This window comes from Ammodytes marinus (assembly GCF_949987685.1).
Source record: "Ammodytes marinus genome assembly, chromosome: 24".
NCBI classification, from domain to species: domain Eukaryota; kingdom Metazoa; phylum Chordata; class Actinopteri; order Uranoscopiformes; family Ammodytidae; genus Ammodytes; species Ammodytes marinus.
Genome location: NC_137228.1, coordinates 12,624,476 through 12,735,397, shown reverse-complemented (window position 1 = coordinate 12,735,397; position 110,922 = coordinate 12,624,476). Strand labels below are relative to the sequence as shown.

Below are 110,922 nucleotides of genomic sequence, written 5' to 3'. Positions count from 1 at the left end.
ACACTACAATGTGGATCCTATTGGCCTACCTGAGATTTCACTTTTTGTGTTCTTGTTGTCAACTTTAAAAATATAGAAAATAATTTAAAATTTTGTAGAAAAAATAAGCCCTGAATTTCATTTCCTCTCTCTTTGGTGCGCCATTACAAACTATGGAAGAGTACTCTGTTTTTTCTGTTAGTCTTTGCATCACACACAGTAAGTCAAAAAGATTTCCAGATTTAAATCTAGTGCTGACGTTACAACATGCAAAGCAGTATGGCTTTTCTATTCCTCCAGTATATGGCTTGGTGTGCAGGCAGCACACAGAGGGACTTCTTGACGACTGTCTCATTGGTCCTCTAGTCTTTTCTTACTGCAAGAGAGAGAACATCACAATCATGCTCAAGGCCTAGAGTTAATGGCTTGCATGAGAACAGCCGCGTGACTGGTGGTATTTAAAAAAAAAATGTACCTCTCCCCTGAAGGCTTGGAGGTCATGACCCAGAGTAAATATTCCTTGGCGGCCATGGAGTCCAGCACCTTGTTCACATCGCTGGTGAAGCTGCCATCTACATGCCTTCTGCTGACCACTTGAGCCGTTTCAGATCTGAGTATGTACACAGGCACACAATGTAAAAGCACACCTGTTTAAAGGCCTTAGCAATCCCACAATGTGGAGACCCGCCATTGGAGCGTACATCAAAAAAATCTGAATTTTTTAAAATACCTTTTTTTTCTCTGATCAGTGAAGACATTGTGTTTGCTGTGATCCTGATTGATTGATTGATTGTCTGCTTGCTTTGTTTTGTGCCGCAAATAAATAATCACGTCAAATCAATCACACAGTGTGGTAACATATCAAATCAAATCAACAAGTGCGAAAAGTTCAGGTGATTTATTTTTGGCACAAGCACAAGGAACATGGAGATTGACAAAAGGCAAAAAGGAAGGGATGAAAAAGGTGAAGTGAGCAGTTGATTAGTTCTTTCTCTGTGTGTCTCTCAGGTCATGGTGGAATCAGACACAAGCATCAGGCCGTTAGAGGGTTTATTGGTACTGTAGGAGGAGGATAGGGAGGGAGGAGGGGCAGCCTACTCTCTTCTGACTTGTCCGGACTTGAGCCGGGCAACAAAGTCTTTGATTGCCTGGTCCTGGAGGTAGGCGCTCACGTCACTGGTGAAGGTCCCATCCGCGTGGCGCTTTGCCGCAGCCCTAAAAAACACACAGAGATGTTTAAGGTTAAAAAATAAAGTAACGTGACTTATTATGACTTTTAGTAAGGATTTCCATTATTATTCAACTTTGATTTCGCTCATTCTATTATGAATCTTGAATTTGATAGAGAACAATGTGACAACTTGATGGCAAGTTTTCAGAGGCTTTTAAGATCAACACCAGTGGTTTGAATTCCCATATTTTAATGGCCTCCGATCTATTTCCTTTTTACATGTCTATGAGTGGTTACCATTTCCACCAAGGAGAAATATTTTCCCATCAGATGCTTTTATTTATAGAACTGCCTGAGGACCAAAGGGGTCAAATAGACTGGAGGGAATTTAAAATGTGTGCCTCTGAACTTTGTTTTCTTCTTATTTCTTTGCCAATGAATCCTATCACGACCCCTCAGAAATGTTCTTGGGAACCACTGGACTAAACTGGCAAGCAACTCATTTCATAGAAAGAAGTCCAAAGTACTGTTAGCTCCACCCTGAACCGTACTGCTGACACATTGATTCATCAGCATTAACTAATCTAATGATGTAATGTATAATGATATATCATCCATCCACCCATTTGGAATACATTGTTCAATACATTTTGCCAATCAAGTGAAAGCCTTTTTACAATTGATTCTTGTGATAGTTATTTGAATCTATATTTGGATTCCACACTTGTGAGGGAATTTTGGGTCTTTAGTTGTAATATTAATGGTAAAGATTAATAGTTCATACATGCCTATCTTGTGTGTCTGTCTCACATACTCTAGGTCAGCCTTGGAGCCTGTTAGGAGACACTTAGGTCAGTTGTATAGATAAAGTCTCATCTCCTTAGACTCCAGAATGTTATGGTTAACTGTGTTCAGCTCTGAACCAAAACATTGGTACGCTTGGTGCCCGAGCCGGGGAGGTGTTAGAGATAGCGCGAGGTTAATACACAGCTCTAAGCATGTGTCTGTCAGAATTGAAGTGTAAGTCACGAGAGTTGCAGTCCGGTTCTCCTTGGCCAAGTCTGTAATAAATATTGCTTCATAATTCATCCAAGTCTCCTGAAATATTCTTCCACCTGAGTAGACCGCCAACCTTAACAAAACTTCCTTCACAACACTGACCCGCTCCTCTTGTTGTCCATCAGCCACTGGACAAAGTCCTGCGCCTTCCTGTCCTCCAGGTATTTACTGTAGTCGTTTGAGAAGGTTCCCTCCGAGTGTCTCTTTATGTCCGACGCCCGCTTGACCTCTTCCCCTAATGAGTCTTCAGCATCAAAACTACAGGAGGGAGAAATCGCTTTGAGAATCACACTCAGGTTTATGGTTTTTTAAAAGATATATATGTACCATAGCACTGTGTTCTTGGGAGTTACTATGCATTGGACTACACTCTTACAAATACAATGCCGCAGATGATTCGGTTTATTTTGGGACATTTCATACATGTAAAGTTGTCTCATATTTCTTGGAAAACTCTCAGATGAAACTGTATGCTAAAATTCAGATCATCTGAATGCTGCTATTAGGAATTAAGCCTAAAAAATACCACTTTAATTTTGCTTCAGGCCGATTTAGACACTCACTCATGAGATAGCCCTCTCTGCGGTTATACTACAGAGGTTCTAAGAGAAGCAAAAAGTGTGGTTCCTTAAACAAAGACATAACCTAGTTAGTTCAGATGGGATGTTCTGTACCTGGAGCTGTCACCAGCCTTGTGAAGAGGAACCTGCCAACTGATGTGGACAAAGCAGAGAGCCAGAAGGATACCAGCCAGGGAGTGGATGCTTTTCATGGTTATAGCTACAAAACAACACCCACCCACCCACCCACCCACACACACACACACACACACACACACACACACACACACACACACACACACACACACACACACACACACACACACACACACACACACACACACACACACACACACACACACACACACACACACACACACACACACACACACACACACACACACACACACACACACACACACACACACACACACACACACACACACACACACACACACACACACACACACACACACACACACACACACACACACACACACACACACACACACACACACATGAAAAAGTTTGCATATAGGAACAGAAAGCTTAAGTGTTTTTTTACCATTGCAAACTAAATTCAACTCACGTTTTCTTCTTTTCTTTCTTTCCAAAGAAACTGGCTGTGTTAGTTCCTCTGCTTGTTCCCGGTGTCTGTATCTAACCCACCTCTCTTACTTTGGGCTCTTATATATATATACTGGAATAGGATGGAGGAGGATGTCTTTTGCTCAGGTGGGCCACTCAGTCAGGCCCACCATGTTAGTCTCAACCCATTAGACATGGGGCCACCGTCACATCGGCCGAATCAACAAGTCGAGCATGTGTTCAATAAAGGAAAGGCGCTATCCATGCGTGATGCCAGCTGGTACTTAGGTGTCAAGATCAAACAACCGCAGCTCATCCTGTTCAACAGAGAGTACAGGGAAGATGCTTTAATGTGCTACCATGTCATCATACCTGGGAGGTGAGCTGAGCCAGTATTTGGGGGTAACTTTCCAACAAGATTTAATTAACAGCCAGTTATCAGTGGCAGTAATCTCCATTTTACAAGTGCCATTGTTCAAAAAAGTTTGATACTCTATACCAGTAGAGGGAAATGTTCATGTATTGATATGACTCAGTCCCATAGTGTATATTTAATTCAATACAAAAAATCCATATCTGCATAGTACACTTTTTTACAAAAATTCGCATGGACACAAAACATAATATTTTGACTTGAGGTTATTTCACCTTTAGCCTACTTTAAAGGGTGCACTATACAGTTTCAGGGGAGGGGATTTGTTTACATTTGCAGAGCTTGCAGTACGTTTAAAAAACATATTGTAATTCTTAGTATTGAATATTTCTATCATCATAAATCAAAACAAAATTATTTTGAGGCACCGTGTACCAATTTTCCTTTGCGGAAAGTTTGTTTCTTCTGTTATGAGAATATACCTTAGAAAATGTTCACTTCTCTGACACATTCAATGTTACAAAGTGCACCTTTAACATGACTGAGTCTGTAGTCATACTATCAGGTATTTGAGGCTGCACAGAAGTGCTTTGAGCTGAATGCTTAAATCAGCATGCTCATAATGTTTACACAAACATATGTTTAAGGTATGTGCAGAGCCGGCATAAGCAAACTAAGCGGTCGCTTAGGGCCCCCTCCAAAAAAAGTTTTAGTTTGTGTGTTTGATATTAAGCATATTATCATATTATGCAAATGTAAGTTATCATACAAAAAAAGGAATAAAATGTTTTGGTCTAGATAATTAATAGCCTAAAAATTTAATCATTTCATCTGGGAGGTAATCCGAAATTATCTGATCATGTCACGTTCACATCCATGCACAGTGTGTATTGAGTTTATTTGAAAAAAATTGGAAATGGGGCTGCCCTCAGTTGCCCATGCACTGTGTATAGTCTATAGCCTATTTCAGCCTCGTCTGTGGAAAAAAAGATATAGTAGCTGGACAACAGAGTTATTCTGCTTCGTTCCTCTCACTGCATTTAAATGCATTCATTATATTACAGAGAAATATGTCCCGTAAAAGAAAAAGAGCTCCAAGCCCAACCAAGAGGACCCTCCATAATATTTTATTTTATATTAATATTTTTATGGAAAATCCATGTGTCCTTCTTCAATAGCTTCTAATTCATCTGACCCAGTGTCTCCAAATTATTTGTTCTCACAAAATTTCTCAGATTTAGCCTCTTAATTTTCCTCTCAAAGTGCACCAGATTCATGCATTTCACTTTAAAAAGGTTAAAAAAATCTCTCAGGGGGGGGCGTACCCCCGGACCCCCCTAGGAGGGTCTGAATCTCGGCTGTCTAATATTTTCGCACAGCTGCACAGTGGAGGCACTAGCGGAAAACACTGGGTGTGTGAACAATATTCAACAAAGATCTATAGTTTCAGCAGCGCTAACATTGGAGAGGGGCCCCCTAATCATATTTCGCTTAGGGCCCCATGAAGGCTTGGGCCGGCTCTGGGTATGTGTACCATATTAATAATCTCCTTGTGTTAGCATGCTGATTAGTTTTTGCATTTACTTTATTCCCTCAGAATTGTAATAACTTTTGTGAAAGCAATGTTTGTGCATCTTTTGTTTGTGACCATGTCACCATGACTTTCACAAAGCGTCAGATTTTTTAATTTAACTCAAGCACTGCTATATTGCTATGCTGATCTCCCCTAAATGAAAGCACGATATCGCAAACAAAAAGAGTTCCCATTATATACTTCTTTGTTATTTTACAAAACAAATTACATCAAACAGTCAACAATGAATTTAGTAAACTGTATACAATTACACATGATCCAAGTAGTACTGTAGAATAGTACTACTAGGATAGGTTCAGAGGAATGTAAGAATGTAGGAAGGGACAATGTTTCCGTTTAACCCTTTTATTGGCACAAATAACAGATGGTATCATGAGACTCTACGGTGGTCAGTTTTTTTTTTTTTAAATCACGCAACAACCATGGTTTGGTCTGACACACAGGAACAGAGGGCCCTCACATGTTGTTGCTGACAACCAGAACAAAGGAATTGGGCAGGATATATAGATAGGTCACTAATTAGGGTTGAGTGAGTTCAGGTGGGACTGGGAGTAGATGGAAGACGGCTGAGTGGCGTGGCTCTGTAGGAAGTGACTCATGTGGGTGTAGACGTGTTGATTGGCTGAGCCCCCGAGGCCATGATCCTTGTCCGTGTACCACTGTAAGAAGAAGGCAAATATATTAATGGTTACTGACACAAGGTCGACTTATTAAGCATTAAGTGGATTTTATTTTCTTATCTTCGGTAGCCTACAAATCCCTAAGAACTGGGACTGGGAGTAGATGGAAGACGGCTGAGTGGCGTGGCTCTTTTCTACTAGTACACTTACAGGTGGACATTTTCAAACTTCAAGTTATTTCATCAATGTTGTTTTCTGACTCAATATACTGTATGTGCAAGACCAACATTTCAAAGACACAGAATGATACATTATGACTTTCTACACATTAAGTTTCCACTTGTTCCTGAAATTTGGAGCACCAACAATCAAGCCTGCATTTACAATTAAAGTCTTGTTCCCGAATATATTTTATTTTGTATTTATTTACATATATATGTGGTGTTATAGCGGACTTCAGGCAAAGCATCTCTGTAGGAAGTGACTCATGTGGGTGTAGACGTGTTGATTGGCCGAGCCCCCGAGGGCATGATCCTTGTTCGTGTACCACTGTAAGAAGAAGGCAAATATATTAATGGTTACTGACACAAGGTCGACTTATTAAGCATTGAGTGGATTTTATTTTCTTATCTTCGGTAGCCTACAAATCGCTAAGAAAGCATAAAGTCTTGTCGTGATTCTATTTTGAATTTTGGACTGACCATCGCCTCAAAGTCCACCTGCTCATCCACCAGAGCTTCAGAGATCTCAGCTGCCTGCTGGAAATGAACGTTGTCTAGAAGAAAAAAAAGAAAGAAAGATTACATATGGCTTCAAAGCTTTTTGCCCACTTTTGGTCTTAAGGTTGTTTTTAAAAATTAAACAATTACTTTTCCAACATATGACTCACCATCAGCTGTTCCATGAATCAGAAGATATTGCACCTTATGGAAGTTCTTGGCCCTCTTGGTTACTGTCGAGTTCTACGCACGAGAGATTTGGGTTTATTGGTGAACACAGGCGATAACATACACTCAACAAAAATATAAACGCAACACTTTTGTTTTTGCTCCCATTTTTCACGAGATAGACTTAAAGATCTAAAATTCATTCCAGATACACAATATTACCATTTCTCTCAAACATTGTTCACAAATCTGTCTAAATGTGTGATAGTGAGCACTTCCGCTTTGCTGAGATAATCCATCCCACCTCACAGGTGTGCCACATCAAGATGCTGATCTGACATCATGATTAGTGCACAGGTGTGCCTTAGGCTGTCCACAATAAAAGGCCACTCTGAAATGTGCATTTTTTTGCTTTATTGGGGGTCTGGGGACTCAGAACCAGTCAGTATCTGGTGTGACCACCATTTGCCTCATGCAGTGCAACACATCTTCTACGCATAGAGTTTATCAGATTGTCAATTGTGGCCTGTGGAATGTTGGTCCACTCCTCTTCAATGGCTGTGCGAAGTTGCTGGATATTAGTGGGAAGTGGTGCACGCTGTCGTATACGCCGGTCAAGCACATCCCAAACATGCTCAATGGGTGACATGTCTGGTGAGTATGCTGGCCATGCAAGAACTGGGACATTTTCAGCTTCCAAGAATTGTGTACAGATCCTTGCAACATGGGGCCATGCATTATCTTGCTGAAACGTGAGGTGATGTTCATGGATGTATGGCACAACAATGGGCCTCAGGATCTCATCACGGTATCTCTGTGCATTCAAAATGCCATCAATAAAATGCACCTGTGTTCTTCGTCCATAACAGATGCCTGCCCATACCATAACCCCACCACCACCATGGGCCACTCAATCCACAACATTGACATCAGCAAAGCGCTCACCCACACTACGCCACACACGCTGTCTGCCATCTGCCCTGAACAATGTAAAGCGAGATTCATCCGTGAAGAGAACACCTCTCCAACGTGCCAGACGCCATCGAATGTGAGCATTTGCCCACTCAAGTCTGTTACGGCGACGAGCTGGAGTCAGGTCAAGACCCCGATGAGGACGACGAGCATGCAGTTGAGATTCCCTGAGACGGTTTCTGACAGTTTGTGCAGAAATTGTTTGGTTATGCAAACCAATTGTTTCAGCAGCTGTCTCAGTGGGTGGTCTCAGACGATCTTGGAGGTGAACCTGCTGGATGTGGAGGTCCTGGGCTGGTGTGGTTACACGTGGTCTGCGGTTGTGAGGCCGGTTGGATGTACTGCCATATTCTCTGAAACGCCTTTGGAGACGGCTTATGGTGGAGAAATGAACATTCAATGCACGAGCAACAGATCTGGTTGACATTCCTGCTGTCAGCATGCCAATTGCACGCTCCCTCAATGCTTGTGGCATCTGTGGCATTTTGCTGTGAGACAAAACTGCACATTTCAGGGTGGCCTTTTATTGTGGACAGTCTAAGGCGCACCTGTGCACTAATCATGATGTCAGATCAGCATCTTGATGTGGCACACCTGTGAGGTGGAATGGATTATCTCAGCAAAGCAGAAGTGCTCACTATCACACATTTAGACAGATTTGTGAACAATGTTTGAGAGAAATGGTAATATTGTGTATCTGGAATTAATTTGAGATATTTAAGTCCATCTCATGAAAAATGGGAGCAAAAACAAAAGTGTTGCGTTTATATTTTTGTTGAGTGTATCTGATAATGATCGTCATATATACAAGAGATGAAAGGTTATGTCAGTGAGTTTGAAACTCACAAGGTAGGCATCAGAATTCTCTGAGGGCTGCATCATGTAACGCTCCGTGTAGATGGAATCTAAGAACAAATGGGTAAATGTTGTGCATCATTAAAATGTGTTATTCTAGCTTCTGATTGGAAAAAGGTTTGCCAACATTAAAAACTTAAATACCATAGTAATCCCATTTGGAGACTGGAGCGACCGCCATTCCACATTTGAAAACTCCACTTCCAGCTCCCAAGACCATTGATGCCACATATCCACCATAGGACTGTAAAAGACACACAGTCTATTACTGTAACTCACCTAACCCCTCACTCCTTAAGTAAGAGTTGACAGCACTTATTTCCAAAGCAATTTAGCACTCGGATTTCTAAATGCCAAAACTGCATATTGCTTACAAAACATTTTTTGTAGTTTGTGTTTGAACCACACTTGTTCTTGACCACTTACCTTGCCCCAAATAGCAACTCTTTCTTTGTCGATGAAGCCCATGTCGATGAACTTTCTAAGATAAAAGAGAAGAAAATGATCTATAAGTTTAAAAGAAAATAGAAAAGGACCTTTTCTGATCATCGCTGACACTGTGTGTGATGCTAATGACATTCTCCTGTGTGTGTCCATCTGTTCACACCATTTCAACCGCACAGAAAATCAAGACAAATCCAGTTCCATCAAGCTTGGAAGCGGAGGGTGAAAGGTGTTTATTTGAGCGGGAAGAAGCATTGACTTGTCCAAACAGCTTTCCTCACCTGGCCGCCGATATTTGATCTTCCACCTCATAGGTTCCCAGACGTTTGTAGATTGCGTGCATTATCTCGTCGCCTTGGTAACCGCTCCCTCTGCCGTCAAAGCTGGCCACGATGACTTTCTCAGTGCTGGCCAGGTAGGAGGACCAGCTCGCTCTGTAGCTGTAATCTACTTTCTGGCTGCAGGGACCAGCATACCTGGAAGTTGGCACCATGTTTCACCATCAGTTTATGAGCTCTCTTTGGAAAGCAATAATACACAGGATATACATATTTTTTTCTTACACGTCTATAAGTAAAGGGTACTTCTTGGACTTATCAAAGCCTGGAGGCAAGAACATCTGGTACCAGAGATCTGTCAAAAATAGGAACATATAGAAATGTCTGAATGAGTTATTGACGATCATGAAAAATGGGGTAGAAGAAAAAGTTCTACACAAATTTATACTCAACTTTTTGGTGTGGACAAATGACATTAAGTACAAATACCTCAAATGTGTAATTAAGTACACAACTTGAGTAAATGATGTTAGGTCTACTTTCCACCACTCCATGCACTGTTTTAATGTGTTGTTCAATCAACTTACTGTGTCCGCCAAGTTTGATGGTGCTTGTCTCCATGGTGGGCATATGGATGTCAGATATTAGGCTGCTATATTCTTCATTGCCCTCCAAAACTTTTACCTCTATAAATATATAATGAAAAATTAAAAAAGGCCATTAGAATAACATTTACTCTGCTTTCATATTATTCAGCATGTGATTACAAACGTGGATTACCTTTTTCATTATGGTTATCTATGAGAGAATGGTAAGGAATGCCAGGACCTTTGGGTAAAAATTCACAAAAATATTATTTTACTTATCAATTGTCTTTGTCTAATAAAACATATACTCATTTGATTAGATATTGTATTATACCAAAGAGAAAAAGAAAAAGTATGACTGACCACTGCAACTCAAATGGTAGAAGGAGGCATTGTGGCTGAGGTAGGCCGAGTTATACTGACAGTCTTCTCCACGGAACGCACAAGTCAGACACTTGGAGCTTCCCTTAGTCCATCTGACATACGAAAAAGATCCAAAATAAATAAAATATGTCTTCAAATAACAAACAAAAACAGCAAAAGTGGAATAAAGACCCTTACTTGTAAACATTCCTTCCTCCTGGCTTGCCGCCCTCTTGGTTACTTGAATAATATCTGTGGAGCAATTTGAGACTTCAGACTGTAGAAATGGAGGTTTTCAGAGGCACCAAATATGTCGGACAATGTTTTGGGAAAGTGGATAAAATGATGCACTAAAGAAATGTAGAATATTTCATTTTGATGAAAAAATGCAGCTTCTAATAGTATTCAGTAATGTCAAATCATGTTCATTATGCATGTTTTTGGAAGATAAAAAACTATGTGTATGCCAGATCTTCGAATGTGTACACATGCTGTATGCAGACAATGCAACACTTAATTGGAACTCACACACTATCTGTGGTTGTTTTCAGAATGCCAGTGACTTCCCATGCTCCAGAGGTAATCGCTGTGGCCTTGCCCTGGACAAATATGTCAGAAGAGAATGTGTTATATAATATACAGTATATGCATAATATATAATATTCATGAAAGATATTGTGCAATTTGTGTGAGCAGATTCTGCCAGTGTAATACTGGCCCACTGGCTGAAATAAATCCTTCTACCTACCCCGACCACATGATGGATGTGCTTGTAGCCTTTGTCGTCACTCATCAACATGTAGTAGCTCTTCTTGTCGGATGCAAATACCGGTTCTGGTGGCGAGAACTTCAAAGGAAAAAGTTTATTAGCATTTATCAGTGCACTATGGAGGTTGTATATCTTTTGGATAACATAAATAAAGTTTAATTTTTCTAAGGGTTCAAATCATTTATTTAAATAAGAGCAGGTCACTAGTTTTTAGCAAACACTATTCATACAGGACGAAATGGTTAATTTGTCAGGGACTATTTTCAGCGGTGGATCAACACATTTTGTGCTCCAGTGAGTATTTCTGGCAGCAGGTTAGTTTTTGTATTTGTAGTCAAAACAAATGACAGTGTGTGACAAATGTTGAATATTATAAGAAGTATCATTCTACTGTGCCATGTACATACCTGTCCAACCCAACCTGTGGCACTTTTCACCTCCAGATGCTGTAAAATGAAACAGAATAGTTGAATTTTGGTTTCACTAGCTATTTTTTTATTTGTATAACACCACACCAGCCCTAACAGTCGAAAAATAAAGTTGCTACACAGAATTTAATTTAGAAACTCTACAGCTTACATTGAAAAGTGTCAAAGCTGCTGTCACATGATACGTTTTTATGCAATTTATTTAATTAAATCTACAAAGCTGTCATTAACTGAAATGCCATATGAAGTTTTATTGCTTTAAGGTCAAAACTGCAACCAGGCTACCACTTTTTAAGCACTGGTTTATGGTAAATGGTAAATGGACTTGTATAGCGCTATATCTCCGTTTATCACAGACTCAAAGCGCTTTACATTGTTTTTTGTACACATTCACCCAGTCACACACACATTCATACACCGATAGCAGCAGCTACCACGCAGGGTAGGCTTAGCACTACGGTGCTAAGTTAACTAAGCTAACTATCGGGAGCAAATCGGGGTTCAGTGTCTTGCCCAGGGACACTTCGACATGTGGCGGGGAGACGGGGGATCGAACCTCCGACCCTGCACACCAGAGGCGAGCTCCCTACCCACTTCGCCACTGCCGCCCCCAAGTTTAGTTTATACAGCTATACTTTGTGTTTAGTGCTAATTAACAAATATCAGCATGCTAACACGCCCAACTAAGATCGGGAACATTATACCCACTTGTACATAACTGTGTTTTACCTCAACGGGGTCCCAACTGGACCCAGTAAAGTTGTAGATCTGAAGTATGAGGTGGTTTTGTACTCTCTTCAGCCACTGGACGGCAATACGTTCATCTGTCACCCAAGTAACAGTGACCAAGTAGTGCTCACTGAGGGCATGCAAAGAGAAAATTAAATAATGACTTTCTAAGCTTGTGTTTGATTTTTTTATATTTTTTTTATATTTCTTTTTTGCATTTTTATGCTTTATTGATAGTGTAGAGACAGAGTTGAAATGGGGCAGAGAGGGGAGTGACATGCAGAGAACAACCGTGGGCTGGAATCGAACCCGGGTCCACTGCTGGCCCAGGCCCATGGGGGGGGGACGCCCTACCAACTGAGCTAAGGTCGCCCCCCTTGTGTTTGATTCTGATCACACACACACACACACACACACACACACACACACACACACACACACACACACACACACACACACACACACACACACACACACACACACACACACACACACACACACACACACACACACACACACACACACACACACACACACACACACACACACACACACACACACGACAGCATAATAGAAGTCATTTCATTACCCTGAGCCGAATGCGGCTGGAACAACAACTTCTGCAATTCTTGTGGTGTTGTCAGTGTCCACAACGAACAGTTTCACAATGGGATTTGGAGCACCTGGCTGCGCAAGAAAGGAATGTTAAGATATGTTTGAAAGCCTGAACCCCAAGTACACGGTTTATTGACATATACAACAATACAAAGATTCCAAGGAGAGACTTAAAGTGAAAGAAGTCCTGGATGGATGTCCCACCTTTGGATATGGAATTGAAACAGTGCTGGGGTACTGGTTGACACCGTACCAGGAGTACTCTATGGTGGGAACCTCTGTGTCATTGGTCTCAATGTAAGCCACATACTTCCCTCCAGGTGACCACCACAGGCCCTGATTGGACGAGAACATCTCCTCTGGAATGGGGGGAAAGTGTTGAGCCCAGTTAGGTTTCAGTATATAATATATAAGTGTCCGTACTTCAACTGAAGAATTTCACCAGTCTTATATTGGGTAATACCAGCATATATCTCACAGAAAGGTATCAAAATGGATCAAGTGTTAATACCACCAAACTATGGCCCTTTAGACCATAGTTTGGCAGGGATTCTTTGTATCGTGTGGCACTTACCCTCATAAACCCAGTCTGGAACACCGTTTAAAATCTGATTGTGCTCGCCGTTGATCGTGACTTGCTTTGGCGGCGACGTAGGGCTGGTCTTTACATAGACATTGTATCTCCAAACATAGGCCTGGAAATACAATGAAAAAACAAACAGAGAAAGTTGTTTTCTGGACCATCACAAATCCCGGTTGAACCCTCTTTGTTCTGCTCAAGTGTTTGGGAAAGGTTGCGCTTAATTGCTTCATCTATCACCAACTTCAGAGCCGAACTGTCGCTCAAAGTTACGCATGAACAACAGATCCTGTGTGTGTGTGTGTGTGTGTGTGTGTGTGTATGTGTGTGTGTGTGTCAAAGCTCACCAGTTTGTTCCCCTCAGGAGCCCAGGCAAATAACTGGACTTCATGAGGAATGCCGGAGGATGTCAGAAATGTGCTAAAATGAAGTGGAAAAAAACAAAACAAAATGTAGCCATTTGTGGGATCCTAGTGTGCTTCACTCCTCTTCAAAGTAAAAAGAAACATTCTGTATATATATAATAATCTACTTTGCATAAATAGCATAGGCAGTTTGGTGGAGTGCATTGGCATTATCATAAGTGCATAAATGTAAGCTATGTAACTGTCCATAGGTGGCCAAATGCTGTTCCTAGCTTTTAAAAATAAAGCAAACTCATAACTAGATTCAGAGTGTAGGGTTCTTACCCTAATGCCAGGTCATAGAGCGAATATGAAGCTGTATATGAATGCCTCCGTTGCTATTGGGACCAACAAAACAACAATAAACACAAGTGTGATCACTTCTGAAATGCATCATAGGAATGTGAATCAAAGCTTAGCTTACCTTGGAATTGTTGCTCATGAAGGCAACATATTTCTGGTCACCAGACAGCTGGTAATCATAAGCCATTTTTTCAACCTGTGCATTGCAGAAAGAAAACAGTTGTGAGAGTTTCAGTGACCACACAGCAGTTGCTTTGGCAGGGGGTTAAGCAGTTTGAATACTATCTTAAATGTTGCTTCACAAAAAGAGGCACACAGATGAACGTGTGTTTGTGGGGGGGGGGGGGGGGGGGGGGGTGACTTACAAACTTGTCCCTGCTCAGGAACTCCGAGGACTCTCCTGAAACCACATTGTGGCGGCGGACCGAGCCATTGGACTTATGCAGATACTCGTGGTCTGTGGTGGACGATGAGAAAAATGAATGTAAAACAAGAGACACATATTGTATTTCAAATGTAGGACAAGCACAATAATCCCTAAAGGCATCTGTAGGGATTGTATGTGATACATAAGTTAGTTCCATGTCACATATACAGAGCTTCTTTTGTACATTGTTTTTCTGAGGCTCAGATGAGCTTTGTCAAGTTCCACCGTGATGAGGTCATGCTGATGTCATCAGGATTTGGGATTGAGAATTCTTATATTTTTTCTGCAGAAACCCGGTGTGACAAACTGGAGGCATGGAGTCTGAAAGGCTTTGGATTTCATAAATCATTGAGGTTTTCAGGAAAGAGTTGCATCGTGGGAGACTAATTAGATCAAGACTTTTTAGAGCTCAACCCACATGAGGTATTAAAAGTCACCATGGGTGTTTGATTCCATTTTCTACAGTGGAGGAAATAAGTATTTGTCCCCTCACTGATTTTGTAAGTTTGCCCACTTACAATGAAATGAACGGTCTATAATTTTAAAGCTAGGTTTATTTTAACAGTGACAGACAGAATATCAAAAAGAAAATCCAGAAAATCACATTAAATTATAGAAATTATTTTGCATTACGTTGAGTGAAATAAGTATTTGAACCCCTATCAGAACATTGCTTAGTACTTGGTGGAGAAACCTTTGTTGGCAAGTACAGATGTCAGACGTGTCTTGTAGTTGATGGTTTGCACACATCTCAGGAGGATATTTGGACCACTCCTCTTTGCAGATCCTCTCTTAATCTTTAAGGTTTTGAGGCTGTCGCTTGAGCTTCTACATAGGTTTTTTTTGTGCTACCTAACACATAGGTAGCACAAAAAACCTATGTGTTAGGTAGCACAAAAAAAAAAACTAACACATAGGGTTTTTTTTTTGTGTTACCTACTACATAGGTTTTTTTTTGTGCTACCTAACACATAGGTAGCACAAAAAATAAACCTATGTGTTAGGTAGCACAAAAAAAACCCTATGTGTTAGGTAGCACAAAAAAACCCTATGTGTTAGGCAGCACAAAAAAAACCTATGTGTTAGGTAGCACAAAAAAAACCCTATGTGTTAGGTAGCACAAAAAAAACCTATGTGTTAGGTAGCACAAAAAAAACCTAACACATAGGTTTTTTTTTGTGCTACCTAACACATAGGTTTTTTTTTGTGCTACCTATGTGTTAGGTAACACAAAAAAAAACCCTATATAGTAGGTAGCACAAAAAAAACCCTATGTAGTAGGTAACACAAAAAAAACCTATGTAGTAGGTAACACATATCTATGTAGTAGGTATGTAGTAGCTACTACAATTTTGTGTACCTTATTGTAAAGTGTTACCAACTAAAGCAATGGACAGTAACTGCAGCTGATGGATAATAAAGCATAATCGGTGACACATTTACAGCTTGGATGACAGTTATCAGCACCTTTTTACCTAGGCCTACAGGTTTTAAAACCATTTCCCACCTGAGATCCACATCAAGTTGTAGAACCGGGTCTTGAGTGTGCTGTTGAAGACGTCCTCCAGGGTGAACGACCGGTAGTTCTTGCCCCCCTTCTGATCCTCTGAGGAACACACATGTCAGAGGGTCAGAGCCTGAAGTTCAGAGGTCGCAGATATGATATCATACAAACAAACAACATGATACCCTGCTCCGTCATAAAAGAAGGCGAGTGCTGTCAGGGCTGTAACTGATAATGACAGGTGAACTATTGCTTACGTCAGTTGGAGTGGGGAAGACATGTGAATTGTAATGGTGTGTGCCGAGTGAGTTTGAAGCTATGTATAAAGGCATACATACGCATGTTGTAGTATATATATTTTTAGCCTTTCCAGTGTGACGTAACACCCTGAATAAGGTAAAAAAAAACAATAAGATATAATTTATTCTAAGATTGAATTTCTGAGATCTACATCGCTTCACATTTCCTAACAGTGTTACCAAACGGGTCGTGCGTAATGACGCGTGCGTAAATGTCTTTTAGATGCGTTTAAAAGGTGCATCGGAGCGCCCCTGACGATGCATGAATGCCAACATGAAAACACATTTCATGGTAAAGACTCACCACTCAGAAATAAAGTCGTGGGCACTACTATACAAACCACGGTGGCTGCTATCCCAAAGGCGCCGAGGAGCAGCTTGCAGAGGAGAACCTGTTGCCAAGTAAACGGACATAAGTTAGTCAGAAGAAAAATTAAATAAAAAATCATATACTCCAACATAACACTGATATTGTGAGTATTAACAAACCAGCACCAACCATTGTTATTGCGCTCGGAACAGATGTGTTAAACCGATATCCGTCAAAATCACAACTCCATCGACCCACTCGGCTTCTCGTGCGGTGAAGGACTAAAGTTGTGTTTTTCGCTGGCTGTTATATACTATCTCTAGTGAAATTTAAAAAGGTGGGACAATACATGTCCAGTGTGAGTAAAGTTCGTCAGGTTTTTTGAAGAAGTAGTGTTGTTGTGGCTGAACAGGTTTGCACACATCTCAGGAGGATATTTGGACCACTCCTCTTTGCAGATCTTCTCCTAATCTTTAAGGTTTTGAGGCTGTTGCTTGAGCTTCAGTTCCCTCCCCAGATCTATTGGATTAAGGTCCGGAGACTGGCTAGGCCACTCCATGACCTTAATGTGCTTGTTCTTGAGCCACTCCTTTGTTGCCTTTGCTGTACTGTATTTTTAGGGTCATTGACGTGCTGGAAGACCCATCCACGACCCATTTTTACGGACCTGGCTGAGAGAAAGAGGTCGTCACCCAGTATTTCATGGTACATGGCCCCATCCATAGTTCCCTCGATGCAGTGAAGTCCACCTGTCCCCTTAGAAGGGAAACACCCCCAAAGCATAATGCTTTCTTTGTAAGTGGGCATACTTACAAAATCGGTGTGGGATCAAATACTTATTTCCTCCACTGTATGTTGCTGTATCAGTTCATTTGGTGGCATATGATATAAATATGGTTGAGTGTATGAAGTCACAGAGTTAACCTGCATTTATTGATGATCCATTACTGTTAGTGTTGCATTAGTTTAGCATGTTTTTTGCACCCTTGTAATAAAAGTGTTTATTCTATGTGCACTTCCCATCAACACAGACATGTGAACGAGAGGTTTAAAGTGAATAAGTAACTAAAGGGTAACACTTTACAATAAGGTACACAAAATTGTAGTAGCTACTACATACCTACTACATAGATATGTGTTACCTACTACATAGGTTTTTTTTTGTGTTACCTACTACATAGGTTTTTTTTGTGCTACCTAACACATAGGTAGCACAAAAAAAACCTATACGTTAGGTAGCACAAAAAAAAAACTAACTAACAGATAGGGTTTTTTTTTTGTGCTACCTAACGGGTTTTTTTTGTGTGCTACCTATGTGTTAGGTAGCACAACAAAAAAAAAGCTTTGTCAAGTTCCACCGTGATGAGGTCACGCTGATGTCATCAGGATTTGGGATTGAGAATTCTTATATTTTTTCCGCAGAAACCCGTTGTGACAAACTGGAGGCATGGAGTCTGAAAGGCTTTGGATTTCATAAAGCATTGAGGTTTTCAGGAAAGAGTTGCATCGTGGGAGACTAATTAGATCAAGACTTTTTAGAGCTCAACCCACATGAGGTATTAAAAGTCACCATGGGTGTTTGATTCCATTTTCTACAGTGGAGGAAATAAGTATTTGTCCCCTCACTGATTTTGTAAGTTTGCCCACTTACAATGAAATGAACGGTCTATAATTTTAAAGCTAGGTTTATTTTAACAGTGATAGACAGAATATCAAAAAGAAAATCCAGAAAATCACATTAAATTATAGAAATTATTTTGCATTACGTTGAGTGAAATAAGTATTTGAACCCCTATCAGAACATTGCTTAGTACTTGGTGGAGAAACCTTTGTTGGCAAGTACAGATGTCAGACGTGTCTTGTAGTTGATGGTTTGCACACATCTCAGGAGGATATTTGGACCACTCCTCTTTGCAGATCCTCTCCTAATCTTTAAGGTTTTGAGGCTGTTGCTTGAGCTTCAGTTCCCTCCCCAGATCTATTGGATTAAGGTCCGGAGACTGGCTAGGCCACTCCATGACCTTAACGTGCTTCTTCTTGAGCCACTCCTTTGTTGCCTTTGCTGTACTGTATTTTTAGGGTCATTGACCTGCTGGAAGACCCATCCACGACCCATTTTTACGGACCTGGCTGAGAGAAAGAGGTCGTCACCCAGTATTTCATGGTACATGGCCCCATCCATAGTTCCCTCGATGCAGTGAAGTCCACCTGTCCCCTTAGAAGGGAAACACCCCCAAAGCATAATGCTTTCTTTGTAAGTGGGCATACTTACAAAATCGGTGTGGGATCAAATACTTATTTCCTCCACTGTATGTTGCTGTATCAGTTCATTTGGTGGCATATGATATAAATATGGTTGAGTGTATGAAGTCACAGAGTTAACCTGCATTTATTGATGATCCATTACTGTTAGTGTTGCATTAGTTTAGCATGTTTTTTGCACCCTTGTAATAAAAGTGTTTATTCTATGTGCACTTCCCATCAACACAGTCATGTGAACGAGAGGTTTAAAGTGAATAAGTAACTAAAGGGTAACACTTTACAATAAGGTACACAAAATTGTAGTAGCTACTACATACCTACTACATAGATATGTGTTACCTACTACATAGGTTTTTTTTTTGTGTTACCTACTACATAGGTTTTTTTTGTGCTACCTAACACATAGGTAGCACAAAAAAAAAACCTGTTAGGTAGCACAAAAAAAAACCTAACACATAGGGTTTTTTTTTGTGTTACCTACTACATAGGTTTTTTTGTGCTACCTAACACATAGGTAGCACAAAAAAAAACCTATACGTTAGGTAGCACAAAAAAAAAACTAACTAACAGATAGGGTTTTTTTTTGTGCTACCTAACACATAGGGTTTTTTTTTGTGCTACCTATGTGTTAGGTAGCACAACAAAAAAAAAGCTTTGTCAAGTTCCACCGTGATGAGGTCATGCTGATGTCATCAGGATTTGGGATTGAGAATTCTTATATTTTTTCCGCAGAAACCCGTTGTGACAAACTGGAGGCATGGAGTCTGAAAGGCTTTGGATTTCATAAAGCATTGAGGTTTTCAGGAAAGAGTTGCATCGCGGGAGACTAATTAGATCAAGACTTTTTAGAGCTCAACCCACATGAGGTATTAAAAGTCACCATGGGTGTTTGATTCCATTTTCTACAGTGGAGGAAATAAGTATTTGTCCCCTCACTGATTTTGTAAGTTTGCCCACTTACAATGAAATGAACGGTCTATAATTTTAAAGCTAGGTTTATTTTAACAGTGATAGACAGAATATCAAAAAGAAAATCCAGAAAATCACATTAAATTATAGAAATTATTTTGCATTACGTTGAGTGAAATAAGTATTTGAACCCCTATCAGAACATTGCTTAGTACTTGGTGGAGAAACCTTTGTTGGCAAGTACAGATGTCAGACGTGTCTTGTAGTTGATGGTTTGCACACATCTCAGGAGGATATTTGGACCACTCCTCTTTGCAGATCCTCTCCTAATCTTTAAGGTTTTGAGGCTGTTGCTTGAGCTTCAGTTCCCTCCCCAGATCTATTGGATTAAGGTCCGGAGACTGGCTAGGCCACTCCATGACCTTAACGTGCTTCTTCTTGAGCCACTCCTTTGTTGCCTTTGCTGTACTGTATTTTTAGGGTCATTGACGTGCTGGAAGACCCATCCACGACCCATTTTTACGGACCTGGCTGAGAGAAAGAGGTTGTCACCCAGTATTTCATGGTACATGGCCCCATCCATAGTTCCCTCGATGCAGTGAAGTCCACCTGTCCCCTTAGAAGGGAAACACCCCCAAAGCATAATGCTTTCTTTGTAAGTGGGCAAACTTACAAAATCGGTGAGGGATCAAATACTTATTTCCTCCACTGTATGTTGCTGTATCAGTTCATTTGGTGGCATATGATATAAATATGGTTGAGTGTATGAAGTCACAGAGTTAACCTGCATTTATTGATGATCCATTACTGTTAGTGTTGCATTAGTTTAGCATGTTTTTTGCACCCTTATAATAAAAGTGTTTATTCTATGTGCACTTCCCATCAACACAGTCATGTGAACGAGAGGTTTAAAGTGAATAAGTAACTAAAGGGTAACACTTTACAATAAGGTACACAAAATTGTAGTAGCTACTACATACCTACTACATAGATATGTGTTACCTACTACATAGTTTTTTTTTGTGTTACCTACTACATAGGGTTTTTTTTGTGCTACCTACTACATAGGTTTTTTTTGTGCTACCTAACACATAGGTTTTTTTTGTGCTACCTATGTGTTAGGTAGTAACACAGGTTTTCTTTTTGTGTTACCTACTATATAGGGTTTTTTTTGTGTTACCTACTACATAGGTTTTTTTTGTGCTACCTAACACATAGGTAGCACAAAAAAAAACCTGTGTTAGGTAGCACAAAAAAAACCTAACACATAGTTTTTTTTTTGTTTACTGAGTGCATAGCATAGCATGGACATTTCCCTTATATGAAACATGTTTAGGCGGTGCCTCTCTGACCAGCTGCTTGACAGAAAGCCAAAAACAAATTCCTCTCATAAATGTACAGTACATCAAAGGTAAACAAAACCAAGCATCTACTGTATATGGAGAAGTGACTGTTTCAAAGTGATGAAAAGGAAAATATTAGGAATGTCTTTGGCCAAAAAAAAGAAAAGGTTTGAACAGACTAATATAATACTATTCGATACTGTAATAATACACGTAGCATACATCCACCGTTAGCTGTCAGGGCCATCCCAGGCTCCAGTTACATTTTCCAAATAAATAGAAAATCCTATAGATCTTTTCAAATCATCTGGAGCTGGAGAGGATTCTTGAACCCATGGCCGACCTAGCTTAAAGCCGGACTATACATTTGGAACAAAGAAATCAAACCTCGTCCTTCTTACAAGTAAAAGTTAAATTCTTGAGTAATAAAATGCACCCTTGCTCAATTTGATACGAGTTTTTCTGCTACAGCATCACTTGGTCTGGTGTGACGAGAAGCTTGTGGTGGCAAACGATAGATCATTTTGATACATCTGTACGAATTGCCTTATTGAGTCAGTTTTCCGACTCTTTTGTACTTTTGCTTTTCTTACACTTTATGTGAGTCACTTGTGGGTGCTGCTCAGGAGAAGCTACATAAGCTTCACTGCTATATTGCTACAGTTCAGTCTCATCCAATACACCTTTTTGCTACACTTTCTGCTAAAACATGAATATGTATCACATTTATTTTTGTAAATTACCATTATTAATATTAAATATGCACATTTTCCTATAATTCAGGTCTATTATTCTATGTTTCATGGGTCCTATTGTGTTCCTGAATTAGGTTCACGTGATACCTTACCACCGCGGCCTCAGATGACTTCACATAAACATTGAATGACCAATAACATGACAGGGGAGAAGAAGGCTAATAAAGGACTGCCATAAATACCATTCATTGCAAACACTGTATTGACATACTAATAATCATTAATAGCCTTCCTGTTTCCGTCAAGTTCCTGAAGGCAGTGGGAGAATTGTGTCACTGACTGAGGGGTACGAAGGTGAAGGATTTCGAAGGGAACAACTTTCGAATAAGAATTTCACAAGAATAAATTGTATGTTTTTTAGTCCCTCTCACACAACTAGATAAACCATATCAAGTATACTTCAGAGCAGGGTGTATATTTTAGTCCTTGTTGCCAAAAGGATGGAAGTGTTTCCTATTTGTACATACTGTAAGTGCTGATCAGTCACCGCAACAAAAAATAAATAAATGCTAAAAGCCTGTTAAAAGCTTAACAAATACAAAGCTGTGGCTTTATGAGGAATAGACATCATATTCTGCACTTGTTCCCCTCACACCGGACATCCTCAGCAAACAGATATATAGTGCATGTCTCCCCTAATGCAGCACGGCTTGTTTGAAGAGAGTTCTCTTACGTGACACTAAGATCCTTTATAGGTGTCGATATGAACACATTTGGCCTTATTGGACAAACGCAGTGTTAGTGGGATGAGTCAGGGAAAATAACCCAGGGGAAGTCAATAAGAAAGGAAGCATACATTGATGCATTACAGAGACTGAAAGAACTGTTTTTTTTAAAAATGTGTGCACAATTGTTTCTTAGTGGGTTATTTCTTGTATCTACAATGATGTGGGAAATAGTTTAGTGAATAACGTGTGGAAATTGCTAATGCATGACTCATTGCTTTGGTTCTTATATGCAACAATATTTTAATACAAATGTCTCTGTGTGATTTTCATGATCAAGGGCAACACTGAGTCAAATGTTGCACAATAATGGAGCTGAGGTTAAGCGTGTAGTAGTTCGTCACACAATACTGTTCATGCCCTGCAAAGGATGCTGGCTATTTGCACTTGAAAATCATCCGACTGTTTCTTAGAAAACGTCCAATGTTTATTCACAGGGATAAACAGAGGTGCATTGGACAGATGGGTGTTACGTATCGGGGCTGTAATGGCGTTCTTGGCTTGATATCGACAGATATTGTGTGGGTAAAAGTGTGTGAGGGGGAATCACTGCTGTTAGAAAAATGGGTCAGTGCGTCTGTTAACATCCTCTATAGCGATGTGTGAATGTGGCTGTACCGACGGACACTTTAACCAATCTGCCATTACTTTTACTTCTGTTATTTTAAATGTATATTCCGTTGAACATAGGCTACAACAAATACCAAAAGAAAACAAAGAAACAAAGGAAAAAGCAGCATATGCATAAAACCAAAAAAAATAATGCACTTAAGTACAATTTTGAGGTATTTTATTTCAATTGAATAGTATTTTATGAAGTTATCATGCATTTTTCTTTATGCATAACTTCCAAATCTGTTTAGTAGTAAAACTTAATAAAAGTACAATATTTCCCTCCAAAGTACTGAAGTAGAAGTACAGGGTAATATATATTGAATATATACTCAATTAAAAAAACAAGTACCTCAGAATTGTTCTGAAATACAATAATTGATTACATATACATTGGTTTTACTTTCCACCACTTTCAACGTGAGTAAATAACACTTCTACATGTTAACAGGAGTATGATGATATATTTACCTTCATGGCTGCAAGTGTATTTTCCCCCAAATGAACCTGCAGCACCACTCACTCTAATCTTAACCGTTACAGCCGGGGTTTTGCTATCTGAGTGTTGGCACGCTCTTGTGGTTGGAGTCGGTTGACACCTCTGCTTCCCACAGCAGATGTTTGCTTAGGTCTGAGCCTTGAGACACCACAGAGCTCGAAAGTAAGTTAATGCATCCTCTCGTGTATTTCCTCTGATTTCTTTTTGGTTTTTTTCACTGAGGGGTGAAGTATAGTGCAAATGTGGGTCCTTTAAAATCACTTACAGGGCTGCATATTCTCACTTTATAACTTTGAGTAGGCTACGTTCCTATTGCAGATAAATGACTGCCTGGTACGTAGAAATACATCATTTGTGAGTTTTTCATGTTTGATCAATTGCTTTGTGAGGATAGATATGATCTGATCTGAAAGTGCAGTGGAAAATTATGAATTTCCCCCACTTTTTAATTTAAATATAATTTGTATTTGTATTTATTTCCTACTTGTGTTGATATGTACAGTATATGTTAAGCCCTCTGATTTGCATCTATGTTGTGATCCTTTTTGGTTTGTTTATATGGCACGAGGAAAAGTATCAAGCGCACCATCTAGTGGTGAGCATAGGTGGTGAGTGGAAGCCATGCAGGACAAGCCAAAATAGTTAACCTAACATTTAAAAGCTAAGGACACATTAACTGGGCTTCATTGACAACTCGTTGAGTATACGCATTTGTACAGTCAATTTGTGCGATTAAAATGGTCATGAGTAGGCTACGATATAACTTTATATAACATAGACAGCGTACGTCCCTGGAGGACATTTTCCGGAAATTCTTCAATGATAAGTTAAAATACTGGGAAAGTAGGGACTCTTCACTTTATTGCAAGTAGGCCTACAAATGTTAAGCTGGCCCACCTTACCAAGGTAAGATTCGTCGAAAAGTGTGCATAAATGTGTTAATAGCTTAGTCAATTTTTTAATGTTTATTTTTACATAGTAGCATATATCTTACATTCCACAATTTGAGTCCCCCCGGCTTGTACCGATCTTCCTCATCCCATTGGTTATCCGCGCATCAGTCAACGCATTTTTGACAGCTTTAGCCAGCTCGGGTGTAGCCTGGTCCAACCCATGATCCAACCAGACCATCGTACTTCATTTCATTTGTACGGGAGACTACCGGGAAAATGAAATTTGAGCGGAAGTAGGTAGGCGGGCGGAGCCAGGCTAGCTCGGATGTGATGTAGCAACTGTTTCAGACTTATCGGAAGTTACAGCCGTGTAAAACAGAGTAATCCCGAACTATCCATTTTTGGAAGTATTAAAACTAATCTATTTCACCACATGGCTTATCCGGGTTTCGGCGCGGTAAGTAATTGACTAGTAATAGTTGGTGTATAGTGATAAACTGGCTACTTTGGCTAGCAGAGTTAGCTAGCCTGGTGCCTGTTGTGAATTATCGGAAATGCACCGCAACAACTAGAAGGGCTTTTCCAGGTTACTTCTTCCTGTATCCGCTAATTGTGATTTTTTTCCTTGTGTCATTTGTAAATTATGAGCGCGATTATCCTTCCCAGTTTAGTAAACATTGACTCCGAGTCCTAACTAAGAAAAATGTCTTCCGGGATATTGAAATTCCTGAAGATTAGATTCAGAAAAAGGCTTGGGTACTTTAAAGATCCTCGAAAGCACAGATGCTTCAATTTTAGAACAGCTATTTATATATAGAAAGAAAATATACGAAATAATGTGTTATAGTCTATGCAAAAATATTTGGTACACAATATTAATAACACTATAACAGCAATGCAAGACTGCAATATAATATAAAATTGGAGGCTAGACCCACAGTTGGATATGTTTAGCAAAGGCCCCTTTAAAGCGTCCACACTATTATAATGTATTTGGTATACAGAATGCGTATATTGGATATTGGTATATTATACGGAATATTCCCTTGTTAAGCTATGTCTTTGAGTGAATGCACTCACCCTGGAAATCATTACTTGATTTGAGGGACCAAAGTCAAACACTATTCTTATTTTATTGTCTGGAATAAAGCTAATAAACTTAAGGAACTTCCCTAGTTAAAAAGCAGTTTCACTTATAGGTTTTTGAATAGATATATAACTCTGTACTGTGGCTACACCCCCTCAACGCCCTCCTTCCAGCGCTGAATCAGCCAATAGCAGGCCTCCAAAGGTCGGCGGGGTCAGCGCTGCCTCGCATCCGATTCAGACACCAGTCAATAGAATGTCAAAGTGTGCATGCTTTTGCATATTGAAACACAAAGAGATGTATTATGTTTGGGATAGTCTTCATAAATATCATATGAGTTAAAGAATAAAACGGTAACCAACATTTGTAATGGGCCTATAACTTGGTTGTATTTTACTACTAGATGCATGTTTAATTGTTTCTGTTTTACTGGCATGTTCTCATATTCAAAAATATTCTTTACAATTGATATAGTTGTATGAAAGTTTGTCGATCATGATTATATCCACATTGAATACATTTGTGTTCTATGTAATGTGTGCATTGGGGGTCAGACTTTGAATCTGTCATTAATTTAACAGATAGTCATATTTCCAAAATGTTATAAAATGTTAATCCTCTAACCTCTAGAACACTTTGACAACATTTAGGACTTGAAGTGTGAACTCATTGAGGAGGAGCATTGGTTGGTTCTTAACATCCCGTCTTTCCTCTCTGATCCCTCCATAGTATGGGGGTCCGATGCCAGGCATGCCGGCCCAGGGGATGCCAGGAGGGCACATGGGAGGGCCCATGCCCGGGCACATGGGAGGCCCCATGCCCGGGCACATGGGAGGCCCCATGCCCGGGCACATGGGTGGGCACATGGGCGGCGCTCCACCCCAGGGGGGATATGGAGGAGGATACCCGGGAGCGTATGGCGCCCCGCCACAGGCCGCCGCCAATGACCCAATGTGGGGCTACTTCACAGCCATCGCAGGCCAGGTACGTGTGTGGACAGCAAATAGTTGAATATATTCTAATCTACATGTAGCCTTTTATAAAAGCCACTTGCACGCAGTTTTATTTGTATAGCCCAATATCACAAAGCCCCTGCGTTCACTTCCACATTTCAAGTTCAGACAAGAACATGAAATCCTCCATTTCAGGTTTTAATGAAGCCTGGTGATTGAGGGATATCGGGGCTCTGCCTTAACTTGAATCCTTTCAGATGAGATTATGAAATCGTCATGGAAACTAAGGGGGAATTCTGAGTTGGAATTTGATTTTGGACGTGGCACGGAAAAATGCACGGTTCAATGAAAAACTATTCATTTGTTCAATCCATCCAAATCTAAATGACAAATTATTAATTAAAGATGACTTAACCGAGACCTTTTGCCATTAAAGTTGCTTCAGACTCTCTGCATATAGCACACAGTACTTAAGTGGTGGCATACACACTTGGTGATTTTTGTGTGTGTGTGTTTCTTTGCTCTCATTAAGTAACACTGGAGCAGCAGGCCATTCTGCTCAGTATGTTGTCTATTCTTCTGAGAGTCACACACCACTGACTGTCGCTCCTTTGCTGTGTACAGGACGGTGAGATCGATGCAGAGGAACTCCAGAGGTGTCTGACCCAGTCTGGTTTCACTGGCAGCTACACCCGTAAGTCCACTGACTCCCTTTCCTTCCACTAAAGACTACTGAATAACACCACACTGCTTTGAGTTATCTAACAGCACTCAGTTAGGTTGAATTCAGTCTTGAGTTGTATCCTGGCAGCTATGCAGTGCATGCTGGGTAGTAGTAGTATGCCATGGCTGAGGTCTGTTTCACCAGATTTGCAACGCGCAAGCTCCAGTTTGTGAAACCACCATAATATTAGTGATGTGCAGCACTTGCAAAAGTTAGCAAGGGGAAGTGAGTAAGGTCCTCTTAAACCACTGTTAATACGCACACTTTTATACAGTGACAGGTGACCAGTTTGTGTGTCGTTGAATGTGAAAGTTATAAAACAACGAGCACTATATCTTTGACAATTCTACACATTGTCACATATCTGGTGCTGATTGGATCCTTATTAACTCAGCTGCCATCAAACACTCTTTAAAAAAATATATTTTAAGCAGGTGTTAAAGGCTTTAAACTAAAGTCATATTTAAGAGTGTTCAGAGTTTTTGCTAACTTCTCTGGAGCAAACTTTAACACTTTATCTAAGGATGTTAGTGAACATGCCCCGAGATAGGAAAGCAGGTTGTGCAGCTACTGTCCCTTTATTTACATTTTGGTTTTACATTCTTTTAAATGACTGCAGTTTAGATGTGTCCGACCATCACAGTAGTACTTTGATGTTCTCCTTTGAATAAAAATGCTTTAAGTTTTTTTTTCTCTCTCTCTTCCCAGCATTCAGCCTGGAGACGTGCAGAGTCATGATCGCCATGCTTGACGTATCCTTTCCGTTCTACCATTGTAAAAGACCTACTTCACCGGTGGAAATATGAAGGTGTATTGAACTCTGAGATCCTATGTAGTATACGTGCAACTATTTTAGAAAACGGTTCATCCAAGCCTGAGAAAAAGCAGAAAGAGTGTTTTATGGTCTCACTGTCTAACCCTACATTTTCCTATGTGTGACATCACGCGTAGGGTTAGGATTAACAGGACAGCTGGGCCAAGGGAAGACTGAGGGAAGAAAAACCTCATTCATTATATTATAATAGTGATTTTATTATGATAGAACGCCGGTTCAGTATGGGTGAAGTATTCCTTTAAGCTAAAAAAATACTACTGTGTTTTCTCTACTCTAATGTGAGTGTATTGTCCACCATCCCTGTCTCCCATTCCATTCATACTCATTGTTGAGATGTGTTTACAGTAGGCGTGGTTCACAAAACGAACCAGCTTTACCAGATGCTCTCATCATTGTCTGCAGTTGATTTAAAGCTTAACCAAACGTCCACTAGAGGGACTTCACGGGCAAGATGGGCTTCAACGAGTTCAAGGACCTGTTCGCCGCTCTCAACGGCTGGAAGCAGAACTTCATGATGTTTGACCAGGACAGGAGTGGAACGGTGGAACCTCACGAAATGAGCCAGGCCATCAACTCTATGGGTAACAGCCCTAACATGATGGATATTTATTTCTACTTTTTTTTGGTGGTATGACATTTCAATAATTTGCCAGTGAAGTTTTATATATTATATTATGGCTTTACAGTCATGTCAAGTATGTTGCTTTTTTGACCTTCAGCACAACAGGAAACTGGTTTCATTCATAGCTCACCACAAGGCCACCACAATAAAGCTAAGTGAAATGTTTTCCCCTGCGCTTTATCTAAAGGCTACCGCGTCAGCCCCCAGACCCTGAATGCCATCATCAAGCGCTACAACAAAGCAGGACGCATCTTCTTTGACGACTACGTGGCCTGCTGCGTCAGACTGCGAGCTCTCACAGGTAAGAAAAGACTGTTGAAATGGCCTTTGTTTTCTCTGACGCACTGTGCTGTTTACCTTGGCTCGGTGCACACGGCGTTGTAAAAAAGATAATGTTTATTGGAATACTCCCTTCTTCCCGTTACAGAAAACTTCAAAAGGAGAGACACCATGCAGCAGGGATCTGTCAACTTCCAGTATGATGACGTGAGTCCATCTCTCTCAACCTAGTATTTCCTGTTGTGTTGACTCTTGATTGACACCCACTTCCTTTGTCACTCTCCTCCCCCAGTTCATCTTGTGCACAATGGCCATCTGAGCGTTGCCATGCGACCCACACCAAGAGGCCAGGGAATTCTACGAACCAATCAGTGGTGGCCTCCGGACCACTGCCTCACAGGAATTCATAAAGGGAGGGGCCAGTATGTATGTTTGTTAGATGGAGTTGCCATGAGCCGCAAAGGGAAAAGTACCCCTGCTTGTAACGCTTGCTGTAATGCTTTTTGTCTTGTACGTCACAAAGGGTCGTGCTGACAGTATGTATCCACATTAGAGGGGAATATAATCAAATGTCATAGGAGAATATTTTACATTTCTGTGTCTTGTAAAGTCCTAATGTGTAGGATTTGTCTTTCAAAAATAAAAGTTGCGAACAGATCAGACAATTTAGACAACATAATTTGTTGTAAACGCAACAAATTTACTAGCGGGAAACAGTGGAGGAATTAGTCTTGTACTAGTTTGTTTAATATGCGTCTGAGTCTCATTTTGGAATGAAACTTTGCCAGTGCAAAGTGAACATAAACTGTAAGGATCTTCTGACCTGTGAGACACCTATTGTGCCATTACAATCTCTGAATATACACTCCTAATATATTAAAACCATTTAAATCATCAGGATGTTTGACTTACTTTTACACTGAGCTATATACATGTATGCTATTCTATTTTTTCTCGTGCATAATTTTTTGCTCAGGAAAACTTTTGTTTCAAAGAACTTAACTACATTAGAGCATAGATGCATAATACAATTGATGTTTAACTTGATAACATGCCAAAGTGACTGTGAGCTTATAGAGACGTACTCTGATACCTGTTATTAATGATGCAGAAATATTAAAGTATTTTCATATAGCTACAGTATGTTCATATGCCTGAGATTTTGCAGCTTTTAGTTTTTTTTTCAGTTTATACACAGTTTTGCACTTGAATGGATTGCAGTGAAGTCAACCTCTGCACATCACCATTTATGTTGTAAAGATCGTATTTTGTTACTCAATAAACACTTCTTAATCAGTATGCATTCTGTTTTATTAATTTATACAATTGCGCATGTTTTCCCCCAGTCTATTTACACAACATATTTAATTTCTTTAAATATAGTTAAGAACGGAAACATTCAAATTAGCTGTTAAGTGTTGCATTGTATAAAATACAGTGGCAAACATTTAAAAAATGCATAAAAACAATTGTGAACAGCACTAGATTTAAAAAGTGACATTTATATCCAGTACAGCACGTTTTTTTTCCTTCTAATCTATGTGCAAAAGTTTGCAATTCCCATGAAAGTTCAGTAGACACCTCTTCAGGCGCAGGACGTGGACATGTTAAGGGGCTAGCAAATTTTGTTCTACATCTGTGCTCCAGAAAGAAAGCTTATCAAAGAAAACTGTAACATGTTGCCTTTCAACACACTATTAAAGTTTAAGGGGGAAAAGTCAATAAAGAAATGATATGAAAATCAATGTGCAATATATCAAATCAAAACAACCGTTTGACAGTGTACAGTCAATTAAGCACACAGCTTGAAGTGTTGCTTGCTACATTGAGAGGCTATGCATTGCATTTGTCATCTTCCCATCAGCAGTCAACACCACTCTAACATCAGGGAGTTTTTAAGAACAAAGAAAGAGTACATAGAAAAATAATGGCAAATTAAATACTTTAGTTTTAGAAAAATAGGCCTAACCCTTATTTTCAAATCTCTCTGGATGAGTGATGCGTATAAATACATGTCACACGCAGCTGATTGAGACCTTTTTATAATTTAGTCAAGTCCAGTCTCCATGCAATACATGAGCTTGTGTTGGAGTTTGTGTTGATAGAAAACTAAAATGACTAATTCATTTTGTTCATGCAGTTCAGCCTAAAACGGTCCGGTACATTTACATCTGTGGCGGTAGAGAAGCGGGTTTCAGTTGCAATGGATTGATGGGGTTTTTAAAGGCTACAGCAGGCTTAGAAAGCTAAGGCTATTGAGGACTGAGCTAAGGGCTCGGCCCGAAACATGACATTTTTTTTTAGTTTTGAATGTTTTAATTTTTCTGATGATACTTTGTTTAATATGAATTTTGTATTGAAGAAATTGTCATTTTTAAGAAGATAATGGAAGACTTAAAGCATGCAACCAAAAACTATCCTGTGGGTTTATAGCAGTTCCCTCCATCGGCGGAGAAGATTCAGGATGTTACTTCCTGTTGAGCAGTCAGGTCTTTACATACATTTGTAGAGAACATTATGTCATGGCAGTTTGAGCGATTGTAATAATCTCTACAACTGTTTTTTTCAGTGACAAAAGTTTTTCATGGGTAGTTTAAACATCTGATTAGTCAAAAATATACATACAGCAACTTATTGGTGGCATAGAAAGTTCTAAAATGTCAGGATCACCACTGCAAAAAACGACTGTAGTACTGTGATTGGTGGCACTGTCACATTGGTTCGGATGGTGGGAGTCACTTGATGGTTTGCTATGCTGGAAAGCAGGGGGGGACACACAACCTCAAACAATACCTAATTGGGTTTGTTCTGTGACATAAATGTACATTCAGTCCCCAAACTGCCTGAACATCAATGCGCCTTACAAGTTTTGACTGCAACTACAAACCCACAATCATGCTAATGTAATATCGATATGATGAAGGTAGTTATATGGTAATTCTATGTGTTCAAGTCTACTAAATCCACAACTTTAAGCATTAATTTTGTTGTCTTGAAGATTTACATGGAAACGTGTGAAGGTATTGATATTGTTCAAAGAGGATTTTTTTCTTCGCTCAGGTTGTATAAAACTATCTCCAGAACATATTAAACTCTAGAAATATACCAAGATTGATTATGTTTGTTTCTTCATTATTGCTCTCAAAGACAAAAGTATTTTTGTGCTATGGGATATCCGCAAACTTTACACACACTATGATTACACTCTGTTTTGTTGAACTGAAGATGTGAAGAATTTTTCGTCTGATGTGGCAAAGTCATGTACAGTAGGCACACTAAATAAACAGACAGATCTCTGTATAGAAATGCCTCAGAAAAAGTTTCAAGTAGCTTTGTCCTTTTGAAGAGGGAAGAGTCATAGAAAATGAGACTTTCTAGTTACAGTAGTCTGTAAGCATGCCATGGTCACAGCTGATTGCCTGCTTAGTGTTGGTGTGTGTGTGTGAGGAACATGCCACAAAAGAAAACATGATCATGCATCTCTTTTAGAAAAAGCACGTTAGGTGCCTCATGTTGCTGGCAGTGTTCTAATACAAGTATGTACACAGGAGGTGATGACCTTACATATTTAAATAATATAGTGTAGAAATACCTCTGTATAAATGGACTTTATACATCAGAAATCAGAGAGTGGGAAGAGCGAGGGCATGGAGATTGTTCTGTAAAGGAATGGAAGAAAGTCTACAGTTTGTTTTCCTTTGCATATTCAGTCTCTTTCATAGACCCTGAGTCAAGCTTGAGAGAAGAGCTCCAGTGGACGGAGGCCTACTGTCCTGGAAGCCCCGGGTCAGAAAGCGGCCTGTGGAGTCCAGACATTCCTGAGCTGTTGGGGGCGTCGGGGAGAGAGGCTTGTCGAGCCGAGGGGAGCCTGGGTGGAGAGACCACTCCGTTTAGTGTGTGTCTCTGCTGTGTGTCCGTGTCCCTCTCCAGCAGCCCAGCAAAGCTCCCGTCTGGTAGAGTGTCTGTGTGGAGCAGGACTGACGACGCTTCTTTGGATTTGTTCGGGGCCTTTTCAGGGCCGGGGCTCTGAGGGAGACAAGAGGATGGTGGGCATCTAGATATAAACTACAGCCTGCATGATATATAACCTGCTCTAATTATTACAATGAGACAAAGTGAAATGTAAACCAGTGATTTAAAGCTGGAGTGTGTGGTGTACCTGTGGTCTGGGTGGAGCAGGAGCGAGGGTGAGCTCTGTCTGGATAGCAGACAGAGGCTGCACCATGATGGCTGCTCTCTGGTACTCTGGGCTGGAGGTGACCGTGCTGTAGGCGGGCGGGCCCGATGTGATCTGCCTCTGGAGGAGGTGCAGGATGGCTTGGATGTCTGACGTCATCTGGGACTCCAGTCTGACCGACGGACAGAGAACCAAACATGGAAGAAGGTTATATAATGATTATAGTTAGTGGTTAAGAATGTTCTGTGGTCATCATTTATGTAGATAAATGGGTCCTGAGAGTTGACTGAGAAGGTGTTCAGTGTTCCTAATCAATACTGATTTAAATCCTGATGACAAACAGGTGGTGAGCTGCTGATGCGCAATTCTTACTACATGGGATATGTAAATGAGCATTGTGCATCAATACACAGACATGGATGCAAAAAGACCAAGACAAATGTCTGTTCTTTTGTGACTGTTCTGTAGTGTGTACATTATAACCTGTGTTGTGCTCCATTTGTCTCCATCCTGAAGTGACCTATTTCACCACAAAGATCAATAATTTCATCTCAACACCAACGCTGGTCCACTGTCAGCCCTATAATTAATATGATGATGGATATTATCTTTCACACTTCTTTCCCCTGGAACAGAAAGCAAACAGCACCAACAGAGGATAGATTTATATATTAGTGATGAAAGGCTTGAATGCCCTGATAGGAAAAAGTCAGGAAATATATTTACTCTGTTGAGACATAGTCAACTTGTTTACCCCCTTATATTGTCTGAAGGTTAGGTGGAGTGGTGGTCAATACTAACACTAAGCACTAGGGGGAGGTGCAACCTTACAACTGCAGAAGCTTTATACGCACTAGTGTAGTGTCTTAGTGCTTCTGAAAAGCAACTAGGTAAGGGGAAGCATTGTGACATAAACTCACATTGTAAACTTGTGTAAAAATTCTTAATTACAAGTAGACTGGCTGTAAAATATCACAGTATCTAAAGTAAAAGTACTGTTCCTACAGAAAAGTGATTCCTGTGATTCCACCTCTGATTCAGAGTATTATTATATATTATATCTATATGCCATGTTGTTAATACCGATCCATGGGGTATAAGCAGCATTTTAAGGTTGTGGCTTTTTTATTGGACTTTAATTTACTTGGTTCCACAACTGAGGTTTTTCAATAGGATTTTAAATTTGTGATGTTGGAACATGTGATGCTGGAAGATCTTCAATAAGATAATAAAGTTGCCATAGAGGTAAACTTATGAATGGAAGAATGATTTTAAAATTAGCTGGAAAATGTCTTTAGCAGAATACTGCACTGTGTGTCATTACATTGTATGCAGCAAGTTACATCACGACATGGGGAGTCTGAGATGGTGAATCACCTCTCTTCCACACACACACACACACACACACACACACACACACACACACACACACACACACACACACACACACACACACACACACACACACACACACACACACACACACACACACACACACACACACACACACACACACACACACACACACACACACACACACACACACACACACACACACACACACACACACACACACACACACACACACACACACACACACACACACACACACATTTTAGTCCCATCAGCAAAAAAAAAGAGGAGGCACAGAGAGTAGAGCGATGCAGGAACTTTCCAGTGTAGTAGGGGAATACCTGCTTGTCACTTTGCCAGGAGCCCGTCTGGCTCTTAACCTCCTAGGACCCGAGCTCTTCCAGGGCATGCATTTTTTATTTCTCTTTGCTATTTGGGCTGATTGGGACCTAATGAGTATACAAACCAAGAATTATCTTTTTACATGATGTAGTTTCTGAGAAAAATGATGTCCACATATGAGGACCACAGTTTTAAATCAAGATAAAACACAATAAAGTCAGAATTGAGTAATCATGAACAAAACTCATTTTTTGGTGCCTGAACACAGCAGCATTTTTCCTGAGTGCAAAAACAAAATGAGAAACAACAATTGTGCCCCTTTCAGCAATATGGCTCATTAGAAAGGCTGCTAACAGTTGCAGGAAGACGTATATCCTGAATTGTAGCCAGAATCCTGGCCTTGGCCCTGGGGATGGTAGTCAAAGACCTGGCTTTGGCCCTTGGGTTGGTAGTTGGCAATCTGGCCTTGGCCCTTGGGTTTGTAGCCAGAATCCTGGCCTTGGCTCTTGGATTGGTAGCCAGAAACCTGACCCTGGAAGCCAGAATCCTGGCTTTGGCCCTAAGGATGGTAGCCGGAAAATTGGCCCGGGTAGCCAGAATCCATAGCTTTGGCCCTTGGGTTGATAGCTGGCTATCTGGCCTTGGCCCTTGGGTTTGTAGCCAGAATCCATGGTCTTGGCCCTTGGGTTGGTAGCCCGAACCTGGCCCGGATAGCCAGAATCCTGTCCTTGGCCCCTAAGGATGGTAGCCGGAAAACTGGCCATAGCCCTGGCCCTTGGGTTGGTAATCAGAGACCTAGCCTTGGCCCTTGGGTTTGTAGCCAGAATCCTAGCCTTGGCCCTTGGGTTGGTAGCCAGAATCCTGGCCTTGGTAGCCAGAATCCTGGCCTTGGTAGCTGAAAACATGGCCCTGGTAGCCGGAAACCTGGCCTTGGCCCTTGGGTTGGTAGCCGGAAACCTGGCCTTGGCCCTTGGGTTGGTAGCTGGAAACCTGGCCTTGGCCCTGGCCCTTGGGTTGGTAGCTGGAAACCTGGCCCTGGTAGCCAGCAGCCTGGTCTTGGCCCTGGGGATAGTAGCCAGAAAACTGGCCTTAGCCCAGGCACTTGGGTTTGTAGCCAGAATCCTGGCCTTGGTCCTTGGGTTGTTAGCTGGAAACATGGCCCTGGTAGCAAGAGTCCTGGCCTTGGCATTAGGGATGGTAGCCAGATAACTGGCCTTGGCCCTGGGCCTTCGGTTGGTAGCCAGAGACCAGGCCTTGGGCCTTGGGTTAGTATCCGGAAACACGGCCCTGGTAGCCAGAATCCTGGCCTTGGCCCTGGGGATCATAGCTGGAAAACTGGCCTTGGCCAAGGCCCTTGGGTTGGTAGTCAGAGACTTGGCCTTGGCCATTCGGTTGGTAGCCGGAAACCTGGCCCTGGTAGCCGGAAACCTGGCCTTGGCCCTGGCCCCGGCCCTTGGGTAAGGAGCCGGAAAACTGGCACTGGGGTTGAAATTTACTGAAATGTACTCATTGTAACTGTAAATGAGGGCAACCTAAGTGTCTCTTGAGTGAAAAGTGAAAGGTTATTGATTGATTGATTGATTGAAAACATATAAAAATGTTCCACAGAACTAAGTCCCGCTGTCCACATACAAGGATTTTTCAATAAAACTAACAGAATGAAGTCCTCCCGTCCACATATGTGTACATCATTTTTAGCAGCATGGTAAATTGTTACAATTACTAGCTTTTGTAAATGTTTTACTTCCATAACAAACATTGAACACTTTTATACATATTCTGAACAAGAATCAGCCATGAAATTTGATTAGATTTTTTTCTTGGTCGAAGTTTGGATCAGGATTTTCCATTTTGGGTGTGATGAACTTTTGGGTGTGTTGTCGGCCATCTTGAATCTAAAGTATAATGTATTATACTCTTCTGCCACCACTAAGTGGCAGTATAATGTCCTTGTATGTGGACCCCAGGCCCTTTTTAGAGCAACATTTTGCATTGTGGTCTAGACAGCCCAAAAAGTTGATGTCCACACAGGTGGACGCCAGGTCCTAGGAGGTTAAGAGGACAATAAGTGCAAATAAAGACTTTGGCTGCAGGCTGTTTCTGTAAAATGAAACCTGGTGGTGCAGCGGCCATGTCTGCTGCCTCAGACCAAGAGTCACTGGTTTGATGGTAGACCAGTGTGAAGGAACCTATTTGTCAATTTTTCAAGCAGTAAAGGAGAATTTCCTCCCTTTCATGCATACTTAAAACACATCTCTAACTTCACCATCCATTCTGACCTGAGATGCTGACGTCAACAGTCTTTACAATGTGTCTGCATCCCGTGGCTGGCTGATATAAATAGCCTGCCGCTGTCTGCCTCCTCCGAATCTGTATCAGCAATAGCCCTGGATCACACAGCTGATCACATGGCCCGCTCTGTGCATTAACACACAGCAGCTCCGGTCTGCTCGCAAATGTCTCCATAAGAGTGTTCAGCCAATTACAGGCAGAGTCGCGGGGGTTTGTATTGCAAGCTTTAAAACGATGAATGAAAAAAATAAAAATAAATAAATAAAAAATAAAAAGCTTATAATAGGATCTACACCTCCATATTTTATTCATTTTGAACTTGTAGCCTATTTAGCATATGATGACGGACTCCCCAACAACTGGCAACACACTCTAACATTGACTTCACATTTAAAAAGATGTATACCACCATATATAATACTGCTACTGCCTAGTCCCTACTGCTCACTCCCACTATGTTTGCACTACTGACACTTTTCTGTTACATATTAATATATATATAACTGTTGTATTTAACTGCTGTTTATATAGATGTTGTAAACACTGCACATATACATTATAACTGCATATGCACTCACCCGCCTACATTTTGTTGCATTGTTCTCAGTCCACTTTGTAATGACAATAAAGTGAATCTCATCTTATCTAATATATGAGGCCACAGATCATAAGAAGAAAATATCATGCTTATAGGCAAAACATTTGTAACTTTTAAGGAGGAGTGTTCAGTGTTTCCGCTGGAACAACTCCTCCCTAGTGCCTGGTTGTGTGTGGTTCCCCTCCACACCTGTTGAGGTGCTGCTGCAGCAGGTCCAGCCGTTGCTCCACCTCTCCGTAGGTCAGGTCTGTGTCGCTGTCACACTCCCCCTGACAGCGGGCCGGCTCCTCCGCACCCCCAACGGGACGCTGACGCAGCCACTCGTCTGAGTGGAGCTCTGGAGGGAGAGGCACATGTCAACACAAACACACACACAGGGTAAATGATCTGTATTATTAGAATGGCGCCTCTGGGGAAGCATCTTTCCTGTGTTGTGCCCTCTCATCATTTAGCTTTACTAAGCTGTGATTGGCTTACTGCCTCCTGAATGGGAACATCTACACACATCTGACCCCAGCCAATCAGTCCCTCAAAGGGATTTTTCTACTTCTTCTTTTGGCTTTCTATAAGTGATGGCTGGAGATTTAATTGACAGTTCTGTATGTTGTTATCACAGGCCGGATTGTAGGAATCAATATCACTCTGCTGTCTATTCTGGCAGAAATCCTCTTAAGGGCGGCAACAGCTGAGTTATGGGATATAACTATTAGGGGTGGGAAAAATAATCGATTCTCTGATGCATCACGATTCCGAATCGAGAATCGATTTTGAATCAAATCATTGACCTCTGAATCGGAATCGAATCGTGAGGTGCTAAGAGATTCCCACCCCTAATAACTATCCGATCAACACACCGCCACAGTTTGCCCATCTCAGCATAGACTTAAACCTGGAAGCTCAAATACAGGGAAGTCCTGCAGTAAAGGTTAACGTTGTGTCACTGTGAGTATCTGCAGGAGCTTTGTTCCCACTGGAGGCTTTTAAGGGGGCTTAAGACACCAGTACAGTAGGAGGTCACATGAGGTCAAGCCAGGGACACGGCGAGCTGGTGTGTTTGCCCAGCATGCTGCAGCAGGCAGACGGTGAGAGGCCCAGTGCAGCTGCTTTGTGTTGGAAGCTGCACTGGGATCCACAGGAGGATTTCATAAATCGCTTGTTTTGTCTGGATGACTGAGCCGTGTCACAGCGCCGCGTCTAATTGTCACGCTAGCTGAAGGAAATAATTAAAAACCACAATTGCTTTTATCTCTCACATTTCCTCTACAGATAGAAATGTGAGCCAACCCACCAGATAGCGTAAAGTCATCTTATCTCCTATTATCTGATGTTTCCTGTAAATCTTTATTTGGACATGACCTACGATCTAAAGAGGTGACCCTGGACCAGCTACTGGGTATATAATCCTCTTATGCTTTCTACAGAGTGGGTTTTAGGTTGCACCATAATGATACATAATCCTTGTTTGGATTTTTAATAGGTGTGACTTTCCTCCTCGGGGGCTTAAGGATTTTTGGGGAGCTTTTGTAAATTAACTTCTGAGCCAAATTACCATTCTGAAGGGAAACTTTAGAGGACGATATTGCAGTTTTTCAGGAAAATAATTTTTAAGTCAGTTTAAACAAGTGTCAGGGTATTATTCATTTGAATGACAGGGGGATGAAAAGGCTCATTACTAAATAAAAGACTGAGAAGGAAAACTAATGTAGGAACAAACGAGGTGGAGGTTTATGTTGTCACCTTTATACGTCTGGCTCTGCGTGTTGTCTCCCACTTGTGTGTCTGGAGCACTGCTGAGCGCGAGGCCCAGGCTGTGGTCCCTAACCACCGGGTAACCCAGCACACCAGAACACAGAGGCCTCTGCTCCTCCTCCTCCTCCCTGCCTTCCTCTTCCTCCTCCTCCTCTTCCTCGTCCTCTCCCTCTTCAGCAGACTCTCTCCTCTCCTCTGTGGCTGGCGAGGTGTACATGTGTCTCCCTGGCTTGGCGTTGCAGTAGGCGGCCGCTGGCCCCTTGTTGTGGGAGACTACAGGGAGAAATGACAATGAGGAAATCTGGTGGGGAAACGCCAACTTATTCTACTTCCTCTGGGGAAGTCGGGGTTGTCTCATTATCTCTAACGAGAGGTAGGAAGTGCTTTGCTTTGGGGGTTGAACCCAGGACAAACAATGTTAAGCAGTGAGCCTTTTATCTTTTGAACTACCTCAGATGGATCATGTCAACTGACAGTCTCTCTAAATGTGTGTTTACGTGTCAAATATGATCGACAGTCACAAGTAAAGGTTCTGTTCATTAGTACAGCTTTACACCTGATGGATGGAGACAGGATACGCCTGACTGTGAAATGGACTGCTAGGTAGTAGGTACATTCTCTCTGCTCACTTATGTTATATTGGGAGATTGTGATACCATGTTCATACGACCTATAACCATGGTAACCAATTAGATTTGCCTGCATGGAAGCCAAACAGCCGAGTGCTGCTGTGTTGAGGCTCCGAGTCCCAAGTCTCCGGGCTGTTAGAAATGAAATTCTAACTGTTCCCATGGTGCGGGTCGCTCTCGCTCACACAAACTGCATACTGTCATTTTGTAAGCTGCTGTACAGTAACGGATCTCAAGAACCAGAAAGGGCTAGGTACTGGGGGACATTTAGAAAGGGGGCTGAGTAAATCAGGGTTTAATGGGATAATTCTATCGTTGAAAAGCCTTATAAAAACATAAAATAAACACTGCAATAAACAGCTGTGAGTAATGAGCATACTATACTATAAAAATATACTGAAAAAGATATGAGCTCAGATTTCTAATACAAACTAAATGTAACCCATGTCTAAAATTGATGGTAAATTTGTACCGTAACAGTAAAGAGGGCCGTTCAAAGAAACAGTGTGTCCACGTTGTCAGACTTATTTAAACCTTCAACAGCCTGATTCACTAAGGTAAGCCTGGTGTTATTGGTATTCTTGCTTTATGAAACATCCCTATTCATGCTAGCAAACCTTAAAAGGTTAAAAATCAAGTGTGAATGATTACAGCTCTGGGATGTTAGTGGACACTTGACATCACAGAAGCTTCCTTATGTAACTCAAACATTGCCAAAAAGGCATCACCGTATCTGGCTCTTTAATCTACTGACAGAGCAAAGATGGTGTCTGTTCTGGTAGGTGACCACAGTATTCATTGCATAGTAAAAGGCCAACAAAATCTGCCTGGAGGTTTAATGTGTAGTTTTTTTAGGGTGGGGGAGAGAATCTTGAAATTATATCACATATGCAATCTGGGAGACTGAACCCACAATAAAACAAACATGTCACTCCATAATCTGCCCTTTAGCGTCTGAAGCCTCACAAAGGAAGGTCTTTTATCAACTCTGCTCCACCCAGTCTTACCTACACAGGTGTAGGTCAACGAGTCCATGTTGGGGGGAGTGTCTCTTAGCAATTGACAAAGGATTGTGAACCATCACACTAATTGTGTGTCAGAAGGATAATTAGTAAGACCGAAGCTAGACGTATGCCAATAATTAAAAATAAATTATCTTTTGCATCTTTAAACATTATACAGATCTTCTGTAGCAGGTCTGAGTAATGGAAGGCACAGTTTTCTTTAGTTTAAAACATTTAATAAAATGCTTAAACTTAAAGTATCTGTTTAAAGTCATCAAAGCACAAGAAGCAATAGCCTCGTTTGAGATGTCACCGTCTTGCTAAGACCTGCGCAATTATGACGCTCGGCATGCTGAGCGCACAGCATTTTTGCAGCATTTTTGTTGTGCGCTCAGCAAGACGCGCGTCATAGTTGCGCAGGTCTGAGCAAGACGGCTCAAAGTCGAACGATGCTAATGCAAACCCTTTGACTGGGTAAAATACTGTATACCATTCACAGAAATTCCTTATTTTCTGATTGAGGCCAGGAGTAATCGATCACATAATAAGTAGACAAACCAGGGATACAAGTTATGGTTATTTTCCCGTTTGATTAATCTATTCATTTATTTTACATTGATGGCAAACCTACAAAATGTCAAGACATAGTAAAAAAAAATGTGCATTACCTGAAGTACCAATTTTTTTTATTTGTCATAATTTATTTTTGCTTAGCTTTTATTTCATAATTTTCATTGAGGACAATTAGGGTTTTACTAATAGAGTGCACGGTGCACAGGTGGAAAAAGAGGCGTAAACAAGCGCATTCAAATGAAGCAGTACAAAGGGAGAAGTGTTTATTTTGGTGCCGCTTTATGCTGTATGAAAAGCAGTTCATTAAATCCCTGCAGCATCCAGAAGGTATCAGAATGTGCAGTGCTATTATACACAGCCATCCACCATGTTTACATTCATTAAATGACATCTAAAGGCACCAGGCTGTTAGCCCATACCCTTCTACACACATCAGACGGGTCGGTTAGAACTTTTTATTATGTTTGTTTATTAGGGAGAAGTCACATAACTGGAGCTCATTAAAGCGGCTACGAGTAACATTTAAATATCTTTTAAACAGCCTCATGTTTCCTCTGATAATCATAAATTACCTTTAACAGCAAACGAGACCATCAGTGCAAAGAAAGACGTTTTTAAATAGTTTTTATTACTGCTTTTGGTCTGGTCGCACACCCAGTCCGATTTTCGGTTCGCTCGTGCAGGCTCTATGGTCACATATCCGTATTGGTCGCAGATTTCAGTGTGGCGCAGCAACGTGAATTGAGAACCCTATCCCTCCAGATGAGGGAAGGGGAGCGGGAGCTTTGTTTGAGACAGTTATTTGTCGTCTTAATGACTGATAACGGGGCTGAACCATCAAAGAAAAAATGCAATGAAGAAAAGCTAAAAGGGAGAGTGATATAGGCTACGGGAGGGACCAGGGCGTTGCCAAGCAACGTGTATACAATTTCACGAGAGCGAAACTAGACTGCAGTGTTTACTCCTAAATGAATGAGCGGTTGGTACTAACACAAAGTTTGCTTTGCTTCACCATCATCAGATAACCATTATCTGAAATAGTCATTATTTACAACAACATAAACACATTACCTCATCGTGATCCATACTAACTGCCGTCTCTCGTTCATTCGCTTTCTGTGAGGAGTCGGACACGTAATCTTTCAGCTCCGTGAGAGAGAGAGAGTAGTTAGGTGACACTGCTGCATCAACTCATTGCAATCAGGTGTGTGTGGCAGTGACTGGCATTAGTTGATGCAGTGTCAAAACCACTCTCACGGAGCCGAAAAGAGTCCTCACACTTTCAACACACGGACATGCACTATATTGCTCCCTTCTCAGTTCACACTCGCGCCCCTGGCACGAGCTAGAAAACAGCTTTGCGACAGCGGGCGTCGTAAAAATACTACCGCTTTTGTCCAAAGGGGACGCCAACGTGCCATGTTACTCGTAGTGGCTTTAATCATATGTGTCAAAGCCTCTTTTCAGACTTTAGTTGTTCAAGTTTTATTCTTGAGATGCATTACGAAGCAAATTTTTTGAAGTCATAATTATTTGCTCAGTCATGATATGACCATTTACAACGTGCAACAAAGTTAAGATGCAAATATCCTTGGTTTGAAGCGATCATAAGAAATTTCCTACAAAACTACTTTTTATTTTTTGCTACTGTCAAGAATGTACTGCAATGTAATGTTTGCGGACCAAACCACACAGAAATAGATACCGTGACAAAAATACCAGTGTACGTGTGGACATGGGTGGAGCCTGTATTTGTTTCTCGAAAGAAGCTGCAAAGGGACTGAGACGTTAGCCGGCTGAAAAAACTAGTTGAAAACACGTCTTTGAAAAACATTGAACAAGAACAGTGTGTGGGGGTTTTAATTCAAATCTAAACATGGTTTTGTGAATAATAAGCACAGCAGTAGTAGTGTTATGTCTCACGCTGACCTGTAGAGGATTTCCTTCTGTAGGACGCTCGTCTTGAACACTGGATGTCATCCATGTTGGAATCAGTTGTTTGATTCTGTAGATGGATAATTTTTCATCAGGTTGAACCATGTCAAATATAATCACACATTACTGATGCACAAGTATATGAACAAAAGGCAGAGCCACAGTCACATCTTCTTGTCTTAGATCAAATCCTTAAAGCCTGCAACTAACAGATGCCCCACTTTGTCCATTTAAACCTAGAAGTTCCTTAAGTAAGGAACATGAACCACATGCTGTCTTGTTGCAACACCATGTATCTCTTGTTTTTAGATGTAATCATCCCAGAACCCTCTCATGTGTCTGCTCTCCTCTGTCTCCCTCTCTTCTTTCCAATTCTCTGAATAAATAACAAAAGGCCAACACAAAGTGCACTTCCCGCTCTCTTTTAACATAAATAAAACTAACTAATGTGGATCCTGGTTCACGTAATGCTACAGGCCTTACAAATCGTTCAGCTGCACTCAATTCATCATAATTACAGCCTACGTCATGTCTTCTGTCCACCGTACCCTTAGTGCGACCAATACTGTCTGTCTCTCACGCTTGTCTTCCAGCAAATGTCTCAATCAGCCCGCATGGTTTCATTCCCAGAACCATGGATGAATTGAAGCACTAAAGGGAATTAATAAAAAAGCCCATTCATCTGAAGGAAGTGGGAATGGCAGAGATTTGGTACAAGGAATGGATTTTTTAACTCAACTTAATGGTCTCTTCCTGGAGCTTTTTCTTTCTTTACAGTAAAGCAGAATTACTCTGATTGATTTGACATGATTGAGCCTTTATTCCGTGTCACTGCTTTCTTGATAGTCATAGTCAGTGATGGATTGATGGTTTTACCTTGGAGTTTTCATCGCGGAGGTCAAAGGTCAGCTCCAGGTTTGTGAGGAAGTAGTCGTTGAACTCTGGATACATGTCCAACACTTCCTGGATCTCCTCCCTCTGAATGGTGTGGAGGTCGCAGTAGCTCAACGCCCGCACGTCAGCGCAGGATTTGCCCGGCTTGGCGTACAGGTGGATCATCTCTCCGAAAATGTCGTTCTTACCTACGGAAAGAACGAGGCGAGTGGAGGAGGAGGATGAGAGGCAAGCAATCAAATAGAAGGAACTGACTCCTGTTAGCTGATTGGGAACTTAAGCTTTTCTCCTCCATCTATTCTTGGCTTCTTAAAGAACATCCACAGAAGAGGAAGAGACAACTTTAGTGGATATTACCTCATTCAGTTGCTGGGAGAACAAACAAGTGGTTTGACAAACATGTAGTACAGTATGTGTAGACCTACAAGCAGCCAGGCCACCTGGCAGAATGTTAAAGAGGCTAAAGGGCATCATTGTCATCTAAAAAAAGGATTTACACAATGCCAAGTCACACAGGCCAAACGTTCCTGTCTCAGTTTAGTGGGTAATGACCTACTAGCAATAACTATCATGCATGAGTGGAGTAGTGTATGGAGTCCCAAAGTGTTCAATATGACCTACGGTAATTAATAATTGCCATACCCTGCCTCTGTTAAACTGGCAAGCTCTATAACTGTGACCAAATATATACAATTAGCTCCTGCTTAAGTCCATTCATTGGCATTCAAAAATCAATTTGTTAAATGAAATAAAAATAAAAATAAATTTCAGTTATGATGAAAATTAATGATTTATATATTTTACACAACTAATTCAATGCTTATCTACAGTTTTTTTGTATCTATTTAATATTGACCACTTTGGGCTTCCATAATGAATGGCCCTGCACAGGAATCAACTCAGGTCTTATTAATAATGAAAATTCCCCTGCTGTGTTTATCTTGCTGGTGTGAACATTTGTCAGCAATGTAAATTGAGCCATTTTCAATATTTCCAGCTACTTAACATTGTGAAATTACTGTAAATATAAGCATTTCCACTGTAGTGCTTTGTAGTGTAAAACATGACCATATGACACTGGTGTATCCGCACAATAGGGTGAAATGGAGTAATCAGGAGTTCTCATGCTCTAGCAGAAAATTGTGCTGAGTTGTGTTTAACCTACAACTTCAACCTCCATACAACTTCAACCTCCATGCTCATGGTGACCCTAAGGTGTCATTGGTTCTAGGTAAACCCAAGCCCCAACCTCAGCGATTTTTACCGGCATCCAATAAGGAAGTGACCACAACTGTAGTAACCAGAAGTGCCACTGGGGGGTGGTGCAAAGACCGAGCAGTTTCTCTTTGACTCACTTGTTAGACAGGCCGTTTTCAAAGTCTTATTAAACCTATTTACAGCCTGGTCCACGAAACCATTTTAGTCTGTATGTTCAGGTCATATCTCCATGACAACACTGAGGGGGGTGAATTTTTTTGGACCACGCTAGTTTTTATTCTTTTGGAGGTTCAAATGTATTGGCACGATCTCTTGAGTGACAGCTCTCCGCCCGTTGTCCCTCACTTTGCCTTGGAGGTATACGTCAGCTATCTCCCTCCCCCTCACAAAATGGCGATGCGCACAAACCAGGATTATTGGATGCCGTGTGAATAACTGAGGTCAGCCCGGATGCTACATCCATATTATTTACTATATATGGGTAAACCTTATTGACTGCAATAAAACATGTTGTTAAAAGAGAAAGCAATGCATAGGAGGCTTATGCTGCGTCCACACCAAACGCGAAAATTTGCATAGTGCCGCGTGAACCGCGTGATGACCACCGCAGGACCTCTCGCGAAAAATTTGTGTGAGATGGATATTTACATCTAGCGCAAATTTCACGTGTTCGTGCAGTGCCAAACGCATCATTCGCGCCGCGCGAGAATAATTTGCGTCTATTCGCGTCTGTACATTGACTTTGTATGCAAAGTGGCCGCCCCTTCCGCCCCAAACGCGTCCCAGCACCTGCCAGCTGCTGGGACCAGAGGAGAGAAGAGGAGGGAGAGAGACACAGAGCAGAGGAAATTTACTGTGATTACATTTGGATGCTGATGATAATAGCACGCGGCTCACTGGCTCCTGTCATCAAGCACAGGATCAAACCACACTGACAACCACACCAAACTTTCCTAACTTCCTTTCTGCGTCCGTCACTTCATTTCTTTCCCAGATTCATCAATCTTCCTCCCTTCTTTTACTCTGCTCTTCCATGGCCTGTCTTCTCTTTCTCCCCCGCCCACAGCGCCCCATCCCTCTGCACTTCCATTGTCATCCATCTGGATTTGAAAGCAATCACGCATCGACACAGATCCTCTGGTACTCTCGTCCCACCATGTGTCCTCCCCCACTCTTCTCTGTCCCTGTGCCTTCAGCTGAGGCACGACTGTGAGGCGGCAGCAATCACAATGTTCTTTGAAGTAAGTTATTACAACATAGCCAGTAGGGACCTCAGCTGCCAACACGGCTCTATCACAGCCCAACGGAGCCAGCTTCATTTAGCCGGCCCACCCGCGTCTACAATAACGGAGGCAAAGCCAACCAGGCTGGAATGACAGGACTATTAGACGTGCTCTTGAGCTCAACCACAGACTTGACTTTCTATACGGTGATGGCTTTTTGACTCTCATTTGAAATCTTCAAATGTTCTGTGTAGGGGAGTGCTGAACTAACTTCAATACGTTTCTACACTACAACGCTTTTACACCATGCGTTGTCATGGTGAGTAAGACAACACTTTCATCAGCCTCAGTACTGATAATCCTTGCATCCTAAGATCTGATATCCTGCAGCCAGACAAGGTTATTGATGTCTTCTGAAAAGTTTTTGTGTGCAGTAATCAGAATGTGTGTAGACTGTCTAAGCTTTCAGGAGTTCGGTAAAGCAATTACCAAACTTGTGTAAGGGAAGACAAGCTTTCTGTGATCTGTTCTGATCTTTAAAAGAGGTTGACAAACGTCACAGTCAGTTAAAAACACGTAACACTAACTCAATGTTGATAAAGGGCATACCAATCTATAAACTACTGAATGACAGATAAACATGCTTGAGGCGTGCAGTAGACCCACCCAGGATGGCCACTACAACATCATCTTTAAGGATTTCGATGGAGCCGCGGGAGACAAAGTAGAGCGCAGTGAGCACATCTCCGCTGTGGACTAAGGTGTCCCCAGGGGGTGCGTGGGTGGTCTTGAACCTCATGGCCAGGGCCCGGAGGCAGCCTTTGGTGGCTCCACGAAACGCCTTACAGTCCTGCAGGAGGCTCTTGTTGAGGTGGAGGCAGATGTCTGCCTGCAGGCACTCTGGGAAACCCTTTAGGACCTGAGTGTGAAACACGGGTCAAAGCAGACACGCTGGTCAGGTGTGATGTGGGAGTAGCATTCTCAAAAGGTGCCATGGCTTTGTTGTGTAGTGATTTGTATGTGTTGGGTTTCCATTTGGGGTGAAGGTGCTGCTCAAATTGACTGGATTTCCAGATACATTTTGTACAATTGCCACTTGTGTTCTTTCCTTCCTCTCAAAATCTATTCTACCCTGCAGTAGACATCGCCTGGAATGGATTTCTACAGAGAGCTACATTGAGCTGGTTAGACTTACAGCAGATTGACATGAGAGACATGACAGAACATTTAGAGACCAAGAAGCTGCAGATAAATGACAGCACAAACTCAAAACACATGTTAAATATGTCTTCTCTCTGTGATCATTTGGTGCATTTGAAGGTTTCATTGCCTTTATGTAATCCACTTCTGAAACATAATGTTGTACAACCAAGAAGCAGAAACGATATTCAAAATTGTCTCAAGGAATGTCAATTTACTGAAAAATTCCTTATTAATCTGAATCACTATTTGCTAGTTAGTATAAATAAATATTACAAATGCTCAAACTTGACCCAACCGTGATTGGTCAAGCATTCCTACCCATCCGAGTAAGCCCGGGAGACTGTTGAAAATACAATGAAAAATATTTAAAAAGGTCATTTTAGCATACATTTTTACATTTTCTATGAATTTTACATTTGTTGTGAGGTTTTTCAAACACATTAACAACGTGAACTGACTGTAAAGGACCACATTTCCAAACATTAACACCATAACAGACACTGGGAGGCGGGGAAAAGGGCTTCAAGGACACACCAGGGACAGTTTAAACAACAAAAACACATTTCTAATCTTTGTCGTTTACACATTAAATATAACACAAGCACAGCAACAACAAAAAAGGATGGAGTCTCAACTGATTTTTCTGGCTCTGACTGGCTTTTTGTTGCACGGAACAAGAACTGATGGGTAGATTTGGAAAGGAAAGACTGAACAACATTTGGCAAGCGCAGGTGCCACCACCAAGCTACAGCCAAGCCTCCCACAGTGAGAGGGAAACCTGGCGGCAGCCGGGGAGGCTGTGCCCACTCACAGGCATGATTCACTCCGTCTCTAGTACCAGATATATTTCATGGGATTGTGTTTGAATACACAGATTTCATGCAAAAGGGGACCTTGAGGCAGGCCACGTGCAAGTCTACCAGTAACGGATGCTTAAGCTTCCCTGCGATAAACTTTCATTGTTATGTTTTTAGCCTTCTGTAGTTACAGGCATGCATACATACTGTGAATCCATCTATGATACAGCATCACAGCAACTGTTAGCAGTATGGTTATGTGTGTACAAGTATGTACATCAAGCTTTGTGACAGATAAGACACTGAGGGAATATATCCTACAATAACATGCATGTTTGGGACAATGATTAAACAATTGCATATTAAAACTACGGAAAGCTAAAGTCCAACAACACTACGACTAGACAGCTAGATGAAGATCTACCACTGAGGACCATTCATATCAGCATTTGTTGTGTTCACACATGTACCTCCTGCTCTTACCAGAGTGGTGGGATCATTCCATTTGACATGAGGCAGACATGGAAAAGACAAACTTATATAAGTACCATGAACAGCATTGTGACGAGGAAAGCCAGAGTTACTGTGTGACTGCACAGTAAAATCGTGATGAAAACGTTACACTATGCCAAAGACATAGCGAGATTGCTGTGGTAAGAGCATTTATGCGCTGGGAGAATAGGTGAAACTGGTTCAAAACATCAAACTCACAAAAATTATATTGGAAAGAACTACAGAGGAAAGCAACAGCCAACTTTAAAGTTATATTTTGTGGAAAAAACCCACACTTATAAATACGCACATACTCCATCTCGTACCATGTTCATGTCGATGCCGTTGGTGTAGGTCCAGGCGTGTTGGAAGTATTCCTCCAGCCTCTGCCTCAGTGGGTTGGGAATCTGGTGGAAGCGGATGAACTCTTTGACCCGTAGCATTTGGAGGTGATACCTGGCCGTACTAGAATACAACCTCTGGATAATGGCCGACACGTTGCCAAAGATGCTGGCATACATAAGAGCTGGGAGAGAAGACATACAGGTGAGGGTTGTGCCATGGCAGCGACATACAGGGCACATACTTCTTCTTCTGTTTCATTCTAACTAACCAATGGTCCTGCTGCCACAAGACTTAGTGTGTCAGCATTGCCTTAACGAAAAAACCTCACTGTTAATATATGAGTTTTCATGCACTGGGAATGCATAAAATCCCAATTGAGTTGAACCAGTAACAGTATAAAAAGTTAAAACATATGAAGTACTCATACAATCTCAAACAAACATAATTACAGAGGGTTTCAGTAATAACAGGATTAAAATACTGTGTATGTGTGAGCTAGCACTCACATCCAATGAGCATGACACAGATGGAAAAGATCTTCTCTGAGTTGGTGTTGGGGGAGACGTTCCCAAAGCCCACACTGGTCAGACTGCTGAAGGTGAAGTAGAGCGCCGTGACGTACTTATCTTTGATGGAGGGGCCTGAGTTGGGGTCACTGTAGTTGTATTTTTTTCCTACAATAACATAGCACATGCAGAAAAGACAACATTTGTGTTTGCAATCAAAACAAACCCTTACTTTGAGTATTTTTAGTTGTTAAAGTTGAATTTTGAAAATAGAACAGAGAATAATACCTATTGACACCCCCAGGTTGTCCAGCCAGCCAATCTTATGCTCCAGGTAGGGTTTCTCCACGTTGCCAATGGCGTACCAGATACAAGCCAACCAATGGGCGATGAGGGCAAAGATGCACATGAGAAGCATAAGGACGGCGGCACCGTACTCTGAGTATCGGTCCAGCTTACGGGCCACTCTTACCAACCGTAGGAGGCGGGCCGTCTTCAGCAGACCAATCAGAGTGGTGGTCTAGGGTGGCAAACAAGAAAATAGGATTTAGTTGAAGGAAAAAATCTCCAAATTTCCAACTCCTTTCTTACACCCAGACTATTCATCCAACTTTTTTTGCACTGCTGCCAGCTTAATGTCATAAAAGGTAGAATTTATTTTGTTAACTTATAATTAATCATTCTTTTTTGTGTAGTTACGGATTTAGTGGTAAAATGTCACCCTTTATAAGATTGTTAATACTGATGCATCAATGTGTCAGTAGTATTTTAAGACTAGTCCAAGTCCAGTGGTATTCAATCTAGGGGTCGGGACCCTTAGAAGGGTCACAAGATAAATCTGAAGGTTTGTGTGATGATTAATGTGAGGAAATTAACTCAAATATTGGATGATTTGTCCTCTTTGGTCCACGAACAATTATTTAAATTAAACTTTGTGTAAAGTTTGGAGGGAAAAGATGTCTTCGGTGGAACTGCATAAAACTCAAGACATCTGAAATGTGATGAGAGGGTTCAACTAGACACACTTCTTTTTGAAACAATGGTTAAATTTTAATAATATTATAATATTATTGTTATTGTTAAATCTTTTCTGTAAAGAAACACAACTGTTTTCATTAAAGATCTCCTATTATACTACTTTTCTGGTCTTAATTTCTTGTTAAAAACTGCTATAGAGCAACCTGACACGAATCACATCACAAAAAACCATGTAGATTTTCAGGAAACTCTTCCTCTTATCTGAGCGTGCACTGCAGTCTCTCTCAACACTCAGCTTTGTGCTTCTCCGCTCCCTCCCCCCCCCCTCCTGCAAACCCCACTCCGTTGTGATTGGTTACCTTCCTTCCGGAACACTTTCAGTGGCGCGAGGCGCGTGGCAGACTTGAGCAGGAAGGTGGGGGCATGTTGCAGCATTACCATACATGGAAACATCCGCTCATCGTGACGACAAAATTATCAGGAAATTCTGAACCGATTTGAACACGTGATTTCTCGACCGGCTGCCCTAGTGTTTAGCGCTCTGCACAGCCACCCCAGACGGTCAGCAGGGAATACGTCTAAATGCATGTACGTAATTATTTGATACGCTAGTATGGTTAAACATGACTATAAATCATTATAACAACGTTTATAGGTCATAAAAGTCGAAAAGTATGATAGGTCCATTTTAAAATAAATGTTTGTGTCATACAATTGAAATAGTGAAAACTTTTCAAACACATCTTAAGTTAGCAGTTGTCAATTCAACTTGAAAATGTAATCTTTATAGTGCCACCACAAGGCACAAATCCAAATCATAGCAGGGGTTTCTGATTTGATTTTGGGAGCAGCAGCAGAAAAATCTGGATCATCTCGACTACAGTATGTCACTGGACACTAACAAAAAGAGCAAACAAGCAAACAAGTTGTTTGTCTTCTTCAGTATCAAGGGATAAGGGGTCAGGGTCATGAGGATTAGAGATTCAGAAACATGTAGATTAGTAATGCTTTATCATATTCACAGCCCCACGCATACTAGACTCACAGAGCAGACAGTGGGTCAATCCTGCTGCTGTAAACTGATCTTTCAAGGTCTCAGCCTCCCTCAGGGTTAGCACAACTGCACTGACTAAGACAGTATGGAACTGGCCTTTAGAGGAACACTGGCATACAAATGAGCGTATGCGAGACATGGAGAGTTTGTTGATTCATCTGTTTGGCTGATGATAAAGCACTTTTGAGTAACTGCAAACATCGATGACTAAATTAGCTCTTAAAACACATCGATATCAGCAGCTTGGAACCTTGGTTAAAGAAAGAAAACAGCAACTACACAGCGCCTCAAAATGCATACACACGCACGCTACCACATTCACACACACACAGACCCGCTTCTGTTCTGTTTAATTCAAAGCACCAAAATCCTTCCGTCGATTTTTTTTAGCCAGACTAAATTAACACAGACTTTGGGAGGGGAGTTAAAGAGAGGGGGGAGCAGCATATGATGCCACGACACAAGTCCTGATGTATTAGTGTCACGCAATATGTAAACACATTAAGTGACACTTAGAAAACGCTAATAGGTGATACCACTCCCCTTTTGCGCCTTACAATTCTTCTAATATCCTTGGGGAAATCATTGCCCACAACCTCCGCTGCCTCACGTCTACACCTGCTTATTTAGGCCTCTTGTACAGGTGAGAGTGCTATTGTGTGGGTTATTCACGTGTTAAAAGCATTTTTTTTTAAAGAATATGATTTACGAGGCAGAGTCCATCTTCATCATGGTGAAAAAGGGTGCAGTAGCTGCTTCTGATAGGTCCATTAAAGAGCCTCCATCCACCCAATCTCACCCCTAAATCAACCACATCATTCACTGCGGTACATTTTGCCAGCAGGCCCTCTCACTGACAACTAAGTGGACAGTGAATGAATCATATATAGAAACAGACGAGCACTAAATGATCCTGTGATTGTTGCCTGTGAGTGTGCACTGTGGTAGGTGTAGTGCTGCTGTCGGAGGAACCTGTGCAGCTAACAGATTACACACTCTGTGCTGTACACACAGTGTAATGTTGATTAAAATCTGGGCTTACACTAAATCGTAGGCGTTGGGGATTGAGGAGTGAAGCTAAAGCTCCCATTAGCAACCAGCTGTACAAAACATATCCTCTGAATATCCCTCTGGCCATCTGCCACCGATGCTCTCCAGGCTCGCCCGGCCACTTTAAAACACCAAGAGTCAGCCCAGGTTATACAGTATTTAACCTTTTGTTTATGTGGACATTGACACAACATACTGTACTGTATATATACTATAAAATATTAACGGTGTTATCATATAACATGACTTATAAAGTGGTTTCCCATCATTTCATGACTTTGATTCTCCAAAGAAACAGGACAGTTGCTTGTATACACAGCAGACACAGATATTTGGGTTATATTTGGAGTTTTGTTAGTGGACCCAGGATGAATGTGTCTAATATTCACTCTTTCTGGTCTGTACTAATTATTGAGGAGAATATCTGGTTCTTTGGCTCCACTGTTATCGCCAGCTAGTTTTTTAAAGAACCTTTTTCCCTGAAAACTGAGAGTTGCAAGACTGAACCAACACATTGAAGTACTGTAAATTTACAGACCATAACTAAAGCAATAAGCTGAGAGCTGCTCAAATGCCCCGTAGAGCTTAAGGAGAACTGCAGAGTTGGTGATAATTCTCTGTGAGTGACATCTTTTATGCACAGTCATGTAATCTGTTTTTAATATCAAAATATTGATTGCTACAGCTTTAACCATATTTCTAACCAAACAGCCCATTTGCTAGCCTGGTCCTACCAGACCATCATACTCAATCACTCAATTGACAAAGGTTAACTTTTATTTTCTGAAAAAAAAAAACATATATACTGTAGACAGAATATACAACTCTGTGTCTATTCTAAATGTGTGCACAATTCCAGCAGGGCAAAAGTGAGACTGTGGGGGCTGCTTGTTACAATGAACCTGCCTACTCTTTTTTCTTTGTTTAGCACAGTAGCTGCTGCAGGTTTTTGCAGCACAATAGGAGTTAACCAAAGGCAAACACAATGCACATTTTACAAGCTGAGGAGGAGGAGGGCTTGGGATTTATTTGAATAAAGCCTCTTCAATTTGCATAAACATATATATGCATGGAAGAGCTTTTGTGCATTTGATTAACTTTGAGCTCGGAAGGTTCCATTTCATATTTGTGAGCATAAAGGACACCGGCCTAATCCATCCAATCCATAATCATTGACTTGATCAACTTTGTGGAACTGCTTTTTTGACAATAGTTAAATCCTGACACCATAGACTCTTAACGTCCATGTTAATTTAGTGTGACTGTTTAGAACTACTAAACCAAAGAATCTACTTATAGTAATGTTAAATCACCCATACCCTAAGTCTTGGCAATGTTCAGAGCTATTGTTGCAGTTGTTTATGTAGATAAATCTACTCTTCCCTATACTAAAGGAGAATGGTATTTTATTAATAATAATAATTCTGGTTTAGAGCACATTTTCCCAATGAGCACTTACACACGTACATGTGAATGTGGACATCATAGGCGAATAATCTGCTGTGATCACAACAGGACGTTAATATGAAAATGACGGAAGAGCTTAATGACCCCCAAGTAAATTGTGTACCACATAATTTCTTTTTATTTGCCAGCCTGCTAAGATGAAATACTACACTGACTGAGAATAATAATGAGAAAATTATTTCAATAGAGATTTCATTCTGCCATGTTTAGAATGAAATCTTAACATAATGTCAGCGATGGTTTCCAAGCAACAAAGGTCCACGAGATTAGGTCTAAAAATAGTCCTCGTCTCTGCACGAGGAGCTAAAATAACACACCTTAGAAACAAGTGCTAAAACTGTACATGGATGTGTTATTTTCAGTTGCTGGTGGTGATTGGAGGTGCTTAAAATAAATCATATTGTGGTTCTACTCTACCTGTCACAGTGTGCTACGGGAACACACATTCTGTCGCTGCAGCAGTCATCTAGCTGTATGAGAAGGATATACATGGTGCCGCGGCATCGCTCACCTGTCTGCTCTGTTTTAAACACCTGCCACTCTCTGCCAGCCTCTAGCCACAGACCACCTCACAGGGACTCACACCTAATGTGTAAATAATGACTCTGCAAAGGGCAAAAGTAACGGACTGACAACACATTTATGTCTATTGTGTGTCTTCTCTGCATGCTTTAGATCTTCTATCATTTTAAAACTAAAGCAAGAGGAGACAGTACAGTAGATGTCAGAATTGCATCAAGTTAAATTGGAAATTAACTTGTATAATAATGTATGTATAATATTCAATATTCTGAAATGAAATAAATACAGAAGGTTTTAAGTTAAGTACAAAGGTAAGCCTTCCAGTGTGGGCTTGTGCTGAGATTTGTGTCATGTGATGTCATCGCACTGTATAAACTGCTCTCTCTGAGCATCAGATAACTTCCGACGCAGTCCCCTCCTCCCCTAGTCACACAAACAAAATATTTTCACAAAGGCAGAGTGGTTAGGGAGGGTGAGACCCTTTTAACCGGTTTGGATCGCCTGGGGCCTTCAAGTGTGACTTTGATGAAAACAGAGCGTCAGATTGCTTTTGTAGTCTAAGCATTTCCAGAGAGCTATAGTGAAATATGACTGGTGCTGGAGCTGTGGCCCCACGTCATCACATAGGAATGACAAGGGAGGGACTATCCACAATTCTGCCTCTTTGATAAGGCTTATGCTGTGTTCCAATACCAATAATTGCCTGCTATTAAGTACCACGGAAAAATATTTAGGACGTACCAATATATGTGGTGAAATGAAGTGTGCTTAAAAATACCTGGATAACCTACCATAGCCAGTTTTTATTTTGGTAATCAGCATGTTTTTTTGGGCGATTCTGACCCACATCCACTGCTGTTACTTCGACTGAGCTTCCGAGTGAAAACAACAATGTTATCTCAAATAGGTCCCAATTGTATGCCTAATGAATGCAAACTATGTACTTTGTATGGTCAGCTGTAGTAAGTAGTATAGTAAAAATAAGGAGTGTGAGATTTGAAACGCAGGGTTATTAACTGAAGGCCCTCCCACCCCCCTCTCACCTCATCCGATCCTGAGCCAAAGATGAGCAGGTCAAAGGGGATGGCGGCCACCATGTCTATGAGGAACCAGCCTTTGAAGTAGTGGATGGCGATCCTGGCCGGGTGGCTGACCACTTCCTCGTTGATGTTGACGTATGTGGTGCGGAAGTTGATGAGGATGTCCACTATGAACATGATGTCCACCATCAGGTCCACCACGTTGAGGGGAGAGCAGGAGTAGCCGCACTCCCGCCTCCTCTGCTCCTCGATGTCGTTGAGGAGGAAGGCGGCAGAGTAGGGCGTGAAAATGGCCGTGTAGATGACCAGCAGCAGGATCAGCCAGTCCCACACGGCTTTGAAGGGACTGTAGTGAAGTATGGTCCATTTGTCCATGCGTGGCGTCTGGAGCTTGTACTCGGGCAGCACGTCCGCACCCAGGGAGAGGACCTACAGGGGGAGATGGAGGATTTACCACCTTACTCCAATGACATTTTATCACGGTGGTTTTAGTACTGTTAGCTATCTGTTCTGCTTTCAGCCAAAGCCAGTGATTCATTTGACACAAAAATGTAAATCACTGGCGTTTGCTGCAGATTCCTATCTTTAAGAGGCACCTTGCTGATTTGTTGCATTATGGGGGAATGTAGGAACCAGAGTTTTGTGAACCATAAGCGATAATAACTCAAGTCTCTTCTACTTCAGTTGTCCCCTAACTTTGTGAAAGTGCAATACTATATCAATGAAGTACCCTTGAAGGTGCAATGTTGGTGTTGTAAACAAAGCAATATTCTCCATTTTGCAGCATTTCTGCATACATTTTCCATTAAGATAAAATAGAATGATGGGCAACAGAAGAATATTAAATTTGCCTCACGGTTGAAGTAAATAGGCTAAATTCAATAACATGTATAAGACAACATGCATTAGCATTTTTTTTTAAAGTGTTGTGCGTGTTAGTAGCTACTGTATGTGGAATTGCATTGTGACATTTTATTAATATGTGAGTAATGTAGCTGTAGCAGTTGAACTTCAGCCCTGAGCATGTACAGTACATACATATTATACAATCTTAATGCAGTTCAACATTACTTCCTGACCCTACCTAAGGGAACCAAGCATGATCAGATTCATTGAGGAATGAACTTCCCACTGCACAAAATATTTTTTTTTAGGAGTTTGAAGGATGAAAAAACTGATTGACTTACTAATAAATATATGTATTCACTGTAATTTTTTTTTAAAAGATATATTTTGATGTTATTAACTTTTATTGGATAGTTTTGAGCATAGAGTTGAAATGGGGAGAGAGAGAGGGGGGTTAGCCATGCGGTAAACGGCCCAGACTGGAGTTGATCATGGGTCTTGGCTGCGACAAGGACTTTTGCCTTAATGGTACATGCTGCACCGATGAGTCACCGGGGCGCCCTGTAATAAATGATTTAAACTTAACTACGCATAAAATTTATTTTCATATAAGCCTTGCAAGAGCACACTGCTTTAAAGTCATGGCTTTTATCACTTGTGGGACAGAAATATCTGATAAGTTATGCATAACTTAGCAACTTAACAACAACGAAAACAAAATCTGCATGAACTGTCCTCAAAAAGCACCTGGAAAAAGTGAACCATGCGAAAAAATCCTGAAAGTGTTTTGCATAGAGGACAGAGGTATAATTCCATTCCAGCCAACCTGGATGTCACTCTCATTATCTCTGTTATTGCAGTTACCATATATACCCCGATAGCTTTGAACATCAGTATTACAGTAGCGTCATGGACCATTTCGGATAATAGTCTCAATGACCTGCAGGTAATTATAGGTGCAGGCAGAGGATACTTCTATTCTATCTGACACTTCAATAGGCAGCAGTTTGCAGGCCATGGGCTTTCACTGATGATTACTGTAGCTCCAAGGAGGGCAATGCAAAGACAGAGAGAGAGAGAGAGAGAGAGAGAGAGAGAGAGAGAGAGAGAGAGAGAGAGAGAGAGAGAGAGAGAGAGAGAGAGAGAGAGAGAGAGAGAGAGAGAGAGAGAGAGAGAGAGAGAGAGAGAGAGAGAGAGAGAGAGAGAGAGAGAGAGAGAGGTGAAGTACATGACTACTTTGGCATCAACCCCTGTATGTGTGTGGTCTAATATCTGCCCTGGTCACCTTCAAGAGGAGAGGACTCAGTGGACCAGAAGGATGATGTGTCGCACAAGAAAAGGCTTGAGTGCTAATAATTGAATTGGTTATTAGAAACTTCTTCCCACCGGGTGATGGGGATAGTCAAACGCTTTCAGCCTTTGATATGGGATAGCCTTTGAAATCAATCAGAAACCAAAGGACAGCCAAAGGGAATGTCTTGTATTATTCATCAGGTGTTTCAAATGCTTGTTTCATTTCATTTCAGATTTCCCACAGAAATGGCCAAAAGAAAGGTATGAATGAACATATGTGATTAATAAAATACACGTGTGCTTATTTATCTCAATCTGTCCTTGATTAAACTCTGTTCTACAATCATGCAGTTTATGATCAATTCTGATGATACAAACAAGATGGTAACTCTGTGCCACTCCAACAGCACTCAGCCTGTGTGGATACTTTACCCCTCTGCCTGCTAGGAAGCCTACAGGGAGTCGGTCGGCTGGCAGAGTGACAGATCTGGAATAACGTGTTGCAGCCAATCTGTTTCTAAATAAAAGATCCGGTCTTAATTATTCAACCTACCTACTGTAGCTATGTGCACTTGGCACAAATGAACTCTCCCTTGTTACATAATGGAAGGCTTGTTGTGTGTTTGGCTCGGCTTCAAGCAATATGCAAATGAGCATTTGTTTTCGCCAGTTCTCTCTGCTGTGCGCTGTAAGGGCTTGGGTATTATTTATAAAGGCAGAGTGTTGTTTCATGTTTTTGGGGCTGATCACGTGGATCAAGCCATTAAAAAGTATGCATGTACCACTGAGTCGATCCCACATACATCTTCAGATGAACCAAAAAAAAATTGACATTAAAGGACCTAAACCTAACCCTCTGGCGCTAGTTTAAAGACATATGCAATTTGTGTTGTGTTTCTCACAGTCAAGTGTCTAGAGAACTGTTTACAGACATAAACTGTGGAAGGGGATGTAGCGTTATCCCCACGTGGCTAATTTATCTATTTGTTGTAACTTAACATCATGCAGTAAGCAAAACACATTCTGCTCAGGCATAGAAGGTGCACAAGGGTATGATGGCTAAAGACATACTGGTATAGCTGCCAGTGTATGCAAAGAAAACATGTAATTGACAGCTTATTCAGAGGCAGAGCAGTAATTTGAATTTGACAAAGACATTGTAAAAACACATTAAACTGTATATTAATGGACATCACCAGTACCACTACCTAGAAATGAGCTAATTTGTACACACATAACCCTACAAAATTCCATTAAAGTTTAAAACCCACATTAACAAGCCTGTCCTCTCAACTGCTTCATAACGTCGAGTTCAATACTGGATGGAGAGGTCATTGTGGTCTGCTCAGTCTCTGCCTCTGGCTCCAGCCTAAGCTACCTTTGAGTGTAAACAGGGGTCAATTTCTGTGCCCTCTATCCGTTACACCATTAATGGGCAAAATGTAGAACTGAGACCTAATCAGAGGTTTGGGGGCTAGCTTCAGCCTGCCTACCCCCGGGAATACATCCACTTACAGTCCCCGTCTACTCTGCTCTGCCTCTCAGCCCTGGCAGGGAAGGTGAGAATGACCTCAAAGCCAGCCTGTAACTCTAGAAATATGGCCCGTGCTCTGGACACTGTCTGGCAGCGGTAAGACTATCCCTGATTATCTGCCAAAGGAGATAGACAGACACCTCTGGCGCTTTACGAATCAGACCCCTTGAGTTCCAATCAATCATCCGGACGGAGGCCCAAACAGTAGGTTGGGGGGGAATCACCGCCTGGTGTGGATGCAACCTGCTGACTTCATCAGCTGCTCAATCTGTGCCAAAGTGATTTGTGATGATAGTAAATTATATTATGAGTCCAATGTCTCTCGATTCCGTCTGCCTAAACTCAGTCAACAAATGATTGGTGATATGAATCATTTATAATTGCTGACCATACGTGACACTGCTGTTCTTAATTGTTTTTTTATTTTTATTCTAAGGCAACAGCAAACAACCCATTATAATCATGATAAAGAACTTGCCAACAGATGGTTGGATGATGGATTGTATATAGTGACGATACTAATAACCTCTGAGTCATACAAAAGATTGCTTTTATAAAAGAGAGAGGGGTTGGGAATGTGGGTAAAGTAACACACACATTACATTAACACAGGTACAAACAAAATATGTTGTGTTTTATTGGAATGTGACATCACAGAAAGAGAAATGTAGGGTTAGACAGTGAGACCATAAAACACTCTTTCTGCCTTTTCTCAGGCTAGGATGAACCAATTTCATTTTTTGTTGCACATTTATACTACATAGGATCTCAGAATTCAATACACCTTCATATTCCCACTGGTGAAATAGGCCTTTAAGGATGAAAAATAATTAGATTTTTTTGGGACTACTTGGCTAAACTAAAGCTGTCTGCTCCGATATAATATATTAGCTTATTGCAGTGTATGTGTTGGCTGATAAGTAGAAAGTAAATTTAGTTTATATCAGAAATCACAAATTTCCCTTAAGGGCTTTACAATCTGCTCAGAACCCTCTAAAGGAAAAACCTTTCAACAAAAATACAAAGTCTAGGAGACACATATTAACCATATGGTTTGCTTTTTTTATTGTTTTGTTTTTTTGCTGCCAGACTGCCAAGTATTTTCCTACAAATACATAATCAGTCAGGCTATAGCTGTAAATGGCTATTTTACAAAGGATTTTTCATTTCCAAAAGAACATTTGATGCCGTTTGAAATATCGTATATGGGAATGAGATAGGCAATTGCGAAGGGATAAAAGCAGAGCATCTGGAACCATGATAACCAGAATAAAATGATTTCTTTAAAAAAATAAGATAATTTGACCCGATCCAAAATGTGGCCGAGCTGCACAGACCTTAAGAGAGACAATACCAACTCCTGCTGCAGTAGCAGCATGATCTATCAAACAGCTGCAGTCGAAAACAGCAGCAATATTATCATATTAATAATGTCCTTGGAACAATTATAAAGTCATAGAAACTTATTCCAAAAATACATTTTTATATGACTCAAAGTCTCCTTCATAGAAATAATTCATTCATAATTTGTCCTCCTGCACCAACAGTAAAGTGTTTTCAGCAGGGTTGATAGACAGTGAGAGAGAGCTCCTTACCTGCGTGACCTTGTCCGTGACATTGTGTGAGCGGTCTTTGACCTTTTGGGCGATGATGGTTTTCTCAGAGGAGGAAGGGGAGGGGCACTTCTTCTCGTTGTTGGCCTCAGAGAAGTTCAGCGTGATGAGGGGAATCTTGTTGATGGTGCTGTACCTGTTGAGGTTAGAGTCGGAGGTGGAGCCCAGCAGACTGGACTTGATCTGACTGAGTGGTCCTGAAACAAAGAGCGACAGAGGGAGGATGTCTTCATTAAATGTTGCCACATCTTGAACTATTGGCTACTGTTGCTCTAATAGACGTTTTGAATTGTGAAGATAATAGTCTAGAGTTCATTTTTTGATTGCAGTGACATGGTTAGTGAACATGGAGTGGCCCAGGCCCTTACTGTTGGAGTGAGTTCAACCACAGCACAACACACAGTATACAACAGATACTGAAATACAAACTCCACAGCCTCTGATTGGCCCGTCTATGGTGAACAGGCCTTTCATTAAAGGATAATGAAGAACACGGTTGGCGAAAGAACAGAACAATTTAATGCGAATTCACACAGTTAGTCAAACTTGCTCTCCGATGAATCTGATGAAGCCTGGGTATAACCAGCAAAATAGTCCCTCAATAAAAAAACTGACGCTGAGAGAATTAACTCCCTACCTTCTTGTGAAAGCATTCAACACTGCAACAATATGTGACAGCCCTGTGACAAGCACTGACATTTGGTCCAATGAGAGTGATAATAAAAGCGGAAAAGAGAAGAATTGCTGATTCAGCTGAGCATTGAAAGGTTGCACTAGCCCTCACCCTGTTCTTAAAGTACAGTGCAGTGATTGTCAAGGAAAGGGAAACAGACAGCTGAGGACGAGAGATTGCATGCACAGCTTCAATACATGCCACAGTAAGGATACATCATTGCAGTCATGGAAAAATAACTACAAAATAAAAGCTGAAGCCATACCCCCTGCCATCCAGGAGCGAGACACTATAGCAAACCAGGAGAGAGCAGAAATGGGAGATAAAGAGGAAGGTGGGAATATGGAAGGGTGGTTGGATTGAAGGGTCAGTAGTCAGGGGTAAACAACATTACTTAAAATATCACACGCTGCTCTTTAAAACGTAGAGACGTCCATTGGGGTTAATGCTTTCATTTTGTGAACACCTTGTGTGATCTTAAACACAATTAAACATTAATCCCTCAATTCACTATATGTGCAAGTGAGATAATGTTGAGAAATGCATGCAGAAGTTGAATGGTTGGTTTTCTTTGCCTTCACTATGGCAACAAGGAACCAGAGGTTGTATAGAAGAGAACAGAGGTTACAGACAGTGGGAGGTATCATCTTAGAAAAGCTTCATTGGTTTTCTTCAATGAACGAAGGGCAGGAAAGAGATGTAATGTGTTGTTACATGCAAGTGCGTGCAGAGGTTAGTGTGAGAGTTCCCCTGGGCGACTGGCTAGGGTTCAGCAGGTCATGTGCACTGAGAGTCCTTTAGTGCTGTGCTGGTGTTTTCAGGCTCCTGCTCAGGAACGTACTACAACCACACTACTGGCAGTCAACCACCACTGCAAGTCATGTGTAAAACTCATGCTGAAAGCAAGCGCAAGTGTATCTAATAAATAAACGTGCTAAAGTTTAGCAACTCAAGATGCTGATGTGTGTTACCTTTAATATTGCGACCATTGTCTGATGGCAGCAACACGGCATTGGAGGAGAAAAAAAAGGGCAGTGGAGATGAGAGAAGAATTTCTGGTTTTCTATGATGACAAATGAGGGCTGACATTAAAGCCCTGCTACTGCTCCCATGAACAATTCATTACTGTGAAGTAGACATATGACTATGTCAGCCACTGGGAGCTATTTGAATGAGGATAGCAGATAAAGAGATGGGGCTAGACTGATTGGCCTGTAAGAAACAAGGCCAGTCTGGGGCACTTTTACCCTCAACCAAATGAGGGCCACAGGGCTAATGAGTGACTTAGACTTGAGGGAAGATCAATAACACACAGTACAGATGGTGACTCACTATAATACTGATTAAGAGACTGGCATGCCACATCTAGAATCTTCTATTTTGGGACCACAGGGAGTTTATTATTAATATGGCCAAGTTATACTCTGTGATTGTCACATGGAATAAATTCCTTCATTGGTCCCTTAATGAAAATGACTGCAATTGAGTGTGTTGACCACATCTGACACTTTGTTATAAGCTTACATCACTTGGCAAATTGTGTGTTTGTTAGAGCAGTGGTCACCTAACACGCACTTTCAAATGCCTGGATAGTTTTAAACATGTTTTAGAATACATAGATTTTTTTGGGGATTTGAATAACAATTTGGTTACTTCAAACCATGGAATAGGATAGAGATAAAACAACAGGTGTTGTTTCAAAACAGTTTCTTTACAGTGTTCATTCGGGCAAAGTAGAACAGGAGATTCCTACCTTCACTGGCATGCCTGTCCCTGAACGACATCTTGGCATTGTACCCAACGCCTTCCATGTCATGTACAGAGGAGGCTCTGCGAATACTGCACACACTCTCTCTGGAGGCTGTTGGAGTTAGGCCTGGGATTGAGGGAGCTGCGACCAGGGTGTCCTCCTGGCTGGGCTGGCCCTTGGGAGACGAGTGGTCCAGGGGCCCAGAGACGGGGGTGGAGCAGTGGCTGGGGCCGATGAGGGCGTGTGTGTCGTTGGCGTAGGAGGGGCTGCAGCTCTCGCGGGTGGTGGGGAGTTGGTAGTCGCGCGTGGCCACAGAGCCGTCACTATAGCGAGGGGAGTCCACCATGACGGCGTCAGGGTCTTCCTGGGGCAGCGACTGCTTGCTGAGGCCCAGGAGCGGTAAAGCCGAAAAACGGAAGCGAAAGAATCTCCCTTTCCCTGAAGGAGAGAAATGAGAATTTGACAAGGGAGTGAGACACTCAGTCCATTACTGTCAAATGATTCCATGCCCCACCTGACATTATTTGATGGTGAGAAATAACACTGAGTATGGAGTGCCTGAAGGCAATAATTGGTATCCCATATAAATAAAATCTAAGGCAGTGAACACCAAAGTCACTCAATTATCATAAAGTGACAAAGGGGTGATGTTTATTGAATTATTTGAGGGCAGAAACAGTATAGAAACCCAATTTATTGTGTTTTTTAATGAGCCTGTGGGATCCACATAACCCCCACTGACCTTGTGGTGTGTTTTAATGTTGTGTTAGCAGCAGAACTGGCTTGCAGTCTTCATCATCCATGCTGATCTGGTACTTGTTTGCCAATAGCTCTAAAAAGCCTGCAAATGCAGCTATCTTAAAAACAGCCAGGAAGATCAAAACAAATGCTCGTTCTGCCTCAGGCACAATTTCAATCTTGACTTTCCTTCAATTATTCACAGAGGAAGACATTTGCTGAAATATTATTATGGCGGAAATGCCTTGAGGAGTCAGTCATAAAAAGGATTTTGAACAGGATTTTAATAAGTGATTGATAGCTCGTACGAGATGAAGGAAAATTAATATGACAGAGGGATATTAAGGGTGACAGTTGATTGTTATTAGATAATTGTATGCAGGAAAATGTGTAAAAACACAATAATATAGTAAGTTGAGTTTTGTTTGAAGTTGTGATGAACAGGCTATGCTATATTCACTCAGAACACACACACACCATTCACAAATAGGCACATTTAGTTTCATCCAACAATATCTGCAAACAAGTCATACAAGAGGCGGTCACACTCACATATGGGCCGAAAAACATGTTGTGAATCATTTAGTCGTCTGAACATATGCCATACATATCAGAACACTGTTTCTGTCATCGACAAACAAGCCTTACTGTCAGGAGGCGTAGTGACAACCAAGTGCCTTCATAAAAAAAAGAATTCAAAGAAAGAATATGGTGAGCAAGCCCCTCACACCACATGATGATCTTCATGTCCCCTTTGTGTATTTGCTTGGGCAAACTGCAGCACATTTCATTTGACATCCCCCATTCAACTTTAATATCTGCAAAGAGTGGAACCGCTAAGTATGTGTTAGGGGACACAATAGGTGGGAGAATAGAAAATAGAATTAATGGTTGAGGCTCAGCAGGGAGCAGCATGCACCTTTACCTTCCCCATTGCTCCTTCCACTGAGAAGGATGAGAAAACTAATTTTAGACACAAATCTCAGTGTCTGCTTGGGTCAGCGTAGGGTGTTTAAATGAATTCTCTTTCTGGCCAGATTCTGATGACGACGAGGGAAATGATAATTTGCCTTTAAGTGGTGATTCAGAGCTAGATCTGAGGCCAGGGCTCAAATCTACAGTGCAGTATGACTAAACAAGTCATTCATCTTAATGTAAATGAAATTAAGTTGAGTTGGCGTTCTTGTTTCTATCATGAACAAAGTTCTGCTTCGTCTGAGATGGGCGCTAGGGGACAGATGAGACTACAGATCAAAAATACCATCTGATTCATCAGTCGGCAGCTGATCCCAAACCACACAACCCAATTTATCTGAACAGGCTACAAAATACAGCAAAACCCTGTTTGTTTGTTTCCAATGAATCCTGCAGCTCCAGCATTTCACAACACAACATTTCCAACTGTTATATTTAAACACAAGCAGCAGAGGTTAAAATGACACCTTAACAAAGTAATGAAAGGTAACTCATGAGCGTTCATGATACTCGGAGCACTGTTTCTAATTACTGTGCCTAGAGGTTAAACATATACGCCACAAATCTTTTAATTAGCTTATATTTTCAGTCATACATTCATGGTGTGTGCTGAGAAAATTGTATGTTGCTATATTTAATTGTGATATCGAAAGGGCTGAACCTTGCAGGAATATGCTGCCCTTTGAGTGCTTTTACTGGGTTATGTGTTAATGTGTGTGTGCGTGTGTTAATTCTCACTCCCTCTCCAACCCGCCCTCTCATTCTTTCCTTGCAAAAACTAACCAGTGGCTGTACACAACCAATGGACGTACAGTGGCCCCTTGTTGCTATGATACGAGATAGCAATATTTGCATTGAATATTAATTGGGCCCTCAGATCCCCATGTTAGAGAGTGAAATGAAATCTCTCTGTAATGTGAGCATGATTCAGATGTCAGGGGAGACGTGGAAAGAGAACAAAAAGCCTTCATCTTTTGGTAAAAGCGGGACAAAAACAGCTTTTTGTCCTTTTGTTTCAGTCGCTTTCTCTTGTGCACTAACTGATTTGCATGTAGTGGACTTTTACCTTAAAGAGGACCTATTATACTACTTTTCTGGTCTTAATTTCTTGTTTTACACTGCTATAGAGCAACCTGACACGAATCACATCACAAAAAACTATGTAGATTTTCGGGAAGCTCTTTCTCTTATTTTGGCGATCCAGCACGTCCTGTCAACACTTGAGTGTGTGTGCTTCGGCAATCTCCGCTCCCTCCGCCTGTGCATCGGCCATCTCCGCTACCCTCCCCCCCCCCTCCTGCAAACCCCACTCCGTTGTGATTGGTTACCTTCCTTCCGGAACACTTTCAGTGGCGGGAAGCGCGAGCATGGACCTATAAGGGCGCGAGGCAGACGCGAGGCAGACGCGAACAGGGAAGTGACAGCATTACCATACATGGAAACATCCGCGTGGGGACTTCACGAAGTTTTATGCGACGTCACGAATTATGAAAGGGTAGACCGCTTTGAAGACGTGACTTCTCGACTGGCTAGAATAGTGTTTAGTGCTCGGCACAGACACCCCAGACGGTCAGCAGGGAATACGTCGAAATGCATGTAAGTCATTATTTGATAATTTAGTATGGTTAAGCATGACTATGAATCATCATAACAACGTTTATAGGTCATAAAAGTCAAAAAGCATCATAGGTCCTCTTTAAGGGCTGTTTACCTGGGCTCCCAGTCCTCCTGTTTCTCACCAGTTCTAGAGAATAACGTGAATATTTCTGCCCCACTCATTTACAGTGAGAAAATTAAAGTATGACTGCAATGAGTTAATAGTAATACATTTTTATAGGATCTTTCCTAATTAGACAGTAGCCAGTGAGGTGTGACAGTACACATAGAGGGAAAGGAATCGTCTGCTCCCAAATGTACTTGAAAGCTTTATTTTTCTTCTCTGGTGATCTCAAATAGGCCTTTTGACAATAGGACCTTATTGACTTGTAACTTAAAGTGCAGCCAATTGTTGCATTCTACTTCTGTTTCATCAGTGCATTGTATTTGCTCTGGAAGAAAATAATAGCTCAGTAATGATTTTCTCACAGAAGCCATTTTCACTTCCTCGTCTTCTGATTCAGAAATGTATCGAACTGTAGGCTTCCTCCTTTATGGAACAAATCATAAAGAGACAAAGACCAGGAACGGCAGGTGTGTGCTTTGGGCAGCCAACTGTCCCGAGGGAACTGGTCTGCTGCATAGACTTGCACCTTAGAGTTTTCTACAAGTTCAGTATAAATAGGTCAGAAAGAGGATTCTTTAATGAGCTGGCTATTCAGGTAAATCTAGTTTGCTTTCATTTAAAACATCTTTACATCACTTAGCCCTTACACCACTGGTCTGGGGTTGTGCCCATTACATTACTCGCCAAAGGAAGTGCTCCAGTCAGCCACATCCAGGCGGAATGGGAGAATCCAAGATGGCTGCAGAATGAATAGATTGTCGCTGAGCGAGCGGCACCTAATGCATGGCTGCTCATTCCCCAGAAGGAGTCTAGATAATGCAACACATGGATCATCACCTCACACCATCTTAAGGTAGCTGCTCCTTCACATACTGCAGAGCTCTGCCTTACAATACTAATCCCATGTGTTTACAGTAAAATTCACATCTGTAGGAGTCTGCTCATTTGTGATGTGTGAAATTATCCATCATTAGTGACCTGAATCCATTTGCAAGTAAAAAAAAGTGCAATAGTAGGTCTCTAGAGTTTGCTGAGGGAGAGGTGTGATGAATCCAAGAAATACCAACTCTCTCTGGTGATCCTCGCAACAGCCAACAGAGGTTGGGTGTAGAAACAGAGAAAGAAGATGTTCAGCACTGACTCAACCTTATCAATTCAAATCTGGACATCACCAGCAAATTTGCAGGGACACCACTTAGATGTTCAGATAGGCATAAATAGATGTATAATTCATATATAATGCTATGCTCCATCTTGGATTGGCCTCGTGCTCATGCAGAGCAATTAGCTCTTAAAAGTGATACAGAAAAGCCTTATCAGTGAGAGACAAACATGGTTCACGCATGGTTTCGCAAGAACCTGGGTGCGCACACAAACACACACCCACTTGCTTATATACTCAACACACACATCCCCACTCCTTTCCCCACACACTCTAGGCAACAAAGCCTGTTAGGGGCCTTGTCCAATTACAGTCATGTAGCGGTGACCTCTGGTCCTCCATGCTGCTGCTTAATATGTCACACAGAGAAAGAGAGAGACATGGACGCATCAGGAGCACGTTCCAGAGCACCACAGGGGAATGGCATTCTACACTGTAACACTGACAGCTCTGGGATACACACTGCTCTCCAGCACTGCTCCAGCAGTTCACCAGGCCATCCTGGCAGGCTAGGGGTTATAATTGGGCCAGACCTTTGAGATGATGGCAGGCTAAAACATCAGTGTCTGCTAAACGCTGGTGTCAACCTGCCAAAGGAGCTAGCCTAGTGAGGAAACAAATGCTCAAGCTGGAGATCACTACAAGTTCTGCCTGGATTCAAGCACTGTGCTACCAAGGTAAAGAAGCTAGAACAATGCATCAATTACAGCATCTAACATTAAGATCAGGGTCATGTCGAGGGATTGGGTAAAGGCACATATTGATGTGGATTAAGGAAAAGGTTAAAGGCAAAAGGTCATGACTTGCTGAATGTTACCACTCCTTTCATTCTTCCTCCAATCTCATCCTGTTACGAATGATATCTTTAGCTGAAATACATTCAGTGCATGTGTGAAATCTTTCACACTATATGAACACACAATGCAGTACATGAATATTTAAGCCTTCTATGTAAGTCTTTATATGTGTGTACTCACGTTGCTCAGCTTTGGATGGCGAGGTGTGGTTGAGTTTCTCCAGCGAGTCACTGCTGCCTTCCTCCAGGACGTAATCAAAGTTGAGGATGAACATCATGACCACGCCCTCCTCGTTCTTCACAGGGATGATATGGGTGGCGCACAGGAAGTTTGAACCTAAGGAAATGAAATCAAAGTTAGAAATGGCTCATAAACTTTTATGCTTGGTGTTTGATGGGCATGACTCACTTCATTCAGTTATAGAATACTTGGGCCCATCAATCAAAAAAGGGCAAAATGCCTGATTTATAATTCATGACTTTATTATTCTCTGTGCACAACCAAATGGTAAAAAAACAAGACTCACTTTCCGTTAACACGCTTTGACATTCAAACATCTTATTCCAGATAAAGCTGTGTGTGTGTGTGTGTGTGTGTGTGTGTGTGTGTGTGTGTGTGTGTGTGTGTGTGTGTGTGTGTGTGTGTGTGTGTGTGTGTGTGTGTGTGTGTGTGTGTGTGTGTGTGTGTGTGTGTGTGTGTGTGTGTGTGTGTGTGTGTGTGTGTGTGTGTGTGCGGAACAGAGAACTGAGGTTGAAAAGGTCAAAAGATCCACTGAGAGGCAAGCCTCTGGAGGGAATGCATAGTTCAGTCAGTGTGGTCAAATACAGTGCAAACATCAGTTTACTTCCATACTGTATCACCCTGGATGACAAGACAACCAAATGAATCACTATGTTTCAGAAATCATTTCCCAAAAATACAGCAACCAGGAATGTTTCACAAATCCAATTTGGTGTCTTAATGTTCTGAGTCTCAAGATATAAATGTTTTGCTCTTGTTATTGAACCCTCACTGTTAGAGTTGCCGATGGCTCCACAGTGGGAGGTTAATTTAATGCGACTGTGCTCTTCGCTAATGCCTCATGTCTAAATGTTCCTGATAAATCAAACAGCAGGAAAGAGGTTAACAGAGATGATGCACTGTCTTGTCTTAGCTTCCAATTAAATATTACTATTCAGAGAAAAGCAGATGACTGGTAACATATTTCAGATTGCTCAGGCTTCATTGATACATTTGAGCTAGTGATGTGATGTGGAGAAGCTATCCCTAGGATTACTGGTGTGGAAAATGAAATGTATATTAAGTTGTGAATAATGAACGTGGACATCTCTGGGAGATGCTCTCCCTCACATTAGGGCCCTACGTCCTGCTGTCACCAGGAGGCTATTTATAGCTCACCCAGCAGGCACCCAGCCTACAGTGTTTATTTGCTAAGGGGAACACAGAGACACACTCCACTGCAACTCTCACTCTTCCCACAAATGTGTGTGTGCTTGAAAATATATGCGCCATTGCACACTGCATGTGCACAAACTGCCACAGCCACACAAATAAAATAATTGCAGAATGCCTGTCGTTGGTCGTTGTCGTTTTCTTGTATTGTAATATCAGAATCCAGATCCTATTGTGCAGCAATGTTACAGAGCGACTGCTTCACCAGGTTGGGGGTTTGATTTATGTTTTGGAGAGCCCTGATTCCGCTGGGCTAAGCAGTAACCTGGCCCTAATAGTACATCAGTGTCACTGTGAGTGGATGGAGCCATTCATTTCAGTCAGAGAGCGGGCAAGCAGTTCCCCGCCTCCTCTGCCTTTAGTGACAGTATGCAAAAACACTCTGGAAGCACTGTCGCTAAGGCAAAGTCAGAGTATCAGTGGAAGAAAAAGGCAAGCTTTAGGAAGAAAAATCTTGAATACTTCTATAATGCTGACTAATCATATGATTTAACCCTAAATAACCATTTTGAATTATTGTTTTTCCCTCCACAAAGCTATAAAAACAAGTAATAACTGTCTATACTGACTAATAAACTGTCTATCTTTATCTCCTTAACGACATATTCACTTTGTTTGCTAATTAAAATTGGAACATTCATGTCTGTCTCCATGGAAACAAGAAGGCGCTCCAGAGAAAAGCAAACTATTCCAAGTTGGGTACTAGTTTAATTTGTCTCCAGCGCAAAGCAACTTCGAGGTGTTTCTGAAGTGAAATGATTCAGTCCCTTAACTGAATTGACGCGAGAGAAATTTCTCTTTTCAAAATGGGCATATTTTCAACTCAAAAAGTGAAATATCAAATGAGTAAAGATTAAACACTAAAACCACAAGTTCAGGTGGACTTTTTTTGCAGTGTATCCACAAACACACAGCTGCTTCAGGGGCCATTTCCCCTGTAAGTGGTGGAGTACTGGAGCAGGAAAAAAAGCTCAAATTCATGATGCTTGAAAGTCTCCCCTCTGGTTGGATGATATACGTGTGTGTGTGAGGCCGAACACATACACAAGTGCGCACTGACTTGCAAATCACATGCACATATCCAACCAAACAAATGCAAAAAATGAAATCCTCTAAAGCACTTCCACCACACATGCAAAAACATAGGTCCAATACTCGCACACTACAAAATGGTTAGAGGAACCTCTGTGTGCTGCAGGAGGGGATGTAACTACAGCTTTGTAAAGCAATCTGTATATGTGTGTGTGTTTGTATACAGAGGGTATGCATTTGTGCGCTCTAAAAATAAGCTGCTTGGAAACCATAGGTATTTATAATTCATAGTTGCAAAGTATTATGGTCTAGAAAGCATATTGGTTAGACCTGTTTGGGAAACCTGAGAAAAAGAGGAGGCTCAATGCTTAGGTCTGTGTGTGTGTGTGCTTGCTTGCGTGCGTGCTTGCTTGCGTGCATGTGTGTGTAATAGGACAACAAGAGAGAGCAGAGGGCTGCTCTGTCAGCTCAGAATTGATCCATATGAGTAATGTGTTTCCAAAATTGTCTGAAGAAATATCTAAATCTAACTACTATTAGGTGGTGAGGGTTCGAGTGTGCTATATTTTCAATTTGGCCTTCAGTTGTTGGTGACTATGTTTGTTCGTCATGAGGTTAATCAGCGTTATGTTGCATGTGCGGCCTTTTCACATCAAGTTGTTTTTACATTGTGTCGGACAAAACAGCTAAAACCCATTCATGCTAACTCATTTGAATATGAAAGAGAGGAAGGGTGAGAGAAGTGCATGTGGGTTTCAACGATACTAGAATGAGATGGGCCAGTGCAGTGTGAGTGTGTGTGTGTGTGTGTGTGTGTGTGTGTGTGTGTGTGTGCATTAGTATCTGTATGTGTGTGTGTTCCCTGTATCAACCTCCACTTTGACTCACATTTCTGTCTATTTGGGCTTTAAATCAGCACCCAAATGTGAACATCTACTTTTGCCTTTAGCTGTATGAGTTGGAGCGTGCTTCCATTTAATTTTTCCATTACTGTCAAAGATATACATAAGTGTGTGATGAGGCACAACAAAATGAAGCCATTTGAAGTCAAATAAATCTGTTTATACCAGATCTTTTCCATTTCCCTCTCTTTCCCCTCCATTTCCCATTATCACTCACTTATTTTCACTCGCTATCTGCCTCTATCACTGTTATTAAATCCAACCTGGTCCTCATTTGTTTTCTTTTTCTGCTGCTATTTCTCTCTCCATCACTGGCTCTCCCTCCAGCCTCTGTAACCCTGCTCTCTCTCCCTCTCTCTCCCCCTCTCTCCCTCTCTCTCCCCCTCTCTCCCCCTGGTAAACGAGATAGCTGCCCAGGTTCTCTGCACGAAGGCCACCTGACGTGTAATAAGTGGACAGATCAAATAGATCCCTGGTGCTACTGTCGATGCAAATTTCTGCCTGCATATCCTGCCTCGGCGGAGGGTCAAAGACAAACACCAACACACATCCTGTAGACACACACACACACACACACACACACACACACACACACACACACACACACACACACACACACACACACACTTGTGCAAACAGAAATTAAATTTACATTTCTCAGGGGCACACCAGCACAGAAACAGACAACCGTGCACACCGAAACACCAATGAGATTCACAGATCTTGGTTCAGCACACTCTGAAGAAGGCACAGGCAGACACTGCCTCACACACACACACACACACACACACACACACACACACACACACACACACACACACACACACACGCACATACACACAGCCTGCTGGCAGCATTAATTAGAAGAATGTTCTCTGTCAAACTAAATCTAATAAGCAGGCAATGGAGCTGGTTTACATGGTGCAGTGTAATAAGAGAACACACCTTTGAAAGACACTTGAACAGCTTTAGTCAGAGTGTATCAGGATGGCTGCGGATCAAAAGATAATTTATCCTGATAACGTACCCTAATGTGATACATCAGGTGCCATCTTTACTTTTAGAAATACATTTAGAAAATAAATCCCCCTCGCCATGACTCAAGTCTAAAGTCATGATTGGACTACAACAGAAACAACATCTTTCCTTTTCAGCTCTCTAATCCTCCAAAGACAGCGGATGGAGCAAAGTGCTGACTTGCAGCTTTGCGAGGGAAGCAAACAATCTCAAACTTTGGCAAGGTGAGAGTGAGTTCCTGAGCGGAGCTGCCAGTCATCCACATACACATCAGAAAGTCCTTGGGCCAAACCCTGGATCCTATATATAACTGCCTGACAAGCCTGACAAGCCTACTGCGTGGCTGGAGTATTGTTTCACTAGCCTGCTGTGTCAAAGTCAAGCAATATGCCTTAAGCCTGAGTGGAAAACGCGGGTCTTATCGATTTAACATTTTTCCACTCTGCTTCATTTCCTCCAGCCTACCTGGATTAATAGGGCTACCTGGTAATCTGTTGCTACACATATGGCTCGGCAGGATGGCAGCACTGTGTGGTACCAAGTGCATACACGGAATTTGCCAAAATCACAGAATGCTGGGGGGCTACTGAATTTCAGATCAAAGCTGCAATTTTTCGTGCCGGTTCTTTTGAACGCACAACTACTATACTACTCTGGGGATTCAGATGTATCATAATAAATAATAAAAATCAATAAACCAAAAGATTAAAGATTCTGCACAGACAAAGTCACCTCCACACCAGTCTGTTTTGGACTGGATTGTCCAGTAAACTACTTGGATGACTGGTCCAACCAAGTATATTAGTCATGAAATAAACACCATTATGTGTGCGAACAGATGGATAAATGTGGTTACTCATCGACAGCGTACTGGAGAAAGGTTAATATTCTGCATAATACACACTTTTTATGTATGAGATCTTTGGGCTTCTTCAACCTTGAGGTTTGGACTATTGGCAGTTCCCTGTGGGCATTCAGGAGAGTTCAGATGAGGACGCTCATAATTACTTTGATACACCACTGACCAACTGTTTCTACAAAGTTGTGCTGTCATTACACCGAGCGATGCAATACTCTCTCCATACCTAACCTAGGTTACTCCAGTTCACTCTCATTTCAAGCTTGAGAGCTCGCTATTCCTCTGTCGAAAAGGTGATGCACTTCCTATTTTACTCTCAATTTGATTTCATTCTACTGAATTCATAGTAACGTTTTGTCAATTTATTAATGTGAAGAGGTAGAGGGGGGGGGGGGGGGGGGGGACTTATGGCAGGGGTATGCTGCACACTTTCCTATTTTCAAGTGAGTATTTTAAAGTTTTTAAATAAAGTTTTGCTAGCAGAGCCATATTTCTTGAAATGTTATTACAACTACATTTTGCACTCTCTGAAGTATCTTACATTATTGAACAAATAGGAGTGGTTGAGAGTGTGCTCATGTGAGGGGCAGTGAGAAGAGTTCCAGTTTCAAGATGCTGGAAATTTCATTAGATTCTATTTCCACTATCAATAATTAAGACAATGCAGCTCAACGTGCGCTTGTCGATGGTGGCTGAGTAAAGAGCAGCACACATACACATGGATCAGTAGGTGTGAAATAAATGTTTTCCCTCAAGTGCTTCCTCTCTCACTGTCTGTCTTCTCTCTCTTTAACTCGCTCGCACGCATGCACGTGCATGTACACACACACACACACACACACACCAGTTTAACATCTGGCGACCGTTTGTGTCTGACAGTGATTGTGGGGTGGTGGCACATGGAAATCTTGATATCCTGCATTTGGAGAAACTGCTGCCAAGAGTATAGCAGTGAAAATCATTTTAAATTGAATCGTGTGTTTTTTTTGCCCTGGCCTATGTGTGTATGTATGTAGTTAGGGGTGTGTCTGAGTGACACTGATATGAGCTGAGCCACCAGCAGCAGGGAGCTGTTGGTTGGTGTTGCACTACTTGAGAGGTTACGGTGACATCTCTCTCTCTCTCTCTCTCTTTCTCTCTCTCTCTCTCTCTCTCTCTCTCTCTCTCTTTCTTTATCTCTATTCCCACGGCCAATTGTCTTCAAATCAACTTATCCGATTTGCTCTCTGACCTTGCGCATGTCAGCAACTTCTGCTGCACAATTATGGTCTCCTCTTTGACATAACATCATGATGTGTAGCCTGGTGCAAGCTTCACAACACTGAAGACTCGTCTAACAAGCCAATAAATGTCATTTCCAAAATTAGGTAAAGATTACAAATCGACTTGTGTTATGGATAGAAACTATACAGTTATTCACTTTATTTGACAGTGCTGGGGCAATATAATAAGTGTGGTGCAATTAAAAAATGTTAAACATGAGAAGACATTTACTTTCAGACGGAGGGAGGCTTTTTTTGCCTCCCATTCTGGGGAAATGTGATCCCTTCCTTTTCTCATTCAGTTGTACTAGGAGCTGTTGAACTCTTTAATCTGGGAGGGAGAGCGCTACTCTATCCTCAGGGATACAATAGTATCAGAGTCGACATGCTGGCCTGACAGAACTGCCACATGTCAAATCACTGCAACACAAAGGTTTGTCCTTTGACGGACATATCAATGAAAATGCCAAAATAACTTCACACCAATGCCTCCATTCACTCCGCTAGAAATGTTGCGGAAGAGTAGCTCCTACATTAGTGGCAGCTAAAAGAGATCTGAATAAGCGCTTTATCCCTTTTCATCTATACACTCCTCCCAAGCTCAAGAAGTTATCGCTCTCATGTAAAGGCAATTTACTCTTCTTAACTTCAATGCTCCATATGTTACCTGGAAACAATACCACTACAGAGCCTTGGTCGATTTCACCAAGACACTTTAGGAAACAGATAACTTTTAGAAAATCTGTCACAGGTGGAGAATCCATATCATTGCCTCTCTACTCCCATGTGCTATTGTGCAGTTGCCTTGACAGTAGTGATAGGGCCTGTGGGTGTCATACAGTGATCTGCGGCAGCCTTTGGAGGATGTGGAGGCAGCCGATATTGCCGGCAGTAGAAAACTAGACAGACAAAATCAATGTGAAGGGAACATGATGAGAGAAATCCAGGCGGTAACTACGTTTTCGCACATTGTGGTCGGTCCTGACAAGATACTCGAGTGCACTCAAAGTCCGGCAGCGATTAAATATCCTCGGCAGGGTTTTGATGTCATTCTGAGAACATCCATTCATCTAAAATGAGTTTAAGTTAAATGGGTTTTTAAAGAAAATGTAAACTGGGGGCTGTTACCATTTTATCATTTGAATATCAATACATGAAGCAGTATTAAAATATGAATACATCGGAGAATAATTCATATCATTCAGTCATCTTTAATGTTTGTACTTTATAATGGAGCTCTTGTTTATATTCATGCCTCGGTCCTGATGTGACTCAATTTAATACATTATGCTGCTATTTTTCCATGTAAGCTAGTTCACGTTTTCTGTCTCAGAACAGAGCAGCAGTGTTGGTTGCTGTGCATTTACCAGGAGTTATCTCACGTGTCGGGGACATAAACACTCCACTGCCAACCTCATGCTGAGAAGTATCAGTGTAAATGATCAGGCCAGATTCTATCAGATTAAGCGTGGGCAAACTAGATTGCACGGTTTCACTGTAAGCTTTAGTTTAATTTGTTATAGCAATCAGAAGAAATGACTGAAATGTGAGTTTTAACTAATATTTGCATCTCATTTATTTATACATTTTTAATTCATTTATCTATTTATACCTACTACTTCGGAAAACAATGTGGAAAATTGATGTGGCAATCCCGTTATGCCTTTTAAGTAAAACGTAATTGCCCTCTTTGTTGGTTTACTATGTCAGATTTGTGACAGTGAGTAAAGAGATAATCTAAGGTCATGGAGCAAGTCTTAAACCATACATGAAATACAACAAAACCTTGCTGCAAAATAGCATTATCATCATAATCTGTCTGAAGCTCTGGGCACCATGCGGTGTCACTGCAAAAGGTTATCTGGGAAATCATGGTGGGTGATTGAAGGCTTGCCAGACTCTGTCAAAGAGCAAGCTGTGATGGTGCCATAAATACTCATCATTATGAATGTGGAAAACTTAATGGACGGTGCAGCAAGATTTGATTGAAATCTTCAATTTCGCCTTTGGTCATTTTCATACACAATTTTTTATGTAGCAGCAAAAATATATGCACAGAAATGTATAATAATTTTAATTTAACTCGAGAATGTGAGGCTTGGTCCGATTTTGTTAATTATAGTATGGTCCCATGGTGTCATCTCCAAGCTCAGAATTGTGCCCCTGGAGTTTTATTTTTTATTTTTTTTGTACAAAAACATTTAATTTATCTGTGAGCCAAGTGAAGTCCTCTTCCACAGAAAAACCATCAACGTAGCCACAACCTCATTCATTTGATCTATTATTTAAGCTACGACTATGTAGTAACATTAATGGCTGGTTAAGGTTTCAAAATGTGGATTATCTAAAAGAAGACAGATTTTTTATGATAAGATATCTAATTTGTGTTTGTCCAAACCAAATATTTTTGCATGTCTGTATTGAATTAGTGTGTATTTAAACCACATTTCAGAGGTCCAGGTCAGACCGGGAGAGACACAGCAAAAACAATTACGATATCATATCACTGGGATGTAGAGTAGTAGTGTAAGCGCTCCTATAGCTGCTGAAACTAATTTAATTAAAGCACACTGTAAAAGCTTGAAAGGCTCCAGTTCCTGCCAGCCATGTCTCATCGCAGCACTGTAACACTGAATTACTTTAGTCAAACTGTCAAGGAATCAGCAAGCCACGTGTCCCTCTACCCACAGCAAAAACAAACCAAAACATGATCCCTGGTGTGTCTCAGCTGGAAGCAATGCATGAAGATGACTCTAATGGACAAAGACAAATACTAGGAAAAATGGGCTTTCACTTAATTCAGCTGGGAAAAATAAACTAACACTGACTGCTAGGGAATCTGGGCATGAAGATACTTTAAAATCGATATTTAAAATGACCCTGCAAAGCAAGTCTGCTGTTATGCCAAGTAGATTTGAATCTGAAAAACATATTTTAGAGAGAAAAATTCTAAGAAAATAATATATTTCTCAGTTCTTTAATTCCACAATGCATCTAGAACACTGATACTATAAAACAACGCCCACATGAATAAAAAACCATCAAGCTTACACGGGGAAGAAATGAATGGCTGTTCATTCACAGATGTGCTCACGTGCAATCTGTGAATGAGAGTAAAAGGGATTATAGTCTGGAGTCACATACTGATGACTGGGGGGTTTAAAACAACAACATACCGATAAACCTTTTAAATGCACTCATGTGAGACACTGCAGGATATCTTAAAATAAAAAAATCGATATAATCTGTGAAAACAGTTGGTATTTCCCATGCATGGAGCTGTTTTGCTTACAGCTGTGGAAAGTCTGTGTTACCCCCTGAATAAAGCAAGAATGAGGAGAGACAAAAGGGAGGGAGAGCTGCAAAGCAAGGTTTTGGGGGAGGGGCCATCACGCTATTTACCATCTATTTGTTGTAACACCATAATTGGGGAGGGCTCAATCCATAGATGCAACATTAAAACTACCTATATTTACTGGCAAAATGCCTGCAAACAGTATCTGTAAAAAAAGATTTCATTATTACATCTGAGGTTAAACTGGTATATGTCGTTAATAAGTGGCAAACATAAAACTCTTGATTATATCAGACATATGTAACACCAACATAAAATCTCCAATTTGAGTCAAAAAAGTAACTATCAAACATATTATATATCTATTGAGTGAGAAAACAGTATTTACACTGCATTACAACTTCACTGTATAGAAAAGTGTGGAGTCTTAGGTTTATTTTGAAGAAGCAAACATCTTGATAATGACATGTTCATGCAGCCTTGACGTTGGAGAAAATAATTTCAAGATTTGTGACTGTAAAGAATGACCCGACAGTAAACAATGGGAAGGGAATGGGCCCGGGAGGAATGAGTTATTGATCCGAATGGCCTTGAGTAAGTGGAAGGTTTAATGAATTTCAAAACAAACAGGTAAAGCAATGCTAAAAAAACAGAAAATCTTATCCGTCATAATACATACTAATTTGTGTCTTATTAAGTAACTGTAGGTGCAGCATAAAATGTTATTCTTCACAGGTAAATGGTAAATGTGTCATTCTAAACTAAGCTGATAAATGTTGTTATTTGCATTGTTTTTTTGTTTGTTACTTTGCGTAGTTACGTGGTAGTGAAACCAGACATCCCGTTGTTCTTATGCTAGTCGGCCTATGAATCTGTGAAGTCAGTGTGGCTCCTTCTGATGGCGTTTTACAGGATTGTGTGAATTTGAGGTGCCAGTCGTCTGTCCTGTTCTCCAGCTTGGAGCCCCATAGGCTGACATGACAGGATGAATTTGAGACTTACAATGATATATCACAGCTCTTTCAACGGTTACCAGGGCAACACAATGCTGTACTGAACATAGACTTTTTTCTGAGAGAGATGGGAAAGTGAGAGTGTGACAGACGAGAGGAACTTCATGAAATAGTTCAAACATGGACAGTGACAGTGAGGTATCTTAGAGCGCGACTACCTTGCATCCCTCTGCAATAATGAAAACAACCAACAAGAGTAACTACAAATATTTTTTTCTTATAAATGAGCAATCTGTAATAGCCTCTGCTTAATGCTGGCAGCCCGGAGCAGCCATTGAAGACAGTCGTTATAAATGACATCCAGTGTGAGGCATGAGCGTAGAGGAAATCGAAGCGTGTGCTACAACACATATCTGTCCATGTCACTTTAGATTGAGAGTGCGTGCCTGGGTGAGCTTGCTCATTACGCTGCTTTTACTCGGGCTCATGAGAACTGATGAGAGCGAGCTAGACGGCAATATTCAAAGTCACACGCCATTTGCCAAAAAACTCCTTTAATCAGTTATGGTTTAGTTTACGTTGGGCACTGCAATAACATGCAGAGAGAGAGCCAGAAGATGCTGGAGACAGAACTAGGGCCGTATGTATTTGAAAGAGGTCTCAAGCTTCTGGCCTGGATTCAATAGGATTCACGCAATGATATTTAGTTGCACCTGATTTCTCTCTCCTCTCTTGCCTGCTCACTGACTTACCACAAACAATTTAAAATGTAGTTTAGAATGAACGCTCTCTCTCCAAAAACACTTCTTCTGTCTTATTTGCATGCCTAATTTTATCTTTGAGTTGCCCCCACTGCATCTGCTCTTCTCCTTTATTTCTATGTCCCTTCATGCATAGATGTTTCACTGTATGCTTTCATACACAGCTCAACCTGAAGAATGTGAAAGAGACTGCGGGAGAAACAGAATCGGAGCGTATCTTGTTTGCACAACAGTGGATGTCCAGCAATTGGTTTGCACAGAATGGTTTCCATTCAAGAGCACCAGCATCCATTTCAGGACGTTTAGGCAAATAACCCGATGCTTGTCATCATCAGTCCTCATGTCTGGATTCCTCAGACGATAAAGAGCCTTGTAAACTAGTTACTTGTTATTCTAAAGAGCCTTTTCAAACCATGTAATGCATCGGCAGCATCTACACTGCAAGAATAATGTCCAAGACAAGTTTAAAAACCTGTTTCGAATGTAAAAATACCATCATGTGTTTGTAACTGTGTATGTTTGAATAAAAATGTGTAAATAATTCAGTTGGTTTCAATGGAGTGTGCACATCAGCTATTTTGAATTGTCTGCCTACACCAAATATGCTTTCAAAATGATGGTAAATTGCAGCCATATCAACATTTGAATACACAAAAAAGTGTAAGATGTATCTGTTAAATACGTCAGAGAATGTTAAATCCATAGCACGCTCTGATAGTGATGTGTCCATTGCGCACATACAGTATACAGTTTCAGTCCCCAGAACAAGATACTGTATTCTCACATAGTTTTTATTTTTTATTTTAAAAGGCGGGGGAAAAAAAGTCATCTAAGTTGGTTGTGCTTGCATCACTGAAGCACAACCAACTTTAATCTATTCATAGCGTGACATTTTCAGTCTCATTTGCTATGTGCAAGTGAGAGCTTTTACCATCTACTCAGCTTATAGATTTCTTGATACACCAAGGACCCTGAGAGAGGGCTCTTTAGTGTGACAAGCAAAGCAGAGATTATTCTATTTGGATCACTGAATGGAGAGGCAAATACAGCAACAGTTGCCGAGTAAATATGTGCTGCGTTCGTAACAACAGTTATTTTTGAACCTGTGGTTAAGACATGGAGGTTTAAATGCCTAATCTCCAATTTATCTAAGTCATTCACAGCACTTCCTATAGCACTCGTTCAATTTAAGATCTAAAAAAGTTGATTTATAAAAGGTGGTGGGCTTCTTGGCCAGTTTTTGCTCCATCATTTGGTTTAGATGAGAAGAGATAATCTCATTTTGCAAATCCAATTTCTCACATCTTTATTATCTAATTACACGGTTAAGCATTTGCATTTAAATAGGCCATGTGGAAAACCCTGCCAAGAGAAAACAAATCCAAATCAACGTTATGGAATTTACTGTAAGACCACATAATGGGGCAACTTTATCGAGCGCTAATTGAATCAAGTATGGGGCCCTAACCTGCAGTTTGAAGAGACAATGCTCTATGGCAGTCCTTCAGCAATTCTCTAATTCTAACTGGCTGTGTTTTTGAATAGGATGATGCGTCAGAAAGAGACTGAGCTCCTCATTGCTATTTGAAAAGCCGGTGACTGAGGGGGGGAAATCATTTTCCTTGAGTGGAATTGACACAGGAACATATCCGTCTGACCTGGTTACACTCTATATCCCGTCACGGGCATTACGGTCTGTGAATGCAGAGCTCCTGTCTGTCCCCAGAGTCAAGAAGACTGCCGGCAGAAGGGCCTTCTCCTATCGAGCTCCTTCATTATGGAACACACTCCCAATACAGATCAGACAATCTGAGTCTATCGAGGTGTTCAAATATAGACTGAAGACTTATTTCTTTGATCTAACTTTTAATTAGAAACCCGTGCTTCTGTCTGCTGGCGCGGGGTCGGGTCGAGTGCCCCTGTCTGGGGCTGGTTTCTCTGGCCACTGTTGCAGGCTGCGATCGTGGCGGGCCTCCCGGACGTTGTGCGGTTGCGGCGGCTGGCGGGGCTTGGTTGGGTGGGCTGTGTTTGGTTAGTGGGGTGGGGCCGGGGGCGGGGCATGTGGGTGGCGGTGTGCCTGCCGCTGTCCCTCGTGTGCTCAGGGCTGGCCGGGGGCGTAGCGCCGTCTGGCGGTGGTCGCAGACGTCAACTGCGACCACCGCCAGATTGCTCTCTGGACCGTCGGGTGTGGGGGCATAGGGTGCTGATTGTGTCATTGGTGCACTGATGGGTGGTGGGTGATGTTTGTAACAGATAGATCGTCTCGAAGCGGTTAAGACAACCTTTGCATCTTGTGTTTGAACAGTTTTTAAATGTTTTTAAATTGTTTTTAATATTTTTTATTCACCTTTCCCTGCCTGGCAGTCCGCTCTGAGGCGTCGCTGTGGGCGTCTATGTTTCGCTGCCTGGCTTCGGTGCTCCTCTGGTTGGCCCTGGGTCTGGGCGTGCCGGTGGCTGCGGCGGATGCATTGCGCCCTTTTGCCCGTTGCCTCTAGCTTTGCTTCATTGGCCGGGCGCATGCAGACCAGCGGGTCGGTCGGGCCGCTGTTGCCGCTGTGTCTCGGGGGGGTTTTGACTGTGGTTCTTGCTGCGGCGGTTTCATATTAATGTTCTTTTTGTTTCGCTCATTGGTTTTGTCTTACCTCCTCCAGTTTTCCTGGTGGAGACGAGACGGCGAGGATCAGGTCCCCCCTCAGCTTCTGAAGTCCTCCTCCATCCACAGTATTTTCACTTGAATATATATTACGTTATACTGTTTGTTATATTGTATGCAATGTGAAGCCCACTGTGGAAAATGTAAATTTGTGATTCTGTACAAATAAAACTGATTTGATTTGATTTGATTTGATTTGAGATGTAATTCTTACAGGAATCAACTTCAAACGCAACACTAGCGAGGTAAAGGTCTTCACTGACAAGGTACAAGTGCAATCATTGTTCTGTTACATGATGCAATATTAGCATTGTTAAAAAGATAATCATATTAAGTATTTTATATGTGCAAAGTGATGCACACGCAAATCCAATCTAAATCTTTACGTTTGTCCTGGATTTTACTAGCTATTTAGTTTTCTCATGATTTATGAATCACTTCATTTGTCCGACACACAGTTGTCAGGATTTATGGGATTATAATTGTTTAAATTGCATCCGTCATTTTCTTTAAATTCGAAACACACCTCACATAGGGCAAAGCCAAGGTCATACTCAAAATTCAGTGCGCGTACACACACACACACACACACACAAACGCACGTGCACAGTATGCACATCCTACACACACTAATGCGAAGGAAGTTATTTTAAGGTTGGCGGTCAACACAGGTGGAAGAATATTTCAGGAGACTTGGATGAATTATGAAGCAATATTCATTACAGACTCGGCCAAGGAGAACCGGACTGCAACTCTCATGACTTGCACTTCAATTCTGACAGACACATGCTTAGAGCTGTGTATTAACCTTGCGCTATCTATCTCTAACACCTCCCCGGCTCGGGCACCAAGCGTACCAATGTTTTGGTTCAGAGCTGAACACAGTTAACCATAACATTCTGGAGTCTAAGGAGATGAGACTTTATCTATACAACTGACCTAAGTGTCTCCTAACAGGCTCCAAGACACACAAGATAGGCATATATGAACTATTAATCTTTACCATTAATATTACAACTAAAGACCAAAATTCCCTTGCAACTACATAATGCACAATGGTTACGGAAGTGTCCTCATGTTCTCTCACACAGACGCTGCTTTGTTGTTTCCATTGCTTACGAATTGAAACAGAGTTAAATACATAAACGTGGGATGAGGACAGCAAAGAGCAACGTAAGGTGCTTATTGAGTTGAGAGGAGGCACTGTTCATGGGATATCCTTGGGTTAATTGCTAGAAACACAACACAGTCATAGTAAAGATGAAAAAACGCCACTATGGAACAACACTGGTGGTGGCCAACACTGGTGATGGCCTTTGACAAACATCTAAATGACAGAGGTCACATTTGAGAATAGCTGACATGTCTTGAGTTTAAGAGAATGCTCTTGCAGCAACTGCAGTAAACAGCTTGGCGTCTAAATGTCAACCACAGCAGTTTGAAATAAACTTTTCCACTGTAATGACAGCTACAGCTCCTATGGAGGTCGTTGAGATATGTGCACTGGAAGGCACAAAGGGCCGGTGGTTTTGCGAAGGCACATTCATAAAGCATTAAGAATGTGCTGAAGATTGTGCTGACAAACAGAATTTCCACAGACGTTAAAGGACAGCAGGTGATACGTATAAGTAGACCCTGGGTCACAGGATGAAAAAGTAAAGGTTGCCTCACAGAGACCTCAATAGTCCACATTGAGGAGAGCAATCAGTTTGTTGCAATGACATCTCCCCTGAGTTCCAATAAAGAGAATGGAGATAGAGGCTTAGAGCTGTGTGGGTTGGATAGAGAAGAGATAGAAGTAGTTACATCAAAAATAAAACTATTTCTCCAATTGCTACAACCTTCTTTAATCATAATTTAATAATATTTTTCAGTTTCCAGGATTTCATTGTATTGCTTATATCTCATTGCTCAAAATAACACCAGTACTGCCTTGCTCGTATTGTGGCCAATTATTTTTCACTCATACCATTACGATGTCTCTATTTTCCCACCAGACCGGCCCGCCTCTTTTAACCCACACATTTCAACAGAAACTTTGATCTTAGAGATGTTGTTAAGACATATGAAAAGGATGCACATGCTTGGAGAGTTTTATAGATACAAACAAACCAGGATATAAAAAAGGTAAACAAAAAGCCTTCATTGTCACTGGACAACATGATTACGAACTACAGGTCCAGTCTGAACAGACATAGTTACTTATTCTAAGAAGGGGATTATCAGAGCAGTGTGCCTTGTTGAAAGGGGTGCATGACCTTCCCTAGGGAAGCTTGGAGCCAGGTGAGAGGAAAACACTGAGGTAATTAGAGGCCTAGTGCATACAGCATGGTAATGAGGCCTTTTCCCCTGCTGAAGGGTCCGACAATCAGAAGCCCTCCAGCTCTTTCTGTTCAAGTCTCCTGTGGGCAAGCCAGTGGAGGGAGGGCGCTTGGCCATCATTGATTTCCCCTCGCTGATGCAAAGATTTTGAAGATCAATGCAACATGAAGGTATTTGTGTCCTCATTAAAGCTGTTTGTTCAGCCAATCGATGCAGACTGAACCCTCAAGCTTGGTTTGGCTGACAATACGCCGGCCTACAAAGTCATCAGACCTGTTATAGTCCAGTTTAAGCACTTCATTCTTTAACTTGGCAAAAAGCACAGTAATAAAACATTCCATTACAAATTAGGTTCCTTGATTCCAAACTTAAGTTCATTACAAGTAATGAGGAATCTACTCAAGTATGTTTTACAGCCTTCAAAGAACATTTTTTTGTTTGATCAGTTAGTTTCAACAAATATTCCCAGAAGGTTTTCTGCATAACATAAGCTAGTGGTTATGCAAAACTTTTTACTAAAGGGACGGGAGTGCTCACTGAAGGATACTGCTCCACATACCATCTGGAGAAAGTTCCTTGAAGGTGCTTGTAACTATGCATCATTCTGGTTAGTGTAAGAGAACATTATACAAACTAGAACCCACTTTTATCAGACAGGAAAGCTGTAGATGTGTTAGAAGAACTTCCATTGACATTGTTATTGAGACAACAGACAGATAAATGTAGAGGAGTAAAAAAGTGAAAGATTCTTATGGTTCTTTTTTAAAGATCAGATAATATACAGTGGGTTGTATTTCGCCAGTCTTAGGGGAAAGCCAGCTAAAGCCAACTCAAGAAATAGGCTGACATCTCCCCCTGCCTCTTCCCTTACACATTTTTCGGTAACTTTATCTCACCCTTTCAACCTTTGACCCCTCACATCTATGTCTCCAAGGATACTATCAATTGTGAATGTTCTGTAGACCGTCTCCGACCTAATCTATGCCACCTCTCTCTCACTCCTAGGTATGAGTTACACACAAAGCTCTAATAACACATCAAAAGTCAAAACAAATCTCCCTGAAAACATCTTGTTTTATTATCCATGAAATAATTCAATCTGTTTGTAAGCATATACTGTATGTATATATTAAACGGATAAGGAGCCCACCAAAGGAGTCCCTCCTTTGAAACAGAAGTATTTTGCTAAAGCATGCTCTACCTTGTGGGATCTAAGAGTAGCTGGTGGGATCAGACCTTATCTTGCTTTAGGAGAGTTTGAATAATTGGTTTATTCAGCAATCATTATTTGTAAAAAAAAAAAAACATATTTGGGAATTTACATGGGATCATTCGAGGGTTTACAGAGTTTAAAAAGCTACCAGTTTGGCAACTAAATCAGAGCTAACCTTTCATTTATGCAGCAAAAAAACAAGTATTTCTTACATTACTGCAAAATTAAGAAACATTGCCGTACCCCATGGGCTCAGCTTAAGTGCAGTTGATTGATTTGTATTTGATTCAAAAAATAACTCCCACGCTGCAGTATTAACAATCCCTGAGGTAAAAACCAATAAAACCTGACAGGGTCATACAAGAAACAAGAGAACACCAGAGGAGCACGCAAGGGCGATCTCTGTATCAGTCTTATAAAGCTATTAATCCTAATTTGTGCCATAGTGAAATCTAACCGGTCCTTAAGATGTATGCAAGGAGGCTTAATCATCTGAATACATGTGTCATTGTTAGAGGTCAGCGCGTGGCCTCTCCCTGAACCAGAATATGAAGAGAATGGTTTACACTTCCACTCATCAAAACAATACCAGCAGTCATGATCTGCATGCAGTATTCTTAAGCGGCATATGGAAGCCATCAGATCATGGATAAACTGGACAGATACAGTCAGCCACAGACAACTGGTATGAGAGGACTAACAGAATGTCAAAATGCTCACAAAACAAAATTGCGTCAATAAATACAGAGCGACCTCTGAGTAAACCATGTTAAATAGAACCTATACTATTATTTTGGAAAGCAAAAAAGGAGAAAACCTGCCTCGATATCTTCCCACACGTCTTCAGGGAAGTGAGCTACATCCTTCCCCTGGTGCCCTATCCAGCGCAGGCTAATGAACCAGCCACCCACAATCTTTCCCAGTCACCCAGCGCCTGCATCATTCCAAAACTGGACTTCATAGCAAAGGAAACCTTTGCGGCTACTCTTCCCCCACAGGGTTTTAAATAGGTGCACTCAGTGATTAGTTGCTGCAAAATGCTCCAGATAAAGCCAACTCAGAACTAAGAATTGCCCACCATGTACCCATAGTGTTAGACATTGTAAAGTAATCCTTTACACACTTAATATCCCACATCTACTGCTGCAAGAGCTTCCTGTCATGCTCTGTGTACTCACCATCTTTGCGGTGGTAGGTGATCTCCACCTTGCGCTCCTCCGAGCCCAGTAGAGCCTGGGCCACCTGGGACACGGCGTGCCGAGTGGTGGACTGGCCGTGCAGGAAGTCGCAGGTGCACGGCTTCTGCATGACGTCCGGCCTGGAGTAGCCCGTCATCTCACAGAAGCCGTCATTACAGTAGATGATAGCGCAGTTCTGCACCCGGGCATTGGCTATGACAAATTTCTTATCTGTGAAGGGGCAAAAGGAGAGATTGGGAGATGAACAATGTTAGTTTGTGGGCAGCTAAACATTTCCAGTGAATAATAATAATAAAAATAACTCTTTATTGCTCTTTAAGCTTTATTGTTTATATTCATCATGAAAAATTTATTATTGCACTTTAATTTCTTATAAAAAAAAATAAAAAAATATGAGGGCTGACAATGTCCCCACATTTGCAGCTGTAAAACCAGACTTAAAGCTCAAGCAATAGTAAAAGATTTGCCCCTCTGCTTTATTCAATAGGCCTCCAGCATTATGTGCAATAACCGTTGAAAATACTCCCTGAACATTAAAGGACAATGAAGGTAGCCTATATTTTATTAGGAAAGTAATTAAATCCCTTAATCCTCATTTCTCCTATGCAGCTATTGAAACTGCAATTTGGTCTGGAGCATTGAAGTACAGAAAAGCAAGAAGCTACTTTATAATGACTTTTCATGGACCTCATTGCCATATTGTTGATCAAAAATCACACAAAATATACAGTGTATAAGCTATGTATAGAATACAATTCCATTGTAGTCCATCTGCACTACTCGCCTTGTTATAAAGGGTGGCCCATTAGGCGATTTCCTAACGATTAAATAATTGTCCATATATTAAGCAGGACAGACACAAAAGGCAGGCTGCACAAAACAACACTCCCCCCACACAGCCCTGGGCAGCATTGGAAAAGGTACTCACTTTGTCCCTCGAATTTCCGAATAATTACTCCCAGAAATGTGTTCTGTGGCGCAACATGACCCCTCCGGACAGGCATGGTTCTCCTCCAAAATATTAGGATGATAAAAAAAAAAATCTTTGACTGTCCAAGTGAGAGCAAGCAGTTTTCCCCCCGAAACGCCTTCGGTCAAGTTGTAGCTGGTGACAGCCGAAGCCAGAGGGGGCTCCCCGTTTTCTTTGTCACCAGTCAGTCATCCTCGTAAGAAAATCTCGCACCCTTTCGTTGATTTTTTTTCTTCTTTCTCCTGACCCCCCCGTGTTTCCCTTATTTAAACTCCGACACGTGCCCGGTTGAGCGCATCGCAGAGGCTTTCCGGCGCTTCTCGCCGACGTGGAGCTAGAAAGAAAGGAGTCGACAGCGGCAGCACGCAGTCTCACCAACATTTCACCGTCGCTCCTCGAGAGCAACTGTGCGAGTGTGTTCGTTCGTGTCGTGCGCTGTGTGTGAGTGGACCTGGATGCGCGCGTGCCGTGCGTCCGTGCGCGTGGGGGTCTATTGTTGTTAAGGGAAGAAGAGTGATGGTCTCTGAGGCCAATGGCTGAGAGGCACAGCGCCGAACACTCGAAGGGAAAACCCACATGGGGTGCGTAGACAAAGCGGCAGACGGAGATAGTAGAGGCAGGGCTGAATAGTAACGATAGTATTACAGTAACTATAGGCTACTCGCTTCCACAAGCGAGCTTTAGTCAGCAGCAAAAACTAGCTTATTTACAATTACCCTCTAGCCTAAATAATAATAGGCTTCCTCTTTACTCCTTTCATTTCCGAGTGTAAATAATTCAGGGTCGTGAGCCCTTAAACTAGCTTAAACTTTACCTGTCGAAAACTGGAAACTTACTTTGAATTTATGAAGCAAAGCAGTATAAATGCGACAAATCACGTCGACAGTTAATGAAACGTTACCTGCTTTGACACCACAGAGTGATTACTTTTGGCGCACCTGTGACTTTTCTATGGGTCACGAGCCAAACGGTGCTGATGTGGTGACGTCAGCCGGGCTCACGCAGGTGTATCGCTTATCTCATTAACAAGCGGAGAGCCCCCGTCAACCTTCGGGTCGAGGGTTTAAATGTCATCTGTGGCCTCAGGTTTCCGCATTGCTTTCTTTCCACGAGCTGAATGTGCAGAATGTGTCACTGCCCCTTTGATTGTTAGGAGAGAGAGAGAGAGAGAGAGAGAGAGAGAGAGAGAGAGAGAGGTCCCGCTGTGCACGAGCAAGGAGTCGCTGGGCCATGGTGCTGCCGAGGCTTTTCACTTTTTGTCCTCCTACCAGTGGTATCAGCACAATAGATATCTTTTTCGTAAGCAGGTTACACAGTAAGAAGTCAGGGGAAGGGGAGCCATACTGTAGGACAAAGGCCTGCTGTAACTGATCTCAAAATTCGACCTAGTGTTTACAGTCTAATTTGAAGCAGCAAAGGCCCTGCTAATTTTGGTGTGTGGAAAAAAGTGGAACAAGTTGTATGCATCATATTGAAGCTTGGTGATTATTGGTTGCACTGTAGAATATTTTGAAAGTTCAAACTAAGACAAATTGTATTTACTGTATTTTAATAAGTAATCCAGATACCTTCTCTGAGTCATACATTACTAAGATTGTTATAACAAAGCATGTGACTGCAATGGAGGATTTAAACGTTTTACTACTATCTCCCTCCCACTTTAATTATTCCACCTTGTTCCACTTAACCTTTTATATTCACTTTATCTTTCTTGCAGTGTATCTCTCTCTCTCTCTCTCTCTCTCTCTCTCTCTCTCTCTCTCTCTCTCTCTCTCTCTCTCTCTCTCTCTCTCTCTCTCTCTCTCTCTCTCTCTCTCTCTCTCTCTCTCTCTCTCTCTCTCTCTCTCTCTCTCTCTCTCTCTCTCTCTCTCTCTCTCTCTCTCTCTCTCTCTGTTGGCTCCTCACTTGCAGACTTGCACAGGCAAACAAACACAACCCCATAGTGAAACATGTGTCCTGCTCTTACACTAGCTCTCCCCCTCCATCTGGTCCATTGATACATACAGTCAATATGTATATGGCACGGGGCAGCTGGAGAGAAGGTGGCATATGTTGCTTTAAACAACCTTTTGTTTTTACCTCTGTAGATCTCAGGTCAAAGCAGCCTTTTATTCAACACTTTCTTCCTTGTCACGCACTGACAGCTTTCTTTGGATACATTATGTGTTGTTCTTTCCCTGCGGCTTATGGCATGCCCATTGCAAAGTTTTTGCTGGCTGCTTTGGCACATTCATCACTTCTATTCTGCATGATGTTGCCCACAGCAGCTTCTAATCACAGCTAACACCGTAATGGCATTTGAATCCATTTAAAAAAAAAATTAATTCACAACACAAATCTCTTTATTTCCCCCCAACCTCCTTTGCCTTTCTCTGTCTCTGTCAAGCAGCAAGCACAACTCACCGCCCCACAACAGTGAAACTGCAAAGGGCAGGCTTGCCCTTGAGTCATATTCACATTACTGGGAGTGACAACATTCATTTATTGTGTTTAGGCTTGTAATATGCCCACTGAGTGGACAGCTGGTGGTGACAAATACCATCTTTACAGAGGGAAGAACACGATCCTTAAGAGGTAAGTAACTACTGCACGCACACATTTAAAATCACTGTTTTCTTTTTGCCTTTTTAAAAAAAACTTACAATTAGGTACAGTCATACACCCTGGGATTCAGGTTTGGGATATTGCAGTAGTGCAAGTACTCAGTATGTACATGTGTTATTGCAGTCAAAATGACTGCAATAACACATGTACATACTGACAAACAATTGGATTAGAAATAAGCCTGATTCAAATGTCTTGGCCTCAAGACCGATTTGTGGGAATGTCCTCAGGCTCTTCTACAAGTATAACAAAACCTTCACTCGGACAATTTAAGAAATCCATCTAGAAGAGATATGTTTGGATTCAAAAGTCAAATTGTAGACTTTTCTTATTTAATTAGTTACAGCACAATGCCTGCTGGAAACTGGTTGGGAAATGGATACATTGTTGCCTCGGAGCAAGGCCACAAGTCACAGTGAAGCAATAGAAAGCTACAACCTACATGATCGTTTCAGCACAGAGGACAGCTCTCCCAGGCAAACCCTTTAATTTGGTAGCAATGTGATGTCGGTCTGTCAGCTGAAATATCTTAACGGCTAACCGATAGATATGCATAAATATCTTTAGGTGATGAATTAGGAGATATAATGAATTTTCCTTAAGAATCACTAAGAATTTGCCATGAATGGTTTGGACTGAACAACTATTCAATGGATTTATTTACTTTTTTTTTCTCTAGATGCTCCTTTGTATATCTCTTACCAGATGCTAATGCCAAGGAGCCATTGTGGTTTATGGGAACTGATGGCTATAAATAGATCAAACTGTATTTACTCTCCATTTATCTGCAACATCATGCATCCTACCGGACAGAGCTTTATGAGTCGCGGTTAGTGGAGGAAATTAAGTTTCATCCCTGGGATGCTGTTAAAAGGTGCAATGAATAATTAATTGGAAATTAAACAACGTGGGAGGGGATGTGGGACTTAGGGGTGGAACACCAGGGAATACTGAAGTTAAAGCTGGAGGAGGATGTGCCAATAATTCAGGAGATATTTGTTGTGGTTATGAGTTCAGCTGCATTCCATCCAAGTGATCATTTCTGTTGGACGGATCGTAAGACCCTCTGCCTCCTGGGAAATATTGTCTGTCAGGAGAGTCACTTTGTCCAGTAATGTTATGGTCAAATTAAGCCACCCAGTGATTGAAGCTTAAAGGTGCCGTAAGCAGAATGGTTCTTTTAGCTAACTTCCTGTCAGTTACTGCAGTTAGCAGTCCCCTCGCTCGTCCCTACGTCACCACATTAATGCACTGCAAGCAGCGACTTATCTAGCATCATTTCAGATCCATAAGTGTGATAAAACATGATAAAAACCATCATGTATGTATTTGTGGTAGCTTTCTGACGCAGGGACTAATCATATTGCCATTGCTTAACTAAGGTAGCTGGCAAGCTAACGGCTACACACTTTCAAGCCTGGAGCATGTTAGCGCCAGCCACTCATTATAGCTTTACTAGCTTTACAACTTAGCTTTACTGGTTTGTTTATTAATTCAATACAAAGTGTATAATAGGGTATAATGAGCTTTCCAAGCTAAATAGTTAGCTAACTTTCAGCAAGCTAGTTAGCTTGTCAAGCCAATATGATAATTTATTCAGAAGATGTATTCATACCATTGACTCCTGTTTCATATACTGTGTGTCTGCAAATAATTCATCACAGATCACATATTATGCTTATTTTCATGTTCAAAATTGTAATTTGGGATACTACTAAACAGTATTTTAATGGTGTAGTCCCCAAAAACCTTTTATATTTCTCACAGTGCCATTTCTGAATCTCCTCTTTTTAGCCGCTGTCTGAAACAGTCTGTTTTAGAGGCTGTTTCTTTATGCTCCACCCTCCAAAAAGCCCTGATCGGCCCTTAAACCAACTGCCGGTTTGAAACTAACTGCCAGTTAGATACAGGGGTATTTGGTGGAGGAAGTGCTAAGTTAGGTTGGTATTGGTAATGAGGGGACATGGATATGAGCTACAAGAGCTTCTTTGAATTTCAGGGGATAAAAACTATAACGCTGGCCTAAAGCAAAGGCTCTGTTTGAGCAAGGATGTATGTTATTCCCTGGATGTTGGTAGGACGCACCCGAGTTGAAAAAGGATAGCACTGAAACCTGCACTTTATAATTGGAGCTGAGTCAGCAGGTGAATGATTACAACTTTGCTATGTAGGATTATTACAATCATTATGATGTATTGCAGTGAGAAAGAAATGGTTATTACTGTAGAGTGTAACCTTGCCCTCGGCCCCGCTAATTAGATAGACTAATACCAAACACTGCGATCTTCTGACAGGCTGTCACTCTGTTAGCAAAGGAGGTTTCGACTCAGCATTGCATGTGGTCGAGCGATACAGGGATGCAGACAGTGTGAGAAGTGAACAGAGACACTGTCCTTCAACCTGGTTCAAGCCCCTGTCTTGACAGCAAACATCCATCCTGCTGAACTACCCTAGAACCAGAGCACACACTGAATTCCCACCTGCTCCTGAGATGTGGAGCCAAATGAGAAGTTCCCTCTGCAATCAATAGAGCATCATTCCCCGTTCTCCTCTGACAGGGCTACATAATTTAAAATTGGCTTTGTCATGCAAAATTCATTGATGCTGTCAGCTGTCAAGCAGACCCCTGCCAGCATCCACTCTACATGACAAAGGTGACAAAATCCTGGTACAATGCATCTCTCCTTCAAGGTTAATGTTTCTTTTGTACATTGTCCCTGTTCAAATAAAGTTACATTACATTTAAAGGTTAGGACCTAGAGGCTTTATTCTCCAGCTTTAGCGAGCGTTGGAAAGCTAACAATGGTTAATTACAAAGGCCGCCAACAAACCATCAAAGATTTCCCCTGGTGGTTGTAAAAGGATCTCTATTACTACTAAGCGGCATTTTCTCTGACCTCAGCCCACGGGAGAGAGAGGCTCAGTGTACAGTAGCCAGTGTAGCAGTCATTAAACAAACCCAGCGCAGCGTAATCCAGTCTGCATCAGCTCATTCATGAGTTCAGAGGAACAATTTGTTACTGTGTATGTGAAGGTAATGTGTATGTATAGACAGAAATACTGCAGCTCAGTAGGTTTCCTCAGTCTCAAGCCAAACATTGTTATTCCTTCTTAGATATTTCCATCAGAAGACCCCATTTACAAATAATAGGGGTAAATACTTACTTGCAATGAATATAACTAAGGTAATAGAGGGATATGAAGATTTCTTCCAAAGTCTTTTTGGAGGAAATCGCAAGGAATCCCCAATCTCAAAAAGGACTCAACCTCTGAGCTCCTTTAATGTATACAATAAAATGGCAATGCATCCGAAAGTTGTTGAGATATTTCAGTTTTTACCAAAGTGGTGGGCAGACAGTAATAGGCCAAATGACACTGTCATCCCTAAACTTGCACCGCTAGCTAGCTATGGCTGGAAAGGATGCTGATGCTGCCTATGCTTAAGTGGTGGCCATGAAATTAAACTGGCAATGATGATGATAAGCATAATCTTCATGACAGTGGCGTCAAGCTTGACAATGAGAATTTGTCTTGATGGCGATAATAGTTGTGATAATGATTGTGCTGAATAAGTAGCATCGACCACCGAGATCGGCCTGCTTGCTGTTGCTGTGTTTTTGAGAGGAGTATAAAGCCCAATAAGCCTGAATCAGCTCGGTTAGTCCATTCATTTTTAACTTAAAGCTATAGTGCGTAACTTTTTCATAAACATGGATGTTGGTTACATTCAAGCCATTGCCAAACAAGTAGACAAAGTTGTTTCAGCCTATCAGCTCCACAAAACTATCTCTGTATATCTCAGTTAGGCAGCGTTTACAAACTGGTGTCACCCTCCGGCACTGGGGCATGAGCTCAGAAAAATCCCAAGAAGCGCCCAAGATATGTTTCAGTTGTTGATTCTACTGCTAAGGAAAATCCTAGACTTACAGCAGATGGTATAAAATCCATGCGAGATCACCAAAGGCTTACCTCATGTAGGCAATGTGTGCATACAGTGTTGTTGTATTGTTTACTCAGAATTCCTCATGGGGGCAACAGTAGTTATGCACTACTATAGCTATAATCTGTTAGCTATAAAGCATGTGGAGCAATTTAGATTGAATAGTCATGCACAACTCCTAATCCACAGATCACTTCAGTACAAATGGCTGCCTACCACCAGGAATGACCCCTGAGGTCTCTCTATTCTCCGTGGGTTTATTTCTGATGTTCTTGTCTTGGTTGGCCCTTGATCTCTTCTCTGGCTCTGAGCCAGGGAAAGACAATATGAGAAGGCTGACCGACCACAGAGAGATCACAGCTGAATGATTACAGACAAAGTGAATCAGAATAGAAAAGTGAGGTTGACAGAAGTCAGAAGGCAGGTAAGGATGATGAAGACTACCAAGAGAGTTATCCAATGTTGCCCTTTAGTACTTTTTTGTTTTCCCTGCAGTCCAACTATGTCCCAGACATTTTCCACAACAGGGCCCCTTCCACAGATAAATGTCTCACCTTTTCTCGTCTGCTGTCTCGCTATCTATTAAGAGGCTGGACAGTTCAGCACAGAGGTTCATGGGAAATACGCGCCGGCGACGCAGTGTTGGCGTGTCAACGATAACCCCACGTGTCACTGGGAGATACCGCCGGCGGCTCCCTGTAAAGCCGTGGCTTTGTCTTCTGTCAGTGTCGCCATCACAGCTAAACGCCTGCGACTGCACAGCTCATCGCCAAAGAGAGGTGTCATCCCAGAGATGTATCACCCTGCACATGCCCCCTTCTCTTTGCGAGTCCACTCGAGGTGCCAAAGTGAAGTGACTCTGACTCTAAAATGTTGTGTGTGTGTGTGTGTGTGTGTGTGTGTGTGTGTGTGTGTGTGTGTGTGTGTGTGTGTGTGTGTGTGTGTGTTTATCTGATTGTGTGGGTGCTTTTGTGGCTGTCCTTGTGAGAAAAAAACAATTGCCATTTAGCCCAATGGAGAGAGGCCATTTTGGGCTGTTCCCTCTTCTCTATTACCGGCAAGAGTGACTAGTTTGGCAGAAAGTGTCTGTTTGACTCATCTTGCCTCCATTCCAACAGCTCTTGAATGGTTTGAAATTAAATATTGTCCTGACATCCAATGTGCCAAGGCAATAAAGCATACTCACTTCACATCTTTCCTTAAAGTTAAATAGCTGTATGTCCATGAGATTGGCACACAATTGTGTACATTCATCCTATCCAAAGATGCATCCTCATGACATTGGTGATGACTTTTCCTTTAGCGGTTGACAATTGTGGTCCACTGCTCTGGTTTCAGGTTGATAACAAGTTGCTCAATGTATCAATGTCAGAATATAAAATGTCATTGTATATGTGTAGTAGCTTACCAAAATCATGCCTTGCAACCCTTTTCTGAGTAAATTAATATTGAAGAGGATTGCCTTTCAGACTATCACTCCCAATCCCAGGCCAGCCAGGTCTCAGATTGGCTTCTCGTGGAAGTTCTTTCAACCTAACCCACGGGAATAGCACTCACCCCTGTTTCTGCATTTAGCATTGTGTTTGCCCTACAATGACCCCTGCCTGGAGACCACAATGAAATTCTTTGTCACTTATGAAGTTAATGCCGTGGCTGTTCCAGTGCTCCTCAGTCGACAGCTCGGGTTGCAAATATTTTTTTTCGCACCTGAGGTTTGCATTTGCCATACACACCCATGAGTGTAATGAAAATGAAGCTGTGATTGCCATTAAAGATGCTGACATTTGCATTTATTTATGAGAGCAGCTGGATGGTTCCCCAGTTACAGTATCACAAACACTTCACATGAATCATCTTCTGGCAGCCATCGAGAGTTGGCGTTTGCATCTAAGGAACAATGTTGGACCAAAGTCTCATAAAAATATCTGTCACTTGGCAGCAAAACTACTCCGGGCAACATTCAATTTTAAATATAGCCTACTTTTTACAAAATCTAACAAGAATAGAGTTGTAAATGTGAAGCGATATATGCAATGGTCATACCTCTGGTCCCACTTTGCAGTCACTAGTCAACCTGAAAATTAAAAAGTTAAAGTTATAGCTTTGAAGAAATGACTACTATACAACCGAGTACAATTCATGACTGTCTGAGAGATCAGAAGGCATTGCTGCACTACATACTCCAATTGCAATGCACACAACACACGGACACGCTGAGACCCACATCATGATGCATTGCGGTTAGTGTTGACAGAGCACACAGAGACTGTGGTATTTTAGGATTCTGTTTACCCATTGAATTAGTTTCTATCCTGGTAATCCCTTGTATTTCCCTGATGATCTGTGGAGAGTACAGCGGTGGGTCTAGCCCTCTAATATATACACAAAGCTCCTCTAGTTACAGTGCTTATTCACAAATAAGGCGTGAATGAAACACTTCTATAAACATCCTGTTATGCTGCGTTTAATCCTTTCCCAAATAAAAACTCATGTTTATTCTTAAGGCAATGCCTTCATAATCATTGATTAGAAAAGCTGAGAACATTGCTGGTTTCAAAGCCCTTTGAAAGCTCACAATTACCTTTCCGACATCAGTGTTTTTACGTGTTTTACGGGACTACAGTATAGGCTACTGTATTGGCTGGACACATGCGGCTTCTGTTGGTTCCCTGACAACGGCCAAGACTCCATGATGAAGTCTCTGCCTCAGGCCTAGAAATAGTCCTGACTGACTGTATGATCCCCAGGTAGAACCACAACTTGACGTTTTTACACTATGGTTTTTGAATTGAATTGCTACAGTATGCGCTTCCAGTCTTTATTGCTATGCAACTGTTGGCTGTAGATTCATATGCAGCATACACACATGACATGTATGCTGGTAAATGCATTTTCTTCCATTCTGTGTCTTCTGGGATTTTCTGCTCTGTAAGTGCGTGTGTGTACCTGCCGTGTGTGTTTGTGAGTGTGTACCTGCCGTGTGTGTTTGTATGTGTGTTTTTGCGATCGGTCTTGTCAGTTAATGAAGGGTTGATGGTTTCAGATGACCTAACTATTAAGAGGTTGTCCCTCCAGAGACTCAGGCTTTCTATGCGATGGCTCCATCCCTCCTGTTCATCCCTCCTGTTCATTACTGTACTGTTGTCAAAACGTCTGGCAGCACTCCAGCTCACCAAAGCCATCTCGCCTCCCCCTCTCTTCTCCTCTCCTTCCCTCCCTCCCCCTCTCTTCCTTTCTCTCTCTCTCTCTGACTCTCACTGTCTCTCTCTCTCTCTCCAGTCTCTCTATCTCTCTCTCTCTGACTCTCACTGTCTCTCTCTCTCCAGTCTCTCTATCTCTCTCTCTCTCTCTCTCTCTCTGACTCTCACTGTCTCTCTCTCTCTGACTCTCACTGTCTCTCTCTCTCTCCAGTCTCTCTATCTCTCTCTCTCTCTCTGACTCTCACTGTCTCTCTCTCTCTCTCTCTCTCTCTCTCTCTCACTGTTCCGCCAGCCCCAGCCGGTCTGAGGGATCAGGAGCTGGGGTTGCCTTGGCAACTTGTCTTTTCCCTATCGCTGGATGGATCATCCCTGGATTGTGTCCCTCCCCTCTCCACTGCCCACAACTCCCCAGCATGCAAACACACACACACACACACACACACACACACACACACACACACACACACACACACACACACACACACACACACACACACACACACACACACACACACACACACACACACACACACACACACACACACACACACACACACACACACACACACACACACACACACACACACACACGTCTTCACCTTTGCTTCTCTCAGCAAAGGTTTCTCCCCCTTAAAGACAATAGTTTTTGATTTCTTTCTCTCTCTCTCTCTCGCTCCCCCCCCCCCCCTCCAGGTTGTTGAAGCTGACGTTTTCTTCCATGGCAGCAACAGTCAGATGATATGAGTCTCCATCAATGCCTTGTATGAGTGGGGCTACAGGGTCAGCCAGGCCTCAGTGGGATTTCCCATCATGCCTCCTCCACTGGCAAGGCGTTAGTCTGAAGGCAGTGGCCGGCAACGTGTAGATTCTCCAGAGAAGAATTGGATATCGTCAGACGTCCAAGACGCAGATAGAGGGGACGGTTTCAGGATTGATACCCGTGCAGTGGGTCTCTGACAGGTAGGTCCTGCATGTTGACACTACACAGATGCATACAAGCAGTGGCGTGTGAAGGGGTCCGCAAGGGGGGGAAACCGAAAGCCTAAGTGCCCTTTTTCTAAACGTTTATTAAAACCAGTGCATTTAACCTGTCTGCAAATAGGACTTCCACACTTAGGTCAATCAGCAGTGGGCAGCTCTGGTGTCCCAATAGTAGCATAAATGAGGGGCTAAGTTAAGCATTTTCGTTTTTAGCATAGGGGCACCCTCGTAGCACATGAGCTACTCGTTATTTTTCCATGTGAAGGGCTGCCATGATGGGAAACTGCCATGCTTAATTTTTGCAATAAGTTCACATAAGAGGGGCATTTTAGTGGCTTATATTTACCCCAATATCTGCGGCCTGTCAGCATGCAAAAACCTTCACATGATTGAGGTGACCTTTTTTAATTTTTTGCCACCCTGCCATTTACAGAGTCTGAGCAAGACACTGCATGCAAGCACAAACAGACCTTCAATAATTCTGCTTTAAATGTTGCTGAGATATTTCAGTCCAAAAAGTGGACCAACTCAGCAACATTGCCATCCTTGGAAAGTGCACCCAGAATTCACATGATTTTTTACATAGCCATTGTCCTGTGAAAGCCATTCAAGTGTGCTACCTGCACTCCACACACTGTGCTTCTTTCTGCCCCTTGACCAGGGTTGCCAAGTTTCAAAGAAAGTGCCACTCGGCTGATCAAACAGTGGAGGGAAGTTGCCGGGGGATGTTATTAATTTGCACAGGAATATATTTGCTGCAGCGCCCCAGCTCTCTAAGGGCAGAGTCAGACCTGCCCATGCGGTGTATTAAAAAGAAACTGTGATCACCGCCTCACTTTAGATTAGGCATGGCGGCAATGCCAGAGTACATGCGCTGGCATCCGCCGTACCAATTTACCGCTCCCCACAGTCCAAATAAAACAACTACATTTGCGTGGTTGCTCCTGACAAATCAAATAACCTGGGCTGCCTGGGAGGTCGCTAAATAGTAAAACATAAATTGTCTTGGAAAATAATGTGTGTATATAACCCCAACTCTTATCTGCTAATGCACAACCCTAGACACATCATCGACCCAATATCTTGATAGGACGATCCTTTTAAAAGATGTCATACAAGGTGAAGTTGTCCAATCTCCTCCATTGATGTATGGCTAATGACAATTCACAAATGACTGCAGAAAGCACCTACATTTCTCTTATTGACACGTTGTATTGACTGACATACAGCTGACAGAGGATCAGTTTTCCAGGATATTAAAGCTAGCCAAAAGGGCTGAATGTAGAATATAGCTTTAATCAACAGGGGTATTTATAGCATCGCTGCTCTAATCAGTGGTTAGGTTCAGTGCTTCAGTGTTCAAGTTTTAAGAATCAGCAACAAGAGGGCCGTGCACCTGGCATCAAACTGGAAGAGCCACATAGCTCAGATGTCTCTGAGCAAGACCTTTAATATCCCAGTCATCCTAGTTGATGGAGAAATAACGAGTTGCGGATTTGGTCCAATACAGGCTTCCTTCCAATGGATACTGGGCGGTATAGAGACGAAAACAGAAATGTAAGTGTGTTTTAAGGCCTCATCAAATAAGATACAACTTGTCAATTAGTAATCATTAAAGTTGTCAGGCTAATTGTTCAACCTTACTTTCAGTCTTTACACTAAGCTAAACCGATTTAAGCTTTTTGCCTACAGACCTTGAAGTGGTATTGATCTCATAAAACTCCAAGGAAGGACACAAATAAGTATTTTTACCCAAAATGTCGAACTAGTAAAGCAATTTAACCTGCTGCCAAAAATACATTGCTGCTTGGCAACTGCAACAGGCTGTTTCAATGCAATTTCCTTGTCTTTTTTTTGGCTGGACGAGAGAGAAGCAGAGCCAGTCCTGCAGACCGCTAAACTCAGTCACTCTGAGGGATGAAGTTACACCATTAGTCAGTCTTGTGTTGGGTTTCCCCACCAGCAGTTGCTCTTTGATGGGCAAATGAAAAGGTGTTGAATGAGAAGGCGCGAACATTAATCACACACCATAATGCTATGAGTATAGGTGCAGTCCCAAGGCATCACAAGTGCAGATATTGCTAGCTCATGCAGCACTGGATACTTTTAGTTGAGACCCATTTACTACACATAACATGTGGGGACTATCGGGCCCCAAAAACTTTTTTAAGGTTAAGGAACCAGTGTGGCCCATTGCTCAGAGTTCCGTAATACAGATGACTGTTCATTTAAGAAATGCAACTTGAGCATTGTTAATAGTTAAAGCAGCCCAAATAACAATGCATTTGACAAAACACTCCATACAGAGTGAGTCATAGAAACACAGAGGTAGAAGCAGGTGGAGTTAATAGATAATTAGAATACTTACATTAAGAAGTACTCTTTCAAGTCAAATATCTTCAGATATCGGAGGAAAGTTTTGATTGCATTCATAGATTTAGGATTGAATCATACATAGCTTAACCCTCTCTTGTGTTTTACAACTTCAATCAGTCCTCCTGGGACCACAGAAAGAAGCAGATGAACATGTAATATCCAGGAATTAACATAATATATACTAATAGCCTACTGACAATGTGTGTAAGACACAGTCCCAGCCATATACTAGGTTTCCACCTAGTCTTAAACACTGTGAGCTTGTATCAGTTAAACAAGGCTGATAAACAACCTATTCGGTAACCAAAGACATTACCACTTAAAGTAGGCCTATTCGTTTGCTCGAGTTCTATGTAATACGTCCTCAGTGCAACCGGAGCCCGTGCTTCAGCAGCTCCATATCCAGGGCAAGGGGAAACTATAGAAGCCGCCTATAAATTTAGACAATGACTGCTACGCTGCCAATGGGATTCAGTTTCTCTTATAGGGCAGCGCCAACAGCAGCTGGCCTCATTAAAGTTATGCAGAGGTATGGAGGGATGTCACCTGGGTAGTTCCACACAGCTTTATTTTTGTGTTTTAAAATTGTCATGGTTTTTGCAACACGTCAGTCTTTATATAACTCCCCAGGTGGAGATATAGGTGACATACTTTATGTTGTTCTCCCCACCCTGAATATTTCATGAAGCTATAGCCAGTGCAGTATGGAGCAGAAGGTGTCTCGCTCTGAAACCCGACGCTTGATTTGAAGACGTGATCCAGCAAGAAAGGGGGAGCATTGCTATGTGAATGGAAATGTTAAATCTCAGTGTTTACATGGTGTTTAAGAGTGCTATTTAACATAATTGTGTGGCTCACATTATTTTCAAAGAGCTCATCAAGTTTACATTGCCCTCTGTTGGTCATATTATGTAAGCACACCTATCATGTACCGTATATCATATTAGAGTCTGACTGACATCGATAATCATAACTTTATCCACAGTTGGTGTAACTGGTAACTGGGTAACTGCTGGGCGTAGCTTAATATTGAGCATACCAACATGAGAGTGGTATCAATGTTCTCATCTAATTCTTGGCTAGAAAGCGAATAAACGTATTGGATAAATTACTACAGCAGTACTTGAGTAAATACACTTTCCACCAGTGCAGTTATAGCGACACAAAAAAAGTTTAAATCAGGAAAATCATTCTTAATGTTTGCCTTTAAAGGAATAGTTCAACATTTTTAATTGTTAGCTTGTTGCCTCCCTCTCTGGTTGAAGACAAGGTGACTTCAAACGTCCCTTTAACTGTGCATGCTTTTTTGAGAAATGGGCAGAGGTTGCACATTGATAATAAGCTTAACTGGTGGTCAATGGGAAGTATCAGCCTGCCTCCACCGACAGTCCAAAGATAGACTGAATAACATCACTAAACCTCGTTGTGTGTGCTTGTTGTGACTTGTTTATTCACCAAGTTATGTTGTGCTTTGAATTTATTGCACTAGATGTAATTTTGAAATAGCAGACAAGCAGATAAACACATCCACCCAGGGTCTTCACTGAACCTTAATTTGATTAATTGCTAGGTTGAAACACAAAATGCCATCATGTGAGACATCCGTAAGAAGAGCCACGACTTTCACAAAAGGGCAGTCCTGGACAGGCGTCGGTTGACCTTGGCTGTAAGGTCAGGGCTCAGGGCGAGCTTGATCTTGGGGATACTCGGCGTCTGGATCAATCATTTACAGAACCTTGTCAAAGTAAACCTGCCGTCGGCCCGGGTCGACTGGTATCACTATTACTATAAGTAAGGGCAGGAGCAGATTGAAATTGAAGGAGTGAACTTCACCAAATGAGAGTAATACACCTGCCCTGTCTGCCAGTCTATCTCCCTCCGTCTGCTTCCTCCTCTACATTACTGATTCACATGAGCGTCTGCAGCACAGTGGACCCCGACCCGCTTGAGATGAGGGGCCTTGTCATGTCTGGCAGAGATCTAAAACACTTATAGGATGAGCAGTGGTCTGAGCTCCCCTCCAGACATCCCCGTGAAGCATTCTGCTGAGAATCAGCTCCTGTTTAGCCACAGATAGCGGCTAAGTGCCCTGTTAGTTCACTCTATCTCCAACCCTTCAAGCTCCATCCCCAAGAGCCTCTTAAGAGACGCTGTGCAGCCTTCCCCCCCCCCCCCCCCCCCTCTTTCCTCCTCTCAAAAGTAGCTGAGCTCAGAAAAACACATTTGTCACACCGGGGAGCTTTACAGGTATCAACGCCTGTAACAGCCCATCAGCCTCCTCTTACAGCAATGGTTTATAGACACAGGCTGCATTTGTTTGGCTATTAATGGTGAGGGTTCTGCTCTTTTTATTTTCTCACTGTCACTCAGTAGACAGTTTATGAGAACGCTGCTGTCTTCCCATAACAAGTTCACAGTCAAGTTGAAAAAGATAAGCTTGGAAATATATTTTAAAAACAGGTCACAAGTACCTACTTTTATTTAGAAAAAGATTGAGTAACTACCTCAAACATTCGGCCGCTGCAGCTTTTAGCAAATGTTTCTTAAAAAAAACAAAAAATTGCATTTGTTTGGGATTATTTCAAGATGCAGATTAATACATATTAATGTTATGAGTATTTACATTTGGGATTGACTCAAAAGCATGTGTGTATGTGTGTGTGTGTGTGTGTGTGTGTGTGTGTGTGTGTGTGTGTGTGTGTGTGTGTGTGTGTGTGTGTGTGTGCGACTAATGCTGGGCTTACACTAGAGGACTTTTAAAATACTTTGAAAAAACTGAAGACTGAAACCCTCTCACATCTAAAGACAATCAACTCACACCTGAAGACAATTAGTCATTAGTTCTCAGTCACAGAATGAGATTTTGAAAAGACAGGGGGTCTCATATTGCAAGACTACAACTAGATTTCTTTTGAGATTAATTTTATTTCCAATCCTACTACCTGGGTTTTGAAGTGATTTCAGTCAAATAAAAGTATTTTTAGAAGGTAAAATGGACTGGGTGTTAAGCTATGGTGTTAAGTAAATAAATGCCTTTATCACGTAGGCTAAATGTCATGCATGCATTTAATCGATTCAGATATTTTCCTATCTGCAAAATGTCTGGACAGTAAGTGAGCAATTTGAAGTCCCCTTTAATGATACTGCACCTTTAATTGCCTTGGAATGTGAACAGACTGTGCCTGCTTACTTGACGCTGTATGATAACCCAATATGGGCTATAGGTTAACTGACACGTGGCTTAGGGGTCAAAGATTCTAAGACTGTACCACACTTTAACATCTCTATTTTCAGGCCCAGGCTGGATTTAAAGAGGGCCCAACAAACGCACCTGTCAATCAAACTCTCACACTGACCATTTCTTTCCGTTAATCTGAGGCGGCGGGAGTCACTTTCAGGCAAACGGAGCAGGGTCTGGGTTGGAGATGGAGGTGAAAGGCAACCCAATCCGGCCCTGACTTGGTCATGTGGCGTTGTTTGGGTTCATCTAATGAGGCTGTAGTTAATAAGGACAAGTGTGGAGCTTTTTATGTATTTTAGGATTTAGTAGACCGCCTTCTATTTGAAATTTTTCTCCCATTTTTACAATTATTTAATAAATACTAATAGCCATAAAGTGAAAATGGGCTTCTGCTGCATGGCAACACATGTCTTGCTCCAATGTTTCTTTTAATTTAAAATATTCATGCGTCTACACTCCTGGGGAAACTCTATAAGGAGATAATGGCCAAGTTTCCTTTGGGCCCTGTCTGACTCTTTATCAATAAAACACCCATATTCATCGAATTACAAGGCCCACTTAGGCAGAGTACAGTGCACCATTCATCACTGTACAGTTCCATTAACTCACTGTCTGAATCAGCCAGACTCTGTTATCACACCAGGGAAACTGTTAAATCCTCCATTTCATGTCCGAAGACCATTTCACAGCTCTTGCTTTAGTACAGTTTAGTTGATTTGTCATAAATCATAGGAAGCAGAAACAGAACAAAAGCAAAACGCTATTTTTTGAGAAGGTTAGATCCATTTCATCCAAGATTTGCATAAACATCTCAGAAAAAAACCAATGCATCTTATATTAGCAAAACACTAATGAACGTTGCCTCTTTCAGCATTTTGAATATTTCCCATTACTCAATATTTGCACAATAGGAAAGCCATTTAAAAGAAACGTTTTTAACCATACATTCGTTAATTTTCCTTTATTTATCCTCAAAGATCAATTGAGGGTTGACCCTCTTTTACAATGACGTCGAGTCAATTACAGATACACAATATACAATGAGAATACACAACAAGCTTACAAAGAGACAATTAAAACATTCAGATCAATTGAATGAAGCAGAACAATAGCCTAATTAAAACAGTTGCAAGTGGAGTGGGGCTGATTCAAAATAATAGGTTTAAATTGGTTAACAGTTATAAGTGTATTTATTTTAATTTGATGTTGTAGGCTGTTCCAGGAGTCAGGGGCACTGTGGCTAAAAGCAGTTTTACCAAGCTCAGACCAGCGTATGGGACATATAACATGAGCATGTCAGTTGAGCGGGTTTGATAAAGCCCATCTGAAATATATAATACCAATATACAGTGGCTAACATAACATAGGATATTTCACTTTAAAGCTGCAGTGCCAATATACAGAAATGCATAAAGACGAGATGTAAAGGAAATACTAGGCAAAAAGGCTGGATTGAAATAGAAAGAAGAAAGAAGCTCAAATGAATACTGCAGTGTATAATATGAATGGATGAGATCTGCCAATTGCATTTAGCACCAGCAGGTGGCACTGCTTTAGCATAAATGATGATAAAACACAAGCGATGCCATCTTGTACCAGACGTTTTCTGATACATGATAATCGAAGCAAAAATAAAACACATTTTAGGTTGACATATCATTTATATACCCTTTAATACCCAGCTTTAAATTACAAATGAGTCTGATGCTTTATACACAAAATGAAGTAAATTAAAAACTGACATCCACACCTTCTCCCTCATTGGATTGTTGAAATACCCAGAATCTATGTAGATCTTCATTTGAAAGTTTATTCAGTCGGACACAAGATGTCTCCTATATTCCTACTGTGTGCAATCCAGATTTTTCAAGTTTCAAGAGAGTACACACAATTATAATTGGTCTAAAGAGATTGCTGCAATTTTATTTTTTTGTGTTTCTGATTTACATTTTATCTTTAGGAATAATTTGTAGAATATCCACATGGAACAATGGAAGGTGGGAACATGAAATAAGCCAAAGCTAAACTGTTTACTAATCAGGAAATCAAAGTTGTAATATAAAAATGCCTGCTCGTACGTCGTGGCATATCTCAGAGCAACTTTTTCCTTCATGAAAACAAACTGACACATTTTGTGCAGTACAGATACAGATATAGGAGTGGATGTGGGCTTTAAAGAAAAAAAGATACAATACATTAGATAGCGCAAAAATCCCAATAAATATAATACACCTATTAATTATTTGCTCTTCTTCTGATAATAACAGAAAATAATTTATTATTTTCAATAGCTATTTTGACATTTATAAGCTATTATGTTAAGCAGATTGTTTTTAATTGCAAATAATCAAAAATATTCTGCTTCTAATGCCCACTAAAATTGCTTTTACTTTATACTTTTTTTTTGAGCTTCTAATAAAAGATACAAGAAATACCATACACACACATTTCAAAAGATAAAATAAAAATAATAATAAAATAGTTGACACTTATGGGGAAACCATTTACGTCAACCTCTTTGGGGTTTTAGAGCTTTAGTGCATAAATAAGCCACCTGTAATACAATTCCAGTTTATCTTTTTTATTATAAGAAAATATGCAATTACTTGGCATATGTTGCAATAAAGAAATACTATTGGAATTATTAACCATCAGTTCAGTGATAACATCATGAACAGTTACTACATGATGGGTCTTTACAGTATCGGACAAAAAGTCGTTTAACGCTGCTTTTTGCTGCACCGTTGCCTTAATAATAATAACCCATTAATACTCACTCAAACAATATGTGCTTTATACCTGGTTATCTCACTTTAAGGTAACAATGCCTGGAGGGCTTTACCTAGATATGTACTGATCAAAATGTATGATAGTCCTGTAATTCTCCATGGAATAATGTGCTATCAAAACTGTAGATTTGTTTAAGTCTATGTACTGTGCCTCTTCAGAGCATGAATCTCCTGCATTGTGCAGCAGTTTGATCATGTCAAGTCTTATCTTTAGCCATTGGAATGATCTTTTGAGCCACAGCTGAGCTATTACCCAGCATTCCCTGTAGGTGGAGATAAACATCAGGAAACAAAAGTCCACATCACCACAATGAATCCGGATGTTTCACTTCTGTTTCATGAAAGGAAGCAGGAAAAAGAATTTGAAATAATGTTAAAAAAACAACAAATATAACTAATATCACGCCTGATCTCTTCCTGTGCTATCAAGGAACAGAAGAGCTGCTGACACTTGAGTGGAATGATTCCTTTTTATGCAGATGCATTTGAAAGGAGGTCAAAGGCCAACTTATCCCACACTTGAATTCAAAAACGTGATGAGGGGAGCGTTGAGATTTGACGTAAACGTATACACGCTGCTTTGCCGTCGCACTGCAAGCCGTTTGAAATGGCATTTATCACAACCCTTAAGATGCCATTGGACTGGTGATGGTAGCATGACATGTTAAAAGATTACCACCACAGTTGCACATAATTATCATCAACCTAATGATGCTTTGGAAATGATCCACTTATTCTGTTATATTTCGTCTTACTTGACGGTACCAAAAACCAGTGCAATTTGAGAAAACCTTTGTATTTGTGAGAGAGGTCAAGGAGGTGATTGCCGCCCTCTTCTGTCTTTTCTTTGAGTAAAAGGCTGGTCCTGGATCAGCTGTGGTGGGGGTGTGGGGGTGTAGGCTGGAGGAGCAGGGACCTACAGGTGGGCTTGCTCTCCCCGGGGCGTGGGAGTGAAGCGGGGAAGTAAGGTAAATGAATCAATATCATGTGAATTATTAAGAGCTTCCTCCATCGTCACGCGCCGAGGATCTCTGCTATATTCTCACTCCCTCTTTCCTTCCTTCCTTCCTTCCTTCCTTCCTTCCTTCCTTCCTTCCTTCCTTTTGTTTTTCCCCTTTCCCTTCATTTCCCCTTTGGAAGTTTCCTCTGCCACACACACACACACACACACACACACACACACACACACACACACACACACACACACACACACACACACACACACACACACACACACACACACACACACACACACACACACACAGTTACTCTTATGCCCATACATACGTGTTGCAGCACACATACACACACATGAACTGGTCTTTTAAGCTCACCCCTAGTTGGAGTGCTCATTAGTCAGTGCAGTGATGCAGAGTAGCCCTGTCATTAGCTGAGAGCTCTGTGTCCTCCACTCCCTCCACTTCCCTACGTTCTTTTTTAAATTCTTCTTCTTTCTTCCTCCATTAAGGATTCGTCTTCATTTTATCTCTGACGCCGGGGGCATTCCAGAGATCTACATGACAAAGATCTCCCTAATCCCACTGACGTCTAAATTCCCCTCTGCAGACCGTCTTTATTAGAAGAATTGAGATCAGGTATCCTAATTGCCTCAGCCGTAGAACGTGTCACTCCTTACTGCCCAGCTAAAAGCGTCCAGGAGCATTTTACCTCTTCCTTTCGACTCGTTGTCTTTCAGGTCAGAAACTGAGGCGCTGTCTGCTTTGGTTTGCACATTGTTTTACCTGTCATGTGTAGACAACTCTATCCACTACAGGTTTTTCTCACGGACCTATGGTTTTTCTAATTACAGTAGTACAGACCCGGTACAACAGTGTTAAAACATCTGGCAAAAACCCTGCTCTCAGCGTGAGCTTTAACCACTTTATATGTAGTTTAGTCCAGTGGTTCCCAACCTTGGGGTCAGACCCCTCCAATTGATCCCAAGATAAATCCAATGGGTCTTGAGATATTTAAAAGGTAATAAAGCTGTATTTTGGATTCATCTAGTGTTGAACAAATCTAGATTGCAATGCTACCTCTCCTTATGAAAAATGTATAGAAGCTATGGTGGCCTTCAAGGACAATAAGCTAGTTACTAAAGATGGCATCATCCACCAATGCCTCAAGTCTTTCCACAATATCTAGTGATGAGGTGAAGAT

General features: G+C 41.5%; 4 protein-coding genes across 4 annotated transcripts; 1 reads left to right on the top strand and 3 right to left on the bottom strand.

Moving 5' to 3' along the window:
• Window positions 1–330: 330 nt before the first annotated feature.
• LOC307269905 (glucagon-1-like) lies at window positions 331–2,981 on the bottom strand (the record flags this gene model as incomplete). The annotated part of the gene is made up of 5 exons (XM_080052991.1): window positions 331–355; window positions 455–589; window positions 1,078–1,194; window positions 2,312–2,467; window positions 2,884–2,981. 5 exons carry the CDS (start codon window positions 2,979–2,981, stop codon window positions 331–333), a joined length of 531 nt encoding a protein of 176 aa, XP_079909117.1.
• A 2,864-nt stretch (window positions 2,982–5,845) lies between these two features.
• Window positions 5,846–17,570, bottom strand: LOC307269687 (dipeptidyl peptidase 4-like). Its single transcript, XM_080052692.1, has 26 exons — window positions 16,693–17,570; window positions 16,093–16,191; window positions 14,524–14,615; window positions 14,280–14,354; window positions 14,141–14,193; window positions 13,799–13,871; window positions 13,446–13,566; window positions 13,076–13,230; window positions 12,846–12,943; window positions 12,257–12,386; window positions 11,507–11,545; window positions 11,079–11,177; window positions 10,859–10,929; window positions 10,529–10,582; window positions 10,331–10,443; window positions 10,161–10,208; window positions 9,968–10,066; window positions 9,666–9,735; window positions 9,384–9,578; window positions 9,085–9,139; window positions 8,803–8,902; window positions 8,650–8,708; window positions 6,834–6,906; window positions 6,646–6,719; window positions 6,375–6,493; window positions 5,846–5,983 (listed from the first exon to the last, which is right to left on the bottom strand). The coding sequence occupies exons 1-25, from the start codon at window positions 16,847–16,849 to the stop codon at window positions 6,401–6,403; spliced, it is 2,295 nt and encodes a 764-aa protein (XP_079908818.1). The 5' UTR covers window positions 16,850–17,570; the 3' UTR covers window positions 5,846–5,983; window positions 6,375–6,400.
• Window positions 17,571–25,008: 7,438 nt separating this feature from the next.
• LOC307269706 (sorcin-like) lies at window positions 25,009–30,495 on the top strand. The gene is made up of 8 exons (XM_080052714.1): window positions 25,009–25,153; window positions 26,513–26,767; window positions 27,361–27,430; window positions 28,169–28,212; window positions 28,729–28,876; window positions 29,105–29,218; window positions 29,345–29,403; window positions 29,489–30,495. Exons 1-8 carry the CDS (start codon window positions 25,130–25,132, stop codon window positions 29,513–29,515), a joined length of 741 nt encoding a protein of 246 aa, XP_079908840.1. The 5' UTR covers window positions 25,009–25,129; the 3' UTR covers window positions 29,516–30,495.
• A 2,466-nt stretch (window positions 30,496–32,961) lies between these two features.
• Window positions 32,962–89,665, bottom strand: LOC307269708 (voltage-gated inwardly rectifying potassium channel KCNH7-like; the record flags this gene model as incomplete). Its single annotated transcript, XM_080052716.1, has 18 exons — window positions 32,962–33,222; window positions 33,356–33,545; window positions 38,148–38,295; window positions 39,696–39,980; window positions 43,843–43,918; window positions 44,737–44,930; window positions 47,850–48,102; window positions 50,002–50,201; window positions 50,527–50,694; window positions 50,815–51,046; window positions 56,641–57,066; window positions 61,906–62,120; window positions 62,862–62,885; window positions 63,568–63,588; window positions 64,350–64,784; window positions 69,922–70,077; window positions 88,641–88,871; window positions 89,590–89,665. The coding sequence occupies 18 exons, from the start codon at window positions 89,663–89,665 to the stop codon at window positions 32,962–32,964; spliced, it is 3,591 nt and encodes a 1,196-aa protein (XP_079908842.1).
• Between the last annotated feature and the right edge of the window lie 21,257 nt (window positions 89,666–110,922).

Bases quoted from the DNA above. Each gene is read 5' to 3' on its own strand.
- LOC307269687 (XM_080052692.1), bottom strand. From the start codon at position 16,849: ATGTTGGAGTATATGATTTTTTATTTAATTTTTCTTCTGACTAACTTA. The intron at 8,903-9,084 runs GTAAGTGGTCAA...TGTCTTTTACAG, and splicing joins GAGTTGCTATTTGGGGCAAG to TCCTATGGTGGATATGTGGC. The intron at 6,720-6,833 runs GTGAGTCATATG...TTTTTCTTCTAG, and splicing joins GATTCATGGAACAGCTGATG to ACAACGTTCATTTCCAGCAG.
- LOC307269706 (XM_080052714.1), top strand. From the start codon at position 25,130: ATGGCTTATCCGGGTTTCGGCGCG. The intron at 26,768-27,360 runs GTACGTGTGTGG...TGCTGTGTACAG, and splicing joins TCACAGCCATCGCAGGCCAG to GACGGTGAGATCGATGCAGA. The intron at 29,219-29,344 runs GTAAGAAAAGAC...TTCCCGTTACAG, and splicing joins CAGACTGCGAGCTCTCACAG to AAAACTTCAAAAGGAGAGAC.